The sequence below is a fragment of the Megalops cyprinoides genome, chromosome 20, assembly GCF_013368585.1.
Source record: "Megalops cyprinoides isolate fMegCyp1 chromosome 20, fMegCyp1.pri, whole genome shotgun sequence".
Classification (NCBI taxonomy): domain Eukaryota; kingdom Metazoa; phylum Chordata; class Actinopteri; order Elopiformes; family Megalopidae; genus Megalops; species Megalops cyprinoides.
In genome coordinates this window covers 21284436-21425512 of record NC_050602.1, presented here as the reverse complement: position 1 = coordinate 21425512, position 141077 = coordinate 21284436, and the positions used below count along the sequence as shown (strand labels likewise).

The window sequence follows — 141077 nt, the reverse complement described above, 5'->3', positions numbered from 1 at the left end:
ATAAGCACACTAGAACTCTTTCATTTAGAAGCAGTCTCTGTCATATTAATACAATGTATAACCTTTCATGGGGGAGATGCAGTAGTTTCATTCCATCTCTGAACAATTCAAGGTCTGAGCTTTGTAATAGTGATGGCCTTTGGCTCTAGAATTGTTCCACAACCATGATCATGAACTTAACATCTGGTCACAATTCAAAGCTGACAGCAGTCTTGATACGTAGTGTTAGAATGCTGAGAATGTATTGCGTCTCATAGAGAAGATCACCTTGTGTGCAAGTCAACAACTCATAGGTCACAAACGTAAAGAAAATCATTTTACTTGAGAAATGATGGGCAAAGAGGCCAGGGTCTGTTTCTCTTCCCACACAATGTACCCTTTTCGGTGACTGGTGCAGATGTGTCGCATGGGGCATATTGAGCAGTCAAAGCTGAGTGTGCATTGTGCGTGTGGGGGAAAAATGGGACAACTGGAGCATCATCCACAATGGGGTTCATGATGCTTTGTTTTCCCATCACCACTGAGAATCCAAGCGTAGATTCAAAGGCTAATGCGATACGTTTATGAACACGACAGTTGTTTTTATTTGTATCTCTTAACAATTTTTGAAATGGCAGATATTTTTTTTCCTGTAGTAACAGTATACCTGGCTTTCTGGACAAAATTAGACATTGACCCAATGCATTGAAGTTTGAGTTTATTTCATACCGCTAGCCTATTTCTGAGCCTGGTTTTTAGGGTTTACTGAGATTTGAAATTCACACTGGAAAATGAGCTCTCTCTATTTTGTAAAGTGTGTTTTCTCATCTGCCTCCCTCCCTCAGTGATTTGTTTCTGTACTTTGTGCAATCCACAGTGTAAATATAATCGCGCATCACTCGATTTGTGCATGGTTAATATGTATGTTGGATAAATTTGTTGCCAGACTGAGGTGAATGAACTGTGTCTGCGTGTTTATTCACAACTGGTTGAGCACGCTGATGTCAGCAAAATTTAGACAGGTTTGCACTATGAATACAATGCCCAGCGCTATGCTGTCTGACAGACAGATATGAATGGCAATATGGTTGCAATGTTAGTATGTAGCAGGAGAGGCAGTAATACAGAATTTCTGTGTGGAGTTCCTTTATTGAAATAGCTGTTATCATATTGATTCTCACCAGGAAGCACACATCTATTAGTCAGGGACCAGGGTGTTGTGGATTGGCTCAAACTCCATGCAGAACATTGCTGTTGTACACTTGTGTGAAGCACTTTTTTGTATCTTGAATGTGTAGATATTGTGTCTCATTGTTTCTCATAACAAAGTCTTAGAGAAATTGTACCCTGTAATATTTACAGACTAACAGTCTTTTAAAAAATTTCATCAACATAGAGATGCGTGCATGTCGGTCACCTCAATACAAAAGCTGTTGCTTAGTGCTGGTCAATTAGATTGTCCAGAAGGGAAACTGAAGCTCTTTCAGGCATAACTTAATGATGATAGTTATACACACAGCCACAGAGGTTTGTTTAAGAACGGACATCTTTTCATTATTGCTTTGACAATTCGAGCAAGCAAGAGATGTGGCATATCCCCCCCCCTTGCAAAGAAATTAGTAACGGTTATTGTAATTGGGCATTCATATTTGCAAGCACCCACCTCCCCTGGAACATGTTCATTTCATCAAAGCCTAAATGGAGCTATTAGGGGGCTGAATGTATACACATACATTGGAATCGCTGTCTTAGCTGAAAGCTCTGTTGGATTATGTGCGACAGTGCTAAGTACTGTAACATTGTTTTTTGTTTTCTTTTGCTAGATCTTTGTTATAAATGCACAGGCCATAGTCATACAGCACTGTCTGTGGCTCTATGCAGAACAACGTCACATTTTAGAATCAGAATCAAAATGCCTTTATTGTGATTGCACATTGTTGTACAATGAAATTTGCTGTGCCACCCCTGAGATGGTACATTAACATTCCACACATGTACACACACAAACACACCAGATAATAAATACAAAATAATAAAAAAAAGAAGCGGCATATCAAGAGCTACTGTTGTATATTGTACCTATGCTATTGCACCATGTAAAAATATTATTGCACTGTGCCAAAATGTACCACTGTACCAATATTATTGCACCTTATAAAACATTATTACACGTTATATACAGATGATTTACAGATGTTATTGCGCATGGGGGTGGGGTGGTAGTGTAGGGGGGGTCAGTGTTTGATGGACAATTGTATGTGTGTATCGCAGTGGTTGGTGGTGTTGGGGGGGGGGGGGGGGGTCCAAAAGTATAGCAGGGTCACATAAATGAGGCCTGATTTTTTTTTTGTTGGGGGGGGGGCACGTCAACCTAATCTTTCATATGCTCCCGTCCAACATTTCAATCTATGGCAACAATATGACGGGCACCAATAAATGTGATTGGCCAATAAATGTGATTGTGCATGAGCCAGGTTTGCCAGTTGAACACACCAATGCACTCACATCCACAGAACTACGGTGTGCTTTGGACTTTGCTTGTGGGTGAAAAAGTCCATATCCTTTCCTCAGTTTCCACAGTACATTTAAACCTTTTGTATGGTCAGTGTACTGGGAAAGTTGTACTAGATTACCACACCTCCAGCTGTATTACAATGACAGGTAGCTACTGTTGCACGTCACAACTACTCATGTTCTTCTGGTCCTTATCCTTTTCAGGGGGCAGAAATTTGACATGAGAAATCCTTCCCTAACATAATGCTTTGAACGTGATATAAGTCATTCTAGTCTTGTGCAATTTTGAACTAGCATTGAAATTGCCTTACAATGAGACTTTTGTGCTTTACTGAAATCTTGCTATTATCAGCATGTCATCATTGTGTTAGGTCTAACTTGCGAGCATATCTGTCATTTACAAACACAGTTGAATAACTTGTAAATTTAGTCACCAATACAGAAAAAAAACTAATACAGGGGATGTAATGGAAGTCACGAAAGGTGACCAATCAACGCTTCAAACAAAAAGATAATATATTCATATTTCCATTATTTTGCAGCGTTCCTCATCGTTTCAGACAAAAGCTATGGTTTGGGGTGGCAGCATTACGCTATTCCATGCAAGCCTTTCTCCGTCGAGGGCGGGGTTTTTATTACTTTTACAGTAACATTATTCACTTTTTTCTCTGATAGAATGTCGGGAAGATTATCCCGGACAGTCTATTTGTATATTAGTCCGCCTGCACGCCACTCTAAATTTCCTGGTCAGTGATTGGTTACTCCATTTGGGGCACTCTGGAGTCAGCGCAACCCTGGAATTCGCCAACGTTTTTACGGAAGCAGCGGAGTGTAGCAGCAGCTAACCTCGTTATGGCGAGATGAGGAAACGGCGTATGCGTACTGTGTCACAGACGGAGACGGCAGGAGAAGGTTGTTGTCTAAGGGTTTAGCTAGCAAGGCTAAGTTAGCTAGCTGGATATGTTTTAATACACATTAACGATCGTGGATTTATTTTTACGTATTTGACATAGATGTGAGTGCCATATGCTAAATATGAAGAAGGAACAATGTAGCTGGTGAGTATACGTGTATTATTTTTCCTCGAGTGAAGCAATTCGGCTGTAGCGCTGAGCTTAGCCAGCTCAGCTAACGTTGTCGGTAGCGAGCCAGCTAGCTATATCATGTGATTCAGTGGTTCTTATCAATTAATCAGACGAATTACAATGTGTGAATTGACCATTATACCCTGATGTTGAGGCGTTATTGGCGTATTGTTTCAGACGGATACAGCTAGCTGTATGTGTGCATTCAGACGGGGACAGAGCTGCTAACTAGCTAGCTGTCAGTGCTTGGTAAGATGAGAAATAGCTACTTAGCGCTAGCTAGCTAAGGTGGTGACTGTGTCTGCCAGGCTTGGCACTGCGTGATGTGGGAAGCTAGCTGGCTATAGTCTGGCGTTTGCGGGATCCGGTCACTGTTGACCTTTAGCTAGCTTCCTAGCTCGCTAGTTCCCTGATAAGACGGCTACAGTGAAATGCTTTTGGGTCGATGTCACTCAGCAAGGTGGTCGTCACTTGGACGCAGACAGCGAGAAGCATCTGGTCTCCGCTGTGCTGGGAGCGCCGGTGTAACATTACTGACACTTTTTGTCTGTGCCGAGGCCTTTTTCTTCTCCTTATATATTGGATATCTTGCTGGGTGGTTAGCCAGCCATCGCGTTTGATTTATCGCACGATTAAGCTGCGGATGTCGGGATGTGTCGGCGCTTGCCTCTCGAAAGGCCGTGACATGCGTCAAAATCGGGGTTTTGTTCTCGCCAGCTAGGCGTTTATTCGCCCAGACGCAGTTGTACCAGTGATGTAGCTATACCTATTTATTTGTCATGGATGGATTTACATCATCATTTGAAAACAGGGTTTTCTCATGGACATTCACAGTTTAGCTGACTGTTTAGCTACTTCAGTTAACCCAAAGGTTGTATACCCGGTGATAACTATAAATTAAATGAATAAATACATACAATACTACAGCCATGGGTGACTAGCAGAGTTACTTTTCTGTGTTTACTCGTTTGCGTACTGTGAGGCTCGTTAGTTTTCATGCATCAGCTCTGCTGGCAAACCTGCCTTTATTAAGACAAAACTTATCAACGGTTATTTTGCAGTGTTAAGGTCATGTATTGCCGCTCTTAGGCACACATTTAAGTTCGGGAAGAACTGCCCCTTCATAGTTACAAGACTATGATGTGAGTTTCTTTGGTCCAGCCTTGCTGGAGTTTATCTATCTTAGAGCAGCTGTTTTCTAAATACTCTAATCTACACGTGACAAGAATACCCACTCGCTCTTTCTAAGAAACGCCTTTTCTCCGTTCATTTCTTTAATCCTTGGGTTCTACTCATTTTAATGCCACAGCTTCATAGCTAGGTACAAAGGAGAACATATTATGCATTTTAGTGTGTGGGTTTAAAGTGAAATTAAATACCTGAGACCCCAGCATTGTCGCCGAGATGGAAATTGAAGTATATGTATTGCCATCACCGAAAGTAGGTGCAAGAAAGGGAAAACGTAATAGTCGTTTCAATGTGCGATTTAAAGTAACGGGAAGGAGCGATGAGATTAAATGCACGATATTCTTATTTGAAGATAAGGTTATGCAGTTACACATTTACATTTGACTTTTTTACCATATTTTTCTTATTAGATCAAGTGTCCTCACAGGTTCCCTTAAACAAATGCTCCATCCGAAAGGCAACTACTGTATAGCCCGAACGATGGCAAGGAAATGGAAGGCTATAATTTGCGAAATAACTGTCACATCAGCTCGAGGTTGTGGGTAAATTGGGAAACAAAATCTAGGACATTGCGTAGATCTGAGAGATTATAGCACCAAAAACATTTTTATGTTTTAACTTCAAGACCACAGGGTTGTCACGTTTGCAGACCACTTTGTAAGTCATCAGTCAGAACATAATATTTATAAATAAATCAGCCATTTTATTTATATTTTCAGAGTACAGTATTACTCATTGGCCTGAAAGTTAACAGAAGCCTCAGACATAAAAAGGTTTAAAATACTATGTGTGAAAGAGGCAGAGTATGCAAAAGAGATTTTATCCGAGATCGAACACTGGCTAAAACTAACGTGACTGAACAGATCGTGACAGTCAGACAGTCTTTGCCAAATACAGTCACTAGCTTCTGAAGTTCTGAGGTCTCATAGCAAAACAACTTCCAGAAGCACGTTTTTGAAGGCCAGTTGCTTCAGTATTAAACAAAAATACACACTCTGCATTTCACATATGTCTGTGTTTACATGACCTTAACAATTTGGTTAACACTATGTTGCCATTGATACTAGCAAATATCCAAAATGTAGCATTTGTAAGTTTAAAAAGGCAAAAAAAACAACAACAAACATTTCAGTTGATATCTTTGGTGTTTGAGTAGGCAGCATGCTTTTTGGTCATACTGTGTGCTGGTAATGAAATGTGATTCAGTAAGATCACTAAATGTGATATTTTTGGCATCTGTGCAAGGACATTATATTTAGTTGCACTGTTGTACTTCCCTCTGTCTGAGGGGTCATTATTGAAGGTGCTAATCTGGTGCCGCACAAATATTAGTGAATCATTTACATAGGGAAGTGTAGCCTGGTGAATGTTGCAGTGGGTGGGACAACCACCAGGCTGAATGCTTCAGACTGTACCCTCTGCCATACCCCAGCGGACTGTCAGTTAACCAGTTGTATTAAGCTCCGCCTGCTGATACTGAGGCAAGCTGATGAAGCTGGTGGCTTTGGGTGAGAGGTTGAACTTGGGCTCAGGCCAAATTCACAGTCAGGCTGGCCATCTAAAATCGCCTGGTTTAAGTGGCTGAACAGTTTCCTCTCTCTGTGTCTCTCTGTGTCATGGCACAATAAGGCAGCCATGCATCACACATTGCAGGTTGCTGAGGTGGCTAACCCTGCCCCTTCACTTTGAGTTTCTTTCTTTGACATTTCTTAAAGACAGTTTTTTAAATGCAACTCATTATTCAATATTGTTACTTTTGTTGCTGTGTTGATAATCACATACACACAATGTTCACAGTAGGCCAGAGGTGTCAGGCTCAGTTCCTGGATGCCCATCCGTGTTGTGGTTTCTGCTACAAATTCTGCTTTAAGTTGTTTAATTAGCCATGGTTTTGTTCATTTTTTTGCCACTAACTGTTGAATTATTTGGACCAATTAAGGCAGGGGTAATTGGCGAGAACAAAACCAAGCCTACATGCACCTCCCCAGGAGTTGAACCTAAGGTAGTAGTTACCTAAGGATGATGCTAAATAAAATTTGCCTGGCCACTGCAAATCAGTCAGTTGGCAGTGGTTAATGGTCAGAATATGTCAGTAAAAGTTGGTAATAGCTGTCAGTTGTTGGTAAAGATAGGTAGTGTTTGCAGGGGTGCTTTTCATACTAATGCTTTCTTATTTTGTCTGATCCTAGGGCCCACCTGACTTAAACCAGAGTTCCAAGGGTGTGGTGTCTGGGCCCCTTATTGCCTCCCTGTGCATCCCTGACCCCCCCCATTCCCCTCACCCCCCCCAACCCCCCACCCTACCCCACCCCGCTGGACAAGGATCGCCATGACAACGGGAGAGTGTTGTCACCTCCCGGGGTCTCTATGTGACTGTGCAGGAAACACAGACCTATCAAAAACCGTGGAGGACTCTGACATCCGCCAGGCGCAGTACGTCACCCAGGTGACGGCCAAGGACGGGCGGCTGCTGTCCACTGTCATCAAGGCCCTGGGCACCCAGAGGTACGTGCACCTGGCCACCTGAAGATGCATCCATGTAGTACACTGTGCAATGTGTTGAGCACCACTCGTTAACAGAACGCCAATCCCAGGGGAAGAGTTTGACCGGACGTGGAAGAACAAGCCAGCAACCTGGTTTGTGCTTAGAGAAAGAGAGAATGTTTTGGATGTGGTATGTCCACCAAAAGTCTTTTCCTCCAAAGACTCAAAATTATTTCCATGCTCCAACACTATATGCAATAAAATTAATAACTGTGAGATTAATTACGCAACAATTCTAAAATACTTGCATCAAATATATATTTAGGACTGAGGAGCAGGTCCGTTTTATGTAGCAGATTCTCGTTGCTTTACAGTTGTATAGAGGCTCTGTAAGCTGCAGGATCTGTAACCCAAAGCCTGCAGGTCTGATTTCCAGGTGTGGCGGCGTTCTTGTTGTACCCTTAGGTGTTTAACTTGAAAATGCTTCAGTAATTATCCAGCTGTACCAAAGGATAACATGTACAAAATGAAAGCTATGCAAAGTGCCTTGGATAAGGGACTCTGCTGTGTAGGTATAGGTATATGTGTATGTATAGGTGTATGTAATGTGAGCTTCCTACGGTAGTCAGGACAGCAGAGTTGCTTTCAGACCGACCTCTTCAGAGTGCACCTTGACTCCCCACCCGAACACAGTACATCTTTCTAATGTATTTGCAGTAGCACTAGTTACCACAGAACTGTGGCCTGTGTTTGGATGCGGTCTGCTGTACTCTGTTCACCCTATGATGTTGTCAGCTGTACTTTTGTGCTGTTTTTCTGTAAGTTTCCATGGATAAGTGCGTCTGCCACGTGAGAAATCGTATCTGGAGATGTGATGGCGTGTACAGTGCGTATAGGTGTACCTCCAACGGGCCTGTTTCCTCCCCCCCCCCGCATCCTGTTTAGCGATGGCCCCATCTGTCGGATCTGCCACGAGGGGGGCAGCGGGGAGGGCCTGCTGTCCCCCTGTGACTGCACCGGCACACTGGGGACGGTGCACAAGAGCTGCCTGGAGAAGTGGCTGTCCTCGTCCAACACCAGCTACTGCGAGCTGTGCCACACCGAGTTCACCGTCGAGCGCAGGCCCCGCCCCCTCACAGAGGTAACCAAGGTCAATGCCCTCCGCTCGCCCGCACTCCTGTGTTGTGTGTGTGTTTGTGTGTGTGTGTGTGTCTGTCAGTGTGTATTCACGTGACTTTGTATCTTACTGACTTCTTGTAATACCTTACGATGTCTACTCTTAGCATAGTGATGCACTTATTTGTAAGTCGCTCTGGGTAAGAGCGTCTGCTAAATGATGTAATGTAATGTAATGTCTCTGTTTGTGTGCCTTTGCATATATGCGTGCCTTTGCATCTGTCTCTTACTAAGTAATGATGATTATGATTATTTGTCTGTGTTGTGTGTGTGTGTGTGTGTGTGTGTGAGTAACTCTATTTGTGTATATGATGATAGTTACTCTGTGTGTGATTGTGACTACCCTCTTCCTCTGGTGATTGTGACTCTCCTGTCCCTCACAGTGGCTGCGGGACCCAGGGCCGCGTAATGAGAAGCGCACTCTGTTCTGTGACATGGTGTGCTTCCTGTTCATCACTCCGCTGGCCGCCATCTCGGGCTGGCTGTGCCTGCGCGGGGCCCAGGACCACCTGTACTTCAACAGCAGGCTGGAGGCGGTGGGTCTGATCGCCCTCACCATCGCCCTCTTCACCATCTACGTCCTCTGGACTCTGGTGAGCGCCACACCCACATACGCACACACGCATACATACACATACGCACACATACATACACACGCATACACATACACACAAACACACACACACACACACACACACACACATAAACACACAAACCTTACATTTTAGTGTGTAATGTTACTCTGCAGGGCCTAGAAAACTATAACAGCCATTGGCACTTTCACCAGTTTGGATTTATGCATGTTTTTCTCTGTGTTGTAGTGATAAAATTGTGTAAAATACAGTATATGCGAAATAGAATGAATTGCAGTATATAATATAAATGCAGCTATGAAAGGGGCCATATCTGGCAAGTTTATTAGCAAATATAGTATAGTATGACACATTATTCACCTAATGGAAGTGGATAGAAGCAGATAGAGAAATAGGCATGGGTGTTTTGAACCAGTTCTGGTCTGTTTTACCCTCTGCTTTTGTAAACTGTAAGGCCTTGGGGAAACATGACGCAAGAATGGGAATCCAGACCAGAGGTAGAAAATATTGTCATTATACTAATTATAGTTTGTGCTTTAAAATTGCTCTATGATGCTCTCAAATATCCCTTTTTGGCAGTGTATTTGTCACAACATGTTGAAACTTCGAGATTAGATCACCCGGTGTCTATTTGGGGAATTTCTGGCCTTTTGAAAGTGCAGCGTTAGCAATCAAGGAGTCTGTCTGGCTGTTACAATTCCACAACCCTCTTAAAAGACTGTGTCAGTCGTCCTTCTCACGCTGACAGAATCGCCAGGAGGGCTTGTAATGGCAGTCAGATGCTGTGAAAACAATCTGCTCGTCCCCTATTGACAACATTTCTCTGCATCAATTTTTTACATTCAGGTTTACATCAGAAAAAGTCAAATCCCTTTCCTTGTCTCCACCACAGGTGTCTTTCCGCTACCACTGTCAGCTGTACTCAGAGTGGAGACGGACCAATCAGAAGGTCCGGCTGCTGATCCCCGACGCCAAGGGGGCGCACTCTACCCAGCATTCCTTGCTTTCCACTAAGCTGATGAAGAAAACGGCGGATGAGACCATAGTATGAGCACTTGGGGTGAGGAGTGTGTGTGTGAGAGAAGGGAGGGGTGGGGGGGTGGGGGTGGGGGGGAGTGGTGTGTGTGTCAGCGTGCTCCGACCTGGACTGGAGTCGTTTCGGACGGATTGGGATGTTCTTTTTTTCCCCCCTTCTCTTTAATTCCTATTCCTTTGTGGTCAGCGCCTCATTGCCCCTCCTGTCCTCCTGTGTTGTATTGTTTTTGGAGCCCCGGATGCGTAGCTCTGTCACCCTGCTCAGCCTCGCACCCTGCGTGTATCTGGGATGTTGTTTTGGAGGACCTGGGCGCCAGAACAGGTGCTGGAAACAGATTTGGGACGGGACAAAGAGACACACACCTTCACGGGTTGAAGTTCCTGTGGCCTAAACACTTCAGCATTGGTACCCTCTCGCCATTTTTTTTTTTTATTTCCCCCACTGCCCGCTCCATCAAGACTTCTGCCCTCGTTTTTTTTTTTTATGGAGGCCAACAGCCTGTCTGCCTCTGACCAAGTCCCACCCAGCGCCTCCATAACCACGCCCTCTGAAAACAAGAGCTGGGAGAGCTCTGTCCACCGGTGGAAAGGTCAAGTGTAAAAAGTGTAAATGTGAGGACAGTTGCACAGTTCCTTCTGTCTGTCTGCCTCTGAGACAGGATGGGGGGCGGCAGGAGGGGTGTTGGGGTTCCTAATGACTTCTGCGGGGTATGCAAATCAATTGGATCTTTTTTTCCGGAGAGAAGGAGGATGAAGAGGAGGGACAGTCGTTAAAGCCGGAGGAGAGTGCAATAAAACGCTTTGGGACTCTCTGTCCTGAAACCGTGTGACAGGACACTGCGACCAACACGCACAGTTTTGCATGCATGCACAAACTTTGTTTCATGTCTGTTTTATCCTTAAGGATTATTATTTTTGTTGTCGTCCCTTTGTGTGGGGGAAGAAAGGGTGTTCTGCACCGGACGGTGGCCCCTGAGGCTTTTGAGAAGGATTTGAGGCGGAGCTCCAGGCCCCTCCTCCGAGGCGTGGCACCTGGCCCGTGGACAGACGCGCTGGCGGAGGTTCAAAGCTGCATGTCTTTTTTTGTGTTACCTTTCATGTTCCTCGTCAGGTTGCCACAGCTGTGTCACAGTTTGAGTAACTTTGTAAATGGCCAAAATGAGCTTGTCCAGACTTACACGCACACACAAGCACACGCACACACACACATGCACACAGCCACCCACTGCGTTTCTCTCGTACCATGTACTTAAACAGCACTTAGATATTTGTTTTAGAATGGAAAGGAGTGTGAGATGGCGGCACTCTTTTGACTGTTGGCTTGTCTGTTGAGAAGAGCAAATGGAGAGCCCTGTCTGTGTGTGTGTGTGTGTGTGTGTGCTCGTGTGCTTATGTGTGTGTTGACCTATATGAGTAGAATGATTGACTAATGGTCATTAGTAGTCGCTGAGCTTTGAGAGGTTGATGTATTTAGAAGCTCTCTCTCTCTTTTCAGGTAACATGCAGCTCACTGGACTGTTGATATAACATTTTATTAATATTTTTGTGTCATTACAATTATTATTCAAAGTCTTTTGCCAAATCTCATACAGTTCAGTTGGGGGGGGACTTTAGATGAGACAGAATTGCACCCCTTGTCAGTCAACCCCTCTTGGCAACAGGAATATGCAAAAACTACCACAAAGCGCTGACACTGCGGGCTGGGTTAGACCAATCAGGTGCCTGAACCTCGGAACAGGATTGTTTTGACTCGAATACAGCATTCTGTCTCCCTGTGTGTGTGTGTGTGTGTTTGTGCGTGTGTGTGTGCGTGCGCATGAGTGTATGGTCATTAGAGTGTTGAATCGAACTAGGATTGACCATTTAAAGCTTTTTTCTCTCTCGGAGGCGTTTTTTTCGTACCCTGGTTTTTAACCCCCAATGCTATAGGATCTGTGTGACCTCTAGTTGTTGTCTGCGCATTATTTTCTTGTGTAAAAAGTCATTTATACCCTTTCCCTTGTTAGCTTGGGCTAAAATAAATTAAGCTGGGGTTTTTTCAATCTAAACTTAAAAAAAACTGTGTCTTCTAACAGCATTCGCTGTGACACAAGTGTATAAAAAAAGAAAAAAGAAAAGTATTTGAGTCATTGGCTCATCCCACTACAAGTGTGTGTATTTTGGTTGGACGGTAATGCACATTGCATGGGGCGGTGGTAGCAAGACTACACCGTGGCCAAGACAGGGTGTGGCCTTGGGGTGTCCAGTGTGCTGCCATCCACAGGGGGTTGGGGGAGGGGCCTTTTAATGTGCCACAGACAAAACAGAAAAAGAAAAAAGCCAATCTGAACTGACATCATTGAGGTGCTTTACTAAGGGGAGTAAGTAAGACTGGACATTGTCAAAACTGCACTTTCAAATCTACAAACTGTGTATATATATATAATTTTTGTCCCTCTCTGTCCTGCCCCCCCCCCCTCCCTTCAAAAAAAAAAAAAAACATACCCACAGATGGTTTTTTAATCTGTAGATCATTGTGTCCTGCATGAATGACACAAAAGGAGTACTTTAAAACTACCTTTTAATTCTGGATTTGGGAGAGTGGCAATAGGAGTTCATCAAAACTTCCTCCTTAAATGTTCCCTTATCCCCTCCCAAGTGTTCATTTTTACACTCTAATTTTGTCCTTGTAAGGTGATTTTTTTGTCTTTTGAGAGTAGTAAGAGAAAGTAGTCCAGTATGAATACTAAATGTTATTATGACATCACAGTCCATGGACAACAGTGAAGTGGAGAAAAAAAAAAGTTTACCTGAGGTGTGTTCAAATTAGCAAACAAAGGCAAACGTTTGCATTTTCAAACAGGTTTCCGTTTGCTTTGAGTTCACTGCGAACAGACACAGACGCTGGACTAGCCAAGGGACTAAGTCATCCCAGAAAATATACGTCAAGTGTTCGATTTTATTTAATCTTCTTACAGTAATAACCCTTACATCAGCTGTAGTCCTATGCATCCGAAAGTGCGACCTGAATGTAAAATGGCCGTAGGTTGGTACGACTTCAGTTACATAGCCCTCTATTCTTGCATCTGTTGGTTTCCGTGTCAGCATGCTCTGTACCAAATCGACTACATCTAGTGTGTTTTCCTCTGTAAAATCATCGATAATAACAGAGGCTGCAGCTAAATAATTGCCTTGTTGTTGGCCGTCTTACTACAGTTTAAACCGAACAATTTGGAATATTCACACAAAACCGTTGAAATTTAAAAGTTGAAAGAAAACCCATTCACCTGGAACGTTCGCCTCAGTTTGCCGAATTTGAACGCACCTCTGATCTCTATACCAGTGTCAGCCTCCCAGGCGGAACACTGCTCTGACCTTTGACCTCAGACTTAAGGCTCTTGATGATCACTGGTGCACCTCTCCCGTAAAGTTTGTATACTTTGGACCATGCTGTTTTTTTTTCTGCAAATTAGGATATTGTCACTGTACACTATGTGCAATTAAAAAAAGATTTTTAAAAAATCAAACATATTACAGTGCAATTAACCTTAAAGGGACATCTTATGACAGAATTTTGTACGTAGGTGTACTAGTGTAATGAGGGATTCACCCATGCTGTGAGCTGTTCCTGCCAGGGGGCGTGCGAGTAAGTCAGAGAAAGACGCTAGTATTACAAAAGATGAAAGTATTACATCACAGCAAGCTCCAGCAGGTCCTTTCCAAAGAGGCATGGAAACCTTGTGTTTTTAAATTCACTTCATTTCGTTTTGCATTTTGCAGCACTTTCATAGAATTTTAATGGGTGCTAGGTTCATGCTTGTTCAGTTTCGTAATCCAGATTTTAGAAGGGATTTTTGAAAGCACTATAATTATTACTATTATCTTTTTTTATTTTCAGTGCAATGTCCTTTTTCTACGTTGGTTTGTTCAGTTCGTGTTGATATGAATTTGAAACCTTCAAGTGGAATGTTGTGGACAGATGTGAAGTTGGTTCATGTAAAAGGAACAAATCAACATTCATTTATTAATTGATACATTTGTATTTTTTTTATTTTTAATCTCTTTTTATTTCATACACTTGGTGTTTTTTAATGTATGAGTATGCATTATGGCTAAGTTATGTGTTTAATCATGAAATGAGCTTGTGTGGAATTTGGAGACTTTTTTAAATCATCAAGGATGTTTTGAAGCAGATGTTATGATTTTATGTTGTGCATTTGGAAAAAAAGAGAGAGAATCGTGTCTGTACTGTCTATACCAAATGATGTGGAGACTTGATCTGAGAAAGAAAAAAGCTGAGCAAAGAGCTGTCCTCAGAGATTGAGGGTTCACACAATGTAGCAGATCTCAACTTTTTCTGCCCCCCCACCACCACTGCACCCAGATCAGTTTTTCTTTAGTTTCTCTAGGTAATGGTGACTGATACGATTGGGGTAGGGTCAGCTGGCCTTGGATCAGTTGTTTTGGGAGCAGTGCTTACAATGTAGTGCCGAGAGCTACAGGATATGGTGTTTCACTTCCTGTCCTCTAGCGTCATGTTTTATTTTTACCCCCCTTGGAAAATGTCATACTTTAGTCATTGTTCCAGATCTCTTTCTCTTTGTCATTGTCTCTCTCTTTATATTATTATGATTTCCTTACATTGAGATTTCTACAAAACTTTCAATTTTGTGACCCTAGATGAGGTGGCTGTCAAATTCAGTTCCTGGTTGGACCACTGTTCACACAGTCATTCACTCGGTCGTTTTTTTAATATTCTTACAAATGGTAAAGTCATGGCTGATAATTGTATTCTCGCTGAGTATTTAAAATGTATTATGAGAAAAAAATGAAAATGCAGAAAACGTATGCCCACTGAAATGTGTCTTCTTGGAGCAAATATGAGGTAAAAACGGAAACAAGTACAGATGTAGCCTTGATGGAATTGAGTTTCTCCTCCTCGATACAGATGACCACAAAGTGGACTTCACTACGCCTTGCCCAAATGCAGAACAGTAAATTTGATCTAATGTAATGCGCCACAATATGTTCTACATATTAGCTTTCTTAGGTCTGTTTTCGGGGGATAATAATAAAAGATAGACCTGGATTGGGGTGGGATTTTTCACTTTTGGACTCTCTTGAGGTCTGAGAAGTTTCAAGGATCTCCACATCTTGAAATGATAATAAAATTGGCCCCCAATCCAAATTGGAGTTAAATTCAGACTCTTTAAATTCACTAAAATGTGGGAATTTTGTTATGTGCTTATGGTGTTATGGTGTATGCCAACAGCATAGGGGTGAATTTATGAAACTCACACCACCTTTCAGAATCACCTGGACAGGTGAAAAACAGGTAAAAGTAAAATTGCATATTGTATTGAAATAGAAGGGGACTTAAAAGCAACAGCTCATATGTGCCACTTAAACCACAGATGTGATTTTTTGAGAGGAGGAGTGATGTTTGGGCGTATGTATAGAGAGGCAGTATGTGTATTCCATTTAGAGACTTTGGAAACGAAGGGGGGCCTTGAATGCTTGCAGCTAAACTCTTTACTGCCGCACGGCACAGAGACTGCACCAGTACTGATGCTGATTTCAACCTGTGTCCCTCTGGTGGACTTGTTTTTGCCAGGAGACAAGCTAACCTGGAGGAAAAAAGACAGTGTGGTCACAACCTTCTTTATGTGTGAGATTTTGGTGTGGTGGGGGTGGAGGTGGGCCTGGGGAGGGAGGGAGGGATGGGTGGGTGGATATTGAGTGGGACTATTAAAAAAACTCCTGAAATGTTATCAAATAAATAGAAGAAAATAAAATGAGTTACGTGTCCCCTGAAACTTTGTTCTTGTGTTCTTCTCTTCCCTTGTTTTCATGCATAAGGTTCGTAAACATACAAAAATTAATAGCAGGGTAGGCGCTGTTGCCTTTGTCGAATTCTGTGATTTGGACATGGGAACACAGAACCACAGCTCAAGGACGAGGAAAGCACAAAAGGCAAGTGAGACTGAAAAGGTGCTTTTGCATTTGAATTCCGAGATCATTGTGCATGGCTTATTTTGTCCAGGAGCAATAGCTGCAGACATTGAAAAAGACTGTACATATTTGTGATATCTATTGCCTTATGAGTTGGAAAAAGTCTAAGTCTAAGGTAGCAGGGACATGAACTGATGCTTCAGCATTGGTACACTTTTATTCATTTTATTTTCTTAGAATTTCTACATGATACCCTTTTAGACAGCTGGATATTCACTGAAACAATAAGGACTGAAGCAAGTTAAGTACTGGAATTGCACCAGAAGCCTTGCAAGCCCTGCTCCTCATCACTACACCACTGTTCTTCCCTACACATGAAAACATCTGTTCATGTCCCTGGTACCTGATGACTTAATTTTTCCTCCATGTCCTATGATACAGAAGGTCCTGTGCAAAGGTTTACTGAGGTAATCCATGTATTCCGACTCAGAGTTTTGCCCCTCTGCCCAAAGGTATCAGGCTCAGATTCAATACTGTACTCAGTGCCAACACTTGCCAACTACTGCTGCTTTTGATAAGCAATGAATGAGTGAATATCACAATAGGCAGAATGACCATGTACTCTATCACTAGGTTATGTTTAGCCGTTAGAACAATGTGATTTGTCTGCTTCCTGTGACTTACTGGTAACATTTTGATAGCTCTACCGTTTTTGGGTTCCCATCATAACATCTGATGGGTGGAGGCCGTGTGCGAGTGTCCAAGGGAGGATGACAGAAGAAAAACAAGCCTTCCACTCCCTGGCCCCCCGATATTTACTTGTTACCACCCTTAAACATCTGCTTCTCTACAACAGGACAAGGAGTGGGTTATTTATTTGGCATATGCATTTATCCAATGCAATGTACTAAGCAGTCATGGAAAAATACTGTTTATGTAGTGCTTATTGTTTAGAGAGAGAGAGTGTGTGTGTGTGTGTACATGTTTGAACTTTCACCTTCCTTAACTGACTTTTATCATCTGTCAGGCTCTTTGCTGGGGTATATAGTTAACTTGGCTTGTGTGGGATTAAGGCCCTGTGTCTGTATAAAGTGTAGGAGTACTCATCTTTTCATTGCAAAAATTAGCACTGGGGGGTTACAAGACAGACTGTCTGAGAGGCAGTAAATTCAGGGGAAACCAGGCTATCGGTTACATCAGGAGATAAGGATTGTGGCATAAGCCCAGATTCATGAAGCCATTTTATGAGGTCACTTATCTAGGCTGACTTCTGAAAAACAAGCTAAAAAGGGGCAGATTTAAGCCTTTCAAACTGCTCTGTCAGTGCACTGAATTATGGCTTAAAAACTGAGGATGTACCCTCCTGTGGTATGGCTTATGTGGGTGATTTCTGGTTATCTTAAAATTCCCTGTGTGAAATATTAAAATCACTTCTTGAGTTGAGGTCTCGGGCACAGGAGGGCAGTACAGGTTTCTTGGGGACTTTAATCAAGAGTACGCTCTAATTTTGTGATGGATTCTTAAGTGCTTTCTGAACCCCTGTTCCCAAAGCTCACCTGAGAAGTGATACACTCAAAAGCTCTTAAGCAGCCAACCCTTCTCAAAGACTCCCAACAGACCAGTTAATTTTCGGCTATGATACACTGCACTGTGCATAGTTTATTTTTCACTTGAGTATTTCACCTTAATTTCACTCTCCCCAGTGTCTGTGCAGCTGGAGATTACAATAGCTGGCTCATCCCTCCAAAGCCATCTCTGATGCAGGCTCACATTAGAAATTATCATTTTTTTTCTGAACGTTTTTTTAAACAGACAACAGGCACATTATACATACAAGTTCACATTGCTATAACATGATTAAAACATTTTAACTGACCCCCATGGAATACTGCTCAGTGTTAGTATTTATACTATTAAGTTTGGTTTATTACTTACAGTACATAATACTGTTAAGCGAACAAATGTGGCTTTCCCCATCTGTTAACAAGGGGAAAAAATGTTATGTATTGTGTTAGTTTGTTACATTTTCGTTTCGGGTCTGTAACACAAATTCTTACAGGATTTACAAGCTGTGAGGAATTAGCTAGAGCAACATTACTCCAACACACTTAGGTACTGCTATACTCTGCATTACTCTTTAGAGCTACTGTACGTGGTTATATAAATAGCACCATCTAGTGGACGTTATGTTGAACTAGACTCCCACTACAGCACTTCAAGTAGCATCAATGGATTTCACAGTTCCCTGCACTGCAGGGAAAAGCAGGGATCAGTCCATGAAGTAAGGAGAGACCAAATGAGAGAAGGTAAAACTTCATTTCATGGCAAAAGAACGTGTGAGCTGACAAGCTATTTAAAAAAAATTACAGAAATCACAGTGCAGAAGCACAACACGCAGGAGCGAATGGGAGAGGAGGGGTGGGTGCGACCTGGTGGGGTCAAGGGTCAGGGGTCACAGGTTTTGACAGCACTGCAGTTTGTTGGCTCTCTGCCCGTCGGTGGTGGGGGGCACGCTGATGTCCACCACGTTGTTGCCCGGAGACTCGTCATGCGCCGACCGGTCAGCGATCTGCTTCTGAGATACGATGCGGTAGATCTCTGTGGAGAGCGGAAGAGCATTTCAGTCACTGGCTGCAGGGCTCCTTCCAGAACTACAGCCACACACTACAGACAGGGCTCTGCTATAGGCAATACAGCTGCTGCCCAACAACTTCAGACATTCTGACATAAAGCAGATATTCAGATGCTGCCACGCTTACTTGTCAGATTGTGTACGGAGTATAAACAGCAAAGCACATCTGCAATTACAGTACTGCAACTGTGCCCAGGGCACTGCAGCACAAACTGCCACTACGAGGTGGCAGTGTAGCATAGTGGTTAAGGAGCAGGACTAGTGACCAAAAGGTTACCGATTCAATTTCCCGCTGGGGCACTGCTGTTGTACCCTTGGGCAAAGTACTTAACCCCCAACTGCCTCAATAAATATCCAGCTGTATAAATGGATAACATTGTAACTGTTGTCAGAGCGTCTGCTAAATGCCAATAATGTAATGTAATAATGAGGTGACAGTGAGCTGCGGGAGTAGTTTGCACCGTACCTGTGAGGATGTTTTTGAAAGCCTCCTCTACGTTGGTGGAGTCCAAGGCAGAAGTTTCAATGAACGACAGATTGTTCTTCTCTGCAGATGGGAGAGGAGAGAAAGAGACAGAGAGAGATATGGTGAGGCTGGAGAGAGAACTGGGACCCCTGGCAAGCGACTGACCCGTACCCAGAACACGCCCCCCTCCCTCCCGGGCGGGCGTGGCCGTACCTGCGAAAGCGCGCGCCTCGTCGGTGGGCACGGCCCTCAGGTGGCGCAGGTCGCTCTTGTTGCCCACCAGCATGATGACGATGTTGTTGTCGGCGTGATCCCGCAGCTCCTTCAGCCAGCGCTCCACGTTCTCGTAGGTCAGGTGCTTGGCGATGTCGTACACCAGCAGCGCCCCCACCGCCCCCCGGTAGTACCTGCCAGACACAGGACGGGTCAGACACAGGACCCCCCCCACCTCCTCCCAGCCCCATGTGACCTCAGCACAGGGATAAACGACACGGGCAGGGGGAGAGACCTTTAGAGGAAGTGGAATCCTGAGATTTACTTCCAACACGACTGCTTTTAAAAGCTCTGAGCTGGCCTCCTGTACACCGATTTACAGCAAGGGCTCTTGCAGCTCTTGCAGATCATTATCGGGCTTTATGTGCACTTTAGAATAATGTATGCATGCTCCTCTTGAGGACAATTGTTAGACAACACATGCGCTAATACAATTACTGTTGCATGCTTATATTTCAGCTCTGTTGTTCACTTCACTGCTCATTCACTGTGTTAGTGGCTGTTCTACTGTTCTCCCATGACATGTACTGTATTTTACTGCATCCTGCTATTGGGACCTTGTTGCACTGAGTTAGATCACCCACCAGATAAATAAGCAATACTAATGAGGGAAGTCCCAAGTGAAGACACACACAGAAGCTTCCTTCTGACGGCTGTGCTTAAAAAGCACTCAAACACGTTACTGAAGTGCAGATTTAGTTTCTATTGGGGTGCAGGGCCCACATCTATTCTTGAATGTATGTTTACATGTTTTTTTTGCTTCAGTTAAAATGTATGTATGTTTCATGAGTTTTAGCTTGACAAACCCTTGTGTGTGTATCCTTGACTACAGTCCTGTGTACATATGCTGTGTACCTGTGCTGTATTTGTTATTTGACTGACAGCTGGGGCGTGACCCACACTCACGCTGAGGTGATGGCCCGGTAGCGCTCCTGCCCGGCTGTGTCCCAGATCTGAGCCTTGATGGTCTTTCCGTCCACCTGGATGCTGCGGGTGGCGAACTCCACGCCGATGGTGCTCTTACTCTCCAGGTTGAACTCGTTCCGCGTGAAGCGGGAGAGCAGGTTGCTCTTCCCGACCCCTGAGTCTCCAATCAGCACCACTGTTGCCATCAAACACACAAACACACAGTCAGATACGCAGTGTGCTCAGGGGTGCCATGTCACTATTTGCACAATTTAAGTGATTATTTTATTAAACAACATTTTACTGATATTAACTGTATTCTGTATGTATTGTACAAACATAAGAGGAGCTGATGCGTTAGAAACAACAGTATGTATAAAAAGTGTGTCAGACTATAAAGTATTATATGAGGCACTTCATATTGCTATAATCTGTCATGCTTTTGTAGATTTGACAGATTTATCCTATAAGTGATATAATATTTAACATATTGTTGTGGTTTGTTTATCATTCAATTGTCTCTCATTGTTTAAGAGGTAGTGTTACAAGCTTTATAGTAATTTCAGATTTGAAAGAAAGCAAGTTACTCCACTGAGCCTCGGGATGTCCTCGGGTTGAGAGGACTATCTGATGAGCTTATCTCTCAGTTTTAAGGCCTTGTGGTGGTAGGAGTGAGCATCTCAGTTTTTGATGATTCAAACACTCTCCTGAAAAAGGGGGGATTTGCTGACCTCACTCCTTATTCCATGTCCTGTTTACCTTGGTCCTTCCAAGGTGCTTCATAAAAGGAGTGAGACCGGCGTTAACCCCCTGCCGCCTTCTTTTGTTACCACTATAACGTCTCATCGTTTCCAAGGTACGGTGACCCTGCTCCCATTTCCATTACCTCTCATTCAAGACATTCTCACCACGTCCTTGATCCTTCGCGCCACTTACTTGGCTATTGCCAAACAATAAGTTATTAAAATCATGCACGATGGTACACAAACACAACTAGCATTGCATTAACTATAGCAAACCAACGAGACATTCGAAACAATACGTCAAAGAATAATTTAAGTCCTACAGACGGGATCTGTTTATTGAAAGATATTATATCCTAAGATCCTTACATTAATTTCAGGAAGACTGGCTTCAAAATATGGAACACTATATAGGCTACTTGTAAACAGATGTACATAGTCCTAAAAAGGAGGCCATCGACGTAAACTGTTGTTTTGTCAGTTCAGAGGAAACACCGACGCACTTTGCCCCCTTGGTACGACACTGCAGGAAGCTGATACTCTGCTCAGTGGGAAATCTGAATCGACAGTTTTCGGCCTCTTTCCTTTCCTGTTTCCAGAGTGTCGGTAAAAAAGTAACCAGACTCCTTGTTCTGAAAATGTCGGTTTCGACAAGGTTTCCAGCGCAAGTTATTAGGCTACACTCACGCAGGTTCCAAAAGATTAGACAGCTAACAGGCCAAGTTACACGAGATCACAGTCGAAGACCACAGTAATGTATTCATCCAATTAAACACCACATGCTTTGGCAGTATTAAAGGTGACTGGAATATTTCTCTCAATAGATGAGCACTGCCGCTAATTACAAAAATGCGCTTTGGAGCAATTTCAGAGTCCAAGATGTGTTTTCCAATGTATATCCTCATAGACTCTATTGGTCAATCCTGCTGAAATGGTTTCTTATCATGTATTTGTGTCTGGGAATCGCCACAATATATAAAAGCTGATAGGTAGTAGATTCTCTCAATTAGGCCTAATCTGTCACTCAACAAATATTGTATAATTACAAAAATAATAGACAGAATTACGTCACCATATGTAGGTTATCTGCCATATATTGTCATTTGTAATCTATTCTTCACCCAATTTAGCAAGCAAGCTAGCTGAATCTTACAATCAATAGCTGGCAATGCTCTAACAACCAATTTGGTTATTTGCCTCTATGCGGTGATTACCTTGAAAATAATTTGTCGGTTTGTTAGGCAGCTGCAGCTACATGTTCTATTTATCAATCTTATATATAACTATCGAACCACATAACCTATTAACACAGCTGCGGATGTTGCAGTATAGATCGACGGCTTCTTGATGAAGCTTGCTAGTAAGCAGTACATGGCAGCTAGCTAGCTTCATTCAGCAACCTATCTAGCTGTGTGGATTGCCAAGCAGAATGCGACAAAAAGGAACGACAGGATGTTAATTTTACTTAAGACAATTTCTAAATGGTATTGTATTCATTTCGAAAATCTGAAGCCTGAGATTAATGAGTCCTGAAAACAAATGAACGGATTATTAAGGTTACAATACGGGGAGACATCACAATTTACCTTTGAACAAGAAATCGTATTCATCATCTCTGTTCCCCATTTTTGGAAAAAAAAGAACCGCTGAAACCCGAATCCGCGAAAAAAGCCCGATTGGTTATGTATTTATAATCTAGCGGGGTACACCTCAATTTTTATAACTCAAGACAATACGCTATCGTTAGCTGTCACAGCCCACAGCCCCAGCCGCAGGAAGAGGTAACGTTATCTTCCTGACTCGGCAAAAGGGGAGGAGCCCCTATGGAATTCCCATACCTTACACATGATGGTGCTCTTGGCTTTCTGTAATCAAATTAAAGGGGGACCAATAGCCGGCATAAATTGAAATTCATTAGCTGTGTGTGTAAAGATATGTGTAATGACAAGAGGAAGCTTATCGTTAACTACCATTGTAAAGAGTACACACACCAAAGGCAGCTAAAAGCTAAAGATGTGCTAAAGTCGATGTGATGTAGTTTTGGTTATTATTTTAAAATATCAATCGCGCTAACGCCCACAGAACAGCCAAATGGAAACCCTGCTAAGAAGTGGGCTGGATACTGTAACTGTGAGTGACTTTTCATCAAGTAGTTTGTGGTTGGATGACCGATTGAGGCCCATCCTTGAAATACGATGTTCGTTCCAAATTTGGTGCGTAATAAACTCTCGCATATTTGGTTGTACACTGATTGTACAATGATTGACAATATTTATTTCTCACCAGTGAATCAGACTTTTGCATGTGCCAAGGACTACTTAGACCACGGATCAATATGACCGTCAACAGCACAGCGTTGCTTTCATAATTCTGTTCTTTTAGCAATTTCTATTTAGCTAACACGCAAATAGTATCTCAAATATAAAGCAAAAAGCTGCGCGGCACGATCAACTGCAACAGTTACCACAATATCATTACAACTACAGTAGCAGCTATATGACTCGTTGTCATGACAATCGTTAATGTTGACATCTTCAAAGAAAATTTCATTTGCCACACAGTTATATAGCTCATATAAATAACTAGCTAGTGAGTAACACTGTGTTTTTACTCCGAATCCTTTGACCCGATATACGAGAAAATGTTCGCAAAGAAAGAAATAACATAAAATAACACAGATAGTTAATTCGCCAGTGTCCCTGAACTCCCATTCTACTTGGGTGCCTTTGGGGTCAGCAGGAACAAGGTTCCTCCTCGCAGATATTGCGCGGTGGTACTTGATTGGTTTAATTGCACTTTAGCCAATGATAAATGAGTGCGCTTTGTCAACGAAGAGAAAATAAACTCATCTCAACAAACACCTTTCCCAGCATGCACTAGGACACGCATGTACAAAACGCAATCTCCTGATCAAACCGCCGCCATTTCATCTTTCGGAACGACGGACGGTTGAGACCTTACTGACTAGAAAAATACTGATCTACGTTCTTCGTATTTTTTAAAATATATAACCCTAAAAGGGCAAATAGATTACCATAACATCACAAAAGGAGGTCTTTACAACGACGATACTGCGCGAAAATGTCGGCTGAAGTTGCTCCTGAAAAACCAGGCCAGGGGTAAGAGCGTTTAGTTGCTAGCTAATTTTCATACTGCTAAATGCGTATCTGCCTAGCTAATTTCATTGATTGCGCGATTAACTTTGACCACAGTTTTCAAATGAGAATATAGGTGTATAGGCGGATAAGGAAACATTCTAGATATTTCATGAGCACCGAGTATTTACTTGCTTCCCTTAGCAAGGTGGCAATTCGACGTGGATGCTAGCTAACGTTAGCTAATATGGAGTCCAGTTTTTAGCGCCACATACGCCTGATCTATGATGATGGTTAGCTAGCTAACTGTATAGACTAGCCTTTACATTTTGATAATTCGTTTCCGATTTTTTTTATCTGAAGCTGCCCGGTTACGTTGGTTAAGTTTGATTTTGTTGCGTATCATACGTTTTAGATGACGTTTGGAAGATGGCCAAGACGCAGTCGGGACTGTTGCGCAGTTTTCTTTGTGTGCTTTTGTTCGACTGCGTGTTAGCGGTATGCAGCTTCTTCACATTGCTGCGATCGCTGAAATTTTAAAGCTTCTCTCCAGATAAGCGGTTATTATCCTGGTTGATTGCATTAATTGTTTCAACTTGGCACTTTATTTACCCCTCTTATCTGTAGCGGTATGAACGGCAAGCCCAACCACGAAAGCCGGAAGGAGCGGCCTCCGAAGCGAGGCGGCGGCCGCTTCGAGCCCTATGGAAACCAGGCGAAGAGATTCCGCGTGTTCGTCAGCAACATCCCCTTCGATGTGAAGTGGCAAGCGCTCAAAGACCTCATGAAAGAAAAAGGTAACTTTCGAGGGACACGGTAGGGTGCACAGTGAACGTTTGTTTCTTAACTGTACCGCTGGAGAACCATTTGGAAGTTTTTTTTTTTTTTTTTTTTTTTTTCGCAAACCCCAGAGAGTATTGGTCCATTAATGGATTTGAATGATTGGACCCAGGTTGCAGCAGTTTGTAAGCATAGCTGTAACCTGTTTTGAACACGTCCCGCGACTGTTGCGATTGTCTTGAAAGGGGAGTTTTTTCCCAGTTATTTCCCAGATTGCGAAAAAGCACGTAATATGCTCAGTTGCAGTTTGAGCATTTCCGATTTTCTGTGAGTGTTTTTGTCCGAATGAATGTCTGAAATGACCTTTTGCGTCGAAACTGTCATTAACCAAGGCTGTGATTTCAGTTTGCTACTGAACTCCAGTGGCTTCAACTGGGAGACATGCCACATGCTTTATGGAATGTCAGACACGTCTTTGTTCGGAACTGCTGTTGAACCAAGGATGTTCAGGAGGTGTTACAGTGTCCCAATTGTTATATTGGGTGAACTGTCAAGGATTTGTGCCTGCTTCTGACTTTGACAGGGAGCAAGCTTAAATCGACAAAGAATTCGACATCACGTAAGATGTTCATCGTTGTAAGTTCTCTGGCTCCATCCAGTATTGGTGTTTAACAGGGTTGTGTAAAATCCTTTGGCTGAACTTGAAGTCTCGTAAGGGACTGTTGAAATATATCCTAAAATTGCAGTTTTGGGCGACTGCCTCTTTGGCCCAGTGATGACTGTTTTACCTCTTCTAAGAAATTGGGGTGTTGAGCATTGACTTGTCCCTACTTGTTTACAGCTTTGATCAGCATTGGAGGAATTAATATGTAAAAACTTTTTTGCTGCTTGTAGCAGCAGTAGTATGTCTGGCTGTAAATTAGTTGTCGTAAATTACAGAATTTCATCAACCAGCAGCTTTGATCTTGATACATATGGTGCATAGCTGCACACAAGTTGATGTGCTTTATATTAAAATGTAATGTAAGTTCAAGGTATCCTTTACTTAAATCTGTTCAGAGTGGTGTAATGTGTTGCTTTTAAGAGAAAGCTGTGTGTAGTTGAACAATCCTTCGTTGATTGTTATGATTCTGTGTAGTATTAAATTGCGTTCTCTTTTTTTAGGTTTTGCCACTGCAAATGTGGTTACTGGCTGATGTCACAGCAGAGATGGTCTTCAGTGACGTTGGACTTGTGTTAGGGATAATTTTTGGGGGGGTACAGGTCTACAAAGTGATGCTGGTTCTTACACCTGTCCTTGTTTTAACTTTGGATTGGTTGAGGTCCAGCGTGTTGATTCCGCTGGCTAATTTGTGGGGGCTTTTTGCCTTGTTGTCAATGGTCCGTGTTGTCGTGGACTGCAGCCTAACCAAGAATTTGGTTGTTGGCACTTGAGTGATGGTTGTGCATTCGTAGGCCACTTTTTCCACTGAGAAAATTCCAAGGTTCTAAATTTTGCTTTTAACTCAAGAAGTAGCTCTCCAAAGCTGGCTGCACTTGGGTCAATACAATTGCGCCGCTATGTTGATAGCTTGGGCAGGTTTGAGGGCAGTGGGGGTTGAGTCACGAAGGTTGCCATTTGTTGTTGAACAGGTTGTGATTGATCAGATTGAACCTGATTCACTGTTAAGCCTTGCGAGTCCGTCCCCTGGACATCCTTCTGACTACCTGGTGGCAGGTAGATTTATTCAATTTGAAGTCTGTGGGGTCTGCATTGTGTTTTTTTTTCCCTTTCAATTCTGGATCGATCACTGGGTTTTCTGAAGCCATACTCAACAAGGACAGGTTAAGAGGTTGTTTTGAACATGCAAGCTCGCCCCTTTGTAGACCTGTACCGGTATCGGTGTGTAGCTGAGGTGCTGTGAAGGGGCTGTGGACTGACCGGCGGAGCTCACAGCGTCACCGCCCGGTTGTCGATGTCTTCTCTAAACCCCACTGTTTTCTTGGCTTCTCTCCCTTGGTGTGTGTCGTCTGGAATCTGATTTGTAGTGGGTGAGGTAACATACGTGGAACACTTAATGGACGCAGAAGGCAAATCGAGGGTAAGTGACAGAGACGAACCTCTCTTCGTAAAGCTTGCGTTTCCTTTGCAGTTTGTGGATGTTTTATTTTTTTAGTTACCAACAGATTCTGGTTCATGGTGTCATGGGTGAAACTTGTGGGGCGGTCTTATTTCTGATGCAGAGATTGGCACAGAAACGCTTCTGTAATAATGTTACAGAGCTTTGTGTCCATTTTTGGGAGTGTAGGGTCATTTTTTTTGCATTACGGTGCCATGTGACCTGTGAACTTGGCAGCTCGTTCAGAGTTCATTGCTCGCTTGTCGGGTTTGACCATGTGGGGTAGCCCAATTGGCTCTGAATCCCTGGGTTGTTAAATGCTTTCTATTGCTGTCACAGAAGTGAGAAGTTGACCGGATGCATGTTTCCAATGTGCCGATTCTGGCTTATGTCAGGTCTGGCCCTGACATGGTAAATGACTGCAGTTGGGTATTCCATATTTGGCAGTAATCCCTTGCTTTTTGTAATTTTGTGAATGAAAGCAAGGTTTGGTTTGTACAGTGGCCGAGCTCATTTAGGTGGGACACAGCTAGCGTGTACAAGGATTAAACCATTAGGTACTTCTGGTCTTAATTATGCATGGAATAACTTTGATGGAGATTGTACCATATGTGAAGGGTAAATTCTCACACAGTTAGTTCATGTGCAAATAAATGTATTTTCAGTGTCTAATTTATTTCTTTTGTTCTCTTCCATCGCCCCCTCACTGGTGTTTCCCCTGAATAAATGAATGAAGGGTTGTGCGTAAGTATTAAATTCACTTGATTTTTCTGATTTGGTCAAGACTACGAACACTTCCAGCATGCTGAAATTTCCCCTTGTGCATTGGCAGGGTCGTTGAGTTCAGGACCGAGGAGCTGATGAAGAAGGCCGTGGAGAAAGTCAACAAACACAACCTGAATGGGAGGCCCCTTAAAGTGAAGGAGGTAGTTTTCTTTAGAAGCGTGTGTGTGCATATGTAGTACAAAGTAAATAGAAATTTTTTCCAAATCGTAGACTCTGCAGGCTGGGAAGCTGTTCTTGGTCGGAATATGCTGTAAGATGCTGATGTTCCAACAAGAGCCCTGCCCACTTTTTTTCTCTGATTGTAGTTGAATAGGCTACTGCTTGTGAGATCTTTGTTAAACCCACACAGTGTGGCTACGTACGGGATGGCTATGTCATTCACTGGCCTCTGTGTGATCTGTGCCCCCCCCCGCAGGACCCGGATGGAGAGTTTGCACGCCGCGCAGCCCAGCGGGCTCAGGCTGGGGGCCCTCCAGGGGGGATGGGCATGGCTATGGGCCCAGGGCCCGGAGCTCTACCTATGGTGAACATTCCTCCCAGCCTCCTGGACAACCCCAACATCCCCAGTGAGATCATCCACGGCCTGCAGGCGGGAAAGATAGGCAGCACTGTTTTCGTGGCCAATGTAAGACGGCATGTTGCTCACAAATCGCTGTTGAACCATGTTGAGCCATGTTTGTGAGTTCATTCGTTTTATTCACTTTCATTCTTTTTGTTTTGAAAATACTGTTAAAGTTCCTGACCAGGAGTAAGTTCCTCCCATACCTTGAGTTGCTTCCTGAAAGTAAAGGCACAGAACCCTTTACTGATGCATGGCAAAGAGTGGGAGAGCAAAACATAGTGTGCAGCAATATGTGGGGGCAATATGGTAGCTGGGCTTGAATTTGAATTGGCCATTTCACTAATGCTCTGAATGAGACTTACAGTGGTAATGATTCCAATTGCATGCAGGCTAAAGATGTTGAATAGTCACTAAGAGTTTGTGGCCTCCTTAAATAGGACATGGATCCTTGCAGCAGTTTAATTGCAGACATTTTAATCGTGATCTGGTGCTTTTCCTGCAGCTGGACTACAAGGTGGGCTGGAAGAAGCTGAAGGAGGTGTTCGGCATGGCTGGTGTGGTGTTGCGTGCTGACATTCTGGAAGACAAGGACGGCAAGAGCAGAGGGATGGGCACCATCACCTTTGAGATGCCCATTGAAGCTGTGCAAGCTGTGTGTATCCTTCCTGTGCTGCTCTCTCGCAAGTTGGAGGAGCGTTGGACTGTCAAGAGCTACTGTGTTTTCACAGAGTAGATGCCCTTATCCTTAGCTTAGTATATGATGTATGTATTTGGCATCTTCTGGTCACCCTAACTTCAACGGTGCTGCTTGGGTGTCAGACTCAAAAGTTGAGGGCATTTAAGCACATTACAGCTAATTTGTTTTGGTGGATGCTTTCATCTGGATTGACTTTGACAGTTTATCTTTTTATGTAACTCATTATCCAGAATTGACTGTCACAGAAGTAAGGTTGTGGGTACAAGTCCATTCTAGGAATTGAACCTGCGGCTTTGTGATTACAAGCTGTATCACATTGCATGTCACCCTAGTGTTTTTCTGTCGAGCAATTGTTCTTAACGACACCTCAGCCATGTTCAACGGTCAGCTCCTGTTCAACAGGGTCATGCACGTGAAGCTGGTGAGTCTAAATCTGAAACATACTCTTGATTCAAAGGATCGGGTGTGTTGGTGCTTTTTGCTGCATCCTCAGAATTAGGTACAGCAGGGATGTGATGGGTTGAAGATGCTGCCTTTCAGATTTGCCACCTTGTGAACAAAGCTTGGGTAGCAGAATGCAAGGCCATATGTATAGCAGAAAATGTCTGTTTTGCTGATATAAAAGAGAACTTGCCTGAGAAGCATTTTTAGCCAAGTTGTGTGCTGCTGCAGTTTAGAAAAAAATGCTTAGTTTGCATGAACTCTCACCACGTGTTTGGGCTTCTTAAAAATCCAGCCTGCTTTTTCTTACAGGATGAGAAGTCCCTGCCAAAGGATGACTTCCCCCCTCCTGAGAGGCCCCCTGCTCTTCCCCGTGAGTTCCATCCCTGTGTCCTGTTTTAGTGTAGTGTTGCGGGGTTTGGCGCATACCTGTGTTCACAGTGAATATTTCCACACAGGTGGACTGAGTGGAGTTGGGCTCGGGCTGGGGCCTGGTGGCCAGCCTATTGACACCAACCAGCTGAACAGAGGTGGGGGTGGAGGAATGGGTAACATGGGGCCTGGAGGTGAGCAGGGGTGTGGTATGCGGCGCTCGGTGTTCCGGTGAGAGTGAGATTTGATGTCTGAGGATGTAACCGCTGTTCCTTTCTTTCAGGCATGGATGGAATGGGTTACGGTGGCATGGGCAGAATGGCTGGTGAGTTTTCTTTGCTGCAGAAATGTAATTTGTCCAGTTCGGCATTTAAAAAAGTCTTCAAGTGGGCTGTCTTGTCGTGGTACGGGATATTGCCTCTTGCCGGCTGACTTGAAAAGATTTTCTTTCTTGTAGGAATGGACAACTTTGGAGTTGGGATGAACAACATGGAGCGTTATGGGCCCTCTGGGATGGGCAGGATGAATGGTACATATTTTCTAAGCATTTTCTAAGCAATAGTCTATCTAATAGGTATATCAAGTTTGATTTTGGCCCAAACTGGACAGCTGAGTCTGTAGTTTTCAGTTGCCCACTCATGTTGAACATAAAAGAAAGGGGTCCATTTCTGAGTAAAAGCCCAAGGATTCGTTTAGGTTCGTTTTGTGGCTCTAACTGCGAGTTTTGATAATGCACAGTCAGTTAGTTGTTTGCTGTGTAGATTAAGGTGTTTGTTGGGTATACACATATACAAGTTATACAAGCTGACATGTATTGTAATTTTATTGCTTAGAACTGTATTGAACGTGGGTAGCAAATCTGTAGGTCCTGGAGCAGAAGGGATCGCTGATAACGGAGGACTTCAGCTGTTGTCATGTTCTGATTTCTTCTACTTCTGTGTTGTCAGAGATGGACCGTGGGATTGGTGGCGGCTTTGACAGGGAGTTTGGCAGGAATGAGATGGGAATGTCTCGCAGTGGATTTGGTGATTCCTTTGAGAGGGGAATGGGTTGGTATCCCCATATTTATTTGCAGTATATATGTAGTATGTTTATACTTTGACTGTTCATGCAGCACAGCAATAAGTAGAATGGAAATTTATGTAGGCTTGGCTGTCTTACCTTCCTTTTTGCAGGTAACTCCATGGGCATGGATCGCATGGGTTCTGGAATGGACCGAATGGGGTCTGGGATGGACCGCATGGGCTCAGGCATGGAGCGCATGGGGATGGACCGCATGGAACGCGTGTCCGATCTGGACAGGCTGGGCTCTGGCTTTGACCGGATGGGCTCTGGGCTGGACCGGCTGGGGTCCGGGCTGGACCGCATGAGCTCCAGCGTGGACCGCCTAGGCCCGGCCGGCTTCGACAGGCTGGGCCCGTCCAGTTTGGATCGCATGAGCGGGGGGATGGATTTCATGTCCCCGATGGGCATGGATCGGATGGGGTCTGCCATGGACAGGATGGGCTCTGGATTTGACCGCATAGGGTCCACTGGCATCGACCGCTTCCCCAGCACCGGCCTCGACCGCATGGGGTCCAGTATGGACCGCATGGGCTCTGGCGGGGTGGGGGGCCAATTTGACAGGCCAGCGGACATGGAGCGAGGAGGATTTGGCGGGCCCTTCGGAGGAGGTGGAGCTGGGGCAGGAGGGCCTGGCGCTGGGGCCAATGCCAGGAAGGGCTGCCAGATCTTTGTCAGAAATGTAAGTATCTGTTTTGTATGGAAGCTTTTCAGAGAGTGGAGAGGGAGAGAGAGCAAGCAGTGTTCCCTGAATGCTGGACTGTTGCAAACGGGATAGGCAAGGGATTGAAAGATGTCATACACATGACCCAATCAAAAGCAATCCTGAAATTGGATGTGTGTGCTAATGTTTTCAGATTTAATTCATTTCATTACCATTAGGGTTGCCAAGTTACATCATAATATGGTTGGGCAAAGCTTAGATGTGTGTATTGGCTGTCTTCAGTGTAATGGAGTATACACAAGATGGTCACCCAGTTGGGTAGCAACATGTTGGAAAGCAGTGGTAAATGTTGATGAATCACCCGCAATATTGCCAATTTTTCTCTTGCAGTTGCCATTCGATTTCACCTGGAAGAACCTGAAGGACACCTTCAACTCATGTGGTACGTACTGTGGTGCTGGGCAGCTCGACCACTAGCCTGCAGCTGCGTCGCTTTTGGTATGGGGGAGGGGTGAACGGGCTTGCTGTCGCTGGGGAGTCTCATGCCTTTGTTCCGCTGGCGCAGGTATTGTGCAGTACGCTGACATCAAGATGGAGAACGGGAAGTCGAAGGGCTGTGGCGTGGTCCGATTCGAGAACCCGGAGACGGCCGAGCGAGCCTGCAGAACCATGAACGGCTACCGGCTCAACGGGAGGGAGATCGATGTGAGGATCGACAGGAACGCATAATCCGGCCTCCCCAACATCCGTCAAAAAGCCCTGAGCCACCCCCCCCCCATCAGTTTAGTCAGTTTGTAATCATCTTGCAAGAAGTATGCAGTTTTCGTGTTGCTTGCTTCTGAATTTTAGTGACCAAATTTTTTTTTTTTAACCTTTTATGCTTTTGAGATCATTTACACTTACAGTACACGTCTTTGTTCTTGAGGTGTTTTGATAATAAATACCAATGTTTGAAACCTTTACAGCTTGGCCTGTTTGCTCATTAAATCAACACATTGTGTGGATTCCCAACACTTAAGGTTTAAGAGATGGAATATGTGCATCGACACATTTTGAATTTGAAGTGTGATTAGTTTTGTTTGGTGTGGTGATCTGCCAGTTTTGATGGAAACCAAGCAGGTGAGTTGACACTGCATACATTGAGTGGGTTTTCTGGGTTGGCAGGGGTGCTCTTCTGGAGAGTGGTATTGAAAACCTTAACTGGAGGCTGCATTTCCTCAGTTTAAGCAACATCAGTTCCTCTCGACTGCCCAAAATAGTTGTAGGGCGGCTGCCAAATGTGTCTGGTAATGAGTTGGTCCACCACAAAAGTGCAAAAGACTAGTGTCGTTAGAAATCGGGCAACACATGCTGCCTTAACATGTACTGCAGTATTAAGGAAAAAACCCCGGTCAAATTCTGCATGTGTGACATGCTGGCTTGAAACATTTAAGCATTGTCACATATAATGTGGGCAACAGTGTAGCATGGCAAGGAGCAGGGTTTATAAGCAAAAAGTTAATGGTTTGATGCCTCACAGGGGCACTGCTGTTGTACCCCTAGCCAAGGTGTTTGAACCGTAATTGCCTCAGCAAATATCCAGCTGTATGAATGGATGAAATTGCAACCTATGCAAGTCGCTCTGGGTTAGAGTGGCTGCTAAATGACAATAATGCAACGTATTAATGCGCCAGTATACTGTTAGCCAATTCAAATACTTTAGTAACATGCTGTGCGTTTCGAATCAACACACAAATACCAAAACATTTACATTCATCAAGTACTCTACATTCCCTAAAATTAATGCACCGTTGCCAAGGGGGCGCGGTTCTCCATGCGCGTCGTCTTTTCTCCTCCTCCTCATTATGTCAGAAGTTCCGCTGTTGAAAGGTCACACACGCGCTGTGTCCAAGATGGCTGCCTCCTTGTGTCAGTGTTACCAGGTGAGATGCAATAAAACATGATTTCTCTGCAAAATTACATTCCCGTAAACCAGATTGATAGGGTCTTATGCGATGTACCGATCTTTAATGGTGGCAAGGCTCACAACGCCTCAGATTGCCCTCTAGCTAGCTGTGGTCTCGTATGAGCCTGACTAAGGAGGCATTGCGCCCTTGTGGTCTTGATGCTGAGAACTTCGCTACGTGCTACATGCCTGATTCACAATGAAGTATGTGGACGAATGAATGAATGAATGAAGGGTTACCAGCTAGCACCCCATTCGAAGGCTAAAAAGTTAGCTTTGTCGACAGATATCTAGCTACCTACGTTCAGTCTAACAGGATTGTAAGTATTAGCTTGTCAGCAGCTATTGATTTGTTAATCCAAACGTTAATCCATCAGCCAACTGTTCTGTGGTGACCAAAGTCGTAATTTAGCAGCACGTTATAATATCTGACAAGCTAATGTGGTACCGTTCAAAATGAGGTAATACATCGTTATGACTTCGCTCGCTAGCACTAGCTGTTTGGATACACGTGAGGGAATCATTGCAATGGTGCAACCCAGCCAGCCTTTGCAAGGAAATTACGTGACCGCGGCACTCTCCGTTTCGCTTCTTACTAAACTGTTATTTCAGAAACAGAGGCAAGGCTGGCATCGTACAGGTATTAGCTGTTGAAAGAGCCACATTTTCATTGTGCTTCTTGCATTATTTGGTCTGTTTTTCAGCTCTGTGTCAGAAGAGGTTTGTTCTTCCTCTCCACCCGTTCTTACGTCTCCATTTTAGAGAGAAGTCACGTCTACAGGATATGCGGGTCCCCCTCAGTATCTTCACAGGTAGCTAAACATCATTTTGTCATTACTCATTTATGTTCCCTTGTATTACCCCTTTTCTTCCTACATATTTCTCCACAGGGAAAACATCAGTCATCAGTCAAGTCAGTGATATAGCACTTAATAGGTTCACCCATTTTTGGGATTCATGAAGCCTCGCTTTCCCATCTGTAATAATGACTCCACTGAGGCTCATTTAGACAAAGATCTCAGTATCTTCCTAAAATTGTTTTGATGTCCCACTACAGATGCGATACGCATCAGGGGGCGGAGGGGGTCGAAAGGGCTTCCTGGGGGAGTTTGTAGACAGCCTGAAGCAGGAGCTGAACAAGAACAAGGAGATGAAGGAGAACATCAAGAAGTTCCGGGAGGAGGCCAAGAAGCTGGAGGATTCAGAGGCTCTCAGACAAGCCAGGAGAAAATATGTGAGTCCAGCACTTTATCTCCAGGCAAAATCAAAACCATGACACACAGGGTTCACATTACAGTCTTTATAGCATCTAAGCATTAGTTATAACCTTATACTCTTATTACCTATTATAACTATATAATAGGTAATAAGGTAATAATTTATAACCTATTTCAGTATGTATACGAATACATTCATTCTAACAGTGTTTCCTACACATGATTTGGACTGTGTTTTTATTAGCATTTCTGCTCTAAAGATTGAATTGAGTTTGTTCTATGTGTCTGATACAGGTCTACAGTAGGATATAGTAATGCAGGTGTTTCAGGTGTTTCAGGTGCTTTGACGGACCAGAGGTTTATGATACAGCAGTCACTGATTTATTTAAAGGGAGTCATTAGAACACTGTATTTTTATATTCCAGAAACAAACTAAGCTGGAAGAAGCAAGGTATTTAATGTGCCCTTGTCAAAAGTTTGTAGTGAATGGTATAAAATCTATATTCTTCTTAGCTACTATGCCAATACAGTGCCACACCAAAACAAGATTTCATTCATTTATTTGTGGAAAAACTGAAGTGCTTGTCTTTACTGTGGCTTCACGTTTTGAGGGGCACATGGTCCTCAGACCATGTTTTATTATTATTATCATGCTTATTACTCTCCCTCTTGCCAACACTTCTCCGCTTCTTGCAGAAAACAATTGAGTCTGAAACAGTGAAGACCTCAGAGGTGCTGAAGAAGAAGCTGGGCTCGCTGTCAGAGACTGTGAAAGAGGTGAGTGCCCGCAGCAGCCATGGTAACAAGTGAGTCAGTGTTCCATACACTGCAGGTGCAGGGGTGTGGTAAAGTGGGACATTAAGCTCTGCTAAACTTAGTCCTGCCTTCAGTAAGTATCCAAGTTTTCCTGAACACCGGGCATGTAGAGCATGTCGATTTGGTGTGCGTGTCTGAGTGCCTGAGCAAACCTGTCCTGCTCTTTCATGCCTCTCTGGTGTTCCTATCCCTCCAGAGCCTGGAGGAGGTGGGCCGCAGTGACCTGGGGAAGAAGATCAAGGAGGGCGTGGAGGAGGCGGCCAAGACGGCCAAGCAGTCAGCCGAGTCCGTGTCCAAGAGTGGAGAGGTGCTGGGAAAGACCGGGGCCTTCCGGGCCATCTCGCAGGTGAGGCCACAGCTCTGTCCTACCTGTAGAGGAGAACATATCCGTTAAAGTAACAAGTGCTTACCTCCAAAAAAAGATAACTTATCAGACGGTTAACATTAAACACGCGTATCTAGTCAAAACTTGAAAATTCTGACTAGGTGGCAGGGTAGCATAATGGTAAGGAGCAGAGCTCATGACCGAAAGGTTGCGGTTCAATTCCCCACTGTGGCACTGCTGTTATACCCTTGGGCAAGGTACTTATCCGACAATTACCTCAGTAAATATCCAGCTGTATAAATGGATAACATGTAATGCTAATTGACAGTAATGTAATGTAATGAAATCTAATTAGAGCTTCAAACAATAACTAATTTCAAATAATCCTAATTTATAGGATTTATAGAAAACTGACAAATTTGTGAAAGTAAACCCCAGGGAAGGTGTGCAGTTGGACACACGAAGCACATGCCATGTATGTGACACCATGTAATATGTTAATGCTCAGTAACCAAACCCTTTCCCTGGGTCCTATCGTCTCACGGAGCAGCATGGGTGTCCTTTAACCACTGCTACTTAATATCCAGCAGAACTGACTCACTCGTTACTGTTTAAGATGGTCCACGATTGTAGTACACTGCACCACTTTGATGCCCTTTTTTTACAGTGATTTTTCCTTTTGCGGAGGCCTCAGAACCTCCTGTACTTCAGATTATGGGTGAAAAAGATCTGCACTGCTTTTCTTCCAGGGCATGGAGTCAGTGAAGAAAGAGATTGATGACCTGGGGCAGAGCGGGCCCTACCGGGCCCCGGCCCAACTGAGGAAGAGGAGTGACTTCTCTTCAAAGGGAGTGGGGAGTGACTCCAGGGTCTTCGAGGCCAATGAGTAGGTCCCCTCCCCCACTACTGGCCCTCAGTGCTTTACTCTCAGCCTGTAGTTTTTGCTAGTTAGAACCAGAACATTGACGTAAGAACTTTTTTTTTCTTCAGAGAGGCTATGGGTGTTGTGCTACACAAGGATTCTAAATGGTACCAACAATGGAAGGACTTCAAGGACAACAATATGGTGTTCAACAGTAAGAAATTTCTTGGCCTCATGTTTTTGATTAAACATTTTAAAGGCATTTTATTTGTTAATATTTAATTCTGCACCTCTGTGAGCCAAGGATGCCTTTCCCTGATCAACCACTAGGGGGTGCATTTGTACTGAGAACATTATTTCACTTCAGTATGTAGATGCCTGGAGGAGGAGAGCTATTATGTTCTAATGAAACAGATTATGTTTTTTTTTTTCCATTATCAGCATTTTAACATAATTGATTTTAGGGTTTTGTTTATATGAATATATCAAGTGTCGGTGTGTGTTTAATTTTGGGAATGTGCACTCATTCTTTCTCTCCCTCTCCTACTTTCTCTCTCTCTCTCTCTCTCTCTCTCTCTGCCTCCTTGTCCAGGGTTCTTTGAAATGAAGATGAAATATGATGAGAGCGACAATGTCTTAATCAGAGCATCCCGTGCCGTCACAGACAAAGTCACAGATCTCCTTGGTAAATGAATGTTAGCCACATTAGTAGACTAACGAACAGTGAAGGTCAGCCCTGTTTTAGCTGGATCATCTTCACAAGGGCACCGAGTGCTTTCCTGAGCAAGTTCTCCTAGAGGAAGAGCTTTTACGTACTTACCAAGCCTGCGACTTTCCTGGTTCTCATAAAAGGATGATTTGTCAAATAATTAATCATATCTTCCCACTGCATGTGTATGCTTTTGTGTCTTTTAAAGCAGTGGGAGATAACAAGCAGTTGTATTTTGGGGAGTCTTTTGACAAAGATTTGTAATCATTTGATTCACATTTCCTGTGGCTACATCAGCTGATCTACGTGCTATACAGATGTTAAGCTTGCGGGGTTTTTTTTATCATTTGTTTCTTTCCTCAGGTGGGCTGTTATCGAAAACGGAGATGTCTGAGGTTCTGACGGAGATCCTGAAGGCCGATCCCAACTTCGACAAGGATGCCTTCCTGAAGCAGTGTGAGCGTGATATCATACCCAACGTGCTGGAGGTAGGGCAGTCCTGCTGACTATGGTGGATGCATCCTGCTCCTAAGCACTGACCCAGGATCAGTTTACCTTTTTTTTTTTTTTTTTTACATAGTCGTCGATGGTCAGGGCTGGGTAGACTGATTCTAGATTGCTCTTTGGGAGCGAGGTGAGGTGCTGGTTTACCAAGCACCAAGCAGTGATAAGTCTGAGTGGAATGGCAGCGGTGCAGAACTTCAGAGGAAACAGAGTTACAGTAGTGGAAGAGAACCTATTGAAAGTCTGCCATCTTGTTTTATTGCTCAGTATTTCTGCAGTATGTTTTTGAAGGTTTCAGTTGTCCTGTCATCTCTGTGTCTCCAGGCAATGATCCGTGGAGAGCTGGAGGTTCTGAAGGACTGGTGCTATGAAGCTGTAAGCACTAGCATTGTTATTCCTACTTTTTTTTATTTTTTATAATTATTTTTGGTGAATTTCCTGAGCAGATACCCTAATATGGGCTAATGTAATTTACCTTTAAAATACCTCATTGAAGGCTACAGTGAAAGTACCATACCTTTAGTTCACACACTCCACAACATACAGTCTCATGGTTACCCCACAATGTGGTTAACGAAGACAACCACCACAGCCACAATAAGTCAACGGTATGGATACTGAGTATGAATCATTTGTAATACTTTCACTTTTGTGTGGGTGAAGTCAGTGGGTGAGCCCCCCTTTTGTAGGAAAAGTGTTTTGATTAAAAAAAAATCAAATAAGACAAATATGAAAATGTCTGATTATGCTTAGTTCTTCCCTCACTGAGTTGAGGCCAGTATGTTCAATTTTTGATCTTTTTGACCCTCGTCTCTTGCCATCGCTAGACCTACAGTCAGTTGGCACACCCTATCCAGCAGGCCAGGGCCATGGGTCTGCACTTCCACTCCAAGATCCTGGACATTGACAACATTGATGTGAGTCCCTATCCAGCCAATCACAAAGACTTCTCGTTTCAGCCACCTCTTCCTGCTTTGTGCACCTCTTCCTCCTGTCTCTAGGTTTTGCTTTTTAGATTTGTGCAGATCTGCTGTGTACGCTACCGGTGGCTGCTGCAGATGTGTAGGTTTATGGTCATCAGTCCAACCCGGGTCTTAATGACTGAAATAGAACCACAAACCCACTGCAAGGTACCTCTAGGACCATCTGTGGCCATGTTGTTTGGTCATTTTAATTCAGGAGCAGAATAATGTGGTTCACTTCATTTTTTTTGGCTTTTGTGGTTTGCCTGCTTGGTGCGTATAATGCCGTGCCACAGAGGTGGCAGCGTACATGTGTGTTCTCATCCCTCTGCACGCGGGCAGCTGTCCTTGTGGGCACAAGGGTGTACCACGCGAAATGTTTCCAGCGCAACACTTTCACGTGAGATTGGGGCCATGTCAAAGCCTGTCCACCTGCAATGTACAGTGTTTCTGACACACGCGTCTTTCTTTTTCTCCTCTCCCCTCTCTGTCTCATGCTCCCTGTCTCTTTCTCTTTCCCCTACTGTCCTCTCTCTCTCTTCTACTCCTTTCCCTCATTTTCTCTCACCTTTCTCTCCTTACTTCTCCTCTCCTCTCTCTCTCTCTCTCTCTCTCTCTCTCTCTCTCTCTCTCCCTCCATTCTACTCCTCTCCCTTATTTTCTCTCACCCTTCTCTCCTTACTTCTCCACTCCTCTCTCTCTCCCTCTCTCTCTCTCTCTCTCTCTCTCTCTCTGTTCTCAGTTGGCAATGGGAAAGATAATGGAGCAAGGCCCCGTACTGATCATCACCTTCCAGGCCCAGGTTGTCATGGTGATTCGCAGCCCCAAGGGGGACGTGGTGGAGGGGGACCCGGTGAGTGTGCTCCAGACACTGTCTCTGACATGTCTTTTAGTCCTTAGTTCTCCAGATGGATGACATGTGAGGAGGCAGGGGAGAGCGTCACTCCGCTCCCCTTCAGCGAGCAGCATGTTGGCACTGTGCTGCGACTCTCCTGTCCAAGTGGATTTTAGGGTACCGCTTAATTAAAAACTGGTTCTTAATATGGTAGAACCAGCTGACGGGAGTTCCACCTCTCTTTGTCTTGATGTGTGTAAAATGTATGTGACTTATCACATAGCCTTTCCCCCTACAGAAGTGGTCTTATGGCTTTGCAAAAAGCATTACTCTGAGGAAGGCTGCTGTTTAAGCTTTTAGACGTCTGTCTGTTCAACTGATGCAGCAGTGGTCAGGACGTGATCAGTTTAATCACTTAGTACTCTTATGCAGAGCAAATTTCAGAGCAAAGGTACAAATGTGTCTGTGTGGCGCTGACCACATCTTACAGTGTGTCAGTCCATTGCATACTGTTGTAATAACTAGTGCCATACTAACCACAGAGGTGCTAAAATCAGGTGTGGCTGAGAGGCAGAACATGCTGCTTTCTTGCCTGTGCTGCTGTCCTGACGCCAGTGTCTCTGCTGACCGACAGGACAAGGTTTTGAGGATGATGTACGTGTGGGCACTCTGCCGAGACCAGGAGGAGCTCAACCCCTACGCCGCGTGGAGACTTCTGGACATCTCCGCCTCCAGCACAGAGCAGGTCCTGTGAGAGGGACGGAGACAATCGAGGGACGGGGACGCAAGCAGACTCGGCAAGGACACACACACAGACAGCTCAGCTCACAGCCACAGACACACAAACACACACACGCACACAGAAGTACGAACAGTGCGTGCTCACACACACACTCACATACATTCAGGGAAACGAAGATCCACTGTCAGAAAAATGAATACAGATACATGCATTTAGACACACACAGACAAAAATGCGCAGACACACACACACACACTCACTGTCCCTGCCCTGTCTGCAGCCCCCAGTTCTCTGGAGGATAGACTGGTGCTGGTTGCTTGTGATGTCCTCAGACCGGACTGGGTCGGGCCGGGCCAGGTGTCTCCTCAGACTGACTGGATGTTAAAGTACCCCAGTGTGTTTGAGGGCCAACAGACTGTGTTTTCACTGAGAGACTTGAAATTACACACCTAGTGCCACAACCCCCTGCCCCCTCTGCATTGCACACCACTAGGATCTGTCCAATCAGAAGGGAGTTCCATTGGGTGGGCGGAGCTTTGAGAGGTCATGTGGTCATTGCAGCCATAAATGGTTTTTGTTTTGTTTTGTTTTTTTTTTGTCTCTTTTATGTGAAGAAAAAGGGCCAAATTACATTGTAATTTAGAGAAATAATTCCAAATATTTATGTACAGAAGTTTTGCCCTGTTTTCTTATTCATCAGGTGGGTATGCCTACCTGCTCAACAGAAAAACAATCTAAATATTTCCTCTAATTCTAGCAAAATGTGGCCTCCTTCAAGATTGGATTTGCCTTAAATTATGTAGAGATTCAGCACTTCTGGGGCTCCAGTTAGTCATTCCAGGGAAGACAGTGAATATTAAACTGTCAGAGTTTCATGGCACATTGTAATGGATTGCTCTGGAACAGTTTTAGCTGATACAACTCAGTGTTCTTTTGTGGTGTGTTTCCTATCTCTGTAGTTCCAGGTTGGTGTGATAGGGTTTTATGTAGTAGCAGTGGGCATGGCTCACTGTGTTGGACAGATCCACTACTGTGAGCTATTTCACAATATCATCAGAAGCATTTTGCTGTAAAAAAAAAAAGATATCGCCTATGCCTGTACAAGAAAGGATCTTCAAGTTCAGGCCAAACTGGGTACTGCGTAACAGTTACAGCGCAAGTCATACACGTCATGAAACGAACATTGTAAATTCACCAGTTCTACATGCCTGACCTCTCCATTAAAACTGCTGTCAGCTGTGTCCACTGCACAAGGGATGGTTAACATGCGCAGCTCCACAAATAAACAACAAGACATTGCGCCTTCTGTGTCACGGACACAGGCTATAATAATCATTTGTGACTAGCTAATTTTTTTTTATTTGAAATGAGTTTGATTTGATCAGTTGTGATGTACTGGGCCGGATGGAAGCATGCGGTGCCTCAGATGCAGTGGATCACAGCCTGCTGTTCACTCAGTATGCTGCAGAAGAGCGGTTGACGGAGGAGTATCTGTGCAATTGTAAGAGAAGCAAAAGAGCTGTTGTTTGTTGTCCACTTCTCCTGAGCTGAGCAAAGTCAGCTATCACATTAAAATCTTCCCTTTTTAAATGTGTGTTTTGTATGATAAATTGTCTTTTGAACTAAATTTGTAAAAAGTACTTTTCGTGTTTGCAGTAGAGAGTATTCCAGAGACTTCTCGATAAATGGTGTAGCTTGCATGGGTTTGCTAGCAGAGATTCCGATGCACCATTCCTTCAAGACCAATCTAGACAAGATGGTAGGGTCACTCTAGAGAACCTCTCTAAAGAGAGTAGTTGGGATGGGCTTACTGGCGTGGCTCTCATCTTAGTAACTGTGCAAATACATACAATAGTGATGAATTGGGAAACACTGAATTGGTTTTATAAAACAAGTAGTCTTTCCAGAGCAAAGAAGGACACTCTTGATAGTTAAATGTGCCAGCTACAATTGCATACATGTTGAGAAGATACTTAAGCACAAACGCTAACACCCAAGCAATGCAAGTTACTTGCCTCTTTCCCAAAATAGGGCCTACCTTAATCTTTCATCTTTACTGTTTGTTTCTCCAAAATGTGCACATGTGAACTTTGAAATGCGGAGAGGGACCAACACGGTCCCTGAATAGGGGACGGGGACGGGGGGGGGTGGCTTGGACATTTGGGTACACAGTCAGGTATTGATCCAGGTGCTGGACCCCTATTCCATTCCCGTTTCCCTGATTCCCCCAGTGTGGAGCTTTGGGTCCCCCGCAGGGAAGATCCGCCATGCCATGCCTCACTAGCAGTGGCTCTGGAGGAGGAAAGTATCACTCAGGTGTTAAACCCGTAACTATCCTGCTGCCAGCCAGGTCAGAGCCATAGACCTGGCTTTCTGCTTCTCTGCCTGGAAGAGCGCGGTGATGGCAGAGAAGACCGGAGCAGGGTCACCTTCCTGGACGCAGCACTGCTGCGTAGGTTACCCCCTGCGGCTCGCCGAGACGACGCTGGACCGCCAACGCAGTGAGGTATTTACTTCCCTGTGCGGCGCTGTCACGTTCCAATGGCTGTTAATTACACCCTGACTGTGAAACCCTACAGAGACCACAGCAGGGGGCGCCACTGAGCCTCGGCAACCCTCAGCAATTATTTATGAACTTCCCATGGCTCGTTCTCGGCACACTCCAGACAATTGCTTTAAGTAATTAGAACACAAGGTGCAGACATATGTGGCTATCACCCATAAGGGCAGGAATTCCCCGGCTTTATAAAAGCCATGTAAACTGATGTCAGTCCAATGACAAGCTAATTATGTAATCAAAGAGTGTATGTACAGAGCGTAAAGTTAACCTTGGCATGAGGCATGGAATTCACTGTAAACACATTGCAGTTGGTCATTAATTTTAATTTAAATGTGTTGAATTTTACCCCCATTTTATTGGCCAAAATCCTGTCTCTTGTGGTTGACATGTTTCAGAGCTGAAGCTTGTGGGTGTGCTGGTTTCCTACAGTCTTGAGGTTCCCTCATATCCAGGTCATTTCCAGCCGGGTTATTCCCCTAGAGGAAATACATTTTTTTGTCAATTGCAGCAGTACACAGTTTATACCATTGAACAATGACGAGTTCCCTGAGTTCCAAAGGGTGTTTGTAGCTGATGTATTCCATCCAATTACATGCCCACGATCCTAAATGAAACACTGTGTCATTTATTGCACAAACACAGGACTTATTTCTAATTAACGTTATCAATTATGGATTGCATCCATTCTAATTCCGGTCGTTGAAGCCCACGGGTCCGATTAGGTTGCCCCGTGCTTTTAACAGCGCTTTCAATCTTACGCGGAATTTCCCGTTGTCTTGGAAAAATTGCAATCTGCATTTTTTTTACCTTTCATTTCCGTGAATAATTGAATTGAATAATTTAAGGCCCTTGTGCAGTTACTCTGAACAATAATGGAAATCATTAATAACCAAAAGCAGAAGAAATGTACGTTTTTCTCCGTGGTGTGACTGCTTTGTTGTCAGCTCCTACAGTCAACAGGTCTGTGTGCCTGGGCTACAGGCAGGCATAATCTGTAGGGATAGTACATTACATTACATTATTGGCATTTAGCAGACACTCTTATCCAGAGCGACTGACATAGGTTACAATTTTTTTTGTTTGTTTTACATTTTACCCGTTTATACAGCTGGATATTTACTGAGGCAATTGTGGGTTAAGCACGTTGCTTAAAGGTACAACAGCAGAGGCCCCAGCTGGTAATTGAACCGCCGACCTTTTGGTTAAAAGTCCTGCTCCTTTCCACAATGCTGCACTGCCACTGTAAAGTTTTTATTACTTAGTATAATACCGCTGTCACACTTTGTTTTAAAGCCCTCAGATGAATAATACATTGTTATGTATTACATATGATGTTTAGTATTTAACAGAGATTGTAAAGCACCCGTTAAATGGGTACTACACTGATAGTTTTAGAGAGAAGTAATTTCTAAATAGTTTAAATTCTTTTGATATGATAAGATCTGACATTTTGACTGAATGGCTGGTTCTCTCATTCATATTTACACTTAAATCTCTCCTCCTGAAAAAAGTGGTTTCCCAAAATGGAAATCTTGTTACCTGTTTGCTAAAGTATTGACATGTTTATTACTTGTTTATAACAGCACCAACATACCCTTAAGTTGTGGCATTACTCAGAGCTTGAGGTCAGTAGCTGCCCAACCCTAATGAGGGAACTTTCGTTCATGCATCCATGTAACATGCACCTGCAATTATTAATTTAACTAAAAATCACTGCCTCTTGCATAAAAATCACCACTGGGCTTAAAATAAAAACTCTACCTCAGTGTCACAGGTGATCATATGAGAGGTCTGCCCTTTGACTTTTGTGTATCATGTTGGTGAAGAGAGTATAGTTTCTTCTGTGTAGGTTGCATAAGTATTCAGAAAAAAATATGGGTGGGGGTGTTCCTTCAAAGGGGTCTGCCATCAAGGAACCCACTTTTATGCAGTCATACAATGTGTAAGCAGTTCCTGTCTCATTCACAGACAGTAATAGGGCCATCAGTAGGTACAGTGAAGCATTAGAGACCTCTGCCTTCACAGAGGATAATGCGTGGAATGTGATATTAAATGACAGAGCTTTTGCCTGCATGGCGGAATTCACGGAAACATTAGCATTACCGTGGCTACCCCTTCTCTTTGTTTACTTGGCTCTGAAATCCACAGGGTGCTGCGGACTCGCGTCATGCTAAACGAGTTATATCCCTCAGTAAACCACATTAAAACCAGACTGCAAGATGGATAGCAGGCGGAGGAGAGGAGGACAGGGGCATGCGGGGAGTGAGGGGGCATGGGTGTGCTGGGAGCGAGGGATGCATGCTGGAAGCAGGAAGCAGGAAGATTCTGATCAAACGTTAAACTGGAGGTAATCAGACCCCTGGACAGAAGTATCACAAGAAACCTTTTTTTACAAAACATCAGAGACCGTTTTTAATTATTAACTCTCCCTAACCCTTAGCTTAATAGATTTATTGTTAATTTTTAGCGTTGTATTGTATTAGTTATACTTAATCCTGATCGTTACATGTTGTCTTGTAAACCACCATTTAAAGGTCTCCACAGGTCTGAAACTGAAACCCAAGCTTAACCTGACTCGCACACTTTAATACCTGAACCAAACCTGGGCCTAAGATGATAACTTCATCCGTTACTTAGTCAAGCTCGAACCTGCCCTGACGAGAGGCAGGGGACACTCATGCAACAACACAAGTTATTACCAAACCAACTGCTAGTAATACACTGATCAAACTCATGTTCAGCAGCTTACATACATCAAAATCAGCTTACCAAAACCTGCCCTTCTTGGTAAAACACAGTGCACTCAGTGAATCAATGACATCTGTGAAGTAGTGTCTATCCTCTAGTGGGTGCCCACTCCACTGTGGTGCACTGTGTGACTTGCAGTGTGAACAACTTGTTGGGCGCAAACGCATTGGAGGATTACATTTCTCTGCTTCAGCTCTCTTTCGTGAGTGCAGTGGTTACCGGGGCAAGACAAGCCTAGAATATGACCGCTCTCTAAAAAGGAAAAAAAAAAAGCCTAAAATGGCACCTTAAAAACATGCAGATCAATTGTCAGGCAGGAGTGGGCCCGTCCCGCAATGCAGTACGGAAAAGAACCTGGCTGGAAAGCGGCGGTGACAAAGAGCGGCGATCAGATTGATGTGATGTGGTAGCAGCTGGCTAACACTCTGACTTCTCTCCCTGTCTCAGCAGTGAAGATCGTAGGCGTCTCTCATCAGGGGTCAGGGTTAGGCCTCTGGAGGTAAGGCCTGCAGTCTGGGCTGCAGGCGCCAGTTCCTCTTTGTAGAGGCAGAGGCAGAAGGCAGAGGCAGAAAGCAAAATTGGAACTGATGTATTGCAGGCGTTTCTCATATAATCTAGCCTCATTTTTCATTGTTTCATTGTTAAAAAATTATTTCAATTATGAAAATGATGAATCATGTTAAATTGGTCTAGACTGAATCTACATGTAATCCCACTTAAGAAATTCTCCTGAGCGTCATCTGTTATAGAGACTTTCTCCTTTCATCCTGTCACATTGTCTAATGCCCAGAATACATTGCTCCACCTCTCTCTCTCTCTCTCTGTGGGTTGGATAAAATTAAGAATTCTAAGCAAAGCTTTCCATATAGTTTACACTTCAGGCTGAGATGGTTTGTATCTTACATTTTGGAGTTCACAGTATATCCATTTCATGAATGTGTTGCCACATGGTAATGTGCAGAGGTTGTGTGACCATATTTCACAGGGGTTCAATTATTTGGGCTGATGCTCTCAGCCAGAGCGATTTACCAAAAGTGCTTGATTTTTGTACCAGTCACCTTTTGAAAAGGATCTCCTTGTTGTCACAGAAGGGTGTATTTCGCTTGTCACTTTTCCTTTATATTAAATTACCTTCTGAGTGTGGATGAACAAATTAATTAAATATTACTGTTAATAAATAGTATTGGCCACATGGCATTCTGTTAGGCTGTGAAGGTCTCATATTTGGAGAGGCAGTTTTACTGTGTAATCGGACATAATAAACTGCCTACTTGTGAAACGCTTTCAGTGGTGGCGGTGACAGTCAGAGTGCATAATTACATACTTGGTTATTTAAGCCAACCACTTAACTTATGTATGCATGGTTCAATCCGGGGGGAGGTTTGTGGACTTTGACTGTTAACAAGCATACTGTGCTGGTGGCACAGCCATGTGAAGCCTCTGATAGCCCGGATATTTGCCTCCCAGCATTGGCCCATTAAATCGGAGTACATGTAGAAGAATGCATATTACCGTACATAATGAGGTAGAGGCCCACACAGCCCCTGCTGGTCAACGTAATTACTGCATCAGAGGGCTTCATGCAAAACGTTACTGTACATGAACTGAACATGAGCTCTGTCAAACAGCCACGCGGAGAGAATATGAGCACGTGATACACGAACTGTATTGACATTTGTTTCAAATGTATGCGAAATAAATTATTGGCCAAGATGAGAAACATAATTTCATATGAGTGCCCTGCGTGTGTTGTCGCTGTGAAAAGTGTCGGGGCTCTTTAAGAGGCTGGGCGCGTGGATGGTGCCCTTTTTGAACAGATGGTCGCCCGGAGCGCTACTACTCAGAGCTGATAAAGAGCGCCGTGGATTGCCGCGCCTCCCAGAAGTTTTGCGGACCTTTGGATGCGAATAACGGCGGATGACCGCAGTCGAGAGCGATCGCGTCCAGAAGCGCAGGTAGGCGCCGCGCTTATTAGAACCGTATTGTTTCAGTGATATGGGGAGAGTTGCGAGATGACGTGTGTGTTTTTAACAGCCAAATAGGCTGATGGTTTCAAAGGTTTGTAGGTGGTCGAGTTGATGTCAGGCTAGTTTGTTTTAATGTGGTTTCATTGTATCCTGAAACCATGGGAAGGAGTTATGTTAATATTATAATTTAGATATTTCTTTTTAAATATTGGGAGAGAACTGCTGAATGTACTCTACCTATTTATTTTGCAAAAATAAAGATTTATTACCAAACATTGGTCAGGAATAAGCACAAATAATAAATCAACAAATAAATTTGGTCTCGAGCGAGAAAAGGCATCACTCAAAAGTTAATAAAACACTTGTTTCTATCTCAGCAAATATGCATTGGAATAAATATTACTCTAAACAGCATCATCGGTGTTGAGATGGAATAAGTTCCGTGTTAAAAAAATTGTCGGCGCCGTTTCATGTCGTTTAGGTATCAGCATAGGCAATTTGATATGTCAGTGTTTGCTCAAAGCTCTGGTACTGTAATTAATAAAATCTGTTCTAGCGCTCTTCTAAAAATGCACTGGCGTCAAAGCACACAGATCCAAAACACTTAACAGCTCAGTGCAGTACGTCCACACACCTTTTAGGTGTTGAAAAAGCAAACGCTTTTCTTCAAAATCAACGAAAGAAGAGAAGAACATAAAGACTTTTTTTGGCAAATAATAACCAAGTGAAAGAGACAAATTTAAGGCAAGAAACTTCCATTTCTTTCTGCATTCATGAGCTTGGATTGTTTTATTTTGCATTGATCTTGATGCATGCGTTGAAGTATTCCATTGTTGAGAATGGAGGTCAGTCAATATACCACTAACTTGACTGTGTGTTGGTAAACGCATATTAGTAACAACTTAGAATCTACTATGACTAACATGCAATCATTACATCTACAGTTTGATGCAGGGTGACCAGTTTGGGAGAGGTGTTGGCTGTTTTATAAGTTCTCTATCAGACAGTCCTTTACAGCACTGATACAGCTTAATTTGTGTGAGACTGGTACCTGTCTGTGGAAGGGCACACACTGTGTAGGTAACTGGAGGTGAACACAGTAACGTCACCATATTTTAATAGCCATATTGCAAACCCTTTATCCTGAGGTGTAAAGTAAAAGAATGCAGAGTGAAGAACAAGACGTGAGTACAGCGTTCCATTTACCTCTATCCAATCCTTTGTGTAATTGCCTTTGTCAGTTGCAGATTTGACATTCTTGGTGGCAAATATTCATGCTAGGCAGCGCACCCTTTTCCTGGCATCTGTCTCTGCTTGTGAGTAATAGAGAGCTACACCAACACTTGCTCTCATACATTTATTTTACATGTCGTACATGTTTATTGTTTTATTACTTAATGCAATAAACAAGTGATTAATAATGCATTTATCTCAGTAATGTACCCTGTGAATGGTAAGGGTCCCCTCTACGTAATTTCATGGTTCCTTATAGTTGTGCTGTACTTACAGTATGAAAGCACTGTCTGTTTATTGTGTAGACAGTGTGCCCAGCAGTTTTTATGCTTTTTCTTGGTGAGCTTAATAAAGTGTGAAAATGTGTTCTTTTACTGTTCTGTAACATTTGAAACTCACATTTTGACCATTGACATTTTGTGTTGTAGCAGACATTGTGACTTTACCTTTACTAAGCATTCTGTGAAGTACCACCAGACATTAAATTGACATGAAAGCTGAAATTAGCATCGGTAACTCTGCTCTTTCTCGCTGCTCATTTGCTGCACAGACGCCTTTGTCTAAGGCTGCTGTGATATGCTTGTAAGTTTTACACCTTGCAGTTTAGTAGCCCATTTAGTCTTGGGTGAAGCAGTTTGGTCAAGCGTTGGGGAGGAGTACAGTAACTCTGCATCTGGATCATCATAACAGGCAGCCCCTTGGCCTCATCTGTTTTTACTTCTGCTCACAATGACGGGATTGTGAGGCTTCGTGAACCTCATAATGGGTGGAGCTACCAGGTGCACTCAACCACTGACTTGTTTGGACCAATCAAAAGACTGTGCGAACAGTGTGATTGGTTCAGTATTTTCCGTCTGTCTGGCCAATCATAAAACAGGGCTCTAACTGGCTTCTACAGCATTGCCGAGTCTCCATCTCAGAAAGTATGAATATTCTGCAGGGCATGTGATGTAGCTACATTGGTTATGTATTTTCAGTGCAGGTCCCAACCCCACTCTGTCTGTACACAGACTGTTTAGTCATCTTCCGACACAGACTGGAGACCCACCTCTTCAGACTGCATCTCAGTTCCACCTCAATTCCTGCCCCCTAGCACCTAATACCTCCAGTATTTGATACTTATTTTACATGTCGTATTGTGATTCTGGATTCTGTGTTCTTGGGACTGTTTGTATTGTAGTATACTTGGCTTCCATTAGACTGCACAAGTTAACTTGAGGCAGGGCTTGAATAGTGTTACTCTCACACTCACTGGTCTGGCAGTGTTGTTATCCTGTCTGACACTGTCGCTCGTTTAAGTTGAATGGGTACGCTCATGTCCCATTGTGCTGGATGTCGCTCTGGTTAATAGCGTCCGCCAAATGCATGTAATGTAACGTAATGTAATGCATTGTTAGAACCTCTGGCGCGTGGCTTTGCGAGTGCTGACGTCGTTTTCCTCCCAGTTTGCTCCCACATCCCTTTGATTCCTGCATGAGCAGCAGGCTGGGTGTCTCAGGGGTTAACGTACCATGTTCCTGCCCTCCACCTCTGTGCAGCCCCAACCTCTGTGTGCGTTCACCTCTGTCCTGACAGAGTAACCCTGTGGGGGGGATCATGCAGGCTACACATGGCAATGAGTGTGCAGCTTGGGTATGCTCTGTGTGTATGACCACCACCAGGAGCAAATGTATTTCCTCAGCTCTGACTCATTTCCAGCTCATGTTGATCTGTACATTTTTTTTTTCAGGAAGTAAGGAAATGCAGTTTCTGTGCGGAATCTGTGTAGATTCCTTATAAAAAGACCAATGCACTTTCCCTCACAACAGGGTGCAGATTGCATCAAAGCACAGGCTGTTTGAGTCGAAATGTAAAGATATTGCAGCGTTCTTGTCTGAAAGAGATTACATCCTTTTAAAAATGTCTCTTCTGTATCGTTACGGTGAGTGATTTTTTCACAAAACCCACCAGACTTTTTTTTATCTCTAAAGGGCATAGTTCTACTAGAATGAAATTGCCGCACGGGGTTATACTTCAAGCTCATTGGGAATGAATTGTAACATCCATATTTATGCATGTGAACAGAGGGGCCGCGCCTGCATGAATACATAAGCACACTTTTCTTCCCTGGTCATTGCATTGTTTTAAAAGGTCAGCCGTATTAAGCGTTGGATTTTCCTCCCCTTGCTCTTAAAAACGCAAACTCATCAAAAAAGCCCAGTGATTGAATTTCTCCCTTTCTGCCTCTCTCTCTCTCTCTCTCTCACGCTCACCCTCTCTCCCTCTCCCTCTCTCTCTCTGTCTCCCCCTCTCTCTCTCACTCTCACTCTCTCCCTCTCTCTCTCTCTCTCTCACTCACTCTCTCTCTCTCTCTCTCTCTCTCTCTCTCTCTCTCTCCCCCCACTCTGGGGTCTGATTCAGATTGTGTGTGCGATGTGGCGATTTAGTGCTGTGTTTGTAATTACACCGTTTCCTCTCGATTTCCTTCTGAAGCTGCAAATCAGAGCCTGCAGCAGCCGAGTGCCTGAGGCGGAGGGCACAGGTGGAGTTCAGCGCGGCAGACCTACCTTTTCACCTGTGTCCGCCATGATAGACTTTTAATGGTCATTACCAATTTACATTGATTTGACTACATATGGTGTGGACGGCAGTGTAGCATAGTGGTTAAGGAGCAAGACTTATGCCTGAAAGGTTGCTGGTTCGATTCCCTGCTGGGGCACTGTGTTACCCTTGGGTCCTTAGGGTCCTTAACTCAAATTGCCTGTAAATATCCAGCTGTATAAATGAATAACATTGTAAAAAAGTGTAACCTATGTAAGTCGCTCTGGATAAGAGCGTCTGCTAAATGCCAATAATAACAATAACAATAATGACATAGGGTATGAAAACTGCTCAGAAGCTGGTGGAATTCCCTGTTCTGTTTCATGGGTGTTGTTCTACGTTTAGTGAAAGGAAATGCATCTGTCACGTGAAATGAGAGCTCCTGTGGCATGTAAAAAGTCCCCGCAGATAAGATTTATGGCATCTCTGTTTGGAAAAGCTCAGCCTGGGCTTGAAAAGGAGTGTTTGTAGGAGATAAGAGTGTGTAAATCAGATAAAAGCATGTCTGCTTGAGTGTGAGCATCTGAGTGGTGAGAGTGCGTAAATACCGATAATCTGCCTACAGTGAACCAAACAACTGTTTCGTTTCCTCTCCTGCATGCCGGTGTTGTATTTCAGTGAATGACATCTGGAATGACAGGTATTCAGTTAAGGGAGGAAGCAGGAGGTTGATTATGCTTCATGTGATCAAGCGGATCTTGTGTTTGGATCTACATTCCAATGCTGGTAACTGTCAGGTTTTTAGCTAAACAGGACTAGATAGGCATTTTAAAAAAAAATTTGTCAGCTTGTTCAAAGCCCCGAAAACTGAGGCAGAAGGGAAACACTAGACCCATTCAGACAAGTAATCAGTGGTGACTCATTATCCAGTTATTTAGCAGATCCATCTGTCGCTTTCTCCGTAAAGGCAGAATCTTGTTGGTGTGGTTTATGATATCATTTTTATCAGAGACCGTCATCAATCCAAAGGCAACTCCCCACAAATACAATCCGCTTCTCCAGCTCCATGTCCAAACTGCTGACCTCCATAGCTGCCGTGCTGACCTGCACTAGACTGCTTTTACAGGCAACAAGAAAATACATGACCTTCATGTCTGTCAGAAATAGGGCACATTAGCACCGTGTTTATTTATTTATGCTTTTCTCCACGTTTCTGCAACCCTGTTTTGAAATAGCCAGTTGTACTTCAAGCTCATATCACCACGGCAACCTCTGCGTTTGTGCAGGAGCGTTGAAGCAAGGCAAATGGAATCCTGTGATACACCTGCATGCAGCCAATGGCTGTTTTTCACACTGCAAGTCACCTGGCACACTACAGTATTGTGGGCGTTCATTGGACGGCACATACCGGCAGCTTGCAGTCCCTTGAAGAATCGTAGTGTGCCGGAGAGCAGTGAGACGAGGAAGCCCTGGTGTGGGCTCCCGGTCGTTGGTTGATGACGTGGCTCGGATTGAACCAAGCATCTTAACCACTGAGCTACTTGGCAGCCCTTGTTGAACTTGCATGAGAGAGCGGGAGAGAGAGTGTGTGTGTGTGTGTGTGTGTGTGTGCGTGTCTGAGCTCAGGCAGCAGGTCAGGACGTGGTCGTCCATCAGTCCTGGTGTCTGCGCTCTAACACTGAGTAGTTGTGTAATATTGTATCAGGTCGTGGGGAGCTGCCATCTGCCCCAGCCCTTGGGCCTTGCTGGCACTGGCCAGCACAGCGGGCACGGCCTGACACCCTGCCAAGCTCTCACCTCACCCCGCCCCCCTCCCGTCTCACGCCCGCTGTCGACAGGATGTCTCCCCACACAAAGCTCCACCCACACAGCTCGTGTGTCCGTTTACCGTTTCCTTCTCCTCCTTCTCCTCCCACTCTCTGTCTCTCCTTCTACCTTTTTGTGCAGTGAGTGGACCCCTGTCTGAACTGGACAACCATGTACTGTGTAGGATAGTACATTACATTACTGACATTTAGCAGAAGCTTTTATCCAGAGCAACCTACACAGGTTACAGTTTTTGTGTGTTATCCATTTATACAGCTGGATATATAGTGAGGCAATTGTGGAATAAGTACCTTGCCCAAGGGTACAACAGCAGTGCCCCAGCAGGGAATCAAACTGGCAACATTTCGGTCCAGTCCTGCTCCCTACCACTATGCTGTACTGCCACCCGAAGTTCTGTGGCACACTCCTATGGGCCTGCACACTCAGTCTCACACAGCCAGGACTGCTGTGTTTTTTTTACACCTGGTTGGAAACATAAAGGATCAAATTAACAAGTGTTAGATTTTTGGTGACTTGCAGTGCACACTGTACTCATTAGGTTGAGTGTGAGTGTCAGAAAAGATCACACTTTCACAAAATCGCACATCACACTTCCCTAAAAGCTTGGGACAAATTCTTTCACATTGCAGGCAGAGTTTGGGCACATGTTAGAAAACGCAGGATTTGTGTGTAAATTTAACAAAAAAAGAGCGTGGAGTGATGTAGCTGGGGGAACAGGCTCTTGTTCCTCCCCGCAGTGAGAAGTGCTTGACTCCTGTTTGACTCCTGTTTTTCGCTGTTTTTAGGGTGTCTGACTCGGTGCGCCACCGCCCTTTGAGGGGAGACGTGAAGAAGGGAGGAGGATTCGAAGGTTGCCCTGGCAACAGTGTCCAAAGCAGCCTGCTCACCCCGAGAAGATCCCCGCCGGCCCTCTTCCAGCAGACCTGCCAATCATCTCTGACCTCTGGAGGTGCGGCTTTAGCTGACCCGATCTCAGAAAGATGTCTGGCAAACCATGGACACCTTGTCCGTTACTGTGGATCTAAAGAGAGGAGTTCTCCACTGCAAGGGGGACATGAGAACAGAAGGCTGACTGAGTATACCATTATGACGGTCTTACCCAGGGCAACTTAAATATCTTATATTTATTATACATTATCCATTCTCAATGCTTACATAGCACTTGTATTCACAGCTGGATATTGACTGAGGAAATTCAGCTTAGCTACCTGGCTGAAAGGTGTAACAGGACTATGCCACTCAGGAACTGAACATGCAACCTCCTGTTGACAAGCTGCACTACTCCGCACTGGCTTCTGCCGTCATCTGATAATGTTCTGTCAGTCCCAAGCCGCCCTGTTTTGAATGGCTGACCAGTGATCCATGGCCTTAGTGATGTGATTAAAGAGATTGCACCCTCCCCCACCCCCTGCACGCACCCGAACTCAACTCTGCTGTTTTTTTAACACGTCTGCATCCCCCGTCAGCATCTTCCACTTTAAATAGAACGTGCTCCGTCACTTCATTTGCACGTTGCCTTGCTTGTCTCTCGGCGCTAATTATCGCGTGCTGGAGACAGCACCTGGATACAGAGGCCTCTGCAGCCAATTAGCCCGCGCGGCGACGGCGTGTTGCGGCCTGTCTCGGCGCTCCGGCGGGTTATTTATACATTCGGGGCAGCTTGCGTTGTCCTGTCCTATCAGTGCAAACGCTCTGGAGTGAAAGTGAAGCCACTGCTGTAAATAGCCCTTTTGACACCCAGTGCAGGGGTTATCTGGGACCAGACTGCTGAGTGAGACTGAGTGTGTGTGTCTGTGCGTGTGTGTGTCTCCCTCTTTCTGTGTGTATGTGTTTGTGAGTATATGAGAGAGAGAAAGAGAGTGTGAGTGTGTGTGTGTGTGTGTGTGTGAGACAGAGAGAGAGTGTGAATGTGTCTGTGAGTGTATGTGTGAGAGGAAGAGTGGAAGGAAGATTGTGAGTGTGTGTATGTGTGTGTGAGTGTGTGAGAGAGATGAAGAGAGTGTAAATGTGTGTGTGCGTCTGTCTGTGTATGTGTGTGTGAGTGCGTGTGTGTGTGTGTCTCAGGCTGTCAGAATCTATCTGACTAATTCAGTCATACGCGGCGTGTGGGCCCCTGGGCCCCTCGAGTCCCGTCCCAAACTGGCCAGCCTGCCAGCCCCCCACCCGACCGTCTCCACGGTCTGTAAATTCTGCCGCCGTGGCCCCTGGAAGATGAGCGATGGCCCCTTGCAGGACTACGAGCTGCTGTCCCCGGGGCCGTCCCTGCCGGGGGCCCCCACGCTGCCCCCCCTGGCGGGGTACACGGAGCAGGGCGCGGCGCTGGTCTTCGTGGGCCTCCTGCTGCTGCTGCTGGCGGTGCTGGTGGTGCGCTGCTTCCGGGTGCTGCTGGACCCCTACAGCCGCATGCCCGCCTCGTCCTGGACCGACCACAAGGAGGGGCTGGAGAGGGGTCAGTTCGAGTACGCCCTGGTGTAACCCCCCCCCCCCCCCACCCCAGCACCCCCCACGGCACTCATTCCACACCTGCTGCGCTCGGTAAAAACAGTCACGTTTCGTTGCAATCAGTTGTGTCATCTGCGACACTCCCCTGACCCCCCTCTAAACCTCCTTTAATGGCCAAGTGACTGTCAGTGCTGCAGGATTTGTGTAACTTCTGTCATCTCTGGTGATTTACACTCCGTCAGAGAGGCAATCAGTCAGCCCAGAGGATCAATAAATTTCTGTAGCTACACAGCTTTGGTTTGAAAGGACAAAGCATCAAAGGTGGTTATCATCAATGACTTGTTTCAACCAAGCTTTGGTGTGGAAGATGTGTAAAGCTGACAAGTAGAATAAGCAAATCTGTGTTTTTTTCTAAATTCGTCAAGAAGAGGAAGATTGTTTTCTGATGCCAATATGTCATAATATGGGGGGGGGGTGTAAGATCTATAGTTATAAGCCTTCCACAACAAGGGTCATTTTTTTCTGGATTTCACATAATTCACGTTCTACAGTAGTCAGTGGTGTCTTCTCTCCGACTGTAGCCATTCGATGTGTTCCCTTCTGCGCAAGGACCCAGCCTGGTTTGATTCCTGTCGCAAAGGAAACATATTCAGTGCTGGTTTGCTGGCAGCCCCAGCCCACTGTGGGAAGTGGCCTGGCGCTAGACCAGATCACTTTCACACTCGGACCGTGAGCTGGACTGAGGCGGATCGAAGCAGCTTTTCCTGTCAGGCGTGAAGGGCAGCCTGGGGACAGAAAGAGTTTTGGGGGGGGGGGGGGCATGGGCAGCGGGGGACAGTGGAGAGGGGACAGGCGTCCTGCTGCCGTAACCCTGGCTGGGGACTAGAGAGACAGACGGTCAGCCGGCTGCAGATCTCTCACCTTCCCTCTCTCCGGCCTGTGCTGCGTCAGGGAGCCGCTGGGATGCAAGCTCCGCCCCTGTCCAGGTCCTCCTCTTCCCGGCTGTCCTACGTCAGTACCCTGCGGCTTCGGCCACCCTAAACCCGGACCAAACATACAGCCAACTTCAACCGACTCTAAGGAGGGAACACAGTGTCATTCGTGGACATACTTGTGAGTGTCATAGCATCAGGGTGCCAGTGGTGACAAAACCATGACAAAAGAAACTTCGAGTCTAATGGTTTCCTGTTTACTGGTGCTTACTGTCAGACTTCTAGGAGCCAAAAGGATCAGGAGCAAATGCGGCCTGCTGACCTTTGGTCGTTTCGTTGACCTGCATTGTAGGCCCCTGTGAGGCGGCTACACTGGTGTATAAGTGGCACTGCAGCCACACTGCAATGTGAGGAATGACCATTGGTTGTGTGCGAGTGTATCGGGGGATCCCATTCGCTTTGCTGCTGCACTACTGCGCAAGCATAGAGGGGGCTGTGAAGAACACAGCCTGATACATTTGGCAATCCAAGCCGGGTGAAAAAGCAGGAACAGGCTTAAAGACAAGACTTTAAAAAGCTGCCATAAATAGTACAGACACGTACAGTACCAGTCAAAGGTTTGGACCCACCTGATTAAGACAATGGGAAACATGCGTTTAAAGATATTTTCATCTAAGGACTTATGCTTAAATGCTTGAAATTTGTTTCTTAGGCATCAGCTTCACTATTTATATTTGTCTACATATGAATTTCTTTCCAAAAAATGTTTTTTTTGGCTATTTGAAGAATCTAAAATATAAGGTTTGTTTATGACATTTTTTTAGTCACTGCATAATTCCATTTGTGTTATTTCATAGTTCTGATGTCTTTACTAATATTCTAAAATATAAAAAGATTTTTATAAAAATAAAAAAAAGAAAGAAAAGTGTGTCCAAACCTTTGATGGGCACTGCATATATGTATATAATAATAATAATAATAATAATAATAATTCAGTACAGTTAAGACTAATGGAAGGGGAGTGTGACTATGTCAGGTTTTGGGTGTTTTATCTTGTTTATGGAAACTGTGCTGTGCTTTCCAGTGGATTTCCAGGTCAGTCTGTGCTGTGTGGTTTCTGTGGGAATTGCTATCCCTTTAAAAAGCAACAGTTTGTATTGGAGTAATGAAGGATACTGTATTATACATAACCAAGGTGATGGACTCTCTGTGCTGTCCCCTGAAAGTTCTGCTCCTTTTTGCTGAACCAAAAAATCTGTCATTGCAGCTGAGACTGAAGAAATTAAACAGGGACCAAAACTCCTTAGCCCTACCAGGAAGGATCACAGAGTGTGTCATTTCTCTTGGTATAACCAGTATCTATAGTAATGATATATTTATATAGGCTTTTGCCTGGTCTAAGAGGAATTCTGTATATGTCCAAAACAAGCCTGTGGAGCTGTTTTACTGTGTTGGGTTGTTGTATTTTCCGCGGAGCCTTAGCCTACCTGGCAAGCTTGGTGAAAAATGGTTTGCGTTCAACAGTGATATTTTCAAACATCAGATGTGCTTTATTTTTGTATTCCGACTCAAGTTTGGAGTCTCTTTTGCTAATGGTGACAGCATCTTCTCCTGTCAGACTTTACTACTGGTAAAGTTTTGTTCTCTAAGTAGCCAAGCCTTCAGTAGGAGGGGGTGTTCTACTTGTGGTGTTTTGTGCTTGTGTGTTTGGAAGATTTGTAAATAGACTGGATATTTTTCCTCCTGTCTTCTTTGTTAACTGGGGTGAATTTTGTTAAATAAAGGTGTTTTCCCCTGATATTTTCCCTCTTTCTTTTTGTTCTTTCAGGGTGAGAATATACACCTGACTTACACCTGACTTACACTTCACTAGCATCTTGGCCTTGGTAAATATAACAGAAATTTTAATAACACAATGTTGCCATTTAAAGGTCTGTTTTTTCAAGCCAGTTTGCATAGTTTGCATAACTAGGAATGTAAGCAGCTCTGGCTGATTTATGAGTGCACTTATTTTAAAAGTGAGTTTGAAGTGATAAACATTACCTGCAGTTTACTAATGCACTAGTATAGTGTAATATTTTACTGAAGCATAGGGTAATTTGACATAACGTTGTGACATGTTCATAAAATGTTTCAGCGCGCAATGAAACGGCAAAGAAAGGTTTCGTTTGTCTTTCTGTGTAAAGTCCCACCTTAGGTATCCAGTAGTAACAGTTTTTGAAACACGCTCAACACTTCTTTGCAGCATTGTGTGACAATGTCGCCCTCTGCTGATCGGAAGCAACACTACAACAGAACCCTGTTGTGATCGTTGTGCGGTGGAGTGAGGATTAGAGGACAGGGCAGCAGCACGTGCAGCCCTCTGTCAGATGGACGTTAGCCCTAAGAATGGAGACCTCCCTGGAAAAAAACAACTTAATGGTGGTCAGCCCTGAATCCATCTCTTCATGTTTAGTACCAACCTTTCATGTGAGGCTCTGGACCAACAAACTTTGGTCTGTGGCAAGACAGTCTGATCACTACTCTACTGCACATGATTAGAACCATTTGAGATTAACTTTGGCTCATTTTCCCTAAGAGGTTCCTTGGCTTGCATTTCAGCCTTATGTCTGTTCTCATTTGAGCACACATATTTATTTACTGGTCTGGTCTGAAAATGGATTTTTTTTCAGCTAGGTTGGCATAGCCCAGTAAGGAAAGTATATTCCCGTAAGGTTTGAGTGCATCTGGCAACATAAGCACACAAGTGACAACATTAAGTTTGCATCTTACCTATCCCTAAAGGAGACTGTGGTGTTGTTGCACCAGAAGCAGTCCCCATAGGCTGTCCCTATGAGACCCCCCCACCCACGTATATATGTATATTTCCATGAAATCTTATGTGGTTATTTTAGACATCAGGGTAGTTTCATGAGCATTTTTTTTGCTGATTTTAAATAGTAATATTGTTTGAGCTGCACTGTGGAGCCGCTGTCTTGGATTGATGATGTCACCAAGGCCACACCTTCAGCTTTGAGAAAGACCCAAACAATGCAGCTCTAACAGGACAGCTGGTACACGATGGTCAAGTCTGAGTCTGAAGGAGCAAATCCGTTCAACAGGTAACCCTTTCTTAAAAGTGTATCCAAGTGGAGTGCTGAAAATCCCAATAAATGCATAACTCCATTCTCAAAGAACCCATCTGCAAACGAAACACACCTGTATTTGATAAACTATTGCATACATCCACCTGTTTTTGCAATGAAAAAAATAACAAATAATACTCCCTAAATGGCTGCTTCAGATGTTTTCAATCACGCCAGAAGGCCTGCTTAAACGTTACAGGAGCTTTACCTCTGACGGGGACACCTGCGGAAGAATGAGGAACACGAAATCATTAGTCACGTCGAAGATTGCATCGGGAGACAGCCGTGTTGCTTATCTTCTCAGGATTATGATCTCTGCAGTGCGCGTCAATAACAGGCCCTGGGAGCACACGGGTGTGGCTCATGACCGTCAAATAGCAACCAGTTTGCAACAAGACGCTTATGACGGCCGAAAACATTAGGCGAGGCTCGTAAAATATTGCGTTAAAGCAGCGTTTCCAGCCGACCGTGGGGCGTCTTTATGTAGATGCATGGCGTATACGGTGTCGATAAGACTGAGATTATTCTGTGCATCCACGAAACAAAATTCCTTGAAAGTAAATGGTGAATTTCAGATATCAATCAGTGATGTCCCCTGCCTTTTTGCGTTTTTTTAAGCTGTGATGCCTCTTGATAGCAGAGGGGACCCTTTTCAAACTATTAAAATAACCGTGATTATTATTATTATTATTATTAATAAATATAGCAGTAGTAGCCTTACCAAAAGTGAATATTCAGTAAGGAAATTGACAAACGACTTACGTAGGCTATATGTGTACGTATGATTTACGGATATGTTATCCGTACGCTGACTTCATGACAAGACATGACATTACATTCATTTAGCAAATTTTCCTGACCGACTTCCAGCACAAGAGATCGGAACAGAAATGTATCCATTCAAGTTAAATGAGCAACAGTGTCAGACTGAGCACAAGGTTTTATGATGAGTATCACCCTATTTTCTTATTTCAGATTTGCCTGCTCTTGAATGAAGACCACTCTGGCTGTGCCATTCGACTATGATGCCACATTATTTTGTTAAATTGTAAACATTTAGTTTGGAATTATTAATTGGAACATCAATCCAGGTGATACATTGGGTTACTGGCCGTCAGCAACCCCATACGCTAATAATAAAACCGTTTCGAAAACGTTATTATCAGATCGGCAAAATCTCTTCAAAATTCCGAAAGACATTTCTGAATGTCTAATTTATACGAGGCTAAAGTCAATAGGGTGCTTATTTTTCGTTTGAAAAAGTCTGGGACCATTTAAATTGTGGAAGGAACTATGTGTAATTTAAAGTGTAAATGCGGTGCCACAACCCAAGTCAAAATGGAGGTGGGTAGAAGACACAGAAGAACACAATTTATTGACTGTCTAAATATAATTCACAATTTCATGTCATGATTTAGGTGAACTATTGCCGGAAATGCTTATCCACAGCCCGAGTGGTGACAGGACAGATAGGTAGGTATGGTTTTATCTGTATAACTTTTTAGTTGACTGTGTAACAATTTTGTAGGATCTTTCAGCAGGTATGTGCAAAACCAAGGCTGTGGGGTAAGTCCCCTATATGATCCATTATATTTGGACCACAAAGTATTTGCAGTTAACAAGAATCCATGCATGCCATTTTATTTGCTGATAAAAATGTAAAATAACAAAATGAACAAATATACCAGACCAAAATCTCCAGCGCGTTTTTAATATGAATAAACGGAGAAGATTGAAATCTTGTAATCCTGCTAAAGGGCTTTGTGTGGTTGCGTAATGGCGCGCGTATTACGCTTGGCTGGGGTTTCTCTTATCGCGGACGCCCATTCGTCGCTGTGGAAATCATTAGGTGCGACAAAGGTGAGAGGGACTAACGGACGGAACAGCACTCATTTTGCCGTCGGGGAGCGGCGCTTGAAACGTCCGAAGGCTCGGCTGCGTGAGACGGCACGTCCTTGCGCATTTGTACCGCTGCTTCATCCCCTTCCCCAACACAAACAGGTTAGTGAAATGTTTTATTCTAAAGTTTTGTTGTCGTACGTTTAATGGGTTTGATTAAAAGTGTGACTCTTTTTCTCGCTGTTGTTAGTAGTATTTTTATGGTAGATTGTTTGATGAAAGCTACTGCTACGAAGTTTGGACGCAGCATATAGGAGCTAATGAACTAAACTAAAACACTTATCAGATTTCCTGCTTTTATTGCTGCAGTTTAATTAAAGTCATTGATCAGGTTAGTTTAATCACTTACGGTCAGTATCCACAATGTCGTCTGGTGCATTGTTAAATATAGAATAAAGAGTATAATTTGTTTCCGGAAAACCCCTGTGTGTTGGGGTCACGAATAGTGGGCTGCTCGTATCATGTGAGGTCTTTGGTACCATGCTCCATTTTTTTTTCGCCTAATCCTTCGAATATAGAGATTATGTGTAGCATAACTATGGGGTGATGTTGAGAAGTCAACTCGCACAGCAATGGTAGTCTTTTGTTTTCCCACCCACGCCTTAAGTGCTGTTAACAAACATGATTCTGTTGCCTTTTGCAACAGCAGACAGTCGCTCAAGAAAAATGCAATGAAAGGAGGGTGCAGTTCATCCTGAACTGTTCTCCACCTGCAGTTCGATTTCACGAGTGACGTAAATATGACAGAAACACTGTCTTAACTGTGTAGCGCCGGTTGACTAGCAAGTACGGTATTTGGCGTGGAGACCTCGAAACACACACACGGTGTAGTGACACATGGGAAATTTTCGCTTGAAACCCTTGGTCTATATATAAGCGTTTCCCTCTCACGAACTTGGGAAAGTTGTGAGAAGTTCTGTTGGAGTGACTGTTGCCCGCAGCCGGCCTTTTACCATCTCCTTTTGCTGATAGCATCGGGAACAAGTTCCAAAAGCGTAACATCTCAGCACCGAAGTATAAAATCCTCGTCTTTGCTGTTCTACCAGGTGAGGTGAGAATGACTGTCTTACCACGCAAAGTAGAAATCTGGCAACGATAGAGCAACATTAAAAACAACCATGATACTCCTTGCAGTTAGCAGGCATCAAATGATGGAACATAATGATAGTAGGTGTCAAATGCAGTCTCTGCTATTTACCTTGAGCCCAGGTGGCTGTACAGAGCTATTTCACATTGGGTATCTTGCATCTGAAACGTGTCACTCTGCATTTGTCCTGATTTCTCTCACAGCATGGGGCTGCTGGACCACTGGCTGTGGAGACAGGAGTACTGGCTGCCCCCTGGCATCGCCTGGGAGGACATGGAAGGGCAGGAGGGCGCCCAGTACCCTCGGCCCCGGGACCTTTTTGTCACCCTGCCCCTGGCTCTCGGGTTCATCGCCCTGCGCTACGTCTTTGAGAGGTGAGTGCTTGGCGGTTGGGGAGTGATTGCGTTCTCTCTGCTGGGATAAAGGCGTTCAGGGACAGGTGCATGCCTGATTTCTCAGAGGATTCGGGCGATCATGGGATCTCTGCTCCTCTGGGGAGAATGAGAAGGATGACGAGGTCTTCTCCAAGCCGATTGCTCCATTGTTGTCCCCGAGTTGGACATCACATAGGGAGCAGATTCTCTCTCTGTCCCAGACACATCCAAAGTACAGAGAATAGGTTAAGAAACTGGGCCAGCAACCAGAGAGATGCAAGCTCCATACCAGGGTCTCGAGATCTACAGCGATTTGAGTGAAATGTTTAAAATGCGAGCTATGCAAGTCGCCGCAGATAACGTCGCCTGTGACACAGGGCAGAGCCGTGCACGTGAGGAGGGGTGGGAGAGAGGGGGTGAAGGACGTACAGAGATCAGACGGAGAGATACAGGCTTGGAGTGTGTGTGTGCGCCTTTCCTCGATGTGTTTCCAGCGGCGAGAGTGTGTTGGATGCACAGAGGGCGGGGCTGGCGCAGGCATTACCACGGTTACTGGCTGTGATCACTCAGAAAGAGAGGAAGCCTTGCTGTGCAGCCACACACCCATTTGTTTGCTGAATTATTTTCCTTTCAGCAGGTCTGGTTCTGCGAGCATGTTCCAGTGGGTAAAAGCAGTCTGGGTTAAGCTAACATCTTTCAGCATGCTTCACTGACAACTACAGCAAGCCACGACCACATAGAGACACACTCCTTGTTAAATGACTGTTTCGTCTAATAGGAGGTCAAGATTAATTTTAAGTTGCAGTGTAATATTTTAATTGAACCTCGCGGAGACTGTTTAGTTGTAGTTTAGCTGTGCAGCTACTACGTGTAGTCAAATATGCTTTCTGATCACACACACACTCATGAGTGTTAATGCTCATTAGCTTTCTCTGTGGTACAAAAACCCCTTTCACTGCCGGCTTCCAGTGGGACTAACAACCGCGGCCGTGTCTGCGTTTTGTAATTGTACTCTGTGAACCTGACTGCGGTAAGAGTAGAAAGGGGAAAGTCAGGTGTATTTATGGGCTGTGGGAGGTGCAGATTAGGGCGCAGGTTAATTTGGGGCTGTGTACCTTTTTTGAGATGCACAGGTGTTGTGTTGGATGGCAGATGTGAGATGAAAGGATAAAGGAGGGGAATGGGGTGGGTGCACAGGTGAACAGAAGGCAAGCAGGAAGAAAAGGGGCTCTGTGTTGCTGTGGCAGCTGTTTCCCCTGGTAACCGGAGTCGACATGCAAACCTGCCCTAACCTTTCGTCCTATCAATTTCCTCGCTGTCTGATAAACGTTCTGATAGGGTTACACATGTACACACACATACTCACATGTGCTCTCATTTGCATACTATTACACCTATACACACACACTCATTTACACAAGAACCCATGCACCCATGCATACACAAACACACACACACACACACACACTCATTTGCATATGAACCAATATGCCTATATATATACACACGAGCAAACACACCCACACACACACTCATTTACATATGAATCAATACACCCACACACACACACACACACACAGTGCACACTTAAGTCTTCCAGTTAGTCAGATCTGTCCTGGACACCGGGGAAAGACCTCAGGTATCCAGATTGTTGACTTATGTATGTCTTCCTGTGTGTCCAGGTTCTTATTCAGCCTCACCCCTTTTAAAGTCGCATGCACATTTTTTGTTTAGTTTTCATGCCCTGACAAGTGCTGGCTGTTTCTCCTCTCCCAGGGTGGTGGCACTGCCCCTGGGCAGGCAGCTAGGGGTGCGGGACCAAACCCGGGTGAGACCAAGGCCCGTCCCACAGCTGCAGGCATTTTACACCCACCACAGCCATCACCCGTCCCAGGTGAGCCTTCGCCGTACCTGTGCGCATGTCAGATTTGGAGCACTGATGTCACAGGGAGGGTGACGAGCGCTGGGAACTGTGAAATGGTGACTCATCAGTGAAGGTGTGATTTTTTTTTTTTTTTTTTTTTCCGGAAAAAAAACACTGTGTGATTATGCTGGAGCAGTGAGCAGCGGTTCTGACACGCCCAGGAAACGAGAGCTACCTCTGAAAGGTGTTGCAATACGCGGCAAAGAGTTTCCAGAGAAATGCACGTTAAAAAAGGAACCCTCCCAATATTATGAAACATTGAATCCACCCCATATGCACGTGAAGTTGTGTGTCTGTCTTTGGAAACTAGGTACTTTCTGGATCAGTGATCAAACCAAAATTTATAATCCTGAAAAAGTCAGCACTTTTTTACATTTGGAATGCAAGTATGTTTTTTTTAATGCAGAAAAAAGTCCATCACATTATGATCAAAAGGAGGCATACAGGAAGTTAAACATCAGTGAGAATGGGTGCGAGTGCAGAAAGGAATGAAATTGTAAAATGCACCTTCATAAAGGTTCAGCTTACCAATAAACTATGTTAATGTAGAATTGCAAATGGGTCCCCACGGCAAATGACCTATTGGCCTCAGAGTCTGTGTGGTGTGTATCTTTGAATGGTGGGGTTCTCATTCATGCGACTTTTCACAGCAGAGGTAACTGACCTTATTCATTGCCCAATTAGTTCATATCTGTCGGCCTCTCACACGGTGTGTGTGTGAGTTGTAGTTGGGTATCTCTTATCAGCAGGGCTGTCTGCGTCCGTCTACCACCCGGGCTGATTTGCAAACCTCCATATTTTCATGTGAAAAAGAAAAGGAAGGGGCTCAGGTCACCATCACCCCCCCCCCCCCCTCTATTGACGAACGGAGGGCTCCTTGGCTGTTTGTCTGAAGGTGATCCGTCACTGCGGCTGAATGTTTACGCCCACTTTGCCACCTCCCCCCACCTGATCACTCACCTGATCTTTCCCTGCCGGCTGCAAGCTGGCAAGACCCTAGAGGAATTAGCCATCACACAGGGGAGGAGTCGTTAGAAATTGGAGCCCGGTGTTTTTTTGAAAGGGGAAGAGGGAGTTGGGGGAGGGGAGGGGCGGTGTCGGTTACACTGAGATCACACAGTCAAATGGGGAAAACAAATTGGGGGCACTGGACCGGGGAACGGCGCTGATGTTGTAATGGAAGACCTATTAAAAGTGCTGTTACAGTGCAACAGAAAGCTGGTGAAGCCCAGGCTCTGTGACACAACAAACAAATACATGTGGCATTGTGAGATGTTCAAGCTAATGATGCATCTTCATTGATCGTGTCTCAAATTTAAGATTTTTTTGTTTTTTTAAGATTCACCTGTGATGTTGTTCTTCTGTGGTCACTATGTAAGGCTTATGAAGGACTCATTCTTTTTTTTTTTTAACAAATCTTCTCAAGAGGATATATTCGTCCACTCGCTGTCCAATAAACATCATCTCTTTCTGACTCATACCCACTGAATAAATATATATCATGCTTGGTTTTTCAAGGAAACACACTATGCTTACCTCCCTTCCCACAAACACCAGCAGTGGGCTGTGGGGGGCAAATACACTAAACCTCACCTCAAAAAAGTATTCCATGAAATGCATGAAATCTATTGAGATGTGGTGGACATGTATGACATTTAAAACAAAGTGCTTTCATTTTTCTCACTGGCGGGATGATAGGACTGCGCATGGGGAATTTTCAAATGCTGTTATATGTTACCAAACTGGATAGAGGGGTTATGGTTCTGCATCTGAGCGCTGTTGATTCTCACTGTGCATGTGGATTACAGTCTGCCAGTTCGAACTTGTAATGTGCTTTTTTGCCTTAGGGAAGGTTCGATCATTAACATATGATGGATGCATGAGAAATAATAATAGAAATCAGGCGAAGATGATTTGCATAGGGACATATGCTTCCTGTGAAGCTTTTAAAAAAAAGAAAAGGGAAAATATATCTCAAATTACAAGGAACTTGTGTGTGGGAAATAATATAAAGGCCTCCTGTGGGCAGGAACAAACTAAACCTGCACTCAGCCTGTGCTACTGAAGCTTTTGGCAGCGTTTAAAGTGTGGAACATGAGAATACCAGCATCACTTTATAATCCATCTGACGACACGTTATCGTTAGGTTTATCTTCAGCTGAATGCTACTGCTATAGTTACCTTTTGTCCAAATGACAGCTTTCTGGGTCTACCACAACCCTTCGAAGATGAAGGGACACGTTTTCTCATTTTAATACTTAGAGAAAGTGAATGCTGCAGATAGTCACTTAATACATACAGCACCGCAGGGATACCGTAGATGGCAAATTGTGGTGTCAGTGAAAACTGGAAACTAGTGCTCTTGGAGTTGTAAGATTCTGAGGCGTTGTGGCTGGGAAGTTGTTGGAATCTGTGTAAAGTCTGATACAGCTTGAAACTACTCTTACAGATCATTATTAGAAATGTGAACATTAACTATGAAATAATAATCTATAAGAGCAGCATTATTAGGCCTTGTGTACATGTCAGTATGACATGAGTATGTTGCACTTGAGGATATTTGTTAGGCATTGCATGTATGCTGAAACATTAACAATTGTATGCTTATATTTTAGCTGTGTTTTTTTATGTTCATGTACTGTTACTAGTTGTTTAGTGCGTTTGTTTGTGTTGCTTTTATGATATGCATTTAATTAGTGATGGGAGAGTCAGCCTTCATGAACCCCAGAAATCAAGGAGCCATCATATGTCATCAGTGACCCAGATTTGTACCTCTCACTGATAGGGAAGTCTTTTTGCTTTAGTTCATACAAGCCAGTGATTGACAGCATGTGGTGTCTCCACCCCCTGTAGGGTTAATGTGTATTTAGTGTATCTTGCCGTGATGACTTGTAAGACATGCTGAAAATGCCCGCTTGGTTTTGCCCTCGGCTTTGGGAATGGGGGTGCAAGGGGAGGAAGCTGAAAGAGCAGGGAGAAGTGTAATATCCTCTTTCTGTCCATCTCTTCCCCTGACCTCAGAGTGAGATTCTCAGCTTGTGCAAACAGTGTGACCTCACCCAGAGGCAGGTCGAAACCTGGTTCCGTCATCGTAGAAACCAGGACAGGCCGAGCAACACCAGGAAGTTCTGTGAAGCCTGGTGAGTCTACTCACAGCCTTACTTTTTTTTACATCATTTGTTTCTCCACAGCAAGAGGAAGAGACTTTGATTTTAAAGCCCTTTATTAGAACTAGTTAATCCAACAAAGACCAAGGAGGAAAAAGAACTGTCCTCAAGAGGAAGATAATTGTGAACCCCTTCAAAATAAAAGTCCCACTTTATCTCTTACAGCGTCCTTCCTTTAACAGTATTGTCAACCCCTCGGCAGAGAGACAAGTGTTATTCAAACCGCATTCATCTTGTTTTTGCAGTTGGAGGTTTGCCTTCTACCTCGTGGCGTTCACGGCTGGTCTGGCTTGTCTTACTGATGTGAGTGTTTGCTACCGACTGACCAATTCGACGGATAATTAAAATCTTGTTTCATATCAGAACCAAGAAACTCTCGTTCAGCTGTATTAATTGTCAGAATTGGCTTTTATCAGGTGATTTGGTGCATTACACCTGTGCTGTCAATAGAAACGCATAATGGCAATATTGAATATTTATTGAACAACTGTGAGATGAATGTGACAGATGTTGAATTTCATGTGAGCTGCTGCGTGAGTATGACTCTCTGGTAGTCCACATGTGTTGACCCTGTGTGTCTGTGCCCTAGGCACCATGGTTCTGGGATCAGAGAGAGTGCTGGAGAGGATATCCACAGCAGGTGAGGCCATATGCTTGGTGCTTCTCCTACTGGAAAATCAGAGGAAAGACACTGAGACACAACAGACAAGCCTGGGCCTGGAGGAGGTGCTTACACAGACACACACACACACATACTCACACACACACACACACACACACACACACACACACACATACACATACTCACTCACTCTTGCACCCTGAGTGGGTTCACAGGTAGAGAGAGAGAAATGCCAGTTTGTTTCCGCTCTGATTACGGTCAGCCACTTCACTCTTTTTGTGAGTGAGGACATCTTGCGCAATGATTAAATTTCACAACTTGGCCATACAACCTCCTCAACCCCCCCCCCCCCCCCCAACCCCCCCCCCCCCCGCCCCATTCTACAGTATTCTACAGTACCTGCCACATTGCAATGTAAACTGATCTCCCAGAAGGGGATTGTTCTGTTGTTCACCCTATGCCTGTCAAGGTTTTTTTGGGAGGGGTAGATATGGTGGAACATCTGTCGCATCCATACTGTTTCCTGGGTGTGGGGGAAAACCCTTCTAATGGATAAAAAAAGGTATACTGAAATGCATGAGCTAACGTTGGTGAGCATATCCTGGAGTACAGTGGGATGGTGAGGTTGATGTCACCAGGTATATGCAAAGTGAGACATAGATTAGCAGAGGCTGGAGCCAAAGCTGGCTGCCTGGGTACATAGCATGATTGCTGTTCAGATGTATTACTCAGAACTATCTGCTGAAGATCATGCAATACAGTGCAAAAAAGGGTACAAGCAAGCCAGCCTGGTTACACCTATACAGTGGGAAATGGGTAAAATGAGTCAGCCTAGTTCCAGTTGTACAGTGAGAAAGGGGGATTATGAGCTAGACTGATTCCACCTCTACTGGGGAAAAAAAAGAAAACATTAACACTTTTCAACCCAGAGTTACAATGAAGTCATCTCGGGAATGTATCTCTGTTTGTCTCTCCAGCCTGTCTCCCGGTCTCATTACTGGTATTACCTGACAGAACTGGGGTTCTACTGGTCCCTACTGCTCTGTGTCTCTGTGGATGTCAAGCGGAAGGCAAGTCCCAGTATTCCCCAACCTTTTAACATTACACCTCTACTCAGTTTACCATTACACTCAGATCAGTGTACAATTGTAAATTTCCAAATATGTATGTTATGTCACATAGCCACTGTAACTTTTTTTCAGGAGCATTGCTCTTTAGCGGTCTTTTGTTAGTATTTCTTTTTTTTTGCCAATTAATAATTCACACAGGTCCTGCAGGGGAAATGAGTGATCTGATCCAAAGCTCTCACTTCCTGGTTGAAAGTGTAGGAGGGGAGAGAAATTCTCTGGACTGTGTTTGAGTTTCTACAGCCATGTTTCCTTTTGTAAATTCATGACTACACATGCAGCTTCCACATGCTGATATGATCTCTAACATGTCTGGGGGGGGAAAGCCGTCATTTGAATTCCTTTGTCAGTTGAAATATGAATGACATTTGGCTCCTGTAATGTAAAAGGGCATCTCTTGTCAGGTTTAGTAAATAACCAGTGTGGATCTCACAAGTAGGCCCTCCCCTATCTCCCACAATGCAATGGTTTTCAGTCTTCTTTAAATCATCTTATTTGTATGTTCATTTTAGTCTAACATGACAAAACATGTTAGACTAAATTGTATATCTGTGCTAACCTGATGCCCCTGTGTAATTGCAGGATTGTTTTTTTTTCCCTCCAGGATTTTAAGGAGCAAGTCATTCACCACATTGCTACCATCTCTCTGCTTGGTTTCTCATACTGCGCCAACTACATACGCATAGGCACCCTGGTGATGCTGGTGCATGACTCTTCAGATTTCCTATTGGAGGTAGGAGCTAGACCCCACTTCCTGTCAAAAATACATCTATCCCAGACAGGTAGAACAAGGGTCTTCATTTAGCATTTGTCTAGGCTTTGCTGAGATGGTGTAATGCAATATTCATTCGGTTGACAATAACCGAGTGACCGAACGAAGGATATCACACTTATGAGGTGTAAAACCAGACACGGATTATATCTGTAACAATAACTGGCTTTTGGAACACTACCATTACTGCAATATCATGATGATTAAGAGCACGCAGTCACTGCAGTGGCATTTATTTCCTGTACAGAAGTGTCTGTGTGGTGTTTTGAGTGTGACTTTCCTGATGTTCCTTTTTCCTGGTTTGACTGGAAACTCTGTTGTGTCACCCAAGGCCATGTCTGGCTGTTCTTCCTCCTTTTACTTGTTTTATTTTGTCCTATGTTCCTATTTTTTAACAAATAATAGATCATTTTAAAAGGGAACATGCTGTTCTTGCAGTGCGATCTTTTAGCACATGTAGGCATGTATGATGTTATCACACTGTTAGAACTATCTTTGTGGGTGGACAGAATACATGCACAGTGTCCTGTGATGTCCTCAGTGATGCAGGGTTCAATGTTAACTATTCAGTTAAAGAGCTCTTGTACACCTGAGGCTAGAGTTTCACACAGGTATGCCATTCATAAGAATGCCCCCACTGGCTCCCTGCAAATGGGTAAAAACATACAGCCCTTTCTACAAGCTGGCTGTCACTCATCCCCAGATTTTAATATTTTAAAGAATAACAAGATATAATTTTTGGGAAGTCATTTTGGCCATTTTTTTCAAGAGGAAAACTGTGCCTGTAAGACTCTAGTCCAATCCTCTGTTTTCCTGTATATACTTCATTTTCTTTGCAGATCAAAATGAACCCATATTAGATGAGTTGTGACAGTACCATCTGTTGATAGCCAGAGAGAGCCTGGTACTGTAAGCTTGTCTGCCAGTCAAATACTGGAGTGGAGAGTCACTGTGCAAGCCTCCTGTCTCCACAGTCTGCCAAGATGTTCAACTACGCCGGCTGGAGGAAGACCTGCGATGCGTTGTTTGTCGTTTTCGCTGTGGTCTTCCTGGTGACTCGTCTCGTGGTGTTTCCCTGCAAGTAAGACACTCGACTGATACATTACATTACAGAGTGACGCACTGCATTGCGTGACAGTTGCTTAGCAGACAAGCCGTTCCGGAGTGAGTAACGTAGCTTACGATTTTTATGTTATCCAGCCATGTGGAGAAATGGATATTTACTGGGGCAATTTGAGTTTAGTGCCTTGCCCAAGTTTAGAATATGAGTGTCTGAGCAAGACTGGGGAATCAAACTGGCAACCTTTGAATTACAACCCTGTTCCTTACCAAGACATGATTGCAGACTGATGAATGATTGACTGCTTATTATGATGACTGGAGCACCAGTTAAAGGACTTAGTATCTAGGGTGTATTTCCTTCATTCTGTAATGGCATGTCGATGTCATTGAGTCATTGATTTGAAAATGCTTATTCAGTCAAATCTTTTACTGATTATTACATAGGGGTCTGCTTGGAAAAGGTGAACTACCTCTTTTTACCCAATGCCCCATTAAAATTAATAATTTTGAATAATGATCAAATATTATTTTTTTTTGCTTGGTACTCCTGTCAAGCACACTATAACAAGGTAAATTAAAGGATAGTTGAAGGTATAATACTACAGTGGTAATTATTTCCTGCTGTGCTGAGGATAGTCCAAAGGGGATCGGTAATGCAGAACGACAAGAATTTAATCTCCAGTCCCAGGTGTGCACAACTCTGATTGTTGGCATGGAACACTTCTCATGATTAGGATCCAATTGCATCTTAAATATACCTCATTAACTTCATAGCTAAGAGTTTATGAGGATCACATCCCCTCCAAAAAAGTGCAAGCCCTAGTATGTGAGCAGTAAAGACATTTGACAACCAATAAGTTGGACTCCTTGCAATGGATTTGAGTGCATTGTTTTATGTGGTTCCTCTTGTTCTCTCTCCTCCTGACTTTTAGAGTAATCAACACAACCCTGTTCTTGTCCATGGATGTCTTTGAACCGTTCTTCGGATATTATTTCTTCAATGCCTTGCTTCTGGTGCTCCAAGCACTGCACATCTTCTGGGCCTGGCTAATTCTACGCATGGTCTATAAATTTTTGTTCCTGGGCAAGGTGAGTGCAGCTCCCTAAATCTCTGAACTAAAACCCCTTAGTGGACCAGAGGTTCTGGACCTGGACCTTGGAATGTGGATTTTGAGAGAACCTCTTTTGGTCCCTCTCACTTCAGAGCCAGAAGTGTGTGTTTATGCTTTTTTTTTTATTTTTGTCTTGTAGGTGGAGCGAGATGAACGCAGTGATGAAGAAAGTGAGGTTGGGGAAGGGGAGGAGGAGGAAGAAGAGAAGCATGAGGAAGAGGTGTGTCATTGGGAAAAGAGCAATGGCACCTTCAACCCCAAACTGGCCATACTCACCAACAACTGCGTCCTCAAGAACCTGACCAATCAGAGCAGCGGTACAACCAGCAGAATGCCCAAGGCCAGATAGCATTATGACTTTCACTGGGAGGGTAGACTTCAAACAAGCGAGGTTTTAACAGTTTTCATTAAAAAAGTGAATACAACAACGGAATGACCCACATGCACAAATACTGTGAAGTAGTTGCATCTCTGATGTATTGCGCCAGTAGCAAGTCATCCCACAAACTATAATGGAAGCCTATACTTGGCACCGAAACTCTTTGAGGGCTGAACTTTTTCATTTAATTTGGCATAGCTGTTGTTGCTTCTGTATTACCCTTAACCTAAGGGTATTGCATTTGGCTCCATATATCTGCGTGTCTGTCTGTCACACCAAAGGGCTGCACTAACAACATGGGTGATGATCTTCAAACTGCAGTCAAATTTTAATATTAAGAGGACTTGTAATCTTTTTTGCCTTATATACACACATACACAAGGTGGTCCACTCAATTTCAGAGCTCACCGTGGAATTGTGGTAACTTGAAACTTCAAGTGAATGACTTGGCTGAAAGCCAATGAAATCTTGACCAATCTTTAATTGTTGTGGATGAGAACATGTTGCCTATGTTGTGACATGATTTTAATGACACATCATGGTAATTATTTAATGTGAATATGTGAAAACTTTGCCCTAGATTTTAGACGCTGTGAGTTTACATTGTATTAGCAAAGTGTGTAATGTAATGATCTACTGTATATGTAACGAAAAGCTCAAGGTGTAGGGTGTTTGCCAAAGAGCAAAGTGTCCCTGATGGAATTAATACTGAGTGACTGATAGCCAAGTATAATTTAATGTAAATCAAAGAAGTAAAACCGGGTAGCTACATTCAGGTGCTCTAACCTGGTATAACAGTAACAAGCATCTTTCATACCTTAATAAAACTCATTAGTGAGTATGCATCAGAAGCAGCTGTGTGGAAAGGAGTCGGGCTGGTAACCTGAAGCTTTCCTGTTCAATTCACCACTGGGGAACTGGTGTTGTACCCTTCGGTAAGGTGCTTAAACCATAGGTGCAGTCCAGCTGTATAAATGACATGATTTGTAACCAGTCATTCAGGATAACGATGTCTGTCAAGCAACTGAATGTAAAATATAATTTGGAAGCCGAGCTGTACTGTGTGTCCGCAATGTGATGACTTAACAGCACAAACGCAGCACAGCACTTGGACCATGCCCACGAAATTCAGCATAAGTCAGAGTTTTAACCTCATTATAAAGAGTGCTAATTTGAAGCATATTAAACATTTACGGTTATGAATAATAGATGTCTTTGGTTTTTCATAATGCTGGGTGGAGTTAATGAGCCTCAGCTGCAGTTTGGAACAACTCCCTCATTAAACCTCTGTAGCTAATGATATGGTTTGCAGAAAACGAAGCTTAAATAACTACTTGCCTGTGCGTCTCTATTTGAGAGAAAAAAAACACTCTGCTTTTAATGACTACAGCATAGAACCATTTACAAGATTTTACCCCTAAGCTGTGTTCTTTGACAGACTTTTTTTTAGAACTTCAATTGAATGGCAAAAGCAGAACATGACAATCACATCTCTACAATGCATCAGACTGTCATTTTTTCAACATATCATCTGTCTGATCCAAAAATAAACTTGAATTATGGTGGACTAGATTTAATAATGTATTTTCCACAGGCAGCGCAAAGTTGAGGATGGTCTTTTAAGTGCTAAATACCAATGTATTTATATTAAAGATCTGTTCATTTTGTTTGATGTACTGGAGCTGGGTGTTTTAACTGTTTTTCCCATATAGACACTACCTGTCTTTATCCGCTTCCTGTGTTCAAATTAATTATATTTTTTCCAAAGAGGATAGCGCCCCCTAGCAAGAGTCCAGAGGGCCTGCAACTCTGCACCCTAGCGGACTAGCCCAACGACCCAGTTCTATGTGGAACGTAGCCTTGTATATTATCCAAAATTTCCAAACATATTTGGCATGACACAAATTAAGAAATTATATTTATTACAGAACCGTTTCAACTTTGAACATTATAACAAACCGCTAAAATGGCTTTCTACCACAAATACTAGTTAGGTTAAAATGTAAACTGAATTCCAACAAAGCTTTCTTTTTTTTTATAATTTTCAAAACAGAAGAAAACCCAGGCGTGGTGTTAATTTCCCATTACAAAGATCAGCCAGACACTTCATCCAACACACAAGGAAAATTAAACATTCTTCTCCAAACAAAACACGTTGAAAACTTGAAAAAAAGAATGTAAACCATTTGGTTTCACGCAGTCTCCCCATCACAGCTTGCATCGTGTACAATGAAGATTTCATGATTAAAAAAAAGAGGAAAATTAGTCATATTCGGAGATGACTTAAGGGTTCACAGGATTTTGTCCAAATGAGGACAACGTCATAACACACGTGAATGACGTGTGACGGCGACAGGGAACGGCCCCCTAACCCTCCTGCTGCTGAATGAACGGGTTCGGAATGGCTTCCATGCCGTCCTGGGGACAGATGAGGACCACGGAAGTCCCCCGACACACCACCAGACCCAACTGCCGCGTGTCCTCTGTCAGCTTATACTGATCGTCTGGATCTGCAAGCAAGAGTTAGAGAAAGGATCGGGTGTTTAGCTAGCCAATTCGTCCTCGAAAACCTCTAGAATGTAGGTAGCTCAGGTAGCAGCAGTTAAGTTAACTACAACGCAGTTGGCACAGTCGTATCAGGACGATGTTCCCACTCTCTTACCTCGCATGTACTCAATAGTGCCATCCAGCACCAGATTCAGCAGCGGATCGAAGCCTTTCAGGACTCCACTTGCTACGGCAGACAAGCAGAAAAAAATGAGTAGTTAGTTGGCCACACGGTGGACAACGAAATAAATGCTTTGGTCTTGTCACCATTTTGCAACTGTCTGATTGGCGGATTAGGTAACGTTACCTTGGAGAGGTAACTAGCTAACTAATTAACTAATTAACTCCAGCTCTCTGGACAATACTAGCTCGTCTACTATTGGCTATTATCTACTAATGTTGGTCTACTATCGTCTAATACTGGATAAAGCTATATCGGTACAGGTGGCTAAAATACGAAATTTACCTTCTCGACCCCCCTGAAACTTCACTCGGATCGTCTTGTCGATGTACTTCGACAGGTCAAATATACTCTCTTTCTTTTTCTTCTCTTTATCCTGAAAGGAGATTACCAGTTATTGGAGTTAAATCGCTAACATTAGTTAGCAATGACAGTTGTGTGCATCAGAAGCTAGCTACATGCAACAGCCAACTAGTTATACTGTTCACAATTTCACATATCTAATAAGCTAACTAAGTAGCAAGATATATTTTACACACTCAGTTAAACACGGCAATTATAATTTAGTATTTTACACCATAGCGTTTTAATTATTATCATTCATTATAAAGCTCTCCGAGAAACTCACCGCCATCTTTCAACCCTAAGCTCCTCCTTTCGACTTTCCAACTTTGACCTTCGGCGCTTTATATCTCAAACTTGGTCAAACTAAGTTATACTCATTGATGTTTTTTCTGTCTAATGGGCCCCCCAAAAATAACTTACACTATTAACACCGATTAAATTTTTCATAAACTATATATTTTTCACATTTATACCTATTTTAACCATTTGGTTTCTTGACTGACAGTCTACTGGACCAATGAAATGTATTTAAATTTAATGTGTGTGTCCAATGAGAGAAGAAAGAATTAAAAGTGAATTAGATTGACGTAAACATTGACCATACGTGGTGGGATTCTCCCGGAGCCGGATCAGAATTACCCAATCAAAACAATACTGCAGGATGTGGGCGGGAAATGTATAAACAGCTGTAAGAGCTGCAGTGGAGGAGCGCCGCGGAAGGGGGAAACAATAACAAGGCAGGCGTCATGAGAAGTGAGATAACACTAGTTTTTGGAGCTATATTCGTCAATCAGGTGAGGCGAGCACAATTTCACGATCATCATGATGAGTTAGACGGTGTGTCGTTTATTTGTCAAAATTTACGTTCTCCGTGTAAACATTTCTGTACGGTTATTACCCAGCGAGCTAGAGACAGCGAGCTGAAAGGTGCCGCCGAATGAGGGCGCTAAGTTTACTTTTAGCCAAGGGCCTACCGTACAGTGAAGTAGCTTGTTGGGTAGACTAAGTAGCTAGCTAACTATTTAGTTATTTCGCCCCGGCATTGCTGAGTTAGTCTGGCTACTGAGATGTGTTAACTGGCTCGCTTGTGACAAATATTCCGATTCGCTGCGTTGGTTCTTCAGACCCTAGACGCATGATCACACACCAGAAACATTCCCCTAGCTAGCTTGCTGCTACACTTTTTTTCTTTTGTCATACTGTATTGGTTAATTAGAGGGAGCTAGCTGGTGAACTCACGCTATAGATACTCACGCAGCATGCATATCGAATGCGAACCAGCGATCCTGTAAAATATGGAATGGCCGGTGTGTTATTTAGAATCGCGGTGGGCTGCATTGTGAAATCACCTATATTTACGCTGTGTGCTTGCGTGCTAGCTTGCTAACTCGCTACAAATGTGACCTTCTGACCAACAAACCCATAATGCTGTTTTTTTCATGATGTTATCTACATAGTTATGTAGGTGACAAACAAACTGTAGGTTAGAGCAAGTAAGTGGCCAACGTTTTTGTACATCTTGTACGTTGTCCTGTAATTACGATTCACAAGAACTGTTTATTTTCCAAAATATTTCAGATGTGGATAATCAGAAATTGTAGCGAACAATGTAGCCAAGATATTTGATGTAGTGTAAGTTATTTGCCGTTGCTGTGGTGTCTGCATGGGTATAAAACTCAACTCAGTTATAGATGAGCTGTCGTACTCTGTAGAAATATCTATTAGGTTTTCATTGAACATTTGAAAGAATGCGCCTCAAAGGATACTCAGAGGATACACATAAATTATTTACAATGCATTCTGAACACTATAATATATAACAATATTTAACTATTTCAATATATCATAATACCAACACCTACTGCAAGTGAGCGTCAAAGTTGATTTCACCCCGAGGGGTTATGCTCATTAACGAATAATTACTACATTTAATATAATAATAATAATAAATGAATATCCTCTTGTTTTGTCAGGTGCTGGGAGAATATGGCATGGCGCATTTCAGCGACAAGGGAACGAGGAAAGGCAAAGATTACTGCATATTTTTCAACCCTCAGTGGGCGCGGCTACCTCAGGACCTCCACAAAGCGGTGAGTAGCACTTCTGCCCCCCTGACGCCACCCCGTCAAAGGGCACCCCCCTTTTGCAGGGGAGGTGGGACAGCACAGTAATTTAAGAGCTGGGCTCATAACCCAAATATTGCAGTAGGTAACAGGAAGGCCTCTGCCATTTTACCTCTGAAGAAACACATCTGACAAGAATTTCCTTAGCTCCAGTTCTATAAACGTATAATGCAAACTGCTTAATGACTGTAGGTTGTGTAGCCCTTGCTACCGTGTGTGAAAAGTGAAAGGGTAATGTATAACCATAAAGTCATTCTTATTGCCAAAGTGGCAGTGAATGTAATACAACAGGTTTCCAGGAAGCGCGATGAGACTGCAGTCAGTGGCTTTCGATAAATAGCAAAGCTTTTAACCTTAGAGAAATGTTCCCACAATGTCGTTGTACCCCCACCGTGCAATGACAATAAAGTCTATTCTGATTCTGATTCTGATTCATCTGGGTTTGGACACAACCACACGATACATTGCACAGGGTGTGTGCGTGGCAGACACATCTCAGCCAGGGAGACCTAATCACATTTACCCAGCATACATTTGTATGAATCTTTTTGTAAAAAAACTGTTAAGTGTTTGGTGCCTTCAAGGCTACAACAACAGTGCTCCACCTGTGAATCAAACCAGTAATCCTCTAGTACAAGCCAAGCTCCCTGACCACCTTGCCACATCACGCACTGTTAGGTTTCCATTAACTGCAGGCGTGTACTCTCTCTGGGCAGAAATGCACTTGGACTCCGAGCAGAACTGGTGTAGCAGTTACGGAAGGTAACTGTGGGAGCTTTCTAAAGGTCTGTTTTTAGGGTCCCTGTGTGAGATATGCTGGCTGGGCCTCCATCTGGTGTCACAGATTGGTACCTAGCGTACGAGCAGAAGGACCGAGCTAGCAGTGGCGCGGTTCACTTCAGACCTTTTTCCTTTTTTAACAGCGATTACTTTGTCATTAATTCTTTGTCAGAGGAACACGAAACAAATGGAACGCGACCTCGTTATCTATCTGGGGTAAGCTTTGGCGGGTGGCAGGCTTTAATGGGTTCTGCGATCTCCTCCGTAAGCAAAACCCCCTCGGGGTTCCCGGGGAGAAGGTGGCGCGTTGGCACGGCCCTCGGTGGCTGGCGGTGCCCATCTGTCACGCGTGGGTACATGTGCATCCATGCCGCTTCGCTTTCTGCTGTAGCGGTGCACTGCGGCTCCATCCCATCCCCTTTGATGGGCTTAGCCCGGAGTATTGCACAACCTCTAGTCATAATATGCTGTATATATCTAAACAGTATATACAGGACAGCGGTGTGGCGTATTGGTAAGGAGCAGGGCTTGTAACCGAAAGGTTGCAGGTTCATTTCCCAACTAGAGCACTGCTGCTGTACGCTTGTGCAAGGTACTTAACTCACAAGTGCCTCAGTAAATATCCAGCTGTTTAAATGGGTAACATGTGAAATTCTAAACTGTGTAAGTCGCTCTGGATAAGAGGGTCTGCTAAATGACAATAACTTAATAATGTAATGTAACAAAGTAATGTAACATAATATACATCTATATATACGGGTTTGTTTTCACTCACGTGTGGCCAGGAGGATTTGAGCATTGGCTGCTGTTAGGAGGTTCTGTCCTCATACTGCTGTAGGTGAGGTGGGGCTGGAACCTGGCAGCTCCAGGTACCATTGGTTACCAGCATAACCTACAGGTGAATAAAATGACAACACATGGGACAAGTGAAATGCCCATTATCAAATATTAATGACCAAATGACACAGAGGGATCTAAAATCTCGTGAGTGTGGTTTTTTTTACATCTAGTTAGTGAGCTGCCAGTATGTGACCAATTGCTATTTGTTTACAGTGTGTATGAACCGGATATAATAAATGATATATACCATATTGCATTTTTTCTGGGTTAAATACACCTTGAGATAATACGATGGAAATGCAGTATATTTTCAGATGCACTCACGCATGTCTGTGGAGACCATGAAGCTGTAATAAAATTTCACGAATGGAAACAAACGACATGCGAAAATGGTGTGTGCAATGAGGCCTATTCAACAGTTCCGACCTCTCAGTTTTACTCAACACCCCAATGCATATAGCCATGCCTTCTTACAGATCATTTGTTGAATTCAGCTCAGTCCAGCTCAGTGTAGTGTGAATAACTCCTAGGAAAAGGAGGCTTGTGTAGGCTTTAGTTTCTGGCGTTTAGAAGAAAAATCCCTCTCTCCTCTGATTGGCTGTTTCTCTGTGCCCTCAGTCCCGCCTCCAGATCCATGACCTGACAGCCTCGGTGCTGTGCTCCCCCTCAGAGGTGCCTGTGGGGGGGTTCACCAACCGCATTCCCATGGTGCTCCGGGGCAACTGCACCTTCTATGAGAAGGTCAGGCTGGCGCAGATCAACGGCGCCAAAGGCCTGCTCATTGTCAGCAAGGACAGGCTGGTAAGACTGCGCCCTCTCGCTCGCCCACCTGTTTTACCTTACCTCTCTCCTCTTTAACCCTTTATAATCCAGGGTCATGAAGATGAAGCAGGCAGAATAACCATGCTGTCTTTGTCTTTGGTGCTCCTGTGCTGTAGACACCACCAGCCGGAAACAAGACGCAGTATGAGGAAATCGACATCCCAGTCGCACTGCTCAGCTACGCCGACATGCTGGACATTAGCAGGGTAGGGTCGCTTGACCACAAGACCGCAACAGTGACGTCTGTTTTACCTGTTAGTTCAAAGCACATTTAAGGATGTTCTATATCAGCAGTGTAGCATTTACCAGGTACCATTCATTATTGCTAGCGTTTATTTGAAGTGTTTGGAAATGATCCAGAGGCAGGCAAAGCATTCGAATGCGTTTGGCACACACCGTCAATGGGGTCTTGCCTAGTGAGGTGTTCTGGAGTACTGTAACCCTGTTTTTCCCCCCCCTGCAGACGTTTGGGAAGGGCAGAGAAGTTGCCATGTATGCCCCCAATGAGCCGGTCCTGGACTACAACATGGTGATCATCTTCCTGATGGCAGTGGGCACGGTGGCTATAGGAGGCTACTGGGCAGGCAGCCGAGACATCAAGAAGTAAGAGATGTCAGGCGCGCTTAGGGAGGGTTAGGGGGGTCTTGTTATTTATAGATTTTGTTCGTATTTTGTTATTTGAAGTTACATTTTTTTAAGTGGTTTATTATTAAGAACACAGCTTTGTTGTACTCATTGCTTTCAAACGAGCCGTGAAATTATTTCATTCATTTGTTATTTTTAGATAGTGACTGATGCTGTTTTTTTTAATAGTAAGGTTGTTTGTCAGTGAGGTTGTCTGTCTGTTTTAAGGCCCTCCTGGGCTTGAAATGCATTTGTGAAACCATGACATGTGTAACAGAGACAACACTCATCTGTGCTCTCGGCCACCCCTGGTTTTTATTGTGTGGCTGTTAGTCTCACAACATGTACAGTGAAATAGGGCAAGTTGCAGAAGGACTGCTCTGATTCATTGTTCAGTTGGTCCTGCATTTTGGTGGCCTTGTCTGCCATCTATACGCACAAATTGTATTCTAAACTGCACAGGATCATTTTTTGTCTATGTAATATAATAGACCCCCTCTACAGCAATTCAGTCAATTGGCCCATTTGTTTTACATCACAATATCTAAAATAATACGCCTGGAACATATTGTAAATAATATCATTTTTCATGGCATAATCCATTTGAAAGTTTTATGAATGCCAGAATAAAGTTTAGGCTATACCTTGTTTCAAGGTATTGTGATTGCAGAATCCACACGGTTTTGGCATTCGTGGCCTATTGCTCCTAACAACGTCATTAATTATACTGTAAATTGTTATAATTATTATATTCTAGTATTTGAATCTCAGATGTGTCTGAACTGTGTTGGTCATGTTTTGCCAAGCAGTGGTTTTTGACTGGTCTGACATCATAGTTTCATAGGCAGGAAAATATAATTATTTTGAATAAATGAGACAATTAACTCCTTGGATTAAACCAGATCTACCAAGGCAGTAGTGTTATGTAATGCAAAACCTCAGAGCATATTCAGGTGTGCAGAACAGTGGGGCAGCTTGTGTATCAAAACAGATACTGAAATGTTGTGTGACTGGGAAGTCAGTCATATCTCCTTTACGCTGTTTCCAGCTGTGGACAGTAAAAGAAACAGGCTGTGTGCCTGTGGAGTAAGAAACGAATCAACAACCAGAACCCAGAGCTGTTAGTCATTGTGAGAGTGAACAGCTGGAGTACAGGGCGTGGCTGACCCCCCCCCCCCCCCGTGTGCCCCCCCCCCCCCCCCCCCCCGGCAGGCGGTACATGAAGCATAAGAGGGACGACGGGGCGGAGAAGCAGGACGAGGAGACGGTGGATGTGACGCCCATCATGATCGGCGTGTTCGTGGTCATGTGCTGCACCATGCTGGTGCTGCTCTACCTGTTCTACGATCACCTGGGTACTGACCACGCCCCCTCCGCTTCTGCTCATTCAATAGCAACAGAGTAAAAGTTTGCATGTCAGAAAAACCGCACGAATGGCAGATTGATTATTACAGCCCAGCTGCTCGTCTGATGCCACCGTTCAACATCACTCCTAAGCCTAAAATGCGATCTGCATGTGTTCAGTTTGAAGGCAAGGCAAATGCAGGCAGGTGTTTACTTTATGGAATGCTGACGGAATGGATGACTGTTGTGATGCGTTGCATACGCGGCACACAAAGGCATTCTCCCCTCCTTTTTAACATGTCAGCCCCTGGATTCAGTGGAAACCTCATTCTGGGATCTAAAGGGAAAGCTGGTGTAGTACAGCACATTAATGCTTAGCAGTGAAAACAATTTTTTGTAACAATAGAACCTTTCCTTCAGGTATTCACTCAGTCCAAGTAACGTTCATCATTGAGGATAGAGTTATAGATGCATAAAGACACTGGTGAAATAGTGGCAGTTCTGCTGTTGTTACAGACAGGATGTAGGATGGATCCTCATGGTGGCCTCTGATGGTCCTCTCCTGCTTCTCTCCCCAGTCTACATGATCATCGGGATCTTCTGTCTGGCCTCCTCCATCGGCCTCTTCAGCTGCCTCTGGCCTTTCGTCCGCAGGATCCCCATAGGAAAGTGCAGGTGAGGCTCACCTGTTCTCCCTCTCGTCAGGGTCCCCAAACACATTTCTGACACCGCCCCTGTCCTGTGGGGCACAGGTCATTAGGCTTTCCGGTGTGCTCAGTAAAGACAATGACTACTTAAATCTGGCTGGTTAAGTTGGTTAGAAGGAAAGGCCCAGCAGGATCAGGAGATTAAGTTGCCTAGGAGATCGAGTTGCCCTGTAGGACTAGGAGACTAAGTGGCCCTGTAGGCGTATCTGGTTAAATAGCCCTGTACTAGAATGACATCATGTATTGTGTGTTCTCTGTTCAGGATACCTGAGAATAACCTTCCCTACTGCCATAAGCGACCTCAGGTGCGCATGCTGGTGCTGTCAGCGTTCTGTGTGGCTGTCAGTGTCACCTGGGCAGTTTTTCGCAATGAGGACCAGTGAGTATGGTGGCCCCTGAGGGGCAAATATGTGGGTCACAGAATTCCTTTATGTGAAGGAAATACCTTCATAAAATATTACTTAAATTTACATTCACTACTTTTCAGAATATTGTTTTTTATGGTGACTTTGGTGAGCATTTCTTATTGTTATGAAATGTTTTTTTCCTGAAAGATAGTGTGAATGTATCAAATATTCACACAGTGATGAATTGTAAACTGAACTGATTTTAGGTAATACACTGATGCATCTTGTGCGGTGCTAGAGTTGACGTTAAGACTGAGACATCTTAACTTGTGCAAAGCTAAATGTGGCTGTGGGTGCTTTCACAGGTGGGCCTGGGTGCTTCAGGACACACTGGGAATCGCCTTCTGTCTCTACATGCTCAAAACTATCAGGCTGCCCACTTTTAAGGTCGGTTGTCGTCGCCCCCCCCCACCCCCACCCTATTAAAACCCCCTTGAGTGGCTGTGAGGAATGTAGAATGATGTGGCTGTGGAGGTGATTGTATGGAGGAATGACACAGTGCTCACACTGATGATTTTGTTTTGCTTCCAGGCTTGCACCCTGCTCTTGGTCGTGCTGTTTGTCTATGACGTTTTCTTTGTATTTATAACTCCATTTCTCACAAAGGTACGTTATTACCATCATTATTACCATCATCACTTAAAATGGTCGCCATGATCAGTCTGTGTTTTAATCCTGATTGTAATCTCACCATCAGAGTGGGGAGAGCATCATGGTAGAGGTGGCGGCTGGTCCATCAGATTCCTCTACTCATGAGAAGGTATATTCCTCCTTTGTGTCAACTCTAAATGTGTTCTTGCTGTTCATAGGCCTCCGACAATACTATTGAGAACAGTGTCTCACCAGAGAACTGCAAATGTGAATTACTGAAAAGTAATGAATGGTTTTAATAAATGATCTTTTTCTCTGTTGGATGTGATAGTTACAGAAATGAGTGGAAATTTTTATTTATCTATTTAGAAACCCGTAAAACAATAGGAGATTAAAACAGATTAAATTTTTGTATAGATTTTGCTGAATATAAATGCTTAGTCTGAATCTTGTCTTTTGATGAGTGACAAAAGATAAATGAATAATGCAACTGAAACTGGTAAATATCACCACTAACTGAGATGTCTCTGCAGTGGTGGAACTCTCGAAGTACAATGCAGAGTTAAACCAAGAGTTCCACCACTGGAACTCCTTAGCTGATCAGTTTTTTGACTGGAACTTCATAGTCAGAGCAGGAGGAGGCACAGGAAGTGCAGTCTCTCGGAAGATAAACAGTCTCTGGTGTGGTTCCACAGCTTCCCATGGTTTTGAAAGTGCCCAGACTGAACTCCTCCCCCTTAGCGCTGTGCGACCGTCCCTTCTCCCTGCTGGGGTTCGGGGATATCTTAGTGCCAGGTATGATCACTCGTATTCTCTGAAAACCAGTCTGCTGAGTCTGAGTTATAACTTGTTGTGCATAACTTATGTAGGACTTAGTTTATTTTGGAAAGTAGCAATACGTCTTTGAAAATGAAAGTTAAGTGCTGGGATCAAGCGCTCAGCAAGTTAATGACTCATACAGTCACCTTTGTGTGGGTTTTCCCCCATCAGTACATCTGAACAAGCACTTTCCCTGGGTTACATTACGTTATTTTCATGTAGCAGACACTCTTATCCAGAGTAACTTCCATAGGTCACAGTTTTTACTTGTCCATCTATACAGCTGGATATTTCCTGGGGCAGCTGTGGGTCAGGCACCTTGCCCAAGGGTACATACAGCAGCAGTGCCCCAACAGGGAATCAAACCAGCAGCCTTTTGGTTATTAGCCCTGCTCCTTTACCGCTATGCTACACTGCTACCCGTTTTATTTACTTGTTGGGTACAATGATAGCTGCTTTTCAATTCAGTATGTAAACGTGTGTAGTTGCATTTACTCCAGAATTGCTTTAGCTTGCTGTGTGAAAAGATGACTCTAGCCATGTGCTGACCACTCTCTCACTGTGCTTTTCCTCAAGGCTTGCTTGTAGCCTATTGCCACAGGTTTGATATTTTGATGCAGTCGTCACGGATTTACTTCGTGGCCTGTACCATAGGTAAGGTCAGACCTCTTTAATAGTAAAACTGGATTAATTTTACTGTACTTGTCCTATATCAGTGCAATTGTGAATATTTTGGTGTTTCTGATGTTGGAGGTTCATTGATGTTGGAACCGTGTTAATGATTTGCAACAGCAGCAGTGAAATTGGGGATGTGACAGCAGAGACCTTTGACCTTGCAGCCTCCCTCCTCTCTCTCCCCCCTGCAGGGTACGGGATTGGCCTGCTTGTCACCTTTGTGGCGCTGGCTCTGATGCAGATCGGCCAGCCTGCCCTCTTATACCTGGTGCCTTGCACTCTCCTCACCAGCCTGGCGGTGGCGCTCTGGCGCAGGGAGTTGCCCTTGTTCTGGACAGGGAGTGGCTTTGTGGTGAATACCAGTTTGATATGATGAGTGCCTTCGGGAAAATTGATAATGTTGTTAACAGTAACTAAAATTCAAGTTGAGTAAAACCAAACGCGGGTGTGTGAGTACTGTCCTCGTCTGCCTCCCTCCCCCCCCCGCCCCCCCCAGCCGCTTTCTCTTTCAGTCAGTGTGGGTGGTGGAGCCTGTTGCTAAGCTGTTTACCTTTGCAAAGAAAGGTCTGTGTTGCTTGTGTTGTTGCTGGTGTCTGCATGTGCTCTTCATTGTAATAATGCAGCAATTTGCGATTAATTCTGACATTGTCTGTATTTTGAAATCTCCCAGAGAAAGAGTCTGTTCTGGTGGTTGTTGACAGAGTTATTATAATTAATTATAATTAACTCTCAGACAGAGTTCTAGTACCACAGAGTAACAGTAAAAAATGACATCATAGATACTCACTTTGGCTCCTCCTTATGGTCTAATTCCACGTGTAAGAAATGTAAAGATGTTGAGTTAGTTTGGCGTAACATATCCCTTCTAGGTGCATATGTGTGTGTGCTCTCCGCTTCCATTTCTTGTCCCCGTGTCTGTCGATGGTGTGTGGGTTGGGGGCCTTCGTCCCCCTGCATCTGTCTCATACTGCTTCTGTTTGTGTTGAACCCAACAGAAGGATGTACCCCCGCCGCCCTTAGTGAAGTCACCCGTCAAATGCACTCCAGCTGAAGAGCCACACTCCAGCGAGCCCACGGCCAATCAGGAGCCTCAGGATGGCGAAGCCTCCAATCAGAGTTAGGACCCACCCCCTTCTGCAGGAGGATTCCCTCCCCAGAGAGGAGACAAGCCAATCAGAATAATGGATCCTTTGTTTGGATTGGACAGCAAGTACTGTACCTTTCATTTTTAATGTTCGACTTCATTTACGGACAACACTCATAATGGACAATTCTCGCGTGTCAAAGGAAGAGTTGGGGGCACTCAATGACAGAGGCGGATTTACCCAGAATTCATGGTGTTTCTGTACAGCGGCGTGTGAGAGACACACACAAAGAGCACAGCGACGTGGGTCTTTTGTGGGTGTCTTTTTGCATGTTCTGAGGGTAATGTGCTTGAAGGAATAAGACAGCACTTTCCTGTCTTCGTGCCTCTCTCTCTCTCTCTCTCTCTTTCTTCCTCCCCCTTTCCTTCTTTCTTTCTTTCTTTCTTTTCCTGGATCTGAACACTAGTGGCCTGGCAGTTTATCTTCAGAGGCATTGCCTCCAAGGCCAGTTAACACCCCCCCCCGCCCCATCTGGCCAAACCCCTCCACTTCACTTTTGCATTTTCTTTGTTTCCTTCAAACGGAACAGTGGGGTTCATGCCGGAGCCAATCCCAGTCACAGCTGAAGAGTGTCCGTCTGTCGTAAAGAGGTGCTATCTGTCAGTGGTGTCCGAGGGAACCAAAGGTGTTTGATCAGGATAATACACATCTTTATTTTTTCCATTTACCTGAAAACTGATGTGTTAAATTTGCATGCTAAGGTTTTAACTTATATAATGGGGCACACAGTATACTTTATATATTTATATTCGTGTACACAGCGTGGGTGTGTACATTAATATATATAATATATAATTACATATATAATTTAGGTACAGCAGTTTAATATAGTTATTAATAAGAACATACTAATTATGAAAAAGTAATGGGGGTGCATTTCTTTTTTACTTTGGTAAAACACTACACTGGCCTTTGGTGTCCATGGTTTGAGACTGAATGTGTATGTGTATTGCATTATGGACGCTCAGTACTGCAGCCATGACGACATTGCGTTTATTTTGCCTGTTATTGACGGTGCTGTTACTGACCTGAGGGACATTTGACATCCAGCATATGGTGTCCCCGTCACAGTGCTGCACAATGCGTGTTAGAGCAGGCCACCAGCAACTATTCGTGAATTCATTTTTCATATTTTTTTTTCTTTTCTACAAAGGCTTGTTCACATTTCTAGCATGTTCACATGGAGCTCAGGTGATTGTGGCTGGCTGCAAGGGGTGCTGTGTTATTACTTTAAGTTGTATGAGATGATCATGGGGTGAAAGCATTTCTGTTACAAGGCAATCATTAAAACCACAAAGGTTCTAGATATTGTGAGCTGGGCAAAAATGAGCATCTCCATGTTGTGGAGCAGGCTGGATGACACTTGATGATGTCATTTCCCCCTCATCTCCTGATTGGCTGGTTCCTTTTTTCCAATGCAAGGAAGTGCAGGAAAACATGGTGCCAAAATGGTGTGCTTGAGAACAATGCATGGTCTTTTGTCGAAGCTGAGGCATTAACAGCTGGCTGCAGAGCTCTGATTGAAAAATACTGACTTATAGTCTTACGCACCACAGTAGTCCATCTCACTGTGGATGACGCGTTGGAATGCAGTTTTTCTGGGCAGTTTTTCCCCCTGTTAACCATAGTGAATGAATGAAATTTGGGTTTAAAACATGGAAATTTACCCATCCTGCACTGCTCCCACTGCGTCTTGGTACATGTTGATCAGGGGCATTTTTACTTCTTGGAAGGAGTTTCCACCACCATAGGAAATGGAGGACACTAGAGTATCACTAAATGTATGTGCTGTTCTATATTAGAGTTCAGACAGATTACAAAGGGGGGGGGTGCAGTTCCATCAAACCAGTATATACCGGTTTGTCCTTAGCTAAGCAAGTTCTTTTTTTAGTGAAAACTGTTTAAGAAGGGGGGGGGCAAAATATTTCATTTCTATCCATAAAGATAAGGAAAAGGTGCATTGTGTTCTGGTAGAATAGGGACCTAGACTGTATTGTTTTTCTGCTAAATCACCCCTGTGAAGCTCTAAGAGTTAGTTGCTGGTTTGTCTCGACCCTCCAGACCAGCACAGGGTACTGAGGCATGGCCCAGAATGCAAGGAGGGGAGTTAGGGAGGTGGGGGTGATGGCCTATATATGAGAACCTCCCTGACAGCAGAGTTCACTGGCTGGGTTGAGCTGTACACTCCGGTCCTGTGTGTGACCTGAGGCATTCTTTCATATATCTAGCTGTCACTGACGGAAGGGAACCAAGTGGGTTTTTAATACCTCAGTGGGAAATTAAGTACAATAAAGAAACATGCATTTCATTTTGGGGAGTCTCTCCGTCTCTTGTGTGGCCGTCGCAGTTTAACCTTTTTGTGGGGATGCGTGTGATGTTAAACTCTGAGGAGAGCTGTCCTCAACTGTCAAAACGGGTAAGATGTTTGTATTCTCAGAAAACAGTATTTTTTCCCCTGGATTCTCCAGTTTCATTGTGTAATACCTAGAAAAGGACAGACTCCTTGACTCCTAGGTTTCCTGTACAGAGCTGTTGTACGGCTGCAATGTCATGTATCTGACCTGAGCTGGGATGTTGGGACAGAAAGAGAACTAAATATACAATCCGTGGAGTCTGATTGGTGGGAGCCAGTGGTGAAGTGTGATGGGCAGTTGTGCAGAGTTTATCCAATTAGAAAGTACCCAGCACCCGCACAGAGATGCTTGTGTCTAACTGCATCTGCTTAGACTCTGGGGGGGAGGGGGGGGGATACTGGGGGGAGAGGGTATGAAAAGCATCTTTGTTTGGATGTCCTGGGGCAACACCCACCTCCCCAACTAACATCAGCGTTGTGTGCTCCTGTGAGATTTTAGGAAAAGCTCCTGGCGCGGAGGGCTGTTAATCGTGGGGAGTGGGTGGGATTCCCGGTTTAGAGTTTGTCGGCATACTTCTCCTGAGTGACTCAAAGTAAGAGTACAAAAATACATCTAACAAGGAACAACAGCAGGAGCACGCCGCGAGCAGCTGTGTTCGAGGGCGCGTCAGTTCCTCACACAGTACCTTTCTAACTGACGCGATGGCAAATGCAGACAGGCTGCCGTAAATTCAGCGCAGAAGTACAGCACTGAAGAACAGCCTGAAGAATCTGAAATTCCTTTGTGCTGCCTCCTGCTAACAAGAAAGACAGTTTGCTTCCTGTAAAAGACAAAAAAAAAAGAGTCAATTTTTTAAGGACAGAGGGACAGTAGGTTACTGTCCAAAAACTTTTATAGGTACATTTAAATGTTTTAAATCTATATGGGTACAAAACTCCACATCCTTGCATATGGACATATTACTGAACAGCAATATGGTTGGCGATTTTCCATGAACACAGATGCGGATGTATACTTCTGAGAGACAATATTTTAAAAATACATGTGCATACATGGATTTTCAGGCCCCCCTGAAGATTGCACTGTGTACACAGTATACATTTCTGCCAATTCAACATCTCCCATGTGTCAAACATCAGCGCTGAGGCATACCATTCAAACTCAGGAAGAAAAAAAAAAAAACAAGCCCACCATTGTTTTTGAATAAATAGTGTGGCAGAGAGAGGGGAGTGCGATTCCCAATCCTGAGTTTGACAACTTGCCCGGCGCATATCTTAATACAAATTAGGTTAACTGGCCAGGGTGTGTACTGACATCACAGCTAAGGAGTCAAAAAACTGTCACAGATATTTCCCCACAAATTCAACTGGATTGGTACAGCACAGATGGGAGGACTTTCTTTTCCATCCCTTGAGAAATTTCCTCAAGAGACCGACTCAGATTTAGGACAAAGAACTTACTGTACCTCAGCCAACAGAGGCTTGCGAGTGTCAAAAACAGGAGATGAAACACTCTCCTCTAAGAGGCTGAATTGCCCTAACCCCATTTTGGAGGGCTAATGGATATGGCAGTTCAAACCAGGGTCACCGGTGAACAGTTCTTCCTAAATGTACTCACCTTTGGGTTAAGCTGGAGCTCATGACAGTGTTGTTACGAGTACCTGAGCACTAATCTGAAAACTAAAATGAAACAAAAAAAAGGGAGGTGGACACAGGCATCTAGATAGTTATGACTACTGGCTGTTGTAACTGTTTAAAACCACACTGTGACTAGATCTTCACCCATACACTAGCCCTTTCACATTCAGAACTGAAGCAGAAGATCCTGGCACCATGAAGCATTAGTCACCGCCAACGTCACTCAGCAGTTCAGACCTCTCATGTGACAGATCCATTAGCAGGGAGTGTCAAAGGCACCACTGTTGCAACTGAGCATGTTTTAAAATCATTGTGCCTCAAAAAAGGGGTGGAATAAAAAGTCTAATTCAGGGCTGTTAAATGTTATTTAAAACTCTCCTTATCTTTGATCTTTAATTAGGCAATGACTGGTGGTATGATCATGACTACCATCCACAACACTGTATGAATCCTCTTCATAGCTCTGCTTCTTACTGTAGGCAGCACACAATGTGAATATAGACAAAAACAGTCACCACCTTGATTACTTTACTGTAAACACTTTACTAAATAAGTATCAGGCATGTTTGATCCCAGGTTTGCATGTCTTGAAATTGATAAAATCTGGTTAAAAACATTTTAGAAATCACTGTTGGTTATGCTACAGATTTCATGAAACACCTGTCAAACGGGTGCACAAGGCCCACAAGCAATTATCCTGCTGTCTGAAAATGGCTACAGCGTGGTAGGCAGTACATGGAAAGCTCTCCATTTCTTTCAGCTTGAGCTGTCCCAAATGTTTGTACATAAAGCACCCAACAAAAAGGAAAAAGAAATATTTAAAGGTAAAAATAATAACATGCATATTTCACATCACATCCTCCTTTATGTACATGTGACAATGTTTCTTTAAAAGGCAAGGGCACAGCTTCAAGCAAGCAGCCATAATTTTTTTTTCCTTTTCCGGCAGGTGCTCTTAAGGTGTGAATGTCTGTGGTTTCAAGGGGTTGGATGACTGAAGCTTGTCGATCATCCAGAAATTAAAGTGCTTGGCAGTTCAGATGAGGGACGGACCATAGGACGGTGGTACATTGGGGGGGGGGGGGGGCTCTGAAACAGATTCAAACTATCATTCTGCTACAGCCTCCCACCATTTATGATCCATCATCTTTTCATTATTTACACCAGCCAAGAGGCCAGTATCCCAATGAGTTTTGCGTGTGGAGAATGACGAGAGGACCAAGCCCCCTAAAAAAAAAAACAAAAAAAAAAACAGAGACTTTCCAAATGCACTGTTCAGTAAATGTCTCTTTGGTTAACCAACTAGATTCCTGAAGCACGCACAGTAAGAACATTACAAAACCTGGTTGCAGGTTCACACATACAAGTGGTCATTTCAAAATGGTCACATACCCAAAAAAAAGCATGAATGCCAGTTTTTGTGTTTTTTGTAAATATTCACCAACAATTCCAGGTGACAGAAGAACACCAAGAGCAACTCTTTAATCCAGCATAATCAAACACACATCAAGACCCAATCATTGAGAAAATAAATAATCAACAAAATGGAGGTATATACATCTTAAATCTCTCAATATTATGATCATTATGGTAGTCTTGTACAGTAGTTTATACAGATGCCACAGAGGCAGGGAAGTGGAGAGACCTATATGCTCCAGTGAAGACAGCCCTGTTAGGATATACCATTCCTCCACCATAATGAAGCCCTGGATTCAACCAAACCTGTCAAGTCATCTCCAGGGAAAGAGCTGGTCAATTTAAATTTACAGTATTATTCCAGAGTCACATTACAATGTGGATTCAAAGCAAACCATCAACCTGTGTGGAGGACTACCTGACTTTAATATTATATGGCTCGGGTTTGGTCTGAGGGGATTTGGGGTTTTTTCCCAGCATCGCTAACACAACCGTGACTTGGCAGGTTCGATGGGATCTAGGGGACAGTCCTCAGCAGGAAGAGTCCCTGGCAATATGTACAACGATCTTCCAGATCTAGCAGATGGCGTAGAGTGAGGGAGAGTGAGGTTTCATGAGTTACCAGGCAATCGCTAACACCTTTGAAGCTGTCACTGCCAGTTTGGGAGTTCACAAAGCCTCGTTTCCCCACTGCTACCCTTCACCTGGCAACCCCAATCTGTTGAGACTGCATCTCCTGCTGGGGTTGGCCAGCGCTGGCAACCACCGTACACTCTACAAACAATGAGCTTCATAACCATATACACTATAATATACATATATATATACACATATACACAATATGTACAAAATAAAATTTGGAGTCAATGGCACACAGTATTATACCAGTTGAGATACTGGTCAAAAACAACAGTGGTTTAATGGTACAAAACAATAAAAAAAAAAATCAAATGGCTGATAGTTATTAATGCTGTGGCAGTCACCATCCTCGCTACACTAGTTTTGATTTGGGTTCTACAGTAGTTTGGACTCTCAGGATTTGTGTATCATTATGTTGAGGCAAGCATATGTTATTTTTTACGAAAGCACATTATAATGTACATGTATACATTTTGAAAACCTTTTTTTACACAAACTAAGATACTTGCGTCTGCTTGGAAATCTACACCAGTACAGGCGGACTGAGGTGCTTCCTGTGAAATGAAAATGATCCATGCAGAAAGTATCTAGAAACACCTCGAGCATGAATTAAGACTGAAGAGAGGCACCTGGAAAAGTTTATCTGCAGCGTACCCAGAAACCACTTAATTCCAGAAAAAGGCTTAAAATCAGGGAATCTCATGAATGAGGATGCTATTATCTAAAGTACAGTTAATTAAAAAATTTACAAGTAAAGTCCTGAAAGCACATTCGTCAAGTACATAAACTGGTGTATTTTATTTTAAATTCCTTATTAAAACATAAAACAAATGGCACAGCCATGCCTTAAAAGATACAGCTTTCCTTGCTTTGCTGCCCGTGCCTGGTTGCTTGCTGATGTATTTACAGTGTGCAAAAATTGATGGAACTCTGCTGAAGTGGGATTAATGCATCTGTCGTACCTCTTTGGTCCTCAGACAGGGGGCGCTCTCTCCAAATGCTCCCCTCCTGTACCACTCAGCAGGGTTACCTCTGCAAGGCCTCTGTCCAGATGCTGGAGGCAGTACCTTTCAGAGAGCAGTGGGTAAGACAAAGCAACCCTTTCTCACTTGGGGAAGTCATTTCTTTCTTTCTGCTCCCTTTCCCTGTGAGGGAAAACGATTATTTAAAACACAGTAATTGGCCTCGTCACCATGGGAACAGCAATGGTATCATAAAAATACATTCTTGGAAAAATAAACTTTAAAAAAAAGGTAATAATAATAAAAATAAACCATGCCAGTGTTCTTTTGCTGAGAGAAAAGGCATCAGTTCGCTGGAACGTTGTTCTCAGAACCACAGTGTTACGTGACACTGTCAGGGCGGCCCCTGCTGACCGCTGCTGGCTCCCTCTGCCTCCGTTTCCCATGGTGCAGTGTGGCAGGGCTGAGGCGGGGCGGGGGAGGCCGCCGGGGGTCAGAAAAAGATGACGTCCTCCTTGGCGACTTCCTCCGCGACCTTGTAGGGCGGGGCTGGGCCGCTGTTCTTTCGGAAGCTGGGGGAGTGGGCAGGCAGGGGAGGGGGCGGGAGGTCTGGGAAGCTGTTTGGCTGAGGCACAGGGTCTGCAGAGCCACGTCAGAGAGAGACAAATTCAATGGGCTCACTGACCTAACAGCATGCTAAAATTAACATTTACATAAAAAGAGTAAGTCCAAATATTAACGCAAGTTACCACAGTTTCTACCTTCCACCATTACCATAGTTTCTACCATCTCTCCCCAGCAGGGTGTGCAGGGAAACACTATGAAGGGACTGTGACACAGACTACGCTACGCAGGACAGTCTTACCTGGCTGGTACGGTTGGTGAGGACTGACTGACCTCCTCCCTCTCAGACTCCCATCCTCTTTGCCGGACAGCTTCATCGGCAGCATCTGCCTGAAGTCCAGGGAGGCTGTGAGAGAGGGAGAGCACACCTTAAAAACCAGGAGATGAACAGCACTGCAGCGCTCTCACTTTGGCTGCAGGCGTGCCTCAGCTGCAGGTGTGGTGGGGGCTCTTACCTGAGCTGCAGGTGTGGGGGGGAGGGCTCTTACCTGAGCTGCAGGTGTGGGGGGGAGGGCTCTTACCTGAGCTGCAGGTGTGGGGGGGAGGGCTCTTACCTGAGCTGCAGGTGTGGGGGGGAGGGGCCTTACCTGAGCTGCAGGTGTGGTGGGGGCTCTTACCTGAGCTGCAGGTGTGGTGGGGGCTCTTACCTGAACTGCAGGTGTGGTGGGGGCTCTTACCTGAGCTGCAGGTGTGGGGGGACCCTTACCTGAGCTGCAGGTGTGGTGGGGGCTCTTACCTGAGCTGCAGGTGTGGTGGGGGCTCTTACCTGACCTGCAGGTGTGGTGGGGGCTCTTACCTGAGCTGCAGGTGTGGGGGGGACCCTTACCTGAGCTTCAGGTGTGGGGGGGGCCCTTACCTGAGCTGCAGGTGTGGGGGGGAGGGCCTTACCTGAGCTGCAGGTGTGGGGGGACCCTTACCTGAGCTGCAGGTGTGGGGGGGGGCCCTTACCTGAGCTGCAGGTGTGGGGGGGAGGGCCTTACCTGAGCTGCAGGTGTGGGGGGACCCTTACCTGAGCTGCAGGTGTGGGGGGGGCCCTTACCTGAGCTGCAGGTGTGGGGGGACCCTTACCTGAGCTGCAGGTGTGGGGGGACCCTTACCTGAGCTGCAGGTGTGGGGGGGAGGGCCTTACCTGAGCTGCAGGTGTGGGGGGGAGGGCCTTACCTGAGCTGCAGGTGTGGGGGGGACCCTTACCTGAGCTGCAGGTGTGGGGGGGAGGGCCTTACCTGAGCTGCAGGTGTGGGGGGGACCCTTACCTGAGCTGCAGGTGTGGGGGGGAGGGCCTTACCTGAGCTGCAGGTGTGGGGGGGACCCTTACCTGAGCTGCAGGTGTGGGGGGGAGGGCCTTACCTGAGCTGCAGGTGTGGGGGGGAGGGCCTTACCTGAGCTGCAGGTGTGGGGGGGAGGGCCTTACCTGAGCTGCAGGTGTGGGGGGGGCTCTTACCTGAGCTGCAGGTGTGGGGGGGAGGGCCTTACCTGAGCTGCAGGTGTTGGGGGGGGGGCCTTACCTGAGCTGTATGTGAGATGGGAGCTCTGAGCTGTGTTTACGGTAGGAGCTTGTACCACAGCTGTATTTGAAGGAGGGGATTCTTAGGGAAGTCTTACCGGAGCTCTCGGTGCGCTGGGAGCTCTTCTTGCCGCCCTTCTCCTTGCGCGTGTTGACCGCCAGCTTGGTGGGGATCTGCTGCTGCACGGCGCCCTGCTTGTGGCCCTGGTTTCTGGTGCTGTGCAGGTGCAGGGGCACCTCCGGCTTGGGCGGGACGGGGGCCATGCTCTCGCGCCGCCGCGGCACCTCGGGCGGCCGCTCGGCGTAGTCGGCGGGCGTGACGGACAGGGCGGGCCGCAGGTGGGGCACGGGGACTGGGTCCCCGGATTTGGGGCCCAGCAGAATGTCACCGTTAAAGATGGTGGCGTGAGGCAGGCCCTGAGCAGGAGGATGAGAGAGGATGGAAGAAGGCATTTAAACTACATCATTACATGCACACGGCCAAGTTACAGGTTGCGATGTAACTATGTAAGTGCCACGATTCTTCTTTGTATCTGTCTTTCTTCTATCTAACATAGAGCAGAGGTGGGGCCTGATCCTGGACTTGCAGGACTGTAATAACACTGGGTTTTACAAACAAGACGAACCAAAACGACTGGTAAAAATGCTGATTTAATGCAGTCACTTTGCAAAGTCACAAAACACTCCATATGTCCCTGAGTGCACTCAGAAGAAAAGGTACAAACGTATGAAAATTGCAAAGTTGGAAACACTGCCCTCTACTGGTATGCTGTCACCTCGCTGTGAAAGTTGCCCTGGATAATGTAATGCACTCACCTGTGAGCCAAGGTTGGAGGCGGACTTCTTGAGCCTCTTCTGCTGCTCGAACTGCTCTCTCTCCCTGTCCAGCTGCTCTCTGTCCCTCTCCACGGAGCGGGTGGACTCCCGCAGCCTCTCCAGGTCCTTCTGGTAGTCCTCCCACTTGCTCTTGAGCTCGCGCTTCTCCTCCTCGAGCTCGGCCTTCGCCCTGAGGCAGCCGTCCTCCTGCTCCCGCAGCTGGGCCGCCCGGGCCTCGGCGTCCCGGGCCTGCTGCTCCCTCTCTCGCTCCCACTGGGCGCACTCCTGCCGGAACCGGGCGCGCTGCCGCTCGAAGCTGGCCACCTCCTCCTTCTGCCGCTCCAGGTTACGCTGCTTCTCCTGCTCCAGCAGCGAGCTGCCCCGCAGGCGGGCCGCCGCCCCCCGCCCCCCGTCCCGCTCCGAGCCCAGCGCCCGCTGCAGCTCCATCTGCGTGTCCTGCTGCACCACGATGGCCTGGGGGGGGGGCAGAGAGGGGGGGTTACAAACTCTCAACGCACCCAGACACGCAACTGAGGAAGGGTTTGAATTTCTCCACTTAAAAAGAAGGACTGGGTTGTTTGGATGAAATGGAAATACAGAGGTGTGCACTCTTCTATGGGTCTCTTCTTGTGCCCTTTCACAAGCTCAGTTCACAGGTTCACAGATCAGACAGCCACCCGAACATTTCGGCCCAGGATATTGATAGTGAAAGTAGGGAGCGACTCAGGCAGGACTGGGGTTTTGGTAAGCTTGGAATAGCTTTCAAACAAGTGAAGGATTTTACCTTTAAGGTGTAAAGCCTCTGTGACAGCGTCAACACCCGGTCAAAAAACTGCGGAAAGAAAGATGCAAGGAATAAGGACAAAAAATTATGCTTAAGTAATGGACTTAGGGAAGTGCTTAATGTGCAAACAGGGCATCATTTTTTCACAGTGAACAAACTGACAGCCACATAGAATCTGTTGATCTTGGACAGTGAAATCCCCATATAGCTTTTGAAATTCAAAGTGTGTGTCTGTGTGTGTCTGTGAGTGTGTGTGTGTGTCTGTGAGTGTGAGTGTGTGTGTGTGTGTGTGTGTGTGTGTGTGTGTCTGTGAGTGTGTGTGTGTGTGAGTGTGAGTGTGAGTGTGTGTCTGTGAGTGTGTGTGTGTATCTGTGAGTGTCTGTGTGTGTCTGTGAGTGTGTGTGTGTGTCTGTGAGTGTCTGTGAGTGTGAGTGTGAGTGTGTGTGTGTGTGTGTGTGTGTGTGTGAGTGTGAGTGTGAGTGTGTGTGTGTGTGTGTGTGTGTGTGTGTGTGTGTGTGTGTGTCTGTGTGTGTGTGTGTGTGTGTGTGTGTGTGTGTGTGTGTGTGTGTGTGTGTGTGGGCTGTGGTCCAGTTCATTTAAGCATTAAGCAGCTTGCACTTGTAACAACTGGAACAATACACTCTCATAACTGAAGGTAGTTTCCACCCAGCAGTAGATCCCCACACATAAAACCAATGCTAAACTGAGGAACACAGATCTTTCATGATCACACAGACCAATCAAAATAAAATGTGACTGTATTGGTAAGTGACTGGTTGGTACTGAAGACCATTACTCAGGCGGTTCCCACCTCTTCCTCTGGAAAGGAGTTAGACCAGATGGGGTTCCAGCTGGTTCCTGTGCCTTCATCAACCTGGGGGGGGGGGGAGACACAGGACAGACAGGGCCTGGACCATCACAAAACCGTCACCCTCAAGGGACTGACCATAATCTCGTTCATTAAATGGGGATGAGATCATGATAATAATGCTGATCAAGACTGAATATCCAGCTCTCACAAACTGACCCACTAACCGAAAATGAAGAAGTCACATCGCTTCTCATCAATATTCATACAGGACAGCCTAGAACTGCACTGTGTACAGCAATAGTAATAATGCAGCTAATATTGAAATAACAGCAAAAGCAATATTATTATTGCTTTATCCGGCATTACAGAGGATTACTAAATAACACTGTAATAATGTAAAACTGGGTAAATCAATAATCAGAATGTACCATTAGATTATATTATAACAGCAGGCAATACTGTAATAGTAGCAGAATGTGATACAGAGGAGCGAGGCCCACCAGCTGCTCCTGGCCGTCCTGAGCGTGGAGCTCCTTCAGCAGGGGGTCAGAGCGGGCTCTCTGGCCCCTCTCCCGGGTCACGCTGTCCCCGCCACACGTCTTCTTCCACACGCCGCCGCCTGTCCCGGCTGGAGAGAGAGAGGTCGGGGTTGGACAGGCTCATTTCTGCTGTAAGTGAGCTGAGTCCTGGGCACAGGGCTGCCAAACCTGTCACTGTGTGCACCAGCATGGGCAGCAGTACAGGGAGAGAGGCTGCAGGTTGATGTGACCCTGCTCTTTACATTACATTACGTGCATTTAGCAGACGCTCTTATCCAGAGCGACTTCCACCGCGATAGAAGATAAGTGTATCCATTCAAGTTGAATCAGCAACAGTGTCAGACCAGGATAACACTCCCAGACCAGTGAGTGTGATCATAACACTACTGAAGCCCTACCACAAACTCACTGCTCACTTACCACTGGGTGATGCACTGAGGCCACTCAAAGAAACACACAGATTTATATGTAAAATACAAAATGCAAGCTGTATGAGAGTGTTCTCTAAGCATAGAAATACATAAAATAATTTGAAACTGTTCACTGCTGCCATAGCTGCGACGGAAAGGGGCCCCACTCCACTCCCCCGTGTACAGGTAAAAGCACAGGTGCAGGTAACTGCAGGTAGAGAGGTGGAGAGACAGCAGGCCGTACCCTTGTTGAGGAAGGTGGGGTTGCTGTCGTAGCCCCCGAAGGTGTCCGCTCTCCTGGGCAGCGACCCTCCACCCTGGGACCCCTCCACGCGTGAGGGACTCTCTCTCACGCCAGATATAAGGAGGTTCTGCAGGTCCTCCACTGGAAAAGTAAGGGTGGCGAGTTTCGTCAGAACGACCAGGGTGCGGTCAAAAGTGCACATTCTTTCAACTGATTTTGTACACAGTCAGATCAACATACTAACTCGAGTCTAGGAGGTTGTTCAACTGGGTCAATGCTGCCAACACCTTTATCAAAAGCACGGATCCTCCTGTTCACTGACTGCTGTCTTAGATCATCCACATTTTATAAAGATCAAAGATTTTGGAGGGTGTCTTTGCAGCCACTGATCTACAATAAAAACCCTAACAGTCGTGGTAACCCTCCTCCTCTTCCCATTGGTCAGAGGCATACCGTCACTGATGGCACCCAGGAGAAGCTGCTCCCCCTGCTGGAGGTCAGATGCATCGCCACGCAGGAGGAGGCGAGACTGGACCGAGACGTCCTCCACCCCGGTGACGATGGCAGCGATGTCTGAGAAGATCTGCAGTTTCTCCGTCAGGCTGTGTATTATCTGCAGGTCTTTCTGAGTCAGACGCTCTGTTAAGAACACAGAAAACGCACACTGTTAAAGCCGCCTGTCCCTAAGCTGGTTACCTCTGATTACCACAAGACCAGGACACATGCAAGAGAAAGTGGCTAGTCTGAATGCATGAACTACATGGGTACTTCTCTTTGAGCAGCCATTTTGATAATTAAGATAAAGGTGGCATTTAATTTTTCCTCAAGGGCTAGTGGGCACAGTTAAAAAGACAACCTGGCATTAATGAGATCCAACCTAACAGCAAAAAAGTTCAACACCACCTGGTATCCAAACTGAACACCAAAATCAACCCTGCACAAGCGCCATCTAGTAGCAGAGGACCACCAAGGCCAAAAATAGCTTGGTAAAAATAAGGGCATAAACAATGTTAAGGTACAGGCACTACAACAGAGCCCTTCCCTGCGTTTGTGGGACTTGCCTTGGAGCTCCCTGAGCTGGGCGACTCTGGTTTCCTCCTGCTCGCTGAAGAGTTCCTCCTCTACATCGGGACAGCTGTGAGGGCCGACAGAAGGAGGGCTTATTTAGAGGAGGCGGCAGAGTAGCATAGCGGTAAGAAGCAGGGCCCGTAACCGAAGGCTACTCGTTCACTTCCCCACTAGGGCACTGCTGCTGTACCATTGGGCAAGGTACCTAACCCAGAATTGCCTCAGTATCAATATCCAGCTGTATAAATGGATAACATGTAAAAAAAAAAAAACTGACCTAGGGAAGTCCCTCTGGATAAGAGGGTCTGCTAAATGACAATAACATTTACATTTATATTTACATTTATTCATTTAGCAGACGCTTTTATCCAAAGCATAATGTAATGTAATGGGGGGCTTATTAAAGGGGACAGCAGCCGAGAGGTTTATATGGAGGTGGTGGGGGTAGGGAGGGCCTGCTTATGGAAGCATTAGTGTACACCTCATGTACACATTAGTTCATAGCCTAACGTAAGCGTTAGCACTAGCGTACCCACTGCAGTATGCCAGGGGCACCCACCTCTCCACGGCCTGCCGGATCAGGGCCATCCAGGTGCCGCACTCCTCCTTGGAGGAGGTGTGGATCTCGTACATCTCGGGGTCGGCAGAGGAGGCGCAGATTAGGAACATGGCCTTCTCCTCGTGGGCCACCTCCCGCACGATCAGCTTCTGCAGCGAGATCACTGACGGCTTGCCATCCTGGAGGACAGGGGAGCGGCGCACACACACACACGCACACACACACACACGCACGCACGCACGCACACACACACACACACACACACACACACACACGCACGCACACACGCACACACACGCACGCACGCGCACACACACACACACACACACACACACACACACGCACACGCACACGCACACACACACGCACACACACGCACGCACACACACACGCACACACACACGCACACACACGCACGCACGCGCACACACGCGCACACACGCGCACACACACACGCACGCGCACACACACACGCACACACACGCACACACACACACGCACACACACACACGCACACACACACACACACACACACACACACACACACGCACGCGCACACGCACGCACGCGCACGCACACGCACACGCACACGCACACGCGCACAAAGGTAAGCAGTCAGACATAAAGAAATGGACAGGCAAACAGACACACATGCATAGAGGCAAAGAGACAGACAGTAATACTCACACGCAATCCTTTATGTGAAGCTAGTTTAAATTTGCATAGTTTGTAAACAGATCAATAAATTGACATCTGTTCAGCTTACCACAGTAGAAAACACATATTTCTGGTCCTTTTCTTGTAGCAGCAAAAGCACATCTGACAACAGCACAGCCAGGATATCTACAGCAGGGAGAGAGGAAGAGTTCATGACTCATAAACAAATCAAATCAGATGCATGCAGAAACAAACTGTAAACTTGTAATAGGAGAAGCAATGGAAGCCTATGACATGGTGAGCTTCCCAGCAGTAGAATTTGCCAGGAGCCTGAGGATGATTTTCATATGGAATGATGACCAAGAAGAGGCTATCACGGTCCTGGAGGGAGTCCAGGTTATACATATACTAAAGACTTTCTAAATAATGACCTATTTACTTGTCTAAGCAGTTCTGGGTAGTGACACGAAGTTCCAGTGCTGTCTACACTGCTGTGCTAGCTATGGATGTTCTGCTTTAGACCACGCCCCTTCAAGAATGCTCACAATGAGCCAGCAAGTCAGACAACTTATAGCCTCAACAACATGTCAGACAGACCTTTCAGTCTGGAGTACACTGAATGGACTATCTATGAATACTGTTTTACATTAGTATGAATATTGTTTTAAATTACAACCACCAGAAAAGTTCAGTTTCTAACTAGGCAATCTAACTAATGTGTTTTGCAGGGAATCATACACACACAAGAAAACATCCCTTCAAGAACTGATACTGACCATCCCTGTGCTAGATGGTCTCAAGAGATACCTCAGGAGATCTAACAGCAGAACTGAGGAGTGATGTGTATTACAGAATGTAATGGGATTGGGTGACTGGCGAACCCAGTCGGTCAGCGGTCACCTTTGAGCCTGCCGGAGGCGGCCTTCCAGTTGACGGTTCCCTCGTGCAGCAGCCGGCGGCGGCCCTGGGTCAGGTCTTCGCGGCGGAACACGCGGCCGTCCTTGATCTTGCCCTGCGACTTGGGCTCGATCTTGGCGGCGATGTCCCTGAGCCGCACAGCTTTCTCGTACTCGTTCACCTGGCCGTCCACCTGGGTGATGACGTCCTTGATCAGGCCCAGGGCCTGCGTCAGCTCCTGGTGCTCCTCCGTGCCAGCTGCAAGCATTGTTAAAGCCTCAACCCAGCAATCCAAGCAGAAACCCTGCGTCTGCCACAGGGCTGTCAGACTCCACTGTTCATTCCAACCAATCAAAGCCCCTTCTACTCATTATCCATTATATATTTACAATTTCCTTAAACAAACTGAATCGAGATTTGATTCACCACAGTGAATGCACACAATTAATTTAATAATCATAATAATTACACCATATAACACACATACAGGAGGCGGGCATGGATCTCTTATGCCTGTGCCGGACTCATTACCTTCAGTGTTCTGCAGAATGCGTTCCACCAGAACTGGGTACTTTGTGATGCGCTGCGTCACCAGGAGAATGCATTCCGGAACCCCTAATCTCCGCACTATGGACAAGTTACTGATTTTCTGTGGAAAAAAACAAAACAAAAAAAAAAACAAAAACAAGAGATTACTTACCTCATTTTTAATTGTTTTTGTACCTACACGGTCAAATATTGCGTATTAGTTTCTCCATGGAAAAAAATACGTAATATAACAGCATACACAAAGGTGTACTAAAATTGAATCCCCTGTGACAGTGAAATGGAGCAGCACTGTAGACTCCTTCATTCTCTTACCCGTATGACGTTCTGGAACTTCTTGTTGCTTTGCATCTGTTCTTTGTAGTAGCCAACGGCCTCAGTGTGGCGACTGCAGAAATCCCCATAGCTCTCCTTCAGCCTGTCACCCGTCTCCCCTGAAAACTACAGCAAAAGAACCCTGACCCTTCTGGCACAACAGATTACACATTTCTCTTCTATATTTCACACCCAGACAAAATAGACAGTGTTGTGTGTCCTAGTACCGCCACCAGAAGACTGAGCTGAGAACTCAGTACCTTGCAGTGCCCTTAAAACACTTTACAGGAGAACTCCCACAATAAAGTCAAGCTTTTTAAATTTATATTTAAACCTTGTAAAAAGGACACTATCTGACATGTTCTGACATGTGATGTCAGCAGGACAGGCTATTCATCCAACCCCCTGACAGACACAGCTTTAGCCCCGCCCCTTTAGCGACCGTGAGGCGGGCAGGCGTGGGGCTGGCGGTACCTGGGCGGTCAGGATGTCCCCCAGCCTCTGGATGGCGTAGTTGCGCTCGCTGCCCGGCTGCAGGGACTCGCGGCGGCGCTCTTTGAGGCGGAGCAGGAAGTGGCGGTGGAGATGCAGGAGGTTCTCGGCCTGCGGGAAGAGCCGCTCCACCTTCTCCTCCTCCAGCTGCAGCACCTCCCGCAGCTCCGCCGCATACACCTGCAGCATGAGCCGCAGCGTGCGCACGTGGTGCATCTCCGTCTGGATCAGCTCTGAGCCATCACCGTCACCATCACCATCAGCATCATCATCACCGTCACAGTCAGCATCATCATCATCATCATCACCGTCACCGTCAGCATCAGCATCATCATCACCGTCACAGTCAGCATCGTCATCATCATCACCGTCACAGTCAGCATCATCATCATCATCATCACCGTCACCGTCAGCATCATCATCATCATCATCATCATCATCATCATCATCGTCACCATCATCATCATCATCACCGTCAGCATCATCATCATCATCATCATCATCATCGTCACCATCATCATCATCATCACCGTCAGCATCATCATCATCATCATCATCGTCACCATCATCATCATCATCACCGTCACCATCAACGCCATCATCATCATCATCATCATCATCAACGCCATCGTCATCATTATCACCGTCATCATCATCACCGTCATCATCATCACCGTCATCATCATCACCATCATCAACACCGTCATCATCAACACCGTCATCATCATCACCGTCATCATCATCACCGTCACCATCATCACCGTCATCATCATCACCATCATCATCATCATCAACGCCATCATCATCATCATTACCAGTACCGTCATCGTCATCACCGTCATCATCATCATCATCGTCATCATCAACGCCATCACCATCACGATCATCATCATCATCATCAACGCCATCATCATCCAGTCATCATCATCGTCATCACAGTCAGCACAGAATCACATTAGACACATCTCCATGCTGTAAGTCACTTACCGTAAATAACATCTTGCCTCTTTATCGCCACCTTGTGGTAGGTCTTTGAGAACTGGGGGTCGACAGCCAGGCTCCAGGATTCTATCTCAAAGTCTTGAGCTTCGGACTCCAGCTCTCCTCTTAATGCAGCAAACTGGTCCTCTACACACAGGAGACAGTCAAGCAACAGCAATGATGGGAAATGAAGTCCTTTTCAAATGGTTTACAAGTATGTTTACTCAGGCTCTGGACTTCACTTCCCATCAGCACTCCTTTGAAATAACGCATGATGACCAGGCTCCTGAAGCTGGCATGGATCTTTCACACGACACTCACTCCACAGACAACCGTTCCCAAATTAAAATAGTAGCCACACAGAAAGAAACGGTGAATCTGCACCTCCAGGAATGGAGCTTATGATACAGTTTATGATGATGACCTCCACATCTCAACCAGGTTTCAATCTTCTGATTCGCTCTTCTATCTGCCAATCACAGAGGCAGGACAGGCAGACAGGACACTCACCTTCCAGAGAGATGGACTCGGCGCTGGACGGAGTGAGAGAGACAGTGTCCTCAACCAGGCGCTTGAATCTGGTAGAGTCAGCCTCATCCATCTCCCCCTGGATGGATCTGAGAGAGAAACATTACTCAGCTTTTCAAACACAGTATTACACGTATACAGGAATATCATGATACGTATCATGACTTCAGACACTCTCATCCGGAGCAACTTACATACGTTATAATTTTTACATGTTATCCATTTATATAGCTGGATATTTACTGAGGTAACTGTGGGTTAAGTACCTTGCCCAAGGGTACAGCGGCAGTGCCGTAGCAGGGAATCAAACTGGCAACATTTTGGTTACAAGCCCTGCGCCTTACCACTGTGCTACCACTGCCGCACATCACCAGCTGATCATGTGCGGATCAGAGAAAGTTACAGGGAGGAAATCTGAGAGGCAAAATGTGAGAGAGCAGAGCAGCAGTGAGTGGTTAGGGTGAAGGCTGAAGGCTCATTCACCAGCAGACTCAGCTGTGCTTCCAGGGAGGGTGGGGCCTGGGGGCGTGGCTTATGATGAATGGGCAGGGTTTATTATCCTTGGGGGCGGAGTTACTGACCCAGAGCTGGCTCTGTGGTGGGCGGACATGGCTGGCTGGGTGCTGTGTCCTTGCGGGGTGAGAGTCATGCCTGGCCTGTGGGGAACGGCAGAGTGGCCATGGGCTGATGGAAGGACGAGGTGCCGCTGCTCCCTCAGGGCTGTGGAGAGAGGCAGGGGGTCAGAGCCCACCGTCAGCTCCACTCACTCAGAGGATGCAGGTCTCTGCCTGGGCCAACTTTACCACAGGGCTGAGCGGCACGCACACACACGCACGCACGCACGCACGCACGCACGCACGCACGCACGCACGCACGCACACACAGACAGACACACGCACGCACACAGACGCACGCACGCACGCACGCACGCACACCCTCACTCCCTCGCTCACTCCCTCGCTCACTCCTTCGCTCACTCCTTCGCTCACTCCCTCGCTCACTCCCTCGCTCACTCCCTCGCTCACTCCCTCGCCCACTCACTCACTCACTCACTCACGCGCTCACTCACGCGCTCACTCGCTCCCTTCCTCACTCCCTTCCTCACTCCCTTCCTCACTCCCTCAATCACTCCCTCACTTACTCACTGACTCACTCATTCCCTCCCTCACTCCTTCACTCACTCACTCCCTTCCTCACTTCCTCACTCACTCACTCCCTTCCTCACTCACTTCCTCACTCCCTCAATCACTCACTCGCTCCCTCCCTCACTCCCTTCCTCACTCCCTCACTCACTCCCTCACTCCCTCACTCACTCCCTCACTCACTCACTGCCTCACTGCCTCCCTTCCTCACTCACTTCCTCACTTCCTCACTCCCTCGCTCACTCACTCGCTCCCTCACTCGCTCCCTCACTCGCTCCCTCGCTCCCTCACTCACTCCCTCACTCACTCCCTCACTCACTCCCTCACTCCCTCACTCACTGCCTCCCTCACTCACTCCCTTCCTCACTCACTTCCTCACTCCCTCCCTCACTTACTCCCTCAATCACTCACTCGCTCCCTCACTCACTCACGCACTCACTCACTCACTCACTCACTCCCTCACTCACGCACTCACTCCCTCCCTCAATCACTCCCTCAATCACTCCCTCAATCACTCCCTCACTTACTCACTGACTCACTCATTCCCTCCCTCACTCCTTCACTCACTCACTCCTTCACTCACTCACTCACTCCCTTCCTCACTTCCTCACTGCCTCCCTTCCTCACTCACTTCCTCACTCCCTCACTGACTCACTCACTCATTCCCTCACTCACTCCCTCACTCACTCACTCCCTCACTCCCTCACTCACTCCCTCACTCCCTCACTCACTTCCTCACTTCCTCACTCAATCACCCCCTCCCTCACTCACTCTCTCCATCTCTCACTCCTTTACTCCCTCACTAACTCCTTCACTCACTCACTCACTCCCTCACGCCTTCACTCACTCACTCACTCCCTCCCTCCTTCACTCACTCACTCACTCCCTCACTCACTCCCTCCTTCACTCCCTCCGTCCCTCACTCCCTCCCTCACTCACTCCCTCCCTCACTCACTCCCTCCCTCACTCACTCACTCACTCACTCACTCCTTCACTCACTACCTCACTCACTCACTCCTTCACTCCCTTCCTCACTCACTCACTCCATCCCTCACTCCTTGACTCCCTCCTTCACTTCTTCACTCACTCCCTCCTTCACTCCACTCACTCACTCACTCATTCACTCATTCACTCACCCCGTCACTCACTCACCCCCTCCCTCACTCACTCTCACTCCCTCACTCACTCCCTCACTCACTCACTAAACAAAGAAAACATCAGAAAGATTATTTTAATATTTAGACGAAAGCTAAATAGACAAATCATCCCTGAAATTACACATATACTATCCCGTGTGAATGTATAGCTAAAGACCCATCACCTTGGTTATAAAACTGGACTGTACTCTGGACTGCTCCGGTTCTTCTGTACGGGGAATCCTTTACCTGTAAAGAGAAAGACACGGGCAGTTTTAAAGCCTCCTCCATGCCTTGTGCTGAGCACTTGGTATTCTGGGTACTGTTAAGTTACAAGTAAACGGGTACAGAACACTGATACTGCAGACCAAACACAGAGGGCCTACAAGGAACTTTCAAAGCCACCTGACTTCTAAAGATGAAAGAGAAAGAAAAATACAAAAATAAAAAATACAAATGTGAAAAGGGAAAGAACTGCATTTTGTGGCTTAGGACATCCAACTGGTTCAGCAGATTACACCACTCAAGTCAGACCTGTTTCCTGACTCTACCGAAAGAAAAATACTCCTCTTTATAACAATGTAAATGGTGAATGGGCCTGCATTATGCAGAGGTGGCTTGATTTTGCAACTCAGCAAGCTCTGCGTTGCTGCTGCAGTGTTATGTGTGGAATTCCACAGCAGCGGGATTCTGTGAAACGCTTTGCCAGACGGGCATTTGTGGACTTGACCTGGCAACCCCGGGCTCTCTACAGCTCGGACTGCTGCTTCCACAGGGCCAAAGCGCCAGGGTTCCACACCGGATGTGTGTGTCACAGTGCAGGCGTCTGGGCTGCTGTGAGAGGGAGCAGGGCCTCACAGGGGGAAGCAGTGAAGCAATACTCTTACGCGGGTCTTTACCGGGAGGCCACGGTATACAAAGGACTGGTCTTGTGAGCCAAATGTTGCGGGTCCTAACCAGCGTCAATCCAGCCATTGCACAAGTGTCCTAATATGTAAACAGCTAAGCTATGCAAGTCGTTATAGATAAGGACATTGGATAAGCATGCTGAGGATACTGCAGGGCTGCACCATGCGGCGACTCTGCTATGCAGGAATGTGTCTGCAGGCTACAGGCCTCACTGAGGAGACCTGAGGAAAGTAAGGGGTTAAATACGAGGGAGTATGACTGTAGTAACCTTGCGTTTACTGCGGCTGCACTCAGGAAGCAGGCTCCTGCAGCTCTTGTGGACATTCACTGCGCAGTCTGTCAGAAAGAGAAAGGGAAACGAGGAAAACACTTTTACTCCCACTTTAAACGGAACACAACACCATCAGCTGAAAAAAAACATCGGTTATCAAAGTCAATTATAATGTAACGCACATCCAAGCTTGCAGTACATTTTATTTGTACATATTTACATTTACATTCTGGTTAAAGACGACAAGAAATTTAAACCTAGATTTACAATTGGTTGGTATGTTCAAACAGCAACATAGCCATTCAAAGTCTCACCAATCTCCAGGGGTGAGACCACTTCTCGCAGGTGGAAAAAATAAGCAATTACACTTACAATCTACACGGTTTCATTTCATTAGAACTAATGCTACTTAAATATAAAAGCACATATTCAACTCAGCATGTTAAAACTGCAACAGAACAAACGAAACACAAGATATGAGTGTAAAACACACTCCACTCAAGTCTATGACAGCTACACATTGGTCAAAAACAACCTTCAAAGCACCTGCTAGTACTAGAAGCCAGGGTGGAGTTTTTACAGGGAATCTGAGGAGTACCAGGAATCTATGGGAGAATGATAGCAATGCTGGCTTTGCCTCCTGCATGCTGTGTTCACCCAGAACGCTATTTTTCACATTTTGTTTCATTTTTAAGCGCGTTTTTATGCGCAGCCATAAACCATTAAGCAATCGCCATATTTTCGATACGTGGCTATCTTTTCTAATCCTTCTCGCAACGATAAGACTCAGAGTGACCATAAACTCAGCCGGATACTTCCACTCCACCCATTCCACTGATAATGCACGTTTTTCACCAGCTTGATCACTCACAGAGGGGTGAAATAAACATCTATCAATACAGCCTCTTTTCCTTTTTCTTTTTTTTTTTTTGAAGGCAAAAGTTAGGAATCACTGCATAGTCATAAAAAAGGACAGAAACACTGACAGTGGTAAGAGGTCTGTAAAGCATTAGCAAGCCCTGCCGAGCCACTTCCAGCCGTAATTACACCCCCCATCGACGCACTTTACGCCTGCGTGAAAAGAGCATGAGGCCAGGACACGTGGAAGTGTCCTCTCCTGACCCTGGAAGGCCCTGCAGCTAGTCGATGGCAGTGACCCCTTGTTTGGCATGTAGCCTGCGTTTGACCTCTGAGCCGCTGGCAGCGGAGTGCCTGTGTGCTGGACTGGGGTCTGCTCTCTGCTGCTGAGCTTGCTCTCTGTCCCACAGTTCTCATCACCTGTGATCCAGACTGCCTGCCTCAGAGCTCCACTGCCAGCATCACTGGATCTCTGGCCTTCTGGTCAGAGGGCCAACCCTGACCCCTTAAGTGTAGGCTTTTGATACCCGAGTCTCACCAGAAACTTCAAAAACGGCCCCACTGACTCTATGCCTGGTAGTTGGCACTAAGTGGCGGATTACAGTACTGACATATTAAAAATTGGAAACTTGGTTAACTTAAAGCTGGCACCTTAGTTAATGCAGCCTGTGCTGTCTTGCCTTCAGAAACAATGACAAAGTTAAAATGATCCGCGTGCACTCCATTAGCAGAATACAGAGCAGCAGACACAAGCCCACGCTTGCTTGGGGTGCTAGTGTTTTGTTTTTCAGCTGGTGTCTAACGAAGCAGCAGAAATCTGTTCCAGAAAACGGTTGAGGGAACTCTGTCACCTACTGCGTCACCTGAGAGAAGAGCACAGCCATTCCCCAAGAGAAGCAATTCTTCTCCCATCACTCAACATCAAAGCTAGGACAATATATATATATATATAACATACAACATATATATAATATAATTACTGACAGCTCTTTGTGATTATTTTTTTTTTCTTCAGTGTACTTATACCGGGTTTAATTTGATTGGAGTTATTATTTGGTTTATGGACACACAACGATACACAAATGAGCTTGTCATCTCAGTCTTACTCAACACTTATTCTACACTCTTGATCTAAGGACCAGCTTGGATGATACAGGGCCACACTGCTTAAAACTTTAACATGTTTCATTTGCTTAGCAGATGCTGTGATCCAGAGCAAAAAACAGAGTTTACAAATCATCTACCAAAAGATTTCGGGACACAAGCGCTGCACCTCACTTTTACACACGTGCCCACCGCTCTCTCACCACCACTGGTGGAGTGGCGGAAATCAGAGGAGCAGCAACTCGGCTCAGCTGGTGGGAGTCTGAACTCTGAGAGCCTGTTTGCATGCGATTTCTTCCCTGAATTGCTTGTTTTTTTAACCTCAGAGCAGTGATGGTGAGTGCGTAAAAGAGCCTGCAGGAGTCCTCTCCAGCATCCCTGATGGTAATTTTCCACTCGGTGTGAGAAATTCCACAAACGCAGCCAGATTCCCGCAGTCAGAGGAGCGAGCAGGCAGAGCTGCCTTTTTATAGCTCTGATAATCTCCACGTGTATCACTGCGCTCGATGGCAACACACACACGCAGACACACACGCGCACAAACACGCACTCAACGCCCACACACACGCACATGTATGCAGCCACACACAAGCATATAAGCACATACAGACACAAGCACACACACACACGTGTGCAAACACACACGCAGTGTACACATCATGACATTAAAAAAATACTATGTAAGAGTGAAGAAAAATCCAAGTGTAAAATGTAATTCTCCTATTCAGAATCATAAGCCCAGCTAAATGGCTACGAAATTCCCTACAAGGCAAAACAAAATCAAAATCAGCTTAGTGATCTCATTCCACATGCACCAGCACCTCACAACCAACCACCACATGTAAGAATTTTACTATAATAGGTATAATAATAATTTAAGTAAAAAGAAATACAAGGAAACCTTAAAACAGCATCTTAAACAGAGTACAGATTATGAAGCACACCCTTTGTACAACAAAAACAAGGCTTTCAGCAGAGAAAAATTATTCCACTAGCACATGAGAAAAAATATCATGACTGGCAAAAAGGCAGGCCCCTCCCTCTCCTGTTTCCACCAATGGAGACAACTGCTGCAGGAGCCACAGTCTGCAGGTTAAAAACCTTCATGCTTATCTCTACTCACTGATTACTAACGGTGGGTAATTCATAGGACCCCACCCTCCTGCCCCCCCCCCGCCCCCCCCACCCCATACAAAACTACACACACACACACACACACCTGCTGGCTGACACCTGCCTCTCTGGGGCGGGGGCCACACCCCCTGCCCGAACTCACCTGACTCGTCTGTCTCATGCAGGAGGGAGGAGGGGAGTCCAAACGAGAAAAGTCAGTTTAGCCTCGTAGCCCGGAGACGCTACACACGGGCAAGGCCGCAGAACACACGCTCGTGAAAGGAACGTGTCGTTTTTAACAGAAAAGGAAGAATAAAGAGGACACAGACAGAGGAAGAGAGAGAGGGTTAAGCACCATGCCAACGCTGCCAAACATGGGCTATAAACACTTCCCTCAGAGATATCAGAAAGAGATCGCACCACCTCCTCAAGCCTCTTGAGGCTTGAAAAATGCCTTTCTAATGAGCTCAAAATGTACCGATTAGAAGCCTTGCAGGGTAGAAATAAGAACAAGTCAAGTCCCTGATGTTTGTACATGAGGTGTATAGATTGGCAAATGCCCATCTTGGCAGCTTGCAACAGCAGCAAAGACACTGTAAACATAAAAGAAGTCGGAGTCTCGATACTTCACGCTCACAGTTCTGATTACTGAACAGAAACTTCCACCGCTGGATCTCCTTACTTCATCAACACCAAAGCGGGGGTAATATGCTAGCACCATCTTAGGTGTGTGTGTGTGTGTGTGTGTGTGTGTGTGTGTGTGTGTGTGTGTGTGTAGGGGCTCATGTTGAGCTCACAGTACTGAGAAAAGCTACCTGGCCTTCAACATAAGCACATGCAGGAAGGACAACTTCTGTCAGCCAAGATGACCTGAGAAACACCCCCGCTGCCACTTAACACCCTCAGAAAGACTAATCATTTCCTCAAATGGGAGAGCAGAACCTGCTGCCAAGCTCCTCAATTGCTGCTTATCATTTTTAATAATCATAAAATGGCGATTTAAAAACACCCATAACAGGTGCAACCAGTCATTAACCGATATAAGAAAATCAAAAGACTTTGCTCTTCCCGGCAAAACACAGTGATCAGTTCAAATTAAGGAGTCATTACAAACATTTAATTCAGGGTTCATGAAGCCTTAAATTAGACAGAGCAATGGGGCAGTCTTGGTAGCATGAATATAAAAGACAATACTGTCACTTAAACAGCCTGAAAAACAAGCATAAAAGCTGCTAATATTACACACTAACAAGGTAATACACAAGATAACTAAGGCCGAGACAACACATTGTTCTATCAATAATTGTCAATAACTAATTGCTGTTGATAAGGAAAATTATTTAATTTTGTTGGCTATACAATAAAGTGTTTTGAACAGTTGCGACCTAATTTTTCCAAGGTTTTTCAGTGTTTATTTTTAACAAAACGTCTGCACATACATCCTGCTAAAAACCAGTTGCCAGTTAGCAAGCTATCAATCCATTTTCCTAATTCCGCAGCAGAAACAGTTTCAGGTTATCTTGAAGAGACGACGAACACGCTGTTACAGCTAACTTTGCAGTGAGCAGGTGTGACCGCTTAGCTGCTGAGGTGAAAATGCTATCTGACATGTGGCTACATTTTGTAAAGTCAGAGTTCCATAAATTTGTCACTTGCAAAATATGCAGGCTAACGTCAAACTACCGTTTTTCAGGAAACAGTTAAAATTTATGTGACCATTTGAGGGATGGTACTCCTCCTGACCTCTCTCAGCCTCAGGTATGCAGCAACAAGTCTCATGTTTTTTTTTTTTTTTTTCTCAATTCACCTCAGTGAATTGCACTTCTCTTCCTGAATAATAATAAAGATGTCTAGCTAGCTAGGTAGTTTGTGACATTTTTCCACAGTGAACAGACCACATTTAAGAAAGCTCTTGCAAAAATGAGAAACTAGAAATTCTGGAATACGATGCTACTGTGAGCTATGAATTTTGACATAAAAAAGCAAAAATAAAGAAAATGGATATTTATCCATACTTGTTTCAGATTTATAAGCCATTTTGAAGTATTGATAGTCTGAGCTTTACAGCTAACTGTACATAGGCTAACAAATTCAGAGAGACAAAACCCGTGCAATATTTTACCACGTACCTTCATGAATGGATTAACCACCCCCCATTTTGAAAGATGCTGGCCATGTTGGGTCCAAAATACCCTTTAAGATCCAACTCTCTTACTAGCAAATGCATCTGAATGCGTTTCTTTAAATCTTCAGATGGTTGTCAGTTGGTGACCAATTCATTATGAGATGATCCTGCATTCAAAAAAACTCAATGATTCTCGCTGAGATGCTTGCCTTCTCTGTAGCTCCTTGGAGCTGATAGCGCTACAGCAACTCCACAGTCCCCTTCCTCAGCAACCCTAATGACCATGCCTCCTGCAACACTCATTTCACACCGAGCAGCCAGCCCTGACCCTGGCGGAATTCAAATCGAGTCAAAGCTTATGTAAAGCTGGCCCAACGTCACCTCATGACCCCAAAACGGAAAGCCAAAGCCCTTTTCGCAGCATGAAGCAATGAATGCCTGTACGCAAGTACAAGAACCAGCAAAACTAGAAAATATACAGGCAAACACACAGTTCAGTGTAGTCTATCGGCTCCCATACCTTGTCACACACCTGCTTTGCATATTTGGAATGGGGAAAAGGCACCAAAATGCAACAATGAGAAACAAGATCTGGATCTTCTGTTCTCTGAAACTCTTCCAGATTCTGAAGAAAGGTTAGTGCATTTCTGTGTATATATATTGTATACGTTAGGGCATTCGTGTTAATTTATGTGTGTATGGATGTCCTTTCCCTTTACACGCCCCCCCCTTCCCTCCGCCAAGGAAGACATGAGTTCTATCTGAGGAAGTGGAAAGACTGAGCTAATGATGGGATGTCCCACACATCACCAGCTCTGTATGGCTTAACTCCAAGCACAAGTGGAGACCAGGGAAACTGACAAGACTACCAACAGCTGGAAATCATGTGACCACCTCAAACAGCTGCCCTACAGACTTTTTCCCCCTCCAAAAAAATCAAGTTAATTGGAGACAGCAAATTAGCTGAAAGAGTGACAACCTGTCCCAGAAAGAGAGAGAGAGAACGAGAGAGAGAGTGTGAGAGAGGGCGCAATAGCCAGAGAGAGTGGGAAATACACTGCTGATAAAGATAAGTGTCTGCCTACAGCACCACAGACAATTTTATTCGCACAAAAATATACAACAGCATAAACAGCAGTCTGATTATGTCCTATATTCATCAATCAAGCGCCACAGCCTACTCAATACTGTGTGCTAATGATATGAAAGCACAGTTTATTCCTGTCGTAAAACAAGTTTTGATGCTTACTTGCGTAACACTTCACAGTCATTCCATATGTTCCCTGACCAAGAAACCTGCAGCAAATCTCACAGCACCAGCAGAAGCCACTGAGCTGTGTTTACAAAATGAATCAGTCTGCAGGTGTCCACATGACAGATGGATACCTTCAGCTCCGATACCCACAGAGACATGTAGGTCACTTAAACCCACAACACTCCTGAGTTCAGCCTTCAGCTTTGACTTCTGATAATCAATATCTGAATATCTCTATCTAGCTCACACACACACACACACACACCCCACCACCACCAGCACCAGCATCTCCAACACACACACACACACACACACACCACCACCACCACCACCACCATCTCCCACACACACACACACACACATGCACACGCATGCGCACACACACACACACATGCACACGCACACGCACGCGCGCACACACACACACACACACGTCTCAGTTGGTCTTATTTCTCTTATTTCTCACAGTTACTATTGTTTCCAATTTCCCCCTTAGGGATTAATGAAACATCTATCATCAGGAAGTACAGTATCTGTGAGTAACCAAAAACCATGTTTGCCCTTTATGAAATTAAACTGACTGAAACCAAGCCATCTGCATGACACTGTAAAGCTTGTGTGCTTAGATCTGGAAAGCTCTTGATTCATTTTATGGCCCCAAATCAACCCTCTTCACAAACATTACAGTTCAGATGATCACACAAGGGTCTGGTAAAAAGGTTAATAATCAATGACAGACACAGTCATTTACCTCTCAGTATTACAGTCTTTGACTTCTGGCAGAAACCGATTCCTTCATACATTGGTTCGCAATAACGCCTAAATCAGAAAACCTCTTCTAATGCAGCCTGACGATTATGCGGTAATGGCGACAATGAAACCAACTACACTATTCAAAACCGGGCACTGATAATCATGAGATAATCTGAGCTGATTCTGCAATCATAAACTTTCTTAAAAGGTAATTTTAAATCATAAGATATCTCATCTCATGTGACAGCTTAAGGCATCAACATCAACCAACAAAGATTTCAGCAACTGACTGCAGACAAGAAAGGTCGCACAGCACCCTACACACACACACACACACACACACACACACACAGGTGAGTTCGGTGGCTACTTTATCGAAACCTGGACAACTAGTATGTCATCGGCTTGAAGGTGCATTACTCAGGTGACAGGAATGTTTGGAATGCCAGGTTGACGACGCAACACTAACTTGGATTTCAACCCGCGACACAGACACAGATAGGGCCGACAACTTCTTATACGGGAACCAAGTAAACGGCGACATTCACATCATTTGCACATGTAGCTATAGCTACCGATGCATGAGTTTTAGAGGTGTCTAAATCCTACAATCTGTGCAAACCCACAACTTTCCATTAAGAGGAGCTGCCAAGCAACTGGGTCCATCGAAGATTTAGCTCATCACCAGGCATAACTTTTAGCTATCTAGCGTGCTAAATTAAATTAACTAGTTAAGTCAGAGTTTTAATCTCCACAAAACTCTTCACAAGCCAGCGTCACGTCTTTAAGACAACGAACATGCTAGCGTTAGCTTAGCTTCACCTCCGCACCTCCACCTGTCGAAAAACGACACTTCACACAGAAATGCTAAGCTCCTTACAATAAAGTAAACATTACAGCTAAAACAGGCTGCTTGGAGATATATTTTTCATGTTTCTACCCTTCCTTTTCCACAACTCTAGTTGACTTTTAAATCCATATCGCTCAGATAATTCTTCATCTTGCAAACCAACACTTATTGTAACAATCTTTTTTCCTGTCTAGGTACCAAACAGCTAGCTGGCTACCAGCTAAGCCAAGAGTCTCACTCTGAAACATAGGTAGCGAACAGGCTACTTACGTTATAACGACAAAGTCACTTTCAAAAAGTGTTTAAAGCAGTGAGTATTTTCAATAACAATAAGTTAGGTTAGCCACCTAAATCAGAATAACTAAGACTTCACCTTAAACAATATCCGTATACTAGCTTGCTAGCGCACAGATCACTTACCTGTGGCAAGCTAACAAGAAAGCTGGCTATAGTAGTTATTATTTATTGATAACTGCTAATATCTAGCTAACGTTACCCATCTATGAAACATCACTCCATCAATAAATCAACGTTGTACCAACTGTTGCATTTTTAGCCATTTACACTTTAGTGGATAACTTGCGCCAACTCTGCAAGCTCGCTAACTGAACTAGTTGGGTGAGAATCACCCAGCCAAGTTTTGCCACTGCTGTGATTTACCAGGCCTGGGTAAGCAAGACAACAGGAGCCCTCAGCCAAACCGCGATGTTAATTAAAAATCATTTTATTTACCTCTGCGTCTTTAACTGGACCGCAGAAGACTGTGTACAGCCATCTGGAATCGTGTGCCCTGTTTGCCTCTCAGCTTCTGGTATCGCAGTATGGCAGTTTTATCGTCTGATTCAGCTCCAGCGTCCGCACCTCCCAGTCAAACAGGCGCACACGGCTGTTTGGACGCAATTATTCCCACACACCGAGGCGAGTCCGTTCCCTTTGCTCTCAAGGCATTGTGGGAAACACCTCGCCCGATCACGCGTTTAACGCGCGGCGCTTCCCGCAGCCCGGATCCGCCAGATGCGTTTTCCGACAAAATCCTGTGAATACTACAGTTAATGGTCGCATAGGGTGGTGTTTTCCAGTTACAGCAGAACTTAAGTTTGCTGGTATAGTTGCCACACCTGTATCTGCTATTAAACTGATATTCCAACAAATATGACAGCTAATTATAATGATCAGAGGGGTCGTGAGCTGGAATCCCAAACGAGACACTACGTTGTACCGTAAAATGTAATTAAGCAAAAAACTTTACATTTATATATTGATAACACTTTTAAATAAATGTTAGCACTTAATAGGCTACTAGCATAAAAATAACACTTTAAACTGTTTTCAAATGAAATTCTATAAATAGACAACACACAAAAGTAAGTAAATAAGGAAGTAATTTCAATGCTTAAACAGTTCTTTTTCTTCATGCATTTGCACCCAAACATCACATATGGTCATGACTGGGTGAGTCAGCGTGCCATTCACCTGTTATCACTGGCAAGAACTGTGATCGCCGTTACCACACCGCTGACATATCTTTATTGGCACTAGAGGGCAGTGTGTCCATTAAAATCTGCGCTCCGCATACTGGAATCACTTGCACTGGACTTTAAACTTTAAATCGATTTTTGGCTCCTCCAAGCAGATTTATTTCTTTCTTTTTTGACATTAATGTTATCCTTCCCTGAAAACCCGAAAAAAGCTAGAAAATATCTAACGTCATCCATTAGCCTCCCTGAGCTGTTTCTCTGACTTAATTTCCACCTTATTGTTGATGTATCCTATTACCCTAATGACATTTATCTACACCTGAGAGAATCCAGCCAGGGGAAGGAAACCTCAGCAACTAAAAGACACTAAGGACACCAGTTTAAGAGCAGTTTAAGAACTGTATGCCAGTCTCCATAGAGAGAAGGGATTCCCTCTGTGTTATTCAAGGGATCTCATACAGTAGCCAAAGACAGCCGTAGAAACTAGAACTTTATCTTGCAGTACATCCTCTGGTAAAGCACCCCTTGTTAATATGAATGATCTCATCTAATCCCTCTCAGTAAATATTGTGACATCATGTTCCACTGAGAGCGATAAGCAGTAAGCGGGAGTCATCACACACCCAGTCCGCAGCTTCATGTGAAACAAATGACAGGAGTTTAACATGAAGGATTAAAGACATTCCAGCACAGTGAGGTATCACTCCCAGTGCAGAAGTAATTCCTCCAGAGAAATCCCTCTGATCTCTGGTGAAAAAAACCTCTGCTTAGAGCTCGTTGACCACTGAAATCCTCCCTAAAAACCACAGAGGATGGAACAGACAGTGTTTCGCAGATACTAAACAGAAAGTTGCTAAAGGCTGATTATAAAACCCTATGTGTACGTGCAGTAGAATACTTCCAAACAAGGTAATACAGTTTTATATTAAGTTTCATTTTGTCTTTCAGATTTTTAGTCAGCTGGATACAAATGAGACTTCTCTACACAGGTTCCTCTTTTTGGAACTCCCTACAGGGGGGACATCCCCATCTTGGAAAGACATGGCCCACCCTCAGAAGGAGCACTCAAAATCTGTGGCTTGGCTGGCAAATGTTTAATGCTGTATTTGACTGCACCAGCATCAGATATGTGCTGCCCTTTGAAATACATCAGCTCAACTTTTTAAATAAGCAATCCATCTTAAAACAAGCCACATGTATTATTCCCAAACATCTACACCACACTTTTGGATTTATGTGTTCCTGGGTAATCCTGACTTTTGTCTGCAGACTGTTACCTGTATAAACTTGTGAGTTGCATGGAGTGATGGTTTCATTTTATAGGCACATTTTGATTCAGGACAGGAGATGCAGCAGAGATACTAGTGAACATGAGAGAAGCTGTCCCTGGATAAATGCATTCCACTCTTTGCAAAGATAAACAAAAATATTTGCAAAGATACTATACCATGCAGTGATGACTAATGTTGCAGACCCACTGTACTTTCCATTTAAAGTCTCTCCCTTGCATTGCTGAACTGAAAGCTCCATTCCTTTGATCTCCTTAGTTCGGCCATTTAAATACAACTTCTTGGCCAGGCCAGGAAGGAACACAGTTTGCAGATTCTCTAGTGATGAACTGTCTCTAATATTGCAGTCATTGACACTAACTTATACCTGAATGAACGGAATCGGTGCAAAGAACACTTCTTGCAACTCGCAACTGTTTTTTATTTGTACTGACAGTACTTCACAGCATACACCTTAAGGGTCGAGTTTGTCTCTTACTGAAATATGGGTCAAGGCCCCTCTAGGAACTGTGGTCTTAAAACCTGTGCCTATGCCTGTAAACTCTAAATCTCTGACCAAAGGGACACAGTTTGTGCAGACATGGAAACAACAGCTACCAATGGGGGAACACACTTCACCTACCATCACAAGTCCATGATGACAGCAATCAAACAACATGGAATAGCATCATTTCCCCATTCTTCTAAACAATGGCAGCAAATCTGATTTGGGAACTGCAGGTTACTGTTTATATACTGCTCTTTATAATAATGAACGTGTTCCACCAGTTTTCAAAGTGAGGACCACTGTTTGAGCGCCTATAGTTTGGCCACATTTTGACTCAAACTTCTTCCGCCATCCCCATGAAAAAAAGCACATGACATGTTGGAAGGGATTTACAAACAAAACAAAATCTGTACTATAAGAGGAACTGGCAGAAACAGGTCCTTCCCATGATTATACTCTAAAATTCAGTTTGAAAACAATTATATCATTGCATTTTCAATGGAGGATGAATACTTCTTTCTCTTGTGTTGGTTTTGTGTTTTAACGTCTTTAGTAAAACAAAATAGTGAGTTTGTAATTCCAGTAAATCAGATTATAATCGTAATGTGAATCTGAATATCTTTCCTTAACAGATGGAGCAATGTGGGACCGTTTGAGCCAGGTAGTCATTTGGGTGGCTGTGCAGGCGGTAGTTTGGGAAGTTGTGCAGGTAGCCCTTAGGCTGATTGTGCAGATACTTCTTTGTGCAGCTTTGAAGGTATTTTTTGCTGGTGTTTCTGCAGTTGGGCAGGCAGTGTATTTGTGCAGATGCACGTTGTGCATGCGGTTACATCCATAGCTGTTCCGTGCAGCTGCGCAGGTAGCCGCAGGGCCCGGGTACTCACTCAGACACTGCAGGCATTGCTGTTTCCCCTGCAGGCTCTTGCTGCACACCGAGCAGGTGGTCCAGCTGGAGAAGGTTCCAGGGACGAGCTGGTGCCCGTAGCTGCTCAGCCTCTCCTTCTCCTTCTCTTTGAGCTCCCTGTCTCTCTCCCTCTCCTTCTGCTGTTCCTTCTGCTTGCCCTGTACGGACCACAGTGGCTGTGAGCACACTGGGCAGCTCAAGGAGCCCATATTATAAAGCACAACAGGGGCAAAATCATTCACTATAGTGCCCATTTGAGTGGGGTTTTATTCAGAGCATTGACCAATGACAGCTGTGTTATAAAGGACACGGTAGGGTCCTCAGAACTCACACTGGTTTATATGCACTCAAACAGCATGAGGTGGATGCAATTCAGAAGGATTTTAAAAGAGTCGGTTCTGTCCTTTTGAGTTCTTTTTGCTAAAAAAAAACCCTGTAGATCAGTTACAAATAAATAAACGATTAAAGGCTTGTTACTGTTGCAGAAGTTCTCATCGATTTCTCAAGCCAAAATATGATGTTGGATTTTTTGACAGAACAAAGTTATAAAAGTTATACAACTGAGCAATGGTGGAAGAGGCAACAAGTACATGAGAAGTTCAGTGTTAGTATGTTCAACAGTCATTTTGTTTCAACAGTCATTTTGTGCCTTTGCACTAAGAAGAGGAAGCTGAGTGAAGAACATACATATTACAGTGAGCTGGACTGAGAGATGGACTTCAGAACAGAGCACTTGACAGACACAACTAACATTTACAATCCAACACAAAAGGCCACTGGTTTGCAGTCACAAACAAACAAACGCATGCACTCATATGACTGCTTTCATAGCGATCCAACATTTTTTGGAAAGCCTCGCATTAATGATAAGGAACTTCACAAGCAATGGGGAGACCCACTGAGAGTTACTCACCGAGAGTCTGTTACATTAGCTATTTACATTGCAGACACTTTTGTACAGGGTGGAATGCATAGCTTGCATTTTTGTATAAACTCTATTTGTACATCCAGATATAGACTGAAACAGTTCAGGTTAAACATTTTGCCCAGGGATGGTATGGCATTGCCTCACCCAGCCTTTGAACATGCAACTTTTTGGTTGAGAGTCTGGTTCCTTAACCACCATGCAACACACTGGTTGTGTAAAGAGGATGTCTGTGTCTGTTTGAAGACGTGACTGGCTGGGCTAATCACCTTGTCTTTACCGAAGGAGCCGGTCACTCTGTTCCTCAGGGAACTCAGGGTTCGTCTGACCTTCGCCCCCCTCTCCAACTTCTCTGCCTGCTCCTCCTCTGTGCCGGGCCTGCTGGGATTGGACAGAGAGACGAGATCGCAGGCTAATATGCTTTCCCCTCAAACAGGCTTTTTTTTCCATGGGGAGATTCCGGAATAGTGAACGGTGTCTTCCGCACAGCATTCCTTTGTTGCCATGCAACCTGACCCCTGCTGCTGGATCTGTTGCATCACTTGAAGATTTCCATCCTATGCGGGAATCTATTGGTAGCCTCGCGACAAAGCTTAGAGACCCAATGCAAAGCTACGTGCGCGGCGAGATTCCTGACGGACAAACAATGTAACAATCAGAGCTTTCATTGAAGAATTTTTGCAGGCAAAAGTCTGAAAGACACCTAAAGCCTCTATCCAAACCATGCAATGAGGCTGGCTCATTTCCCCTGGAGCCCTGGAAATGTCTGCAAAATATAGAAGCATATGAGAAATGTAGAGGCTGCCTAAGAAATTACTGCATGCGGTGAATTCCATCAATGGTTTGTGCAGTGTAAGTGAACACTAATTACAATTAAACAATTAAATACAATTAAACTAATTAAACTAATTGACTAATTGACTCAGAACTCTCAGAACTCACTAGGACATCCCATCTCATGCAGTCTTTTGGTTGCCAACCCCCTTTACTCCTGACATGTAATTTTCTTATCCTAATGTGAATTACATAATGTGTCACCATTAGGGCTGACATACAGTAGCAGGAGACTTACTCATTGGACAGAAACTCAAACCAAGTGACATCACTAGAATGCTCCTCCCCTCCTCTGCTTGTCGTCCTCTGCTTTGCACTGTGGAAGAAAGACAGACAGCAGAGACAGTGTATCAGCAATGAGATGTCAATCTTTCTACAAGTTCACATTGAAGGTATTGTCACTACACTCTTCATCAAGGTAATAGACCATTAAATGTTTGCTTGGGTCAGATTCCAGTACAATCAATCATTCATACCCACGACACATCCCACACCTACTTACTCATAAATAGCTTGTATAAAACAACAATAATGTAATGTAATTGGCAAGAATGTATCAGTCCCTGACAGCGGCCATCATATGAATTATGAGGTGCTTGGAAGGTTTTTCTGTTTTTATTTATTCCTTTTCCCCTCTTTTCACCCTATTTAAGAACTTCTGGTTTCACTACAATAAGCCTGCCTCTCTGCAACACCATGCTCACGCAGGACTGTTGAAGCTAGACAAATGCAATCGTCTGATACACTTGCATGCAGCCAAGAGCTATTTTTCACACTTCAGGTCCCACAATGCACCCCAGCAGAGTGAATGCTGATCGGAGGATAGAAACATCTCTGCTGGTGTGACTCACAAGTTCTCCGCATGTTGCTGGAAATACCACAGTGGTGAGAGGAGCTAATGCAGGATGATGAAACCTCTCCTGCTGTGGCCAAAGAAAGGCAACTGTGTTCCACCATTTTGGACTTGTGGGGGTTGTCAGCAAAAAGCAGAGCTTGGAATCAAACTGGGATCTGAGCTGTGGGGTGTCTTAAGCAGAGACACCGGGGAGCCTGTGCCCAAAATTCTCACATTGGGGCAGGAGAGAACGCAACATGATTAAAGATCTCTATTAAAGAACTTCCTATGACATAATAGAACACAACGGGAACATGTTTCACAATTTCTTCACACCCTCTGGGGGAAATTTGACACCTTAAAACACAGACTAAATATGCTCAGAGTCCTGTGTTTCCTGTACAGAGTGATGCGTGAGACTCAGACAAACCCCGTCCTGTTCAGCCATGCAAGTGGGGGGGTCATTTTCTTACCCATGGTACTGCTTCAGCTCCTGTAGCACTGTCTGCACCATCAGCCTAAAACAGACAACACACAAAGACTGAGTGCGTAGCCTGTGACTGGGACAAGCAGGGCGAAAGAGTTGTTTGGGGACAGGACAGGGAGAGTGATTCAGTGTGTTATCTCCACACAGAAATTGGCCTGAGTGCTGGTACAGTGCACGGAGATAAGCATGAATGCTGACTGAGCACAAGATAGGTGTAAGAGATGTGTTACCACTGCGCAGGTGCAAGGAGAGAAACGGGCGAGATCACTGTGTGAGCAGAGCGAGACAGCAATGAGCAATGTGCAAGAACCACATTGATTTATCAAATCACAAAGCACCAGTACTGTAAATAACTGAACATTTTCGGTTATTTTGAAAGCAAAAGCAGCACTCTCCAACTCATTTGACAACAGTAAATAACATGGGGCTTCCTACTAATATTTGAAGTAATATTTTTTGTGCGGTTTCAAAGATGAATGAGAGGCGGCTAAGGTTGAGAGGGAGGATGGCTGAGTGGCACAGTTCACTTACACGTGACTTTGACCCTCCTTCGTCTGCAGGATCACCCCCAGCTCTTGCCCTTCTGCTGACAGAAAGCAACAGAGATATTATTATGCTTCAGATACATTCATCAACAATGGAGGCAGTTGTTTTTTTTTTGGGGGGGGGGGGGCACAAACCCTAACCTCCTGTCGATCCAGCAGCCCGCTTTGATGTTTCCAGAACACGGGACACATGGGCTGCCTGGGACGTCTCCGATGCCAAAATTTCAGACCTCAAGGACGAGCTCCTCCCAGGTTTGTTTGGCTTCTACAGCAATGAGCAAAACCAAATCAAGGTAATGGTTTATTCCAAATATCTAAGCGTGGTATTAGGAATGCAAATTAAAAGGGTCATGGTGACAACAGCAAACAACTTCAAAACCTTCCCTGCTGAAGAAGTCCTAAACAGGTTACCCCTCTGGTCTCCCATGTTCTCCAATTTGCTGATGCCTTTACATGTGTCGAATAGAAACATAAAGCCTTTGCTTTTAACACTACGCACCTTCGGTTTTCCTCCTGGAGGCCGATTCTGTCCTAACCTCCTCTCCCTGGGGCATTCTGGGAAGGAGAAGGACTGGCCAAGGTCTGGCGGACATGTTAAGGACTGTGGTGAACAGCCGTCCTCTCTCTCCCCATCACTTTCCACCGTGGGGGTCTCCAGGCTGAGCCTGGGGGAGAGACAAACAACCACAGAGGCAGTACAGAACAGTGGTTAGGGAGCCAGACTGTCAACCACAACAAGCTTGCTGCTGGTTTGAATCTTGGGCAGAACAAAGCTGCCAAACCTTGCAAGGTGCACAATCTAAATTGCTTAACAGATATATGAAATGCAAGGTTTTTTTTTAGCTCTCTAGCGACCCACAAGGCACCTGAGAGTAACTTGAATGACATCAGTGGAGACAAACCTGTCCCCTAGTAGGCCATTGCTCTGTTGTGGTGAACTGTGGGAGTTGTAGTGTGGGAAAAAGCCTCTGTATCAGAGGATTGCACTGGTTATGCATCATGGCTTGAGCATAGAGGGTGTCATTGAGAGGAAAGCTTAATGTACAATTAGCAGTTGCAATAAGGTGAAAATGGGGAAACGCAATAAAAAAAATACTAATAAATGATTTTAAAAGCCTGCTAAAAGCTATGGGCACGAAGTCAAACATTTTCATGCCTTCCGGTGTGGTTATGGTATAGAGTCACAACCTGGGTGGCCATGTGCTTGCTCTTCATGTTTGGGTGTGCCCTTAAAGTGGTTTTTTTTTTTGTTAGCTTCTCATCCTCCATCTCAGCAGTAGCAGCAGCCACTCAAACCAGCCACCCTGAGCCAACCACAGCCGCACTGACTTCCGTGTGAATCTGCTCTTACAAAAAAAAGAGGATGTTGACTCTCTCTGAACCGTACTGTTCCTCTGTGTTAAAAAAAAAAAAAAAGAAAGACTGAAACCAGGGCGGTTTGTTTGCTTGCTTCTTGTGTGTCGTTTGAAATACCACATACACATACTCTCCAGAATGCTATGGCCACCATGCACAAAATGGCCCCTTTTTTCGTCTGAGAGAAGAAAGATGAGCGAAACTGTCACCTGCTGCAGCTAAACATCGTCTTTCAGCTGAAAGGGCCTATGTGTGATCACCACAGTGCAGCCTGAGACCAGTGCGTGCAGACACGGTCACGATCGAGCACTGAACAGTGAGTGTGAAAAACCACAAGCAAAAGTGAAACGGCACTATAACTCCTCATAAACAAGATAAGGTTGCCCGAAATAGGCGCAAGACTTTGATTAGAAAAGAGAATATTACAAATTTTGATGAACCACAAGCATCAACAAGTACTCTTATATAATAGGACTATTGAGAGTGTTTAGCACTTCTGTACGACTACATGATCAAATTTTATTGATTGATGGATTGATATAGTATTATAATATTATTATTTATATACATTATATTTATTGTATATTTATTTATATTATTGCATGATTTTTATATATTATATTCAGTATGGGGTGGCAGTGTAACCCAAAGGTTGCCTGTTTGATACCCTGCTGGAGCACTGCTGCTGTACTCTTGGGCAAGGTACTAAACCCACAATTGCCTCAGTAAATATCCAGCTGCATAAATTGATAAAACTTTAACAGATGTAAGTCATTCTGGAAAAGAGTGTCTGCTGAATGACAATAATGTAATGTAATGTTAAGTATGGCACTGTATATAATAGCACGGTACAGTGGATTAACAAAGGTTGAGATGTCGTCTGACATTTCCCATGTGTGCTGTTGTTCATGTTGATGCACTATTAATAGGTAAGAGCTTCTGGCAAATGACTCAATGTGCTGTAAATTATAGATTTTAAAGTTACTAACAGCACATCGTGTTGGTGTCACAGGAAGCCAAATCTGACGCCTCTCACCTCCTTCCTGGCTCCAGCGGTGACAGCGGCACGCTCCAGCTGTGTCGCCGTGACGTGGACATCGATCTCACCAGGATGGGGAAGGACTCCGGGTCCGAGTCCCCGGCCCCGGCCCCGGCCCCGGCCCCGCCTGAGTCCCTCCGGCGCGTCCCGGTTCTGCCCGTGAGGGAGGGTCCAGCCGCCTCGCTGTGGTGGGCCTCCATGGCAATGGCCGGTCGGGTCCTGGTGTAACCTAGGAAGTGGGCGCTGAACCCAGGAGCAGGGACTGCTGGGGGGGGGTTTGCCAAACACAGGTGGCTCTTGCTGAGAGGTGGAGTTCTGTTCACTGACAGCGAGGGGTCGAGGGATGAATCAGGTGTGTCTCTGCTCCTCGGGTCTTTGAAGCACTCTGTTTCCCGCTGAGATGGGGTGGTCTCCGCAGTAATGTCTGCTGCAGTCTTGGAAATGTGCAGTCACTCTCTGCAGAGGAATCCTCCTCAAGGGCAGAGGTAAAAAAAAAAATCTCACAGCGCATAAATCTCACAGGGCTTCCGTTTCTGAAATAGCTTTCCTGTCTGTCATTTAGTGTCAATATTTGTACAATGCAGATGTCTCATTCTAGGGTGACTTACATTATAATAGGTATTTTACACAGCTACACAGTACATCAACTAAGGCAAAGCAGGTTAAATATCTTGCTCAAGGGTAGCTCAATTCCTAGGAGGGGCAAAGCATACATGGGACTTGAACCTGCAACTATCCGATGACAACTTTAACTCCCTAACCTCTGCGCTAGTCCCATCCTTACACAGTACACGTCAATTTACCTTACATAGTAGATCTGAAAGAGCGACATGACCTTGGAGTGAAGAAACACCTAAGCTGCAGCCCCCTTTTCCTGCTCTGTGTGTGTGTGTGTGTGTGTGTGTGTGTGTGTGTGTGTGTGTAAGACTGGCTGAACGAAGCAGGCCTGGCCTGGATGGTAAGAGAGGCTACTTTAATACAACGTTGTGAGATGGGGGAATAATACTGTACTTTTCCTCTGCCAGTGGAGTGTGTGCGTGTGTGCATGCTTGTGCTTGTGCGTGTGTGCAGTCGCAGGTGTCCCAATGTGCTCACCTTTTCGTCTGTCACAACACAGTGTTGGGGTGGTGGGGAGAGGGACGAGTGGGTCGAGCTTCCTGTCTGCGAGGCGCTGACAAATTGATGGGCACATGACCTACATTACATTACATTATTGTCATTAAGCAGACCCTCTCATCCAGAGCAAACTTACACCGCGCGTCTAAAAAAGTGGTATGAAAAGTAGCTCGGACAGGACACCAGTAACCACGCATGAACAAGCTTCAGTGCCAGACATCACCACTGCGCGCCTGTAAAAGCAATCTGTGGGGCTGAAGGACCTTACCATTCTAAATGCAATGCAAGAACACACCACGCACGTGCAAATAAACCTCCACATACCTGATTACGATTAAAATTCTGCAATACATTTCCATATATACAATTGCACATAAGAGGAGCAAAACATTGTGTGAGGTTGAGGTGCGGTCTTCAGTTGGCGATGAAACGTGGCCAGTATTTCAGCCAGTGGCATCGTTAGGTCCTATTATAGCCCCGAATATTTTAAGCCTAGCCCCGAATTTTTTCACCCTGAAAAAGGAGGTGTTGATAGCAAAACAACAGACAGGCTGTGTAACAGAGCTGAACTTGACTTGCAGCGTCCGAAGGTGTGATAATATTTATTTAATATGAAGGTAGATATAACCTCCCCAACCTACCGATGCCGATCTCCCTTCAAAAAAAAAAGACAAGCCCAAGGTAAACTTGACTTAGCCCCTGATCTTTTCAATAGCTAGAAACGCCCCTGGTTTCAGCTGTTCTGACCAAAACAGGAAGCTTGTTCCCCCTGACCGACTCTCAGATGCTGCCAAAAAGAAAATGGTGGCCTACCCCACCAGGCAAACCACCGTCTGGTAGTGATGTTGGTGGCTTGTTGACACGGGTTGTCACTGGTGGCCATTTAATTTCGTATAAATGAACTTGGATCTGGACCCCGAGAGCACCACGCAGGACATCTCTTTCTGAGCACAGAACCAAGCACAATCTGTTTTCCACTGATTACATTACATATTACATTACAAATTTTGCTTATCAGACTCCAGCTATCCAACTATCAAAGCTTACAACATCAAACAGCTTGATATTTACAGAGGAAATTCGAGTTCAGCATCCTACCCAAAGGGTACTACTGCAGTGCACTGCCTGGGAATTGATGCAGGTACGAGCCCTGCTCTTTACCACTATGCTTCAATGCTGCCCCAGATTCTCACAGCTTCTACAGCACGAGACCCCGATCAGCCATCACTTGCATTTCTGGTGCAGACACACCACAGCCACAAATTCATTTGACTCTTGCATTTCAGGTGGACATTGTATGCTGATTTCTTAAAGCGGGGTGGTCCTTTTTCAGGTAGGGGTGCAGTACACATAAAACATTACTATGAACATCCTTATCCCTTCAGGCCATTCTACGTCATGCTGGATCCCAGTCTGGTTCAATTTTTTTTGACAGACTTCCTGTTCAAGGTTATTTTTACACACTCTGGTGTGAATATAGTTTTGTGGGTAAACCGGGCTGTGCTTATATTTGTACCTGCCTACATGACATGCACAGCTGCAGTTTTTTTTGACTGGGGTCCACCCACCTTTAAAGCAAGCTTCTGTGTTATGATATTAACAATCAGCGTATCGGGGGTTCTCAAGCAAGCTGGCGATAAACCTAACTTTATCACAGAGTTTTTTCAGGGCTTATAGGCTTATAGCCCTCCCAGACTCAAGCCTCGGGTCCTATTTTAACCCCAGCTGAGGAGAACTGTCTAATATTTCATCAGCTCATACCTGGGAGGGGGGCGGAGGGGACAACCCCCACAGTGCCAAAAAACACAAACGCAAACTCTGCTTCAGCTGTGGCCCCAGGCTTATCCAAACAAATCCATGTGTTTCATGTAGCCGTTACTGCAAGGCGATCAATTGGCACAGCCACATGGGATTGAGAATAAGGAACCTTAGAGGGGGGGGTGTTCCGTGAACACAGCGGTATGTGAAGCCCTTAAACTGCCTGAGAATTAACACATGCAGAGAGCAACTCCATACAATAAAGCAGGCTTTCAGTGACCCCATTTATAGGTGAAAATTCAGCTACGATGTGCTGTAATTCCACGCATTGAGCTCCATTTAAATAACCTTGGACACTGAACCACCTGGTGTGGCTGTTGGGATTTGTGATTAATGATTTCCTGGCCCCCACGGTCAGTCTAACTTCAAGTCTTGCAGTTCTGTTCTGCAACATATTTTTCTTTTACTTTCTCTTTTTATGTTATGTGATACGGGGCCTCTGCTAATAAAAATTGAGTTCAGTGCATTTCATAACTTTATTACAACTGGACAACATGAGCTAGTCCTTAAGACAGGTATTCCAACATATACAGTGTACATACTCAGAGCTAAAGCCTGTGTCTGACAAGCAGGAGAAAAACCAAAATGTCACTGCACACAAACCTACATATCATAACAATATCCTTTTAAGGTTAGCCACATGTATCCGATATTGCTGTGTACTGAGCAAAGACGCTATTTATCACCTCTACTGGAATGAATCAGTTACAATAATACAACCACCTCCCCCATCCTATTTCCAAATGGTACAGGCCCACCTTTAGCATGCAGAGAAAAACTGTGCATCACTATAGCAGTACCACACTAATATGTGTTATGTTAAACATGTGTTCATCAGATACTATAGAAGCTATATAGAAGCATTAGATACTGTAGAAGCTATGCACTGTCAAACATATTGAGGCTGCACCAGTGCATGTTGCTGTAAGTAATTACTAGAGGCTATTCTAACAGGTGACTGTCTGCTTGCTTGACTCAGTTACGAATTTCAGTAGAGGAAGACATTTTTTTCCATGTAGACGTCAGACTTGCGTCTATTTCAAACAGACTCCAGACGCCCCCTTGCCGCCTTGCATTGCTACCCGTGGCAACTTTTTTTGGATTAACCATGCAAAACAGTACTTTCTCCCCAGTATGCCTGCTGGTTCCACCAGTTAAGAAGTGAAGAGAGCTGGAGCCAGCCCAGGCAGCAGTCTGCTGTTTGAGGTGTAGGTAAGAGCAGCAGTTTCAACACCGCAACAGGAGGCTAGAGATCTGAACAAGAGGAAGACACAACGAACAAAGAAGTGGCCCCTGACACACTAGCATCTGAGAGAGACCCACACAGACCCTGGTGTGTGTGGAGACAGTGCCAGGGTGCGGTACAAGTGGGCTCAAGTGGGCGATGAGTCATGGTGGCCTGTCTGCGCTGAAGCTCTAATCAGCCAGCGAGCGACGTCATTTCCCTGACCCTCTCAAACCGAGCGACTGTGTCACTGTCATGGAGATGAGACATTACACTAAGGGTCCTGACTCATTCAGGTCCTTACGGTTCCCATGGCTCTCTTCCAGAAGAGTAGCTGGTTCCCTGGTAACCCTGGCAAATATCAGTCTCAGTCTGGCAAGTATTCTGGTGAAAAATGGTTCCTGTGCATCACCCATGTGGTGGGTGAGTTGAACAATGTCCCCATCCAACTCTAACAGTAAAGACCTTTGGGATCCTTTACAAACTCTATATTCATGCAATTTATTAATATCATTATTCTTATCATTATTTTCAATCATACCTCAGAACAACTATGAGTAAGACAGGAGGTATCACTGTCACGATCACTTTTTGGCAAATACTTTAACGTTTCACCGCATGAATTATTTAATGAGATATGACAGGTCTGTACATATGTACTGTATGTGTATAACAGTGACATCAGTCTAAGCTGATGAAATGATACATTAGAATGAGCTTTGCATCATACCTTACTATATACAGTCAGGTCAATACAGTGTTATGCAAGTACAAGATAAACTTCTCTATTTATGACAACCGAGTCTTTGCACAGACCAAAGTAAGGCCTATTATAACTGCTGGATTTCCAAATGAATTTCAATCAAGGCACAAAAGTGAGCGAGCGAGACAGCCAATTAAACCGGACTGCTCCTAGAATGATGACTTCAGAGCCATTTAAAAGTATGTACTGTTGAAGATCAACGGTTGTGTAAGCAACCTTTAGCGAATAAAATATTTTTCTCTTCATAAAGCACCAAGAAAGGCATTATAGGGCTTTATAATGAATAATTACATACCACTAATATTACAAATAACATCTTCAAATTAACTTGACGTTAAAAGCTGCGTGCCCACAGACTCAAATTTAGGGCATATAATTGTCAATTTTAAAAAATGCTGACACCGTTAAAAAGACAGACACAAGACCGACATGTGACGAAATACGAAACCCAATAGCAAGAAAAAAGGTATCCATAGCGGATAACTCAGAAAGAGGGAGGAGAGGGAGGGAGCTAGGTAAGATATGCGTCTCCGGGACTCAACAAGAGTTCGGCATTTGAATATAATAGGAGCTCTCGATTACGCATTTTTGCTGCGTACCAGGACAGTTGCGTATCATTATCAAACGTTGTTTGCCATTGAGGAATGTAGATTTGAAAAACACAGCTGTCTCGTATAAAATGTGTTTTAAAGTGACTTTTCACGCAACGATCCACGGATTCGATTCACAGTCGTCCATAAATGCTACAGCTAAACGTTTTGTTCACGTTTTTTCTTGATTAAAACGTTTAACATAAAATATACTCGGAGCGGTGCACTGAGAAGTTAACATTGCTACATCCACTCCAACTTCGCATTGCTAAACATCGTGCAGTTAAACTGCATTTTAAACGATTTTCTGTGGATTCCTGTCAAACTACTAAAACACAACCACAAATTACATCATCAGCGTTCAGTTTCCATGAGACCAGTTCACATTTCTCGTGCGCTGTGTCAGTTGCCTGCGCGAGTGATACCGCGATGACAGAAAATTGAAAATAAAACGCATTCAGACATGCTCAACGTTCATATGACTGTTACTCACCTGCAATTATTGTGCAGAAGATTTCGACGGGAGGCAACAGTGAACTAACGTCAAATCATAGGGTTTAAAAAGCATTGCGCCTCTACCCGTCAAAATGTTAGACCGTCCTCATACTATATAGCGGGAAGTGGAGAGCTGACAAATATGCACTGTACATTTACGCACAGGGCACTTTTGGCTTCCTCTTCTCCGCCTCTGTTCGAAATCCTTGCCCGATTTTTAATGCAGATAAAGCACAACGATCATTTTAATGCAAGGAAAATATTAAAAGTATGCAGCAGGGGTTGATACTGTATTGTTAAACAGCGATTGCAAATAGACCACATGTGCAAGCATGAATTAAATAGATTATTGAGATGACGTAGGGTGGTAGGCCTACTGGTTTGACTATTGTACCTTAATTGATTACTGCTGATTGATCGAAACTTGACCTTGCTAGGATAGTACCTTAGAGGCGGGATCAAGATGAGATGTACAAACCTACGTTTGACGCATTAATAAATACTAATTATGATTAAGATGAAATGATCCCTCTCCATGACATTTTCCCTTCCAGAACCTTTACAATACGTGCTTTCTGTTGCGTTCACAACAGGTACGTCACTGTAAACGTTTTTCTTCTTTTTGCTATGCATAGTGTTTTCAGTGACAGTACCTTCAATATGCACAACTCACGCTGACAATGTTTTAAAACTGGGCAAAATAATGGGGAAGTCCCGAGTTAAGAGATTGTAGAAAATGACAAGAAAGAGTACAGATGTATCATATGCTATTTCTAATATTTTTGAGAATTAATTGTTAACGCAAACCGCCTATGTTGTCATGTAAGCTGCAAATAGTTATTTTTGGCTTTTGTGCCGACTGTGGACTTCATCTCCCGTTTTTTCGTCATTACCTTTTTCACGTTTGATTAGTCTTCAGAGCACCATGATAGACTTTGACTGCAACGCCCCCTTGTGGCAAACGGGAAACAATGCGCTCACTTTGCAGCATTTGTGGTTACGCAGCGATGCACAACACAAACTCTTCAACGGCTTCAGTTCATATTTTAATGTAAACAGTTAATTGTTGAATAATTTACACACATCAAGATTTATTTCCATTATTATTTCAACATTCTCTGTACAAGTTACCGCTTTGCTCCACGTTCAAACAGAAAAATATCATCAAACTTTATCATAGAGTCATGGCACGTTTCGATCCTGTACAAGTGTGTGGATTGTTTTGTGTGTGTGTGTGTGTGTGTGTGACATAGAGTGAACTAGATATACACACATAATGGCACATTTCGATCCGTTGGGTCGATGTATGTTTGTATGCATACATTCACACATATACGTATGTACATACACGCGTATATGTGACCTAAACAAAATATACATGACATTTATACATCATATATTAATATATCATAATTGATATAGAATACATTATTTTAAGAGGTACCTTGCGAGACAACACACAGAATTTTGGTATTATCTGTGGACTCGGCCATCATAGACACAGAAAACTATTGCAAAGAACAAGACACAGATCTGGAAAAAGTAACTGACCCGAAACCTTAAGAGAACGTAATGTAACCAGTAAAAGACCACTAACAGGAACACCTAAGCATGACTCCATCATGTTACCATGCCAACAGCTGTGAGTTTCCCTTTCCCCAGCACTCCAGAATACCGTTTTGCTCGTAAGTAGATGATCAGTTTGGCCAATTAAATGTATACAACATGTAATAAACATTTTAACATGATTTTTTTAAACGATTACACTAATATAGATATGTTGCACAGATTGCCAATACTAGATCTGTGTTGACTTCAGGCTCTACTATGTCAATTGGATCACTTTTGGTAGTTCACTGTATTAGCTTTGAAGTATTCACATTATTTTGGGATTGAATGTACATTTCAGCATTTTAATATTTATTTCCATCAAGGAATGTTAAGTGAAATCTTACCCAGTTTTTTTAAAATTGCAAAGCAGATTTACACCTCTGTAGAATCTCTTTATCTAGGTGGGACTGAGAACTGTTGTTAAGTGCTTTCCTTTTCTTTCAGGGAAAAGGTGTGCTATCTAAAAACTTATTACTATTAATATGCATTCTGACTAGGCTAAGTAATGACAAAATGAGGTAAAATAAATATGCTAGGCTATACATTTCTCTCAGACAAGTAGAGCATTCAATCTGTATTGTGTTCCTCCATTTAAAAATCTGGAAAAATGTCTCTTTTTTGTTCTTTAAAACAGGTTGGTGTGTTACGAGACATCTACTCGGTTTATCTTATTTAGTAAAAGTTATATACATGATAGTCATGTTAAATTTGATAATGTACAAGAGTATTAAAAGTTTACAGTCAGAAAAGTAATCATATTCAACCTATATTCAAAAAAATAGAAAGCAACTGCTGAACATGTAATATTTTTCCTTTTTTAATAAAATACATACAATCCCTTTGTCCCAACTCATGCTGCAGTGCTAGCTTGCTTTGGCAAATTATTATTATTTTTGGATGTTTTTGGGTCAAGTAAAAATGGAAATACTTGTTCCTTTGCATGGGGGGTGGGGGGAGGGGGAGTATTAACAGAAAAATATTTTTCAAATTCTTCTCCAAATTGCTTTTATTAAGCCGGGGAGGTGAAGAGCTGCCTACAGGAGACATCATGACATTTGAAGGTTGAACTACAAATTAAGACAATATTCAAGTGAACAGCTGAGGTTGGTTTAGGTCACAGGCACAAAGCAAGCTAGATTTAGCCAAGTAAAGACATGTTTAGTTTTTCCCCCCATCATAAAAAAATCTCAACCTCTACCCAAATATAGCAAAGCAAAAATAAGCACAAATACACACTAAAATTGGCCTGATTCTGCAAGAAAAAAAAAAACAACCCCTCTTCTCTTAAAACTAAAACTATGCAAATACAGTATTCCAGTAAATCTTCTGACAAACGTGTCTTTTTCAGAGGAGGTGGGTAAATAAGAGCCTCAAGGCCTGCAGATTTCATCTCCATCGGCTGATCAGGTACCAGACATTGCATGGGTCATCATGTGGATAAAGAACAGGGTGAAGTATTTACAGGTCACGGCCCAAACCATCCCCTCTCCCATATCTGCTACACTGGGAGCCCCGAAGTGGTGAGTAATAAGAAGAGGTGAGAAGGTGGGAGATTTAAAATGTTCATTTTGGGACACTCTCCACTCTCCCTCAGTGTCCAGCAACAATGGTATTCTGTGAAAAATTGCTCTAAAGGGAAGGCACAGCTCTATAGGTTTACCTGTTTTGCTGTCAGTCCCTGTATGCACTTTAACAGAGAAAAATATTCAGCTGGTTACCATACTGCTAAAGAACAAATGTCTGATATCCACAGATGTAACAGGATGGTTAATTAACTAGAAAGTTATTATAGATGGCTCCTTGTAGTAAGCTGGTTAGTTAATCTTTAAAATATTTTAATTTGATTTTAATTTGAAATATTTTTAAATTTGATTACATAGGTAGCACCTATGTAATTCTGTAGTTAACATGCTTGTCCAGCCAGGTAGCTATTAAATTTCCAGAAGTTGACATTTGTGACGTTGACGTTTGTGTAAATTGTTATGCTTGTATGATATCACACATTATGAGCTTAATTTATATGGTGATAGAACACATTAGCAGAACATGTACTGCTCTTTGCATTTACACCATGTTTTCATTTTTGCTGCTGACCACAAATCACTGTCTCTGTCTACAATGCGAAAAATTATGGGTCATCAGCTTCATTCGCTGCCAAGCCAGCATTTCCAAGAGAAGCTAGTCGATTGGGAATCTTATTTTGCATTTCAGTCCACCCCTCTCCCCATGTCCTTCACTGGAGATCCCCACAGCATAAGTATTTTCTGACATCACTGTGTGGACCACTTGAGTCTTCAATGTTGAGGGTGGGTGGAAGCAGGAAGTTTAAAATGTTCATTTTGAGACAACCTATCAAGGGCAATTATGAGCTATCAAGAGCAATTATTAACTTACAAGCCAACACCTGGTTAACATTTATTTCTTGCAAGTAAAATTCTGATTGCCATGCTATACAAAGGTATAACAAGCTCGGCAGTTAACTACCTAGTTATTAGTACTTGCTCATAATTGTAGCTGGATACTATAGCCAGCTAGCAAGGTATTTTTGTCAGCTTGTTCATAAGTAAATAGGTTGGCAATTGCCTAGATATATAGGTTGCTGTACAATTGTACATTGAGTCTATAAATGTTGCAGAAAACATTAGCAGCATATGTACTGCTATTTGCATTTTTATGTCTGCCATGTTTTCATTTTGGATTCCTTGTCTTTAAGCCGCTGGCCGGAGCAGTCTCCCCTCAACGTGAAGCTGAAATTTTTGTAGACTCACCCACGGGGAGCAGTTGAGGGCATGACATGTCAGTTTGCATGCATCCATCCACAGCACTCATCTTTTTAAATCAAATTAAGTCAGAGGATGTGATATTTAATGCCAGGAAGTGGCAAGCTTTGCATGGGAATTGTGGATAATGGAACGAGATTCAGTGTGAGGACCCGTTGATGGAAAAGTCAGCTGCAGCTACACAGCTCACTGCTTGAAGGAGGGTTAAACACGCTCCCAGAAAAATGAATGCTACAAAAAGCCTTCATGAATACCCCATAGAGTACATAAGGCAATTCACACATATTCACAGCAGTTTATTACAACTGATAATAAGCAGTATGCATTCTTATAATGCACTCCATCCTGTTGCTTTTGGCATCAGTGGTTATGGTCAGCTGTGCATTTACCCCAATGATTCTGAATGCCACTGTGCAGTATTATGTAGGGCAGCTACATAATACTGCTCTCTGCTCCGACACAGCTGATTCAAATGATCAGTCTGTTATTAGGCAGCTTCAGGAGTTCGTAACGAGTTGATCAGTTGAATAACAAACTGATCATTTGAATCAGCTGTGTTGGAGCAGGGAGAGATCTAAAACATGCAGGACAAGTGGCCCTCCAGGAGAGGTTTGAGAAAGGCTGATGTAGGGATTATAAAGGATGTATGTACTGTTTATGAAGACCTTATCAGACAAAGAGCTGCCAGCCCCTGTTACGCACATAAGGAGTGTTTCTCCGCGTGCAGAGAGCCGCGCGTCAGATTTGGTGAAAACGTGCAGCTCACAGGAACGTTGTAAGCTGTCTGTGCAATAATGACGGATGAGCAGTTTGACGCTCCAGTAAGAAACATACAAGCAAATAGCTATAAACGTTCACTTTGCCACTCATATTTTTTGTGTCTGAGATTGTCTGTGTGAATGGGGAAGGGTGTCTGTTCCTGGACAACACAAAATACTCCCCCATCTAAACCTGAAAGTGAATCAAAAATGCTGTCAGAGGGACACTTACACCAACACCTTTACTAGACTGTACCTCAGTGTTAAAATATTTGGTTACTGTAAATAATGACCTGAGAAACTTGAGAACCTGTTTAAATAACTGTTGGTGTGCCAGTGCTGACTGACGTTACAGCCTGCAGGCAAGTGCACTGGTGTCAGTTGTTCACTTGAATTTTCCGTATCAACAAAAATTCAGGTTTCCTTTGAAACAACGGCTGTACTGCCAATCATTCTGACCAGTGACAATTCTTTGAAACATTATTCCTGTCCTCAAAAAAAAAACTGCAAAAACCTTTGAGAAATGTGTACTGTGACAGGGGCAAGCAATGTGGCATACTGTTAAGGAGAAGGGCTTGAGCCCCCAGAGATTGCAGGTTCAATTCCGTATCCTGGGGCAAAGCACTTAACTTAAAACTACCTCAGTAAATATCCAGCTGTAGAGATGGATAAGAAGTAAAAACAGCAAGCCACTCTGGATGAGAGCATCTGCAAAGCAACTGTGACCGCAACTAAGGTTCCCGGTTCACTTTTCTTTGTAGTGTACTGACAACCAGCTGAAATCAATGTGCTGTCTGTCTTTATTGGTATTTAGTGCCAAACAGCTGCAATCATGGTGCCTCTTACAGTTGTTCAACGATGAGAATTTAACGTTTATTGAGAAAGCATTGGTATTAGATGGATGAGCACTACAAACGGGGGGCTCCCCATGCTGTCAAAAGAACTGGAATACTGCAGAACACAGAGGTCCACAATGATTTTTCTGAACTTTTACACTTTCTTTACAAATACACTGAGGTAGACTGTGTCCAAAGAGACTAGAAAATAAGATAAAATCAAATCAAAATAAAAACACCCTTGCCACCTCCCCTCCTTTTCGGGCCAATATTTCTCCTTTACTCAAAAAAAAAAAAAAAACAAAAAAAAAAAACATTGACATGCACTATACATTTTACATTTTTTTAAGAAACATCTGAATAAAATGCAAATATGTTTTTTTTTTTTTAGCACAGTGACTTCTATCATATTAAAATAAATAAAATATTAATATCTGTCTTTCCAAATATAAGATTATCCTCTGAATTACAAAAGAAAAATTGAAAATTCTCTCCTTTTTTTAAATATATATATTTAATTTTCTTCAGCTACTGTAGTGTATGTTGAGCTGCGGGGTGTTTCCTTTTTCTCAATATTCTAGAAAAAAAAAGAAAAAAAAAAACTAGGCACCATACAATACAAAATCATTATTACACAGTATTTACAGAGCAAAAAAAATAGACAAGAGCATAGTGATCGTATGACCCTTAGAATTACACCATCTATAATGTGGAGGAGGCATTTCATTATTACACGAGTGACGTCAAAACTCGACAGTTTGCAAATTCATAGCCACAATTGTGAAACCACAGTTTGAATGCCGTGAGGTCGGGCCGGTTTGTCCCAGAACTCTGACAGGTGATATAAAATGGAGGGAGGGAGCTTTTCCCCACGCTCTGAGAGAGAGTCACATTCATTTTGAGATTTTTCCCTGTTACCAAACTATTAACGTTGGGTGCCTTCAGACTGCGATTTAAATGTGATGACCAAGCATACGCGAACTCGTGAGAACGGGACCCCCCCACACAAAAATAACTCAAATTTATTAGGGAGGCATAGAGTAAGCCCACACCATGAGCGCATATATACAACTACACACACACATACATATTCATCTTTAGAAATGTACACATATGTATGCAAAAACATCCACACGCACGCACGCGCGCACACACACATTCAAAGTAAAGGGGGGTAAAAAAAAAACAACAAAAAAAAAAAAACAGTTGATATAATGTACATCTCGTAATAGTTTGAACGCCTCTTAAAACTCGGATAAAGGCACAACTCAGAGGCCGCTGTGTGTACGCCACCCCGA

At 44.4% G+C, this 141077-nt stretch overlaps 10 protein-coding genes and 1 long non-coding RNA gene across 19 annotated transcripts in view; 7 read left to right on the top strand and 4 right to left on the bottom strand.

Annotated features, from left to right (window-relative positions):
• Positions 1-1078, top strand: part of LOC118795964 (ras-related protein Rab-11B) — a 9324-nt gene extending 8246 nt beyond the window's left edge. The window contains exon 5 of the mRNA XM_036554788.1: positions 1-1078. This exon is cut by the window's left edge and continues 2518 nt beyond it. The gene's annotated coding sequence lies outside the window, so the exon portion shown is untranslated.
• Positions 1079-7054: 5976 nt separating this feature from the next.
• march2 (membrane-associated ring finger (C3HC4) 2) lies at positions 7055-10073 on the top strand. 2 transcript variants are annotated; one of them, XM_036554743.1, is made up of 4 exons: positions 7055-7271; positions 8196-8400; positions 8810-9019; positions 9912-10073. In XM_036554743.1, exons 1-4 carry the CDS (start codon positions 7096-7098, stop codon positions 10068-10070), a joined length of 750 nt encoding a protein of 249 aa, XP_036410636.1. In that variant the 5' UTR covers positions 7055-7095; the 3' UTR covers positions 10071-10073. The 2 variants fall into 2 exon arrangements, with proteins under 2 accessions (XP_036410636.1, XP_036410637.1); XM_036554744.1 differs by having other exon boundaries at positions 7059-7271; positions 8196-8391.
• Positions 10074-17619: 7546 nt separating this feature from the next.
• On the bottom strand, positions 17620-22788 carry LOC118795584 (ras-related protein Rab-11B-like). Its single transcript, XM_036554173.1, has 5 exons — positions 22592-22788; positions 20263-20458; positions 19297-19490; positions 19084-19164; positions 17620-18583 (listed from the first exon to the last, which is right to left on the bottom strand). Exons 1-5 carry the CDS (start codon positions 22629-22631, stop codon positions 18438-18440), a joined length of 657 nt encoding a protein of 218 aa, XP_036410066.1. The 5' UTR covers positions 22632-22788; the 3' UTR covers positions 17620-18437.
• A 1126-nt stretch (positions 22789-23914) lies between these two features.
• hnrnpm (heterogeneous nuclear ribonucleoprotein M) lies at positions 23915-32468 on the top strand. 2 transcript variants are annotated; one of them, XM_036554086.1, is made up of 16 exons: positions 23915-24124; positions 24728-24897; positions 26909-26961; positions 27716-27723; positions 27812-27905; positions 28181-28390; positions 28830-28983; positions 29396-29445; positions 29778-29838; positions 29924-30031; positions 30121-30162; positions 30295-30366; positions 30785-30886; positions 31013-31581; positions 31954-32005; positions 32129-32468. In XM_036554086.1, the coding sequence occupies exons 1-16, from the start codon at positions 24087-24089 to the stop codon at positions 32290-32292; spliced, it is 1947 nt and encodes a 648-aa protein (XP_036409979.1). In that variant the 5' UTR covers positions 23915-24086; the 3' UTR covers positions 32293-32468. The 2 variants fall into 2 exon arrangements, with proteins under 2 accessions (XP_036409979.1, XP_036409980.1); XM_036554087.1 differs by lacking the exons at positions 23915-24124; positions 26909-26961 and having other exon boundaries at positions 24834-24897.
• Positions 32469-33438: 970 nt separating this feature from the next.
• LOC118795729 (mitochondrial import inner membrane translocase subunit TIM44-like) lies at positions 33439-40724 on the top strand. Its single transcript, XM_036554429.1, has 13 exons — positions 33439-33485; positions 34213-34320; positions 34566-34742; positions 35422-35502; positions 35738-35887; positions 36616-36752; positions 36857-36942; positions 37321-37413; positions 37801-37925; positions 38266-38316; positions 38769-38858; positions 39646-39756; positions 40373-40724. Exons 1-13 carry the CDS (start codon positions 33456-33458, stop codon positions 40490-40492), a joined length of 1359 nt encoding a protein of 452 aa, XP_036410322.1. The 5' UTR covers positions 33439-33455; the 3' UTR covers positions 40493-40724.
• A 14611-nt stretch (positions 40725-55335) lies between these two features.
• Positions 55336-55837, top strand: LOC118795896 (cortexin-1-like). Its single transcript, XM_036554679.1, has one exon. The coding sequence runs from the start codon at positions 55547-55549 to the stop codon at positions 55808-55810; it is 264 nt and encodes an 87-aa protein (XP_036410572.1). The 5' UTR covers positions 55336-55546; the 3' UTR covers positions 55811-55837.
• A 5829-nt stretch (positions 55838-61666) lies between these two features.
• LOC118796149 (ceramide synthase 2-like) lies at positions 61667-74955 on the top strand. Its single transcript, XM_036554999.1, has 11 exons — positions 61667-61835; positions 63024-63194; positions 64971-65088; positions 68140-68258; positions 68531-68588; positions 68875-68925; positions 69885-69977; positions 70639-70767; positions 71781-71887; positions 72801-72957; positions 73120-74955. Exons 2-11 carry the CDS (start codon positions 63025-63027, stop codon positions 73327-73329), a joined length of 1212 nt encoding a protein of 403 aa, XP_036410892.1. The 5' UTR covers positions 61667-61835; position 63024; the 3' UTR covers positions 73330-74955.
• A 438-nt stretch (positions 74956-75393) lies between these two features.
• On the bottom strand, positions 75394-76749 carry LOC118796150 (U6 snRNA-associated Sm-like protein LSm7). The gene is made up of 4 exons (XM_036555000.1): positions 76716-76749; positions 76373-76463; positions 76022-76093; positions 75394-75869 (listed from the first exon to the last, which is right to left on the bottom strand). Exons 1-4 carry the CDS (start codon positions 76719-76721, stop codon positions 75727-75729), a joined length of 312 nt encoding a protein of 103 aa, XP_036410893.1. The 5' UTR covers positions 76722-76749; the 3' UTR covers positions 75394-75726.
• Positions 76750-77138: 389 nt separating this feature from the next.
• LOC118796148 (signal peptide peptidase-like 2B) lies at positions 77139-89604 on the top strand. Of its 2 annotated transcripts, none has more exons than XR_005005839.1 (15): positions 77139-77226; positions 78406-78522; positions 80794-80976; positions 81114-81203; positions 81461-81600; positions 82834-82976; positions 83544-83640; positions 83935-84051; positions 84385-84466; positions 84611-84685; positions 84777-84839; positions 85366-85465; positions 86066-86143; positions 86356-86588; positions 87160-87238. XR_005005839.1 is itself a non-coding variant. In XM_036554998.1 (15 exons), exons 1-15 carry the CDS (start codon positions 77179-77181, stop codon positions 87283-87285), a joined length of 1620 nt encoding a protein of 539 aa, XP_036410891.1. In that variant the 5' UTR covers positions 77139-77178; the 3' UTR covers positions 87286-89604. The 2 variants fall into 2 exon arrangements, 1 of the variants encoding a protein (XP_036410891.1); XM_036554998.1 differs by having other exon boundaries at positions 86356-86516; positions 87160-89604.
• Positions 89605-90598: 994 nt separating this feature from the next.
• On the bottom strand, positions 90599-127875 carry LOC118795581 (rho guanine nucleotide exchange factor 18-like). 6 transcript variants are annotated; one of them, XM_036554163.1, is made up of 29 exons: positions 127785-127875; positions 125892-126057; positions 125534-125657; positions 125379-125433; positions 124834-124878; positions 123764-123841; positions 122961-123072; positions 121747-121924; positions 109548-109615; positions 108556-108619; positions 106674-106812; positions 106075-106181; positions 105571-105711; positions 104566-104816; positions 104092-104217; positions 103762-103879; positions 103234-103488; positions 102443-102519; positions 101677-101855; positions 101111-101184; positions 100503-100688; positions 100050-100190; positions 99357-99484; positions 98857-98919; positions 98046-98093; positions 97262-97735; positions 96544-96862; positions 95183-95287; positions 90599-94956 (listed from the first exon to the last, which is right to left on the bottom strand). In XM_036554163.1, exons 1-29 carry the CDS (start codon positions 127844-127846, stop codon positions 94811-94813), a joined length of 4029 nt encoding a protein of 1342 aa, XP_036410056.1. In that variant the 5' UTR covers positions 127847-127875; the 3' UTR covers positions 90599-94810. The 6 variants fall into 6 exon arrangements, with proteins under 6 accessions (XP_036410056.1, XP_036410058.1, XP_036410057.1 ...); XM_036554165.1 differs by having other exon boundaries at positions 122961-123069; XM_036554164.1 differs by having other exon boundaries at positions 125379-125430.
• Positions 127876-128000: 125 nt separating this feature from the next.
• LOC118795969 lies at positions 128001-133897 on the bottom strand. Its single transcript, XR_005005833.1, has 3 exons — positions 133793-133897; positions 128883-128982; positions 128001-128256 (listed from the first exon to the last, which is right to left on the bottom strand). It is a non-coding gene; the product is annotated as an uncharacterized LOC118795969 (long non-coding RNA).
• Between the last annotated feature and the right edge of the window lie 7180 nt (positions 133898-141077).

Coding starts and splice junctions, on each gene's coding strand:
- march2 (XM_036554743.1), top strand. CDS start 7,096: ATGACAACGGGAGAGTGTTGTCACCTCCCGGGGTCTCTATGTGACTGT. Junction 7,272..8,195: donor AAGGCCCTGGGCACCCAGAG/GTACGTGCACCT, acceptor CATCCTGTTTAG/CGATGGCCCCATCTGTCGGA. Junction 9,020..9,911: donor TCTACGTCCTCTGGACTCTG/GTGAGCGCCACA, acceptor TCTCCACCACAG/GTGTCTTTCCGCTACCACTG.
- LOC118795584 (XM_036554173.1), bottom strand. CDS start 22,631: ATGGGGAACAGAGATGATGAATACGATTTCTTGTTCAAAG. Junction 19,491..20,262: donor TACCGGGCCATCACCTCAGC/GTGAGTGTGGGT, acceptor TGTGTCTGGCAG/GTACTACCGGGGGGCGGTGG. Junction 19,165..19,296: donor CGAGGCGCGCGCTTTCGCAG/GTACGGCCACGC, acceptor TCCCATCTGCAG/AGAAGAACAATCTGTCGTTC.
- hnrnpm (XM_036554086.1), top strand. CDS start 24,087: ATGTCGGCTGAAGTTGCTCCTGAAAAACCAGGCCAGGG. Junction 30,032..30,120: donor GGGTAACATGGGGCCTGGAG/GTGAGCAGGGGT, acceptor CCTTTCTTTCAG/GCATGGATGGAATGGGTTAC. Junction 30,163..30,294: donor TGGCATGGGCAGAATGGCTG/GTGAGTTTTCTT, acceptor TCTTTCTTGTAG/GAATGGACAACTTTGGAGTT.
- LOC118795729 (XM_036554429.1), top strand. CDS start 33,456: ATGGCTGCCTCCTTGTGTCAGTGTTACCAG. Junction 34,321..34,565: donor CCCCCTCAGTATCTTCACAG/GTAGCTAAACAT, acceptor GTCCCACTACAG/ATGCGATACGCATCAGGGGG. Junction 38,859..39,645: donor TGGACATTGACAACATTGAT/GTGAGTCCCTAT, acceptor CTCTGTTCTCAG/TTGGCAATGGGAAAGATAAT.
- LOC118795896 (XM_036554679.1), top strand. CDS start 55,547: ATGAGCGATGGCCCCTTGCAGGACTACGAGCTGCTGTCCCCGGGGCCG.
- LOC118796149 (XM_036554999.1), top strand. CDS start 63,025: ATGGGGCTGCTGGACCACTGGCTGTGGAGACAGGAGTACTGGCTGCCC. Junction 63,195..64,970: donor CTGCGCTACGTCTTTGAGAG/GTGAGTGCTTGG, acceptor CTCCTCTCCCAG/GGTGGTGGCACTGCCCCTGG. Junction 72,958..73,119: donor AATTTTTGTTCCTGGGCAAG/GTGAGTGCAGCT, acceptor TTTGTCTTGTAG/GTGGAGCGAGATGAACGCAG.
- LOC118796150 (XM_036555000.1), bottom strand. Junction 76,094..76,372: donor GTTTCAGGGGGGTCGAGAAG/GTAAATTTCGTA, acceptor TGTCTGCCGTAG/CAAGTGGAGTCCTGAAAGGC. Junction 75,870..76,021: donor CACTATTGAGTACATGCGAG/GTAAGAGAGTGG, acceptor TCTTGCTTGCAG/ATCCAGACGATCAGTATAAG.
- LOC118796148 (XM_036554998.1), top strand. CDS start 77,179: ATGAGAAGTGAGATAACACTAGTTTTTGGAGCTATATTCGTCAATCAG. Junction 85,466..86,065: donor CGGGGATATCTTAGTGCCAG/GTATGATCACTC, acceptor CTTTTCCTCAAG/GCTTGCTTGTAGCCTATTGC. Junction 86,517..87,159: donor GGACAGGGAGTGGCTTTGTG/GTGAATACCAGT, acceptor TGAACCCAACAG/AAGGATGTACCCCCGCCGCC.
- LOC118795581 (XM_036554163.1), bottom strand. CDS start 127,846: ATGTCCACGTCACGGCGACACAGCTGGAGCGTGCCGCTGTCACCGCTG. Junction 101,856..102,442: donor AATATGTGTTTTCTACTGTG/GTAAGCTGAACA, acceptor CCTGTCCTCCAG/GATGGCAAGCCGTCAGTGAT. Junction 100,191..100,502: donor CCTGGGTGCCATCAGTGACG/GTATGCCTCTGA, acceptor TTACTTTTCCAG/TGGAGGACCTGCAGAACCTC.